General features: G+C 44.9%; 1 protein-coding gene and 1 long non-coding RNA gene across 3 annotated transcripts; both read left to right on the top strand.

Annotated features, from left to right (window-relative positions):
• Window positions 1-8,044: 8,044 nt before the first annotated feature.
• On the top strand, window positions 8,045-14,023 carry LOC106006342. 2 transcript variants are annotated; one of them, XR_001180324.2, is made up of 4 exons: window positions 8,045-8,187; window positions 8,419-8,533; window positions 12,301-12,413; window positions 13,826-14,023. It is a non-coding gene; the product is annotated as an uncharacterized LOC106006342 (long non-coding RNA). The 2 variants fall into 2 exon arrangements; XR_001180323.2 differs by lacking the exon at window positions 12,301-12,413.
• A 21,863-nt stretch (window positions 14,024-35,886) lies between these two features.
• Window positions 35,887-143,913, top strand: ENPP6 (ectonucleotide pyrophosphatase/phosphodiesterase 6). Its single transcript, XM_004757711.3, has 8 exons — window positions 35,887-36,240; window positions 87,594-87,773; window positions 110,555-110,666; window positions 118,911-119,052; window positions 119,781-119,960; window positions 122,979-123,116; window positions 135,761-135,884; window positions 140,465-143,913. Exons 1-8 carry the CDS (start codon window positions 36,000-36,002, stop codon window positions 140,668-140,670), a joined length of 1,323 nt encoding a protein of 440 aa, XP_004757768.1. The 5' UTR covers window positions 35,887-35,999; the 3' UTR covers window positions 140,671-143,913.
• Window positions 143,914-144,179: the final 266 nt, after the last annotated feature.

Raw genomic sequence — 144,179 nt, 5'->3', positions numbered from 1 at the left:
TCTCCCAATCTCCTTAATAAACTGCTCTGTGAGATCTAAAGAAGAGGGCTTGGGTGCACTATTTCAGTATACTGAAAACCCATCTGGTCCAAACGCTATTTGATTTCATGCCACAGCCCAACTCAGGCAATTCTTATATTTTGTCCTGGAAACGAGAAGTGTGAACCCAGAAGGAGGGGTGGAGGCGGCACGGGGCTGGAGGCAGGACGGTGGGGGAAGTGGTGGCAAGGGAGAATGATTGCTGAGACTAGGGCTGCTGAGGGGCAGTAGATACTGACAGTGACCGTCACTGGGCAGCAGCCCTGTCTGCCCCAAATGAGTGGTGTAAAGATAAACAAAGCTGGACACTAGTTACAGTGGTAAGGGCCGATTTTTATCAGTGGTATGGACAGATTTTAATCAGTGGTACGCCACTGTAATAGGGAGAAGGCCAGTGTGAACTGAACGCAACTTCCATTTGCACAGAAGAAGCTGAGCCATTTTAAAGGGAGAATGGGGCAACAGAGAGGGGGGTGAGCACAGCCCAGGAGAGTCAGGGAAGTGAAAAATCACAAGAAGTGAGAAGTGGGGGTTGGTCCATGTGAAACCCATCTGGGTTTGCTAGCTGGCACTTATCAAAGTTAGGCTCCTACCCCCCCCCCCCCCAGAGAAGGGGAAACAAGAGCCCCATCTTCAAGGGCTGGCTGGAGCAAACAGTATATTCTTCTGGCAGCCCTGAGCTTTCTCAGACAAGCATTTTGAGGAGGACTTAGGGTCACCCTAGGGATGTAGCCTTGAACTGTCAGAAACCATGTTAGTGTTCTGTTCAAGTCTTCATAGGCCAAGGTTGAGGACTAGTTGAGAAGAGGGCTCAGAGGAGCCTGACAGGAAGGTGGGGGAAGACTTGACGTTTTTGTCCAGGAGAGAGTCCTTGTCACTGACCTGAGGTGGTCCCTTTCGTGTTGAGTATCTTCAGTGGGGGATTTGTTTGTTTGTTTGAGATAGAGAGAGAGAGAAAAAATGAGGAGGCAGGAGCAGAGACAGAGAGAGAGAATCCTAAGTAGGCGCCACACTCCTCACAGAGCCCAAGGCAGGGTTCAATCGCATAAGCCTGAGATCATGACCTGAGCTGAAATCAAGAGTCAGACACTTAACTGACTGAGCCACCCAGGCTCCCCCTCCATCAGTGGCTTTTAAAGCAGCATTGCTTTTGATTCTGGGGCTAGCCTCCCTAAAAACATACAGCTGATATTTAGGGCTGGGCTGTGTGGGGCACTCTGGCCGCGTGGTATCTCCTCACTGGGGAAGCGTATCAGGCAGCGATGGCCCAGTTTCAGCCCATCTGGGAGCACTCTGCACCGGGAGGACACCAGCCAACTCACAGGGGCCATGGAAACAGTCTAGCTTTGTCATCAGAACTTGGTCAGGATTCGGATTCTGCCATTTGCTGTGGTTAAGCTTCCATTTGCTCACCCGTAAAACCAGGGAGGCCCCCGTCCCCACTTTGGGCTGCAGGATTAGACAGCATCGTTCTGTAAAGTGGGTAGCTTCTGGTGAGCATTCAATAATGCTCATTCCTTTCCTTCTCTTTTGAGAACAAAGTTCAGAAACTGCCGGATTTAATAAACGGGCTAAAGACCAAAATTCCCCTTGCAAGTCGGTTTTAACTCTGAAACAAAATGCATAATTATATTTACATTCCCAAGACCTCTCACAAATATTCATTTATGCTAAATATAGATGGTTCCCTACATATTTAAAACAAAAGCGCAGCAGCAAAAAACATTTTTCCCCCTTTTTTAAACGAGCAGTTTCAAGGTGCAACGTGTTCACAAGAGAGACACCTGTTCCCCCGAGGGCGCCCATGGTGAAGACTTCGTGGGGCGCAAACCCCAAGCGCCTGTCCTGAACTCTTGTCACCCTCACCTGGGCTTGCCCGTGGGAAAGAACACATTTCAGTGCCGTCCTCCTGCCGCGGACAAGTCGTTCCATTGATCTAAGCCTCTGTCCCCTCATCGGCGAAAGGGGCGAACCCCAGGACATGCCTCCGAAGGTTCTTCAGAAGATCAACTGAGTAAACTCATGGGAAGTGCTTGCTGGAGTGTGTGCTGAGTACTGTCCCTAGAGCAAGCGCCCCTTTTTGCAAGCTCATCTAGGGGCTACAGGGAGCTGCCGCAGGACGGCCGCTTCAGGAACGTGTGTAGACTGGATCTCCCTTGCGATGGGAGGAAAGGGCCTCATCCCGCCATTACGACAGCCTTGCTTTACGGCGGCCACCCTCTGCAAAGAGCCGTATTTTACGACAGTCACGCCAGACGATACCCACCGAAGAGGGCGGAACAGGTGTCCCGGTTGAAAGATTTCTCCATGTTGCGTAGCGGTGGAGCTAGACGAAGCGCCCTTCAAAAACAATGGTGTTCGCAGGCACAGGTGCAGATTCTCTCATGGAAACCTACGCAGGAAGCCGCATGGGCTCTCAGGTCTCCGAGCTCTGAAGCATCCCAGAGTCCCAGCTCTGGTCTTGGCAAAACAGGGACTGAGCAGTGGGTGGTACTCGAAAACCTAGATTCGCGAAGGAAATGTTGTATTTCATCTCCAGGAAGACGTGTTGTTGGAGGAAGGGTGAGATCCTAGAAAAATAATTACCCTTTATCGATACTCCTGCGAGGCATCAAGAAAGCGACAGGCTTTAGGTAAGCCTGGTGGGCTTCGAAAAATGAGACGACGACGACAGCGTTCTCAGGATCGTTAGCTCCTTCATTCATTCGTTCACCGAACAGGACACCCACTGTGTGCCTGGCACAGTTCTAGGTACAGCAGGCACAGTTGGCATTCTGGCATACCCCTGTTTTGCGAAAAGAATTCCAGAATGTGAGGGTCAGGAAAGAATCAAGAAAAGGTGGGTGGAAAGGAAAATAAAAAGGAGTAGGAAAGCAGAAGGGGGAAAGAGATGAAGAAGCCCATGCTAGGACCTGGAGAAATCCACCACACGAATTCGGGGTGCCACCGGTGTCGCCATGGCTCCTGGTCTGGAAGGGCCGTCCTTGCAGTTCAAAGTGCATTTGATATTTTTGTGACATTTATATGTGACAGTGACAGAGCCTCTGCGTGGGTTGACTAAAATGCACTCGTGAACATCCAATACTGAGGAAATGACTCAGAAGTGCTCAGTATTCAATTTTCTCTTGAGTAGATCTACACAAAAATCTAAATCTCTTACATGAAAAATGTAGTAAGGACTTCATTTGACCCTGTGGTGAATAAAGCAGAATATGGTCGAAAATCCAGAAAGTAGGTCCTATATACATGGAAAATAGGGTGGAGAGAGGGTGATTTCTAGGAAAATCTGAAACATGGACATTGCTAGGACAGGTGTAAGTGAGATACCATGATAAGATAAATGCCCAAGTTGGCATGAAGCCTTGAATCAGTGGGAATTGGATGACCGAAGTTTCTGAACAGGGCATGGCTGCATGTCACAATGGTTAATTTGCCCACTCTGCCATTTTCTCAAGGTACCTGACTCCATCCACCTGACTTCCCGGAGGATTTTTCCCATCTTATCTCTACCAACATGTAAATCGTCTACTAGAATTCTGCTGGAGGATGGAAAGGCCATCCCCCGTCCAGCATAGGAGAGCCAAGCCAGTGGGAAGGAGCTCAACCCAAGCTGCTGGCCTTCCCTGCCCCCTTGCCTGTCTCACCTGGGTGTGCCCCATATTCTCCCAAATCCTGCACCTGTCATACACCTGTCCTCTCCGGTATCATCTGACCTGTCCTGGTGCAAATGTTGGAAAAGAAAAGTGTCCATTTCCTCTGATTCCAATCAAGATAATCAAGTATTTTTTGTAAAGATTGTTCAATAGAACAAGAAGGAAAATGGTGATAAAATCCAAGGGCTTAGAAATCGAGTGAGCATAAACCTCTCTGACATGCATCTAAATTCTCCACAGGCTGAGTTGGGCTCAGGTCACTGGCTCTAGTCTGTTGGAAACTACACTAAGTTCTTTGCCTTTTCAAGTACATTTAGCTGGCACCAATTGGACTTCTTTTTCTTTCAAAACCTGCCTGGAAAGTTAGAGAAATGGAAGTGGGGCACTCTTAGGGGTACACTGTGGTTTCTATCTCCCTTTGCCCTGGTTTTGCCTATTGGCTGAGGACAACCTCCTTTTACCTGCCCTACTTTTCCTACTCAGAGCAGGGTCTTTTGCCATGCCACCCACCCTTACCCCCAATGCCATCCATCCTTACCCCCAATCCCACCCAGAGTGACTGATAGATAGATGAGGGAAGATGTGGCAGCTGTTTGAATACTCATAGTAGTGATTCAGTAGAGACCTTGGAGAGAGAAGGGAGAATGGCTGGGAGTGGTGTCCTTAAGTAGATAAGAGGTCATGGGGTCCAAAACCAAGTGAGGCAGTAGCTCACAAGTGAAGTGGGTAGGAATGTGTATAGGGAAGAGAGAAGGCCGAGCTGGCTGGCATATTTGTGGAACGTTAATTCTGATAGCTTCTAATTTTATGATGAAATGATCAGCCTTGTCAGGGACTGGCGATGGTTGTAGAGGAGGTGCTGGTGGCCCATGGAGAGAGAAGGTATAAAGTCAAGAGTGGAAGACTGATCAGATTAGGGAAAGGGCACAGAAAGTGCTCACTGGAGATTTATGGTCATGAATGAAAAGGACCAGTCAGTGTGGCTTTGGGATTTCCTCCAGGCCCATTCAGTTGCACAGTGTGTGGAGATTTGGGTTTAAATAGGGGCGTAGTTTTGCCAAGTGAATGACAAAGCAAAGGAGGGTTGAGAGAGCTGGAAATTTATGCAAAGGAGGGATTGTCATGATTTCCCATGGGACTAAAGTCTGTGGAGGGAGGGCAGGAGGTCAGCAGGGGCTGATGGATAGTGTAGAAAGGACCAGTGGGTTGAAGGACCTGACGGGGCCAAGGGTTATATGAGTCACAGTTCTTTTCTAAGTAGGAAAGGTAAGAGTGGAGGTCCTTGAGCGGAGCAGACGGATCGAGGTGATGGGAAGGTGTCAGTTATTACTAATGACATGCTTGTGGCTCAGGGTGTGGTCATGAAAGTGGCTGAGGCAGGGCCAGGGGGATGATCATTAGAGAAGTAAGTTCCATGAACTGAGGGGACTCCATTTGGAAGAATCATCTAAATCATTGGTTGGCAAAGTATGGCCCCTGACCAAATCCACCCTGCTACCCATTTTTAAAATAAAGTTTTTTGGGACCACGGACATGCCCATTCGTTTATGTATTTTATATGGCTGCCTGGACAAAAATACTGACTATCCAGCCCTTTGCAGGAAAAGTTTGCCCATCTCTGGTCTAAGTGGATCTTGAATCGCCATTGTTTATCATCTTAGGAGAACAAGCAATGTCCTAGAATCAAATAATTTAAATCAATGTAGTTTCCTCTAATAAATATTCATGGTGTAATGGTTATAAGCCAGTTGCCCTTGAAACTATGAAAACAAGCTTTTCAATATTACAGAAAAGCTCTTTGCCCTTCTTTATAAACAAATACTCAGTTCAGCTTTACGATGACAAGATGCAGAATAAATATCCGTTTAACTCGAATGATATGCTTATGGAATTGTACATATTCACTAAACATTACCCTATTTTAATTATAAGATGGATAAACTGTCTGCTCTGTTTAGCTGATTCAGGAATAAAGTGCTTTTAATGTCCATTTCTGTATTGGTTACGAGTTCTGGTTGTGTTCTATCATTCCAACTGGGTCAGTTCTGGACCTAATTAAATACTGTGGGGCCAACATGTAAATGTTCTGTCCTTTCAGAGCACCTTTGCTCCATCTCTGAAAGAGTAAAGCAATGGTAGTTCTTTAAACAGATCTTACCTGGTAATTTCTTCTGAGTACGCCCCCCTGCTATTGTCAAAACTGTGACCCTATTATTCATTTTCTTCGTAGCAATTATGCAATTATGTGCCAAAACAAGCCAGATAGAATCGTTTTACTCACTGTGAGAATTTTCACTCACATTTCCTGATTCTTATTGGTATGTGAGATTTTAGATACAATTTTTATTAGTAGTATATATTTTCATTGTGTAACTTTTCTTTCAAGTATATATTCAACACATCCTTTTAGACTTACTTCTTTTTTTTTAATTTTTAAAAAAGATTTTATTTATTTATTTGACAGACAGATCACAAGTAGGCAGAGAGGCAGGCAGAGAGAGAGAAGGGGAAGCAGACTTCCTGCTTAACAGAGAGCCCGATGCTGGGCTTGATCCCAGGACCCTGAGATCATGACCTGAGCTGAAGACAAGAGGCTTTAACCCACTGAGCCACCCAGGGGCCCCATAAGACTTATTTCTATGAGTGAAGTAATAACATACCTACTCATTTCATTTGTATCATAACTTCTCCATTCTTGAGTCACCCCTTTTAAGAAAGGACCTGAGTAATTTTTCTGTGGGTCCTGTATTTGTTAGTCCTTGCAGATGTGATAATACCTTTTTGTTGTTTTCTCACAGGAGTAACACTATTGGCTTGCGATAGGATTCTTGAGTCATACTTGTTACGTTTCAGACCCCTAGATGTCGTTCTGTGGCGCCTTCTGGGAATTCCTGTTATGGAGCCAAAGTCCAAAGCCACGCTGATTGTACATTTTTCTCTACAGATAACTTTGAACAAGTCTGATTATTTATTTTGTAAATTCAGGCATTTCTTAAGGAAATATCCCGGGGCTGGACTCTAATTTTTCTTGGCAAAGGATGTAATTTTACTTTTTTAGACTTAGGTATTGTTTGTTTCAGGAAGTTGTCCTTTTATCTCCATTGTTTTCATCCAATGGCTATGAGTTCTCCATCAGAAATGCCAGCTATCCAGAAAATAGTTCTGTATTCTAGGTTATCTTTCCTGTGTTTTTTATCTCTGCACCCTTTTCCTCTGCATCTTGGGAGCTTGCCCTCTGCCTCTTTAAATAGCCAGTTTGTCTCCATTATACTCCGGAATTAAGACCCTCTACCTTTTTGTTTCCTCTATGGTCTCTTCTAGTCCATTCTCTATATGGTAGTAATTAATATATATATTTAAGTATATTTATGTATGTATGTGTATGTATATATGCAAATAAACACACATATATAAACACACACACACACACACACATAAATATTCACGATCAGTAACTGTCTTTCGTACTTAAAATCCAAAGTGCTCTTCCTGGCCATAAAGGTCCTAGGTGGCTGACCACTGCTTATGTTTCCTAATTCATCTTCTACCGTTCACCAGGCACACTGCTCTTTTTTCCGTTCCTCAAGCACGCAGAACTCTTTTTTTCGCCTTAAGGCAAGCTGCTTTCTCTGCCAGTAATGCTCTTTCCTTGCTCTTTTCAGAGCTAGCTCAGAGTAAATCCTACCCCATTACAGAAACCTTCCCTGATGCCTTTATCTAAGTAGGTGCCCCCACCCCATAATTCCCTAAATCAGCACCCTGTGCATCTTCTTGATAGCAGTTACCGCATTTTAAACCATTTATTACTTTTTTGCCTGTGAATTTCACCAAAGTCTGAGCTGCCTCAAAAGTGGCCTCATGTCTGTCTCACCCAGCTCTGTGTTCTCCGCTTCTAACACCATGCTTGGCTTGTGATGGGTTCTTCATTATCTGTGGAAAGCATTAATTTATCCCATATCCCTCAATTTTCATCTCCACTTATTCTTTCTTTATGTTTTGTTTTGTTTTGTTTTTGCTTTTGCTAAATAGAGACAGTATCTTTTTATATCCTGCAGAGGACGCCAGTTCGTTGAATCTTCTGGATTTTACTCTAGGTTATTTACTATTTTTAGAGATACTCTTCTACTGGATCATCAAGATGCATTCCCTTTCCTGTTTTTTTTGTGGTTTTTACAATTAGCTCTTCCTCTTAGGGTCCCTTCCCCCCCACTTACTCGTCCTTGAATGATACAGGTGTCGTATAGAGGCAGTATTTGTTAAGAGACAGGGCAAGCTGATTGTGGTCACTCCTAGCTGTGTGCAGTCTTGTTCTCAGAGGACTACCCAGAGGCCAGAGGACAAATAAGTTCCTGTTCCCAGTTCCTGGCAGATGGTCATCTATAAAAGCTCTGTTTTACCAACCTGCCAGAGTCTCCTGTCTGATTCGTTCTCTGATACTGTATTCTGAGTCCAAGGAGTGCCTGACGACCTGAGGTTTCTCCGTCCTGCTAAACAGGTTTCTTTCCCAGTCTCTTATTACTTACGGAACTTGTGGGGACGGTTTTCCCTCCAATATGACGAGCTACCCCCACCCCGTTCGTTCTCCTTTCTGCACAGTTTGGGCTTTTCTCACTTCCTATGTCCGAATGAATCTAGATTAAAAGAGGAATGGATGGGAACTGGAATGACCAAGAGGAGCTGTGTATCACCAAGAGTACCACGTGTGTGCTTTTCTGGTTATTTTCAGAGCTCGGATCCCGGGTCCTGCAGGGATGTATGAAGTATCTTCCAAACGTTTTGAGTGGTCTCAGTTTCCCAAGTGAAACCTTGGATATATATTTGCCTTGACGAGAAGCCTGTTGGTAGGTGTTTTTTCCATCCAGTTCCCTCTGCCATATAGTTAATGGGTCTGTCTGTATCTGCCCTGAGGTTGTGCAAGCCTGGTTTTTGGTGACGGTGGGAGTTTTTCTTTTTGTTTTTTCCTGGGGGGCTGAGAAAAGTTGCTGGTCGATTTCATTAAAACCTCCCAATTTACTGTTTGTTGTGTTCCACACAGGTGATTTTCCTCAAAGCAACATAAATAATAACGACTAAAAATATGCTTTTCCCACCCCTCAACCTGTATGTTAGAACTAGCACTAAAGGAAACCAGAAGAGAACTGTTATATTTTCGTATTTGGTTAGGACTATTTAAAGCCTCTCTTCCTCTTAGCTACAATAGACTCTTGTTTTCCTTTGTGCTTTCTGTCCTAATTTAGCCAGGAACAGCAGCGAATGACATTTCTCTTTAAATTTAATCTCTCTCTTTCTTTTCTGTTTTCAACTATATGTGAACAGATGTGGGCTAGAGAAACATAAATACCTTGAACGGGTCAATAAAAGAGCTATTTTGTGTTTTGGGGGTTTTTGGTGGTTATTATGGGGAAAACGGAGCCAGAGGAGTTACAAAGCATGTATTTATCACCAGCAACAGGGAAAAATTTAAATAAATATTTTAAAATATTTTATTATATAAAATTTATATTTAGCATTTTACATACAAACATAGAATATACTTAATAGATACTTTATATATAATTGGGGTTACAAAGCATTTATTTGTCACTTAACAGCAGAAATAATTTATTTTTTTTTAAAAGATTTATTTATTTATTTATTTATTTGACAGAGAGAGAGATCACACGTAGGCAGAGAGGCAGGCAGAGAGAGAGAGAGAGAGAGAAGCAGGCTCCCTGCTGAGCAGAGAGCCCGATGCGGGACTCGATCCCAGGACCCCGAGATCATGAGCCAAAGGCAGCGGCTTAACCCACTGAGCCAAAGGCAGCGGCTTAACCCACTGAGCCACCCAGGCGCCCAACAGCAGAAAGAATTTTAAATGCATAATATGTAAATGCGATAAGTACATATTTTATGTATTAAAATACATTTAAATATATAATAGATATAATTACACCAATATATATTAAGTCTATTTTACATTTTATTTACATAATATAAAATATATGCTTTATATGTTAGAATACATTTTAAATATATATTTAAAATTCTGTGTTTCTTGGGTAAATGCATGTTTTGTAACTTCTCTGGTTCGGTGTTATTTTATACATGAACACACATATGCAGAAACATATATATTGTATTTACTTTTTTTTTAAGATTTTATTTATTTATTTGACAGACAGATCACAAGTAGGCAGAGAGGCAGGCAGAGAGAGAGATGAGGAAGCCGGCTCCCTGCTGAGCAGAGACCCAGGACCCTGGGATCATGACCTGAGCCAAAGGCAGAGGCTTAACCCACTGAGCCACCAAGGCGTCCCTATTTTATTTACTTTTAAGACAATAATTTAAGGACCAAAATGGAAAGGTTTAACTCATGGGGCACTACAGAGTATAGACTGTACATCGGCATACAATTTGGATGAGAGCCAGTGGATTTGGTGAGCAAATCCTTGCATTAAGTCTTTGATATCTTCAAGCTAAGGTCATTTGAGCCGAAAGCCAGTTGGTAACTGAAGGATCAGGACTTTATTTTGAAAACAGAGCTCCGCCTAGTGGTCACTCATAGGCTGACTCTGAAAGTCGAGCTCTACAAACTCGGCCGGGTTCAGGGGGTCATCTCCCAGTTTGTTTTCTTTCTGCATTTATTCTCTACCCCTCTGCTTGAGCTAGATTTCAGCTTCTGCCCACCCCCTGGGTCAGGGGCCCTTGTGAGTCATTCTTACACGTGGATGATGGTGACACACCCTTTTCTAGCGTGCGATCAGATAGAAGGCTGAAGGGTCACAGCTGGCTTTGGGGGCCGTTTGATGGTGATGGAGACAGCTGGAGGCTGGCATTGGGAAGATCATGGGGCTGAGGCCCCCAGGAGACAGACGCAGGTCTTGGCCTTGGCTGTATCGTTAACTGGTACGCTGGTTTCCCACTGCAGGCTTCGAGCCTTCGTCTGTGTAGCCAGAGGCCTGAGGAAGACCACTCTTCAGGGCCCTGGACAGTTCTGAGATTCTGTGGTTCAGGACAGTGTTTCAGGAGGAAGAGGATGGCATCTGCCATTTCTCGTAGAGGCCTTCTTCCAGGGATTTGGCCCTCTCTGAAGTCAAGTCAGATGGCTGGCCTGGGGCCCCGAGAGAAGACAACGCAAGCACCAGCTGCGGGACAGCTCCAGTCACTTTAGTGAGGGCGTGTCCACATCCTCCTCACAGAGGAGTTTGCTGATGGAAGGAGTCTTGGAAGAAGTACTCAAAGGGGAGGAAGCAGCCTTTAAAATGGGCAAGCACTGGGCACCTGGGTGGCTCAGTTGGTTAAGCAACAGCCTTGGGCTTAGGTCATGCTCCTGGAGTCCCAGGATCAAGTCCCATATCAGGCTCCCTGCCTGCCTCTCCCTCTGATCCTACCCCCTCTCCTGCTCTCTTTCTCAAGTAAATAAATAAAATCTTAAAAAAAAAAAAATGGGCAAGCACAATGAGGGACTGTGGTTTAAATCTATCAAATTAACAAAGTTTTTTTTTTTTTTTTTTAAATTCTGCTCATTGCAGGCAAGGCTTTGGTGAGATGAGCAAGCTGATGAGAATGTGAACAGGTTGACCTTTGTGTCAACAATTTGTTGCAATTTAGCAACATTGAGAGCTTTAAAAAAATGATCATTATCCTCAGCCCTCCATTAGGTTAGAGAAAAAACTAGAAACAACAAAACGGTTTAGCTTTAGAGAAGAGGTTGAATAGGGCAGCCTTCAGTTGTTATATTTGTACTTGTTTTGCCACCAAGTCTTTCTTTAAGTGCAATATTAGATGAAAGTCTAAAATGCAAAATGGATTGATGTGGAAGATTGGGGTTCTGTTTCCGGTCCCCCACCTGGATGGGAGGACTTGGTCAGTCTTTGCTCTCTCTCCACTGCGACAGCTCCCGGGGCACTTCCTTGGCAAAAGCAGGGCTCTGTGGCATAGCTCAAAGCCACTGAGTCAGTCACAGGACAGGAATTGCATTTCCCTCTGACTGGTAGAATTCTGGATGATTCTTTTCCCAATATTTTTACTTTTCCATACTTGGCAAATTCTTCATCATGGTCCTTTTTTTTTTTTTTTTGGCCACTAAATATTTATGTTAAGATATTAAAAATGTCAGTTTATTATTTTAGAGTTGTACCCATAATTGTCATAGGAACTACATGTCAACCTGGCCAGCATAGTCTTTCTTCTTGGCAGATCTTCAGGCTTATTTGGGAACCTCAGTAAAAAGAAAATCAGGTTTAAGAAAATAAAAGCCACTCAAAATCCCACCACCTAGAGAAAACTACTGTTAGTATTTTTAGTGTATTTCCTTTCAGATGTTTTCTATGTGATATGTGTACATATATATACAGTATATAGGTATTATTAAATATATACTAAATGTATCATACAATGTAGTTTACATATGGCATTTTTTATTATAAACAGTTACACATCCTATTTATTTTTGTAAACATTATAAATACCCCAAACGTGAGGCTTTGAGAACATGCTGCTTAATAGTTTCTCAATAATCAATTCTATTGACAAAACAATTTTATAACCAATGTTTTTGCTGTGATAGCACTCATGTGACTATATTGTCCATTTATCTTTTCTGTATCTAATTCTTTCTTTAAATTAGATTCCTAGTAGGGGCCAAAGATTCTGAATGTTTTCCAGCTCAAGAAGTGCATCGCTAAATTTCCCTCCCGTCAGTGATTATGACACAACACTTAGAAAAAGTCCTCCCAAAAAGTGAGTGACCCAGTAACCTTTATTTTGGTAATGATCCATTGATTTAGGATTAGAAATTTATGTACAATGTAGCCTGCTCATTAGGGAATAAGTGTATTTATTTAGATAATAATTAAAAGTCTGCTACAGGAATTTACATGTAAATGTTTTTTATTTGTTTCAAATTGAGCTCTAATCTCTTGCATGTTAAGGAGTCCTTTTTCCTTTGTCAGTTTATAGTCCATTAACATTACATAGTTAAAGCAAATTGCTGGTTTTCTGTTTTCTGTGACTAGCCTCAGTTAAGCCAAGACTGACAGCATTCAGCTTTGGACGGAGAATAAAGGCAAAAGCGAGCAAGCAAACCAGCCATCCCCACACTCACTGGAAGCAGTCAGTCCTCTGCTTCACGAACACCGAGAGCTGCTCTGTCTCTGACTGCCCATTCTCAGAAGCTGGCCTCTCCTTTGCTTTACAAACGAGACGCAGGCTTTGCTCCCGGGACCCTTTGCTCCCGGGACACTGTGCTCCTTCCCTGGAATCCCGAGAGTGTCCTTGTCGATGGAGCATTTCCCCGTCATTGTAGAGCTGACAGGAGAATGTCCTTACGTCGGTGCACTCAGATATGACATGCTGGCAGCGAGTCCTGCTTTGCGTAAAAACCTACATGTACCTACCTGCCAGTTTTTAGAAAGTGACTTAGTAAGAACATCTCAAGGGCAGGAATTCCCCGAACCTAGTACAGTGTCTGACACAGGAGACGGGCTCAATAAAAAAAATTGTTGAATTGAGAACTGGGAATGTAAAGGTGGGTAGCATTATAGGAATAGTTTATATTGATTCTTCATTTTTCTAGAATAATTCTAAAATAATTGGAAAAAAATAACTTGGAGAAAATGAAGCGTTTTGTCTTGAATTTTGGAGAATTTTTTGGTTTTTGGTTTTTTTTTTAATGGCAGCTTTGCTGGCTATCCTTACTGATGCCACTAGTTTTAAATGTCAGCAAAAATTTAAACAGTATAATGATAGCACTTTACACTGGTAGTTTACAAGGATTCTCTCATGTATATTATCTCATTTAATTCTCAATTAATTAGTTAAAACATCTCATATTAATTAAATCACAAAACTGTACATTTAGTATTAGTGCCCTTGCTTGTTTCTATTTTATAGCTTAAAAAAATAGATATCTAGAGAGATTGAATAGCTTACTCACATAAGTATCCAAGCTGGGAGTCACTTTTTCCCACACCATGAAGCCCTATAAACATTTGAGATAAACCTGGTTTTGTAAGTACAGAGTCACATTGTTGGCAGGTACAAGGAAGTTGTAAGAACGTCTCCTCGCTGGTTGTAAAAAGTAGAGAAACTGCAACACTCAGAAAATCACAGGAGTCCACTTAGCTCACAGGAGCTCCTACTTTGTTTTTCAGTGTCCCTGCCTGTTCGCCCCTGTGAGGAACAGTTTAAAAGTTGGAGAGTCCACACAACCCAGATCCCAGGTCATGTGTTGGGAGGCAAAGCCTCTCCCAATGCCCTTTCCTTTCTCTTCTGCTTGGCTGGTCCTTAATATCATGATGTGAAAGGCCCCAGCACCACAGTTACGGAGGGAGAGCTGGACGTATTCTTCTAGAAGGTAAGCAACTCTGCGATATCTTGCTGGAACTGGGGCATTTTCTTAGTGGGGTGACTGCACTGGCTCATGCTGGCAGCGAGCAGTGAGTCTGTCACTGACCGTTTTTGTACTTTTTGGAGCCAGCTGTCAAATACAGCTGCTGTTAAATACTGCAGCGTCAAACAATGTTGTAATCCCCGCAGCTCTGTGAGGACGGTCGGCACTGGAGCAGTCAGGGGCACTGAAGCTGAGAGAAGTTTCTGCTTAGGCTTTCTGAATCTAATTTGTACAAGGACGAGAAACAGTTTGGTGGTAGATCTCCTATTAGATTTAATGACAATACATTTATCGGGAAAAAGAATTAGTAGCTTTCTACTAGCAATTTATTGGGAAATTGATCAAATGGTGGTGGAAACGCAGCTGCAGGCTGGCTCAGGATACAGGATTTGGGCAAAAACCAACAAAAGTATTCTCTGAGAATCAGTTGGACAGATGGAATTTTCAGTAAAGAATAGTGTATATTTTAGTATAATCCGTAGATTGCATACTACACAAACTTTGTATCAGGTGTGTGTGTGCCGTCCGTGTCATCAGTACATACCCATGTATGTGTCTGTAGTGAGACCTGCTTTTAAACACTTAGTAGCACATGACTGCCTTTGAGAACGAGAGGGGGTGCTGGTAATACAGATGCGGGAACAACAGGTGAGTCAGGACAAACACACCCCCCTCTCCGCATCAAACCTTCCAGGTTTCCAGACTGTCTCTGCCCAGAGGCTCTGCATCATCCTCCAAAAAGACTTTCTCTCCATAAGCACATTGGCCCCCAGGGGATCACAGGAACTTTACTTCCTGAAAGACTTGCTTCCTCTGGCTTGATCCTTTCTCCAAGTCTTTCATTTTAGAACCACTTCTGGTGCTTAGTAGCTCTGATAGGAGAATCTCTTCATGTCCGGTGGATCTTATTTTTCTTACTGCAGAATGGGCCCAATAGCACCACCTTGCAGGGTGGTAAAGTTAGAAATAGTACATGTAAAGGGCTTTAATATGTTTGTCACAAAGTAGATGCTCAATGAATGGTATTATTTTTCTTACTATGACTACTTCTATTATGATTATTATTACTCTTTTGTTTGATGCTCTTGCCTCAGACTCCATATGTTGGACATACTTCCATTAGCCAAAGCTTCTGGACTTTGATGATTCTGAGCTCTCTAATCTACCCTAAAAGCTGAGGGCTGCTTTCCCCCTTTCCTTGCCTAGTCCTGGTTTGTGGGGTGGTGGTTGCCCTTCAATAGACGGCTGGATAAAGAAGATGTGGTCCATATACACAATGGAGTATTATGCCTCCATCAGAAAGAATGAATACCCAACTTTTGTGTCAACATGGATGGGACTGGAGGAGATTATGCTGAGTGAAATAAGTCAAGCAGAGAGTCAATTACATGGTTTCATTTACTTGCCGAGCATAAGGAATAACACGGAGGACATTAGGAGAAGGAAAGAAGTGAATTTGGGGAAATCGGAGGGGGAGACAAATCATGAGAGACTGTGGACTCTGAGAAACAAACTGAGGGTTTTGGAGGGGCGGGGGGTGGGAGGTTGGGTGAGCCTGGTGGTGGGTATTATGGAGGGCACGGATTGTATGGAGCATTGGGTGTGGTGCATATATAATGAATCTTGGAACACTGAAAAAAGAAAAAAAAAAAAGAATCCCTCCATGGACTTTCTGAATTGGAATGAAGGGAAGAACAGCGTTGATTGGGGGCTGGAGGCCCAGGGGCTGACGGAGACAGGTTACTTACCTAGAAGAGCCACTGGGAGAGTCTAAAGCCGATGATAGTGAGTCGGATTCAGGATGGTGGGAGAGTCCTGCTGGGACAGTTGTCCCTGAGGTCTAGTTGCTTCCTGTTCCTCTCTGGAGGTGTCCTGATATCTCCACACCTTGCAAGGATGGTCTCCCACTTCACTGAAGCCAACCCCAGCCAGCTTCCCTTTGCTTACAGCAACAACAATACTTCTAGTTAATACTTCTGGGGTCCCCGGTTCCAGAGAGGGGAAATTAGACACTCTGCCCCTGCTCTCTGCAGAATGGGCCCCCATTTAAGGATGGAGCTACCTCTTAATGTTTTATAGCAAATGCTCAAGACAAGCACATAGCATACCCCAGATAAAAGGAATGGGACACTAGTGCCCATGACCTGAAGAACCTGGCTCTAGGGGGCTGCTGTGCCCTGAGTGGATCAGAAGTAACTTCTATGACTTACTGGCTTGATTCCGGGATCTGAGCTCCTAGAAGCCCTTGTGAACAACAGACTGATTGTGCTGCTTTGCTCTGAAGTGGACAGTGTTTGTGGGTGTTTTTTTTTTTTTTAACACGATTTTATTTATTTATCTGATAGTACAAGTAGGGAAGCAGCAGGCAGAGGGAGAAACTGACCAGAGAGCCTGATGTGGGGCTCGATCCCAGGACCCTGGATCATGACCTGAACCGAAGGCAGGTGCTTAACCAACTGAGCCACCCAGATGCACCAGACTAACAGCATTTAGTTCAGGGAGAGCATGTGTCTCCACGGCCACCCCCAGGTCTGTGGCAGGCATCACCAATCGATCACGGCACTCCACAGTTGAGCTTTGATGCAGCCTCCGAGCCCTTTCCATCACAGGTGTGCTTGGTTCTTCTCAGAGATACCACCAAGTCTGTCTTCACAGTCCAGTGGGCCTCTGTGTTTGAGGCTACATAACATAAAATGACAATTTTGGATTTGGCTCTTGTGAGTTCTTTGCATGTGGATGTTCTGTGTCCCACAAAGCTACTTCTGCTTCTGAGTTAAAGGTTAATACCCAGGGAGGTGACAGTCTACATTTAAGTTGCTCGTGAAACGGGCTGGGCAGTAGGAATATACAAATGGGTTTATGGAGCAGTCTGGGTTTCCATAGAAACAAGAGGCGGTTGAATCAAATCCGTGAATCAACTTTTCCACACTGGTTTCGAGCCCAGAATGAAGCCGGAAAAGGATATTTACCAACCACGCAGGCAGAGTGAGAACTTCAAGAGCAAAGCCCTCCAAAAAGACAGCCAAAGCAAATGGCAGTGGCTCCCCCCAAAACTCACGTCGGAACCCCGGCTGCAGCCTCACGGGCCACTGGCATGGCACAGATGCCAAGTAGCCCGGCTTGGGAAATACATGTGTTTGTACCTCATTCTGGACACATCCCACCCTTAAGAAAGCCTTCTTCAGCCTGGGGGTGGTGATTTAGGGTCTTGGAGTTTAAGGCAAATCCATTCCCGCATTTTGCAACCCCAAAGCCTCCAGCTTCTTGGACACTTCGTTAAGAAAGTCAAAGGTGTTGGGGTGCCTGGGTAGCTCAGTGAGTTAAAGCCTCTGCCTTCGGCTTAGGTCATGGTCCCAGGGTCCTGGGATTGAGCCCCGCTGAGCAGGGAGCCTATTTCCTCTACTCTCTCTCTCTCTCTGCCTCTCTGCCTACTTGTAATCTGTCTGTCAAACAAATAAATAATTAATTAATTAAAAAAAAAAAAGAAAGAAAGCCAAAGGTGTGATGCTGGCCAGGGGGAAGGTTCAACCGGAAGGCCGCTGTGAGCCGTGAGCACAGAGCTTCAGCCCCTCTGTCATAGCTCTTGTTCCCCAGCAGCCTGTGTGGAGGGTGGGGGCACTTCTGCTCACACTTTACTTCGGGCAGTGCGTGTGAACTTGTGAACCTGTGATGACTGCCTTCCTGCAGGAGCAGGAGAAGCTGAAGGAAAGCCCTTTGGGGTGTATGTGTGTGGGAGGGGTGTGCAGCACAGGTAGGCATAGTTTGGAAGGACATCCCTGTTTTCCTCGAGGCAGCAGCCAAATGGTTGGAAAAGGCTTCTGCCAGCAGCCCTGAGTCTTGCTCTGATCAAACCATCACGGAACAGATAGAGTTGCAGAAACAAAAGCATCACTGATATTTTATCAACTGCTCAAAAAGCTGAGAACTCTAGTTTTATAGAATTTGGAGAGCTGGAGGGGACCAACAAGTTTTTTGTTTTTTTTTTAATTTTCTTTATTTATCTGACAGAGATCACAAGTAGGCAGAGAGGCAGGCAGAGAGAGAGAGAGGAGGAAGCAGGCTCCCTGCAGCGCAGAGAGCCCGATGTGGGGCTCGATCCCAGGACCCTGGGATCATGACCTGAGCCGAAGGCAGAGGCTTAACCCACTGAGCCACCCAGGTGCCCCACCAACAAGGTTTTTAATCCAACCCTCTCATTCTGTCTGAGAAGAAGCTTATTCAGCCTACTGATGTGCTTACTACCTGGCCAGGCTTAGGGAGAATGGTAGGACCATCCCCTCTTGATGTGGGGAGGAGCACTGAATAACCATCCTCTTGTGGGGGGTGGCGGGAGGGTGGGGACATATGCTCAAAACTGAATCTCGGTCGGATTTGAGTCTTCGGAGCCCATGGTGCCAGGCTTACTGGCAGGTCATTTCTGAACAGATGATTCAAGGTCTGACAGCAGGTCACATTTCCTCCAGGAAAGCACTTAGGGCACGTGTCAGCTTCCTACTGCTGCTGTAACAAGTTACTACCAATTTCAGGGCTTAAAACTATACAGATGTATTATCTTACGGTTCTGGATGACAGAAATTTAAAATAAGTCTCGCAGAACCAAAATCAAGGTGTTGCCAAGGCTGTGTTCATTTTTGAAGACTCTCAGGGGGAATCCATTTCCTTGAATTTTCCACCTCCAGAGGCTGCCTTCATTCCTTGACCTGTGCCCCCTTGCCCCCCTCCCCCCTCAGAGCCGGTGACATGGGCTCAGGTTCTTCTGATTTTCACAACACATCACTCTGACCTCCTTTCCAAATTCCCTCTTTCACATTTAAATACGCTTGTAATGTCATCGGCTGCACTCTGATAATCCAGGACAGTTTCCCTAGCAACTCTAATGCCATCGACTCTAATTTGCCATACACCTACCTTATACACATGTCCCGGGAATTAGGACGGAGACCTCTCATTCTTCTGCCTACCCCGGTTTGTCAGAAGCAGTTCATACAGCAGGCCTTGGACGTCCATAATCTTGACCTCTGAAGATTTGGAGGTTCTTGGTTTCAGCTGTTTGGGAGGGATAGTGAGGGTTCAGGACATATCATCATTTGCCGTTTTACTTCAGTGCTGCTGTGCCAAAGCCAGTGTCTTACCAGTGAGTGAGCCTGGCCTGCCTCCTAGATGCAACGTTCCTCTGTTGATTTAGTTTGATGAGTTTAGATTAGTTCTCACAACAACCATGTGAAATTGATATTATCATTCCCGGATTTTTGGTGAATAGACTTGTAAAAATTATAGGCTGTAACTCTATTTCCAAATTCAAGGATTATTTACACATTCTCCACAAAAATGTGAAGGTTTATATTCTTAGTGGACCCAGGCTACCTTGCATGCTGGCCTGAGTCTGTCTCAAGAAATCTTTGGCCACTAGAGGGAGACAATTCTTTGAAGAACCAAGGCCATTTCTCATCTCTGTGGGTCTAGATAGCTGAAAATAGTGTTTGTGTTTAAGAAGGTATCTAGGGCTGATGTCACATTGGACAATGACGGGGCAATTGCCACACTCACCCCCAGTGCAGACCTCAGTGATCAACTTTCGCCATTATTCCCTTGGCTCCCGCTTCCATAGTATTCTCTGCCCTCCTAAGCAAGGGTCCTTTTTACCTATTCACTGGCAGCTTAAAATTTAAAAACTCTTCTCTGTCTTTTCTTCCCGGGGGGAACTTTGTGGAAAGAAGGCCCCCCCAAATTTCAGAACTGACACTATATAAAAACATAGAATCCCAAAGATTTCAAGTCTCTACGTGCTGCCACATAGGGTCTAAGATAGGGGCCACTGTTCACCCCGACAAACCCTGTTGGAATGACGGGTCATCTGACAATATGGTTCTGAAAGGGAACCAGGTACATTTTCTATGTTGGAGGGTTCTGGGTTTTCTGACTCAAGACCCTCTGTTAGAGGATTCTGGGTTCCCTGACGCTCCTCTCATTTCACAATCTAAAAAATGCAACTTCTGTATTAGAGGGCTTGCTTTTCATGAGGTAAGATGGCGAATCTGGTGGTCACGTGAGTCCTGTTGAGGCACTATGGAGGCAAATCAGGCACGGATACCGGGTAGTCAGTAATAGAGTGCAGACAGAACCCAGTAGGAATGAAACAGAATGACTTTAGCTCAATGCTCTGCGTAACGGATTTCAGACGTTGACGGCTTATTAGCTAATAGCCCGTGCCCTCCTCCCCTCCTTCAGACACAGACATTCTGATCCATCCCTGGAAGCGCTGTTGCTAAACCACCGTGACTAATCGGGATGTGTCATATCACTTGTGTTTTGAGGAGGTAAATGGGTCTCAGTTATGACTGTGGATTTGTAATTCACCTCGGAGAAGCCAGTCCTGTTATTTCTTAGCCATGCCTTAGAAAGAGAAAACATGATACATAAGTGTGAAAATACGTGGGCATCATTTTATGATGATTTTATTGATATTGATGATAGTATGATATTTTATTTGCGTTGCAAATAAAATGCATATTCTTTTAAAATACAGGTGGACAGGGCGCCTGGGTGGCTCAGTCATTGAGCAGCTGCCTTAGGTCATGATCCCCGGGTGCTGGGATTGAGTCCCGCCTCAGGTTCCCTGCTCGGCAGGAAACCCGCTTCTCTCTCTCCCACTCCCCCTACTTGTGTTCCCTCTCTTGTGGTCTCTCTCTCTGTCAAATCAATAAATAAAATCTTAAAAAAAAATACAGGTGGACATATGGAAAGAGTACGTAAGGGTGAGGCACAGCTCTTTGCCATGACTAAGAGATACTAAAAAAGAATGGCTTCTACAAAACAGAAGTTTGTGTATCTTTTTTCTCATTAACTTTCAAAGGGAGAGGAGTGGTTTGGGGATAGCAGGCTGGCCTTGCTTCACGAGATCATTCAGGAATTCAGGCTGCTGGGACTCTCTGCTGTGGAGCTCTCACCTCTGGGCCACTGTGACTGTTCCTGTCACTCTCTTTTCTCCTTCCATGGGAGCGGGGAAAGAAGTACAGAGTGAACAGTTTTGCCTTTAAGGGAATAACTTCACTCCTATCCCAGATCTTATCACATGGCCTCTCTTGCCTGCAAGGGAGACTGGGAGAGAGGGTCTCCCAAGCTAGGGAGGCACTGCGCCCAGCTAAAACTCAGAAGTGGAGACCAGATGTCTGGGGACGGTTTAGTCGCTCCTGCCACCATCAGCCTTTCTGGCTACAGAATTACTCATGCCCATGTGCAACCTCCTTCTTTATTCTATGGAGAATAAATACACCTGTGCCCCAGGGGAACAAGCCAGAGTGCCCTCCAGTTTATGGTCCAGGAACTTCAGACAATGGAGAGAATTGAACAGGTCCAAGTGGGTCTTCTTTTGGTCCAAAGAACGATCAACCAAAAGACGAGCTGTCAGCCTGCCTACCTCCTCCACGATGGAATTGGGACAAGATCACCACAACACAAACTCGACTTCAGGAAAAGGCAGAAGGGGAACCCACAGCAGCCACTGTCCCTGGCTTTCAGGTCCTGCAGGGTTTGCATAGAGTAATCTCCCTTTCGAGAGGCACGGTAAGTTCTGTGATCAGCCCGCCTGGCATCTCCAGGGATGCCAGGAAGAAGCGCCCTTGTCCACCATCCTGTCTGGCCCCAGAAACTTCCTCCCTGGGAAGTTTCCTTCTTGTCCACTTTCCTCCTTGGCCGCATTTGAAGCAGGGTGATCAGTCTTCCCCTTCGTCTGGCTGGATGGCACTCACCATCCAGTTCCTGTCTGTGCATTTTCAAGGGCCTGGGGAATGATGTATGGGTTTGAATCGTCACAAGCTTTTGCCAGGTTTGTGGTTTCTTTGGCAATATGATTCTTTTAAAAATATAAAAAGATGTCAATCTATTTTAGTCTGTCAATTTCATGAGCAAGTAACCACAATCAAGGATCTTGACTGACATGTAATTATTTTACCTGCAGAGTCTGGTCTTTTAATCATGTCTTCAGAGTTCAGTCCATTTATTTCTCTTGCTACCAAGTAACACTTACCTTGAGACCCTCCAAAAAAATGAGCTGGAATGGGGAGAAACTCCCCTTAATTGCTTCTCCCCCCAAAAGCTCATTGCTACAGAGATGACATTGCTTCTAGGCCTTTCTGGTGAACAGAGCTGTGGGTTTAAAAAGTAATAATATATAAGGATTTTTATTGACATTTTCTTTTCAAATTTTATGCAGCATGGAGTTTTAGCATCTTTGCTTCTGTGATAGTATCTCTTTTCATTATTTAATTTCTGTTACTATTAGAACCTAATTTTTTCTTTTTAGTAGGCACACAACGTTGTTAGTTTGAGGTGTATAGATAGCATAGTGATACAGCAAGTCTGTATGTTTTGCTGTGTTCACCACCAGTAAAGACCTAATAGTCTCGAGTCAATTTTATTACCTTATGGATTTTTAGAAATTTGACAATCTTCTCTGTTTTTTTTTCTTTTGAAAGAAGATTTTATTTATTTATTTATTTGAGAGCGAGAGAAAGCATGAGAGAGGGGAGGGTCAGAGGGAGAAGCAGACTCCCCACTGAGCAGGGAGCCGGATTCAGGACTCCATCCTGGAACTCCGGGATCACGACCTGAGCCAAAGGCAGATGCTTACCTGACTGAGCCACCCAGCGCCCATCTCTCTTTTCAACTTTATTGAAATTAAGTAGTTTGGGACATCTTCTGGCCCTCTTTCCATTTCTGTTGTTGTCTATTTGTGCACACACTCTCACTCCCTCTTCTTTATTGAACTTGCCAACTTTTGGTTTTTTTGTCTTCTGTTTTAGGTTCGTTTCTATTTCTTTAATTTTGGCTCTTTTTATTGATTTGCTCCTAATTTATTGGGCTTACTCTGTTGTTCTACTTCTAATTTCTTGGGTTAGGTACTTACATCATTAATTTTTAAGCTTTCTTATTTTATAATATAAATATTTAAAGTTATAAATTTCCCTCTAAGTGCAACTGTAGCTGCATCTGCTTGTCTTATCTTGGAGTATCAATATTCTCCTTCCATTCTGAATATTTTATAGTTCTCATAATGATTTCTTCTTTATCCTTGAATTATTCAGCATATTCTTTATTGCCAGACATATGTAATCCAGGGTGTTTTTGTTAGAAAAAGAATAAGAAAATTCTCTTTTTACTGTTGATTTAAAATTTAGTTAGGCTGTGGCCAGATACTATGGGCTGCATGGTATCAAATTCTGAAATTTGTTGAGTAGTTTTTTTTTTTTTTTGGTCCATTTTGCATAGATGTTCCATGTGTGCTTGCACAGAGTAGGAGATCTCTGCTTGTTTGGTGGAATGTTCAATATGCCTCCAGTAGACCATCCCTGTTGATTATGCTCCTCAAATGTGCTCTGTTAGTGATTTTGAAGCATCAATTATTTGGAGAGGTGTTTTGGAATCTCCCATCGTGGGATAGATTCTTCCATTTCTCATAGTTCTGTGAGGTATTCTTGCATATCTTTGGAGACTATATTGTAAGTTATTAGAACTTTGTAATTGATCCATTTTCCTGGCAAACTAAACTTTTTTATTATGCAGCTTCTCTTCATCTCCAGTTGTGATTTTTCCTTAAACTCTCTTTGGTCTGATATTAATACAGCCTCACCTGGTGATATTTGTCTAGAATCTGTGTGCTACCTTTTTCTTTTATTTTCTTTTTTTTTAAAAGATTTTTATTTATTTACTTGAGAGAGAGACAGTGAGAGAGAGCATGAACGAGGAGAAGGTCAGAGAGAGAAGCAGACTCCCCATAGAGCTGGGAGTCCGATGCAGGACTTGATCCCAGGACTCGGGGATCATGACCTGAGCCGAAGGCAGTCGTCCAACCAACTGAGCCACCCAGGCATCCCTGCTACCTTTTTATTTTCAACGTAACTGTAGACTTATATATTTAAGGATATTCCTGTAAATGGCATATAGTTATATTTTTAAAATCCGATTTGATAATCTTCACTTTTAAAGGGGAAAGTTGAGTTCTAGCATTGTTCGTAATTAATAGGACACCTGGATTGGTATCTGTCACCATGTGTTTTGTTGCCCATGATGTTCCTATTGTTCAACATTTTCTCTTGTGTTTTATCCCTTTTCTTGGTTTTGGGTTGGTTATTTTCCCTCACATTTCCTTCCCTCCTACTAGTTTACATTTATATATTTTAAATGCATGATTACAAAATTTACTATGATATATTCAGTTAAGAAGAAAGCCAGCAAAGATGACCTTAGATCTTCTTCACTTTCTGTGTAATTATTGTATTTATTTCTGATCTTAATCCCATGCAGCCTATCAATACTATTTTCTGTACCACAGTTTCTTCTGATTGAGGCGCATAGTCATTATTTTCTTTATTTTTCCTTCCTTCTTGCATCAGAAACCAATTGGGTCAACTTACCTCATATCCAAAGCATATCCCTTATAGAGTTTCTTTTAATGAGTCTGTGAGGCAAACGCTCTCAGTCTTTATGTGCCTGAAAATACTTTTATTTTGCTCTTATTACGGAAAGTTATTTCCCCTGATTCTAGGCTCATCATTATTTTTTACTGAGCAACTTGACAATATTGCTCCATTGTCTTCTGGCTTCCACTGTTGCTGATTAAGAAGTAATTTGTTATTCTACTTTTTGTTTCTATTAACTATTCTCTCTCTCTTTTTTTAATCATGTCTGCTTTCGTTTTTTTTTTTTTTAAGATTTTTATTCATTTATTTGACAGAGATCACGAGCAGGCAGACAGAGAGAGGAAGGGAAGCAGGCTCCCTGGTGAGCAGAGAGCCCAATGCGGGACTCCATCCCAGGACCCCGGGATCATGACCTGAGCCGAAGGCAGAGGCCCTAACCCATTGAGCCACCCAGGGGTCCCTATCATATCTGCTTTCTAAGAATTTTATTTGGCCTTTGGTGTTGTCTAATTTCACTATGATCTGCCTAGATATATACTATTTTTTCCACCCTCAGCTATATTGAGGTGTAATTGACAAATAAAAATTATATGTGTTTAAGGTATACAGTGTGATGTTTTGACATCACAGTGTGAACATTGTGCAATGATTACCACAATCAAGCTGGTTAACATCCATCACCTTGCATAACAATCATTATTTTTGTATGTATGGTGAAAACACTTAAGGTCTACTCTCTTCTTTGCAAATTTCAGATATGCTATATCGTATTATTAACTATAGTCAGCATGTTGTACAGCCAATCCTCAGAACTTACTCATCATGTGTAACTGGAAGTTTGTTCCTTCTGACCAACATCTCCCCATTTTCTCTATCGCTCAGCCCCCAGCAACCACTATCCTACTCTCTGTTTTTATGAGTTCAACTTTTTTTAGATTCCACATTTAAGTGAGATCATGCAGTATTTGTCCTTCTACATCTGGCTTATGTAATTTAGCTGAATGTCCTCCTTGTTTATCTGTAAGCATCACTTCTTATTAACCTATCTGGAACTTATCGGGCATCCTGAATCAGAAGGCTATTGACCTTGGTCGCTTCTGGGCAAGACGCCACTAATACTCTTCCAACATCACCCTGCCCCATTTCTTCCTCTACTTTAGGAATTATGTTTAAATGTTCGGTGTCCTCCACCTCTAACCACGCTTTCATATTTCCTTTCCTTTTTTCTTTCTGTACTGCATTCTGCATTATTTTCTCAGCTCTGCTTTCCAGTTCATTAATGCTTTATTCAACTTTGTCTAATCTTTTATTAAAACTTCCTCTAAGTTTGAAATCGTGTTTATTTTACTCCTCAGTTGTGGAATTTCTGTCTGGTTCAAGGAAAATTACTTCAGCATTTACATAAGCATTATAATTAATATTTACTAATTCCAGGTGCCTGTGGGCACTATGAGTTTGGGGTAATTTGAAGCCACATCCTTCGCCTGCCGTTTATTTGACTACGCAAACAGTGTGCATTTGGGTTCAAACTCACCTGGGCGCTAGCTTGTCATTAAGAATTCTCATGGACTTTTCCTCACCAGAATTTCAAGAAAGGCAATTTTCCTTTCTTGTTGTCTCAGAGTAATAGAGAGATGGTTTTTTTGTTTTGTTTTGTTTTTCTGTTTTTAGTGATGGTCTTTCATCTGTTGTATGGAGTTCCCTTTAATGATTCTATTAGACTCCCCCTCATCTTTGTCTGGCCTACGATTTGTCTCTTGTTCCCTGCTGGGAGTGACACTTTAAAAAGCAGTAAAAATAAAATACGATAAAAGTGGTGAAAGAGGCAAGCTATAAGAGACTTCTACCTATAGGAAACAAACTGAGGGTTGCTGGAGGGGAGGAGAATGGGCACATGGGGTAATTGGGTGATGGTAATTAAGGAGGGCACTCATTATAATGAGCACTGGGTATTATATGCAACTGACGAATCCCTAAATTCTACTCCTGAAAGTAATAATACACTATATATTAATTAAATTGCATTTAAATAAAAAATTTAAAAATAAATTTAAAAAATAGAGCAAACTTCCAGATCACCCCTATCTGGCAAGTGTGCTCATGGTGAGAGCTGATCTTAGCGTTTGACCAGTCTGGCTTCTTGTGTTCACTTGGTTTGGGGTCCCAGTGATTCTTTTCTTTCATTCGAGATTGTTAATACATTTCACAAATATTTTAAAGAAATTAGTAGGTGATTTTTTAAGTTGATTTCAGCAAGCAGGTCACACCTGGTATTTAGTTCATCATATTCCTAGAAATGACATCACCACCAGGTTTTATTTACCTCTAGAACCAAATTTAAAATTCAGCTTCAGTTGCTAGCAACATACATTGACTTGGAATGTACATTCTCTGTGATATGCATACCTAGCTCTTAGAGCATAAAAGAGTGCTACCCAACTTTTGCATGATGATGGCATTTGGTCTTCAAAATAGTCTCTGTTTTTATAAGATAAGCTCACAGTAATAAATGCATATTTGCAAAATTGCTCTGATCCATGGGTGTCTTTAGAGAAGAGACTCCGAGAGCTCGACATTTTGGGTCAGCCTCTTACAATAATGAGAGATCTTGGGTCAAATGAAGACCAAGCCCTTCTGCCTGGATAAACATAGTCCTGGAAAGCATATCCCTGGGTGATCTGGGCTGCTTCTGGCTCTGCTTGAACCAGTTCGGGCAGGTGCATAGTTAACATTTTTTTAACATTTTTTAAGGCAGGAAACTAGAAACTTCTTTCTAGTTTGTCAGACTAGACCCTTGTCAGACCCTGGACTGGAAAGAGGTACTTTGTGTGACCTAGTAGCCTTAGTGCTTAGGTGGTTGTTGGTGCAAAGATCAGAGTCCCCTGCAGAGCCCCTTAAGAAAATGGGGTTCACTGGAGGATTCCATGGACTCAAGGCAGAGCTGGCAAGGATCCAAGGTGGAAGTGGGACTGGCTACATGCTGTTTCTCTGTTTTATGGACATCCAGTATCTCCCACATCTGTTTCTGCTTCTCCCTCTTCATTTACTCCTCTCCACCACCTTGATTCCTCTGCTTATTTAATGGTTTCTGCTTCTTCATGGCTTCAGCTTACATATGTCTCTGGCAATGATCCAAGGGCTGGTTCCCAGAGGGGGAAATCTTGTGGCCATGTTCATCTTGTCCCTTGAGGCCTATACAAGCTGTTAAACCAGCTTGCCTTGGGTCACAGGCCCACCTTTGACCAATCAGCTGTGGTCAGGTCATAGGGCGGAGTTCGCCGACACACAAATGGCTAATAGGAAGGCTGCCCTCCTGTGGGGACTGGGGCCCGGGCAAGGCTGTGTAGAGGAGAATACTTCCAAGGGGCTTGGTGTGTCCACGAGAGGACAAATGCTTATTGCTGGGATTTAAACTAGTATCCTCCAGAGCAAAGGTGGTTGGTGCTTGCATTCTAATTAACAATCACATACATGTTTATGGCATTCCAAATTAGCAACTTGTTCCTCCTTCTTGCTAGTTTCGAGGCACCTCTACCTTCTAGGGCTTCTTATGGCACTGGGCATTTTATTAGGACAAAGGGAGGGCTTGTCCTTTCTGTCTTTCTAACAGTATTCTACACTGACAAGGCCTCACCAAGCCCCATGGACTAGAAGCAAAGTAAATATCCTTACCCAATAACATTGAGGGTTTTCTCCAAAACATCAAGTTTATGCCCCTGTCCTCAATTCCGGAATTCAAAAAGCTCTGAAAATGTAAGTGTTTTAATAACTTACTTGGGGGAGAATCCTGATCTTACAGGAACTCACTGGGTGGCGTACATCCACCTTGATCCAATGTGAAGCCACTTACAGTTTGTGTTTTTCCCACTTAGTGTGAATGTATATATATATTTTCTGTAGAAATGTTAACAGACCTGACTGAGTGATGCCTCAGATGCTGCAGAGCTTTGTACTCGATGTGCACTGCATTCTTTTTTTAAATCAGAAAAACACCTCCATTTCAAAACATAGCTGGCCCCAAGCATTTCAAATAAGGGATTGTGGAGCTGGCCCATTGAAAGCAAGTCATAAATATATGACAGACAAATAAACAATAAAAGGGAGAGTTGGAGTGGAAGGAACACAGAATAAAGTTGAAATCTAAAAAAGCATTCATATGGGAGACAACTCTGCTCTTCCTTACCTTAGCGTTCCCATAGGCAAGTTCCTATACCTACTTGACACTCAGCTCTCTCCTCTCCAAAATGAAGAGAGCACGGTTGGATCATTTCTGCAATCCCTTCTGTGTTTACAGTCCTGCAATTCTGGGGTCCCAATTCCTTTTTTCAAAGCAGTTCTTCCTATCTGGCAGCAACCAAGATGCGGCAACCTTTTGTCAAGGCATTTCCAGTGGACACGCATTGTCCTTTCGCATTTCACACAGTGAAGATAAACTCAAACATACACATTGCTTTGACTAATCATTTTTCCAGTTTTCTTTAAAAAAAAAAAACACACAAAAACCAAAAAAACACCAAGCAGTTTCAATTGGTTGTGAGTTTTGACATGCAACTGTTGCGTAATTATTAAATAATTCATTTTACTTCCCTCTGCATCCATGATGATTTCTATTTATCCTGCAAAGACATAAAGAGAGAACATTAGGTCATTTGTACAAGAATATTTGAACCGGGACTCAGAATTGCTCATTCTTGACGGGTGTGCTGAGATCACTTCCCTAGTTCTATTTTGAAGATAAAGTTCCTTTGTTACCTTGGACCATGGTTTGAATTAGGTTAACTTCTCTCTTTTTTTTCTGATTTATATGACGAGGTGATTGCTTAAAGATGGCAATTCTCCGACAATACCGATCTGGACAAATGGTATCACTCCGTCATCCAAGGCAGAACCTTGGGCTCCATCCAGGACCTTTCCCTCTCTCTTACCACCCACATGTTCAATTAATCACCAAGACCTGCTGATTTAAAAAAAAAAAAAAAAGTAAGTTATACTATGTTTCTGGCCTACAGAAAATCTGAGAGTGTAATATAAATGACACCCTGGTACCAACCTTCAGGTTTGTGAAATTGTAGCATTTTGTCACAAATCTATCAACCTTGGGTTTTTGCTTTGTTTTTTAAATAAACAGAACATAACAGACATAGTTGAAACCCCCAGTGTACGTCTCTCCAATTTCATTCTCCTCTCTCCTTTCGAGAGGAAACCTCAACCCTGATTGTGGTGTTTTTAATTTCCTCGGTGCTGATACTATTATATATTGGGCTGCATGTCTGAATGTTAAAATTTTATATTGTTTGTATCTACCTGCAGTTTGTTTTTCCCATTCAATGTTGTTCTTGAGATCCGTCCAAGAACTAGACATTTAAGTCTACAGTCATTCCCCCTTCTCTGTGGGCGATACATTCCAGGACCAACCGCAGATAGTTCTGAACCCTAATATATACTGTGTTCTTTCCTATACATACACACCTCTGATGAAGTTTAATTTATAAATTACGCACAGTAAGAGATTAACAATAATAACTAACAATGAAATAGAACAGTTATAGCAGCATGCTGTAATGAGAGTTGTGTGAATGTGGTCACAAAATCTCTTACTGTCCTATACTCTTCCTTCTTCCTGTGATGCTGGGGGATGCTGAGCAGATGCTGATCTGATCAGATGCCTCCCTGGTGAGAGGCAGTGAGGTGAATGAGGTAGGTGTGACCCAGCTTCAGGCTAGATTATTACTGACCTTCTGATTCTGTGGCAGAAGCAGGATCATCTGATCCTGACCATGGGTAACCACAGGTAACAAACCATGGAAAGTGGGACTGCCGATGGGGAATACGGACCCTTGGGGTTCGTTCTTTTGAGCAGCTGTGTCGTGTTCTATTAGACGAATGTTGATGTCACTTATTCATACTCTCACTAGTGGACATTTAGACTGTTTCTAATTTTTTACCATTAGACACTGCTGCAGTAAATGCCCATGTGCCTAGATCCTTGTACAGATAGAGCGAGAGCTTCTCTGGGGACTGGTGGAGGGCGGCACCAGTGTCCAGACACTTGTGTGGTACAGAACCTTGATTTCTCTTAGCATACTTTTTTGGTTACAGGGTTATAAGCTTCCTCTTTTGGGAGCCACTAAAACAAATCTTTTGATAGTATAGAAAAGCTTTCTTGCCTGTTTCAGTAAGAAGCCTTACATGTACCATGGCAAGAGGCAGCGTCAGTGTGGACAGACCGGTGCTAGTGTGCATGTATTTGCAGTAATCTTCACCCCCAGCTCCCAAGAGGACTCCATTGCTTTGTTTTTCTCAAAAGCACTTTCATCTTCCCAAGATGCCCGTTACTGATGACCAGGCTTCTAGTTTCAATTTCGTTTTTTTTTTTTTTTAACTTTTCATTTTGAAAAAATTTTAGACTTACTGAAAAGTTGCACAAACAAGGCAGAGTGTTTCCATAAGCCCTTCCCCTGCCTTTGCCTGAGGTTAGCATTGTGTGTCTCCAGAGAATAGTTTCCAAAACTAACATTGGTCCAGAACAATTAAGTGGACGACTTTATCTGCATGCACCAGTTTTCCTTCCTGTCTCCTTCTGTTCACGGATCCCATCCAGGGTCCTGGGTCATATGGCAGTTGGTTGTCGTGTTGCCTCAACTGCTTATGGTTTGTGAGACATGTCTTGGTCTTCCCTTGTTTTTCATAACCTTGATATTCTTTTTTTTTTTTAAGATTTTATTTATTTATTTGACAGAGAGAGATCACAAGTAAGCAGAGAGCCAGGCAGAGAGAGAGGAGGAGGAAGCAGGCTCCCCGCTGAGCAGAGAGCCGGATGTGGGACTCGATCCCAGGACTCTGGGAACATGACCTGAGCAGAAGGCAGAGGCTTTAACCCACTGAGCCACCCAGGAGTCCCATGACCTTGATATTCTTAAGGAGTACTTGATAGTTATCCTGTAGAAAATTCCCCAGTCTGGTTTTGTCTGGTGTTTTGCTCACGATTAGGTTGGGGTTATGGATTTTTGGAAAGAACACCTTGCAGAGCCAAGTGCCTGTCCCATCTTATGAGATGACGGGGGTACATGATGTCCATGTGACATTATTGGTGATATTAACCTCCATCACCTGTAATGCTGGGTTTGCCAGACTTCTCCCCTGCAAAGTTACTTGTTCCTTTCTCTACTCTGTTCTTTGAAAATGGGTCTCTAGGTCTGGCCTAACCTTGATGGCGAGGGAGTAGGGATCAAGTTCCAACTCCTGGAGTGAGGGTATCAACATGTATTGTTGGGAATTCTTTTGAAAGGAATATTTGTGACTTCTCCCCTATTTATTTGTTTACTCAACAATTCATTTTACATTATGGACTTCTACATTTCTTTTGTACTCTGGGCTAATATTCCAATATTGCATTGCTTAGTTTATGATGCAGATTGTTCTGGCTTTGGCCACTGGGAGCCCTTTCAGTGTGGCTCCCACGCCCCTTTGACACACCCCATCCTTTTGTTCTTCTGATCCCTTCCTGACTTTCTTCCATGGAGTCTGGTATCCGTCCGTGCCCAGGATAGTCATGTCTCTAGTATCCTAATGGTGATTTCCTATTTCCTCCCTCACTTCAATCAAGATAAATGAAAGATACTTAGGGGATTTATTATTTTTTTCTTTTACTCAAGCTTTGATTCCTCTTCCTAATTTCAAAAATTGAATGTTTTCCCCCCAGACATGGGACTCTAAAGAGACCTGGACTTGAATTTCTGTTCTGATGCTTCGGGCTCTTTGGCATTAGGCTTCCCTGAGCCTTGCATTTCCTTTGTATCACAGAGGCACATGGAAAGTACCAAGATGCCCTTTAACAGAAAAATGATAAAGAAGATATGGTTCACATATACAATGGAGTATTATGCCTCCATCAGAAAGGATGAATACCCAACTTTTGTATCAACATGGACGGGACTGGAAGAGATTATGCTGAGTGAAATAAGTCAAGCAGAGAGTCAATTATATGGTTTCACTTACATATGGAGCATAAGGAATAACACGGAGGACATTTGGGAGATGGAGAGAAGTAAACTGGGGGAGATTGGAGCGGGAGACGAACCATGAGAGACTGTGGACTCTGAGAAACAAACTTGAGGGTTTTGGAGGGGAGAGGGAGTGCGGGGTTGGGTGAGCCTGGTGGTAGGTATTATGGAGGGCACAGATTGCATGAAGCAGTGGGTGTGGTGCATAAACAATGAATTTTGGAACACTGAAAAAAAAATTAAATTAAGAAAACAAAACAAAAATACCCACCTTATAAAGTTCTCAGAAGGTCCAAATGAAGCCCCCCGCCCCCATGGCCTCCAGAGACTATTTGCTAACATGTATACTGGGACAATGATGTGACTGTGCTCAGCTTTGTCCGCTGCTGTGTGGCACTGTCCACGGTGTTTCCTGAGCCTGGCTTTGACCAGAATCAAATGAGGAACTTGAGAAGCCACATTGGCTCAGTCTTCCTGACTGGGATCGTGGTGGGGTGGGTTCAGCCCTTACCTGTACTCTGGACAGGTGAGCCCCGGGGAGTTCCACCACAGTACGTGTGAGTCTGGGGCCAGGTCCGAAGGCGAACGGGGTTTGCTGACGGCCGGAAAGAAAGGATCCCTGCCTCCGACCTGGAAACGCGTGAGATGATGGACGAGTCAGGCTAATGGTTTCTAGATACTCCACTTCGTATTCGTGTGATCCTGCTTAGTCAGCTGCCTTTTATTTATTTTTTTTTAAGATTTTTTATTTATTTATTTGACAGAGAGAAATCACAAGTAGTCGGAGAGGCAGGCAGAGAGAGAGAGAGGGAAGCAGGCTCCCCGCTGAGCAGAGAGCCCGATGCGGGACTTGATCCCAGGACCCTGAGATCATGACCTGAGCCGAAGGCAGTGGCTTAACCCACTGAGCCACCCAGGCGCCCTTTTAAAGAGAGAGTCTGTTCTTGGGAGACCTTTTTCATTTAAAAAGTGCACAAAGATTACTCTTCTGGCGGGAACAAATAGAATGATTCTCGTATGGACTTTCTCTAATACTACCTTGGACTCCTTCCTACCGTTCACTCTCATACTTGCTCGAGTGCTCACCCACTCGCTCTCTTTGATTCATTACACACGTATGTATTACGAGATGATTACCCCAGTAAGGCTAGCAACACCCCCATCACCTTACATAATCACTGTTTGGGCTTTTGTGTGTGTGGTAGAACATTGAAGATCTACTCTCTCAACAACTTTCAAGGATAGCATTAATTGTGGTCATCATACTCTACGTTGTTAGATCCTAGAACTTACTCATCTCGTAACTGGGAGTTTGTTCTCAGTATCTCCCCATTTCCCCTCCCCCACAGCCCCTAGCAACCAACCACCATTCTACTCTCTGTTTCTATGATTTTTTTAGATTCCACACACAAGTGAGAACATAGGGTTATCTTTCTCTGTCTGACTTGTTTTGCTTAGCAAAATGCCTTCAGGGTCTACCCATATCACTGCAAATGGCAGGATTTCCTTCTTTCTCGTGGCTAAATAATATCCTATTGTATATGTATATATACCCTGTCTTCTTCCTGGTTTCACTCATCAATGGACATGTAGGTTGTTTCCATTTATTGTTATTGTGAATAATACTACAGTAAACTTGGGGGTGCAGCTAGCTCTTTAGGGTAGGGATTTTATTTCCTTCTCTGTATCGTCACCAACACTTGTTTCATCTTTCTGAGGCTAGCCATCCTGAGAGGTCTGAGTTGATAGCTCACTGTGGTTTTGATTTGCATTTCCCTGATGATGAGCAATACTGAGCATGTTTTTATGTACCTGTTGGCCATCTGGATATCTTCTTTGGAAAAAATGTCTATTCAGGTCCTTAGCTGGAAAAGACCGGAAAGCTTCTATCGCTTTTCAGAGGAGAACACTGAAGCATGGAAAGGCAACTTCTCAGAATCACACAATTGCATAATGCCAGAAGCCAGGCCATGGAATCCTGTCTTCTTTCTACAAGCCTTGATTTCTTTTCTGCCATGTCACCTTCTTTTCCATGGAGGCGAGGCTCAAAAGTGCTGACACATCTGGGTGGCGCACTCTGGAGAGCTCATGCATAACACTAGCAAGACCTGGAACAGAACAACTTTCAACACAAAGATGGTTCCAGATTTGGGAGGAAATTTTCCATTTTTCTGCATTGTCCGGGTTAAACTAGTGTGACAAATGACCTTGCAGCATTGTCTACTTCTGAAAAACAAGTAGCAGGAAGTACTCATTCTTAAGTGTTGGGTGTTGATAACCACATCCAAACAAGATCCTCCAGAGAACAAACACAGACTTTAGACCATAAGACTTTGGGCAGTTAATATTAACCACATTCTCTGACCTACTGCCTTTTAGCTTTTATTTCCAACCTTTTCCAGGCCAGAAGGTAAAAGATTAGGGGGCATCTTAGTGTAGGCAATGCTGGGATTTGTTTTGAATTCTATTCCATATGTTTCTTTCTTTTCTTGTGTATTGGTATGTATACCAAAGGGGCTTATTTGCAATAACTTATTGACCCAAAACTTTAGAGAAATTGTCTAAATGTGATCATAAAACAGTAAGATCATGTAGAACAAGATAAGCCATATCAGCAGTGCCCTCCCCAGATACGTCACAATCACTATCAGTGGAGGCTTGAGAGCGTCTGCGGACCTGTGGATTCTCAGGGAGCTGCATTTTGGGTCGTGTCCCCCGATAGCGGCAGAGGAAAGTGGATACCCCTGGCTATATGCATCCTTAAAATTCAGAGACCTTTCCCCAAATGAGCCCAGACCTTCCTTCCTTCCCCAAACGGTGAGAACCACCTCCTCCTGCAGATGAGTTCAGACACCAGCAGCTTGTAAAATAGAACAATAAACACTGTATACAGATCCATAGGAAAATAAAAAAAAAGTGGCTGAGACCTAGACAATATGTTTTTAAAATGTGATGGTCACAGAGACCCCGGTGGAAAGTTCACAAACGGGGCTCACCTGTTTTGATCATCTCTTTTTTATATCCTGAATGAAGAGGTTTGTGTTACTAAATTGTAAGCGAAAAAGTCAGAGAGTTCAAACTGGGCAGAGACGCAGGATGGCAGCAAATTAAAAGATTGCTCTTTCCCTTGACCCCACCCCTTGGTTAGCCCAACTGCAAAGTTGGCGTGGACTTCCGTCATCTTCTAAATTTCTACCTCTCTGTGGGTGCCTGTATTTCTGGAACGCTCACCCAAAATAATGAGGTCGCCCTGTCTCCCCTGGTGTCGATTCTGGGTTGTTTGGGGACCTGGCTTCTCGGAAGGAGTTGGTCTCCAGACTTTCTAGTAAAGGGTGAGCATAGATGTTTTTAAAAGGGGGTGCTGTACCTTTAAATTCTGAAAGTGAACTTGGCTCAGGAAGGCCAGCAGTCAAGGTCCAGCCCCTAGAAGAGAGAATAGCTACAGATTCTCCATCCTCAGTCTTTGCAAGGGGACGGCTGTGCCAGCCGGGCGGGCGGGCGGGCTCCTGGCAGCATGGCCGTGAAGCTCAGGGCCCTCCTGCTGGTCCTCGCACTCAGCCTGGCGCAGCCAGCCGTGGCCGGCCGGAAGCTCCTGGTGTTTCTGCTGGATGGTTTTCGCTCTGACTACATCAGTGATGAGGCCCTGGAGTCCTTGCCTGGCTTCAAAGAGATTGTGAGCCGGGGAGTAAAAGTGGATTACTTGACCCCCGACTTTCCCAGTCTGTCTTACCCCAATTACTACACCCTAATGACTGGTGAGTACTGTGTCCTCTTCTGGGTGGCGTGGGGGTGGTGGCCAGAGTCCCAACAGGGAACAGTGAGCTCCTGGCATCGAAGTCTGATTTAAATGTTCAGGTTTCCCTAGCCCTTTGGAACGCCAAAGTTCTTGGCTGAGACTTTTTTTTTTTTCCACAGTTGTGGTGTTCTCCAAAAGTTATCCCAAGGACCTGTTTTGGTGTGGAGAACATGTGACATAAATAGATGATTTTAGAAGTAGTTATTTGTTTCACCAATAAAACTTCTAGTTAACTCTGTACTTTCTAAGTTCAAGCTAAAAAGGCATGTGTGTTGGTACCAAATTCCTTCTGTCCCTTTGCTCTGCAGTCATCTGTCATCCTGGAGGTGTTTTCGCTTGTTTATCAATGTGCTGGATGATGAAAATTACACACGGGATTCCTGGATTGTGTGGAGAAAATGTGTAGGTCATTCCCTGAAGAACTACTGAGCAATGCCACTTGTCCCTCTTTTGCTTTCTTGGGCCAAGTAAAATGACATGGAGAAGGAAAAAAAAAAATTGTTTCATGGTTTGGATTCCCATCTTTAACTTTTAGTTACAAAACAAAACAAAACCCTAGCCAACCCCAGAGCACGGTTGGGTTTGGGAAGCTGATTTTTTGCCTAAAAATGATCTTCATCAGGGATTTCCAGAACGCCAAATGTGATTGCACAAACTCGGTCCTCTATCTGTGCGATAGAACCATATTTTCTGCTCTCACAGTGGGATTCCCAGCCTCTGGTTTGTTTTTTAGTTAACCTTTGTTAGGGCCAGCAAGAAGCTTTCAGAAAGAATTTAGCAAACTGTCCAGGGAGGCTGTTAAGAATGCACTGTTAGTGCTGCTTATGCAGGACTTTGCTACGTGCTCCGAGCATAAGGAAAACTCTATAAATTATATTAATGGGAAGAGGAGGAGACCTCTTGGATCTCATTATGGATCTCCACACCGAGGCAAACCCGAAGGAGTCTAGAAAGACAAATTGATACTTCTGACTTCATGCGTAGGTAGTGGATGCATCTGTACATAAAAATGCCATAAAATTTAGGGGAGAAGATACTTTGGAGAATTAGGAATGAAAGCATGGGGAGTAAAAAAAATCCAGACAGCACCCAGGCAAGGAATTTATTTGCTTGTTTTTTAATTTCCCCCAACAGACAAACAACCAGCCTCAGTAAGATAAAGAGAATGAACAAAAGTCCTCTCGTCCCCACTTGGCATGCTTCTGCCCTTGCAGGGAGCTGGTTCGCAGGCTGCGGGACCACACATAGATGGCATTGTGTGTCACAGCCTGACTCCAGTTCTGTCCCGGGAGTTTCACACACGCAGACCACCCCCACTCCGGTTGTCTCGCAGAGTCTTGCTGGGAGACCCAATTCATAAAGAGCCACGTGCAGTTTTCTCCAGGCCAGTGGAGAATGAACAAAATCCATTTTAGAGAGCCAGGCTCCAGTGAGGAAAAGGGACTGTGACAGCCTGCACAGCGAAACCAAGCCGGTGGCCTGGCCTTTTGTTTGTCAGACCCACATTCTTGATATTGGCACAACGATTGATTGGCACAAAATGCCAGTCACGCGGGGACATACCTTCTTCTCCGACTAGGGTTTTTTTCACTTGTCTCCTTGTGACAGAGAGCCCTTTCCGTGATGGGACAGGCAGAGCCCATGAGTGTCTGGCAAAGAGCTCACCTTCACTGTCAGACCGAGGCTAGCCTGAGCGCCATACATGTTCTGCCTGAATATTTTTAGGTGGTAAGAAGTAGTATTTGAAAGCCTTACTTACACTTTTATAGAAGCAATATTTTTTAAAAGGTTTATTTATTTATTTGAGAGAGGGAGAGAGCACGAGTGGGAGGTGCAGAGGGAGAAGGACAGAGTCTCAAGCAGACTCCATACTGAGCGCAGAGCCCTCCGTGGGACTCGATCTCATGGCCCTGAGATCACTACCTGCGCTGAAACCAAGAGTTGGATGCCTAAGAGACTGTGCCACCCAGGCACCCCATGGAACCAGTATTGTACACAGAACGTGTCTAACAAGGCTCACGTTCACGCACATGTGTCTTTGGGTTTATCTCGTACCTACCGAGTGAGCGTATGGCCTAGAGCAAGCTTGGGGGCCGGAAGCACCAGGCCACAAAGCTGGTTTTATCTCCACTGCCCTGGAACTGACTCGGGGCTATGTTGAGACAATTCCTCCCAATGGCCATGCTGAGTTTTCCACCTGATGTTGAAAAACTCCCGTTTTCATTTAAGGAAGAACATATCCATTGGGAATTGTACTTAAACATATGGTTTGAGCATTTGAGCATTTTATGAATCGACAAAAGGAGCATGCTGGATCCTTTGGTACTAAAAGTTATACTGTTATAAGGTTCATCAGAATTCCTAAGAGAGATGATGATCTCACTTCATTACATGAATTACTGCCCACAAGACATAAAGCATTTGGTGTTCTTACTTTGCATAATGAGGAATATTAAGCTATTGGCCTTGGAGCTGGAAAAACTTGGTTGGAGTCTTTCTGGGGTCAGGATGGTGCCGGACAATTTCGGGCAGCCCAATGCACTGCCCTGAGCCTGTTCCCTCAGCTTCCAGATCCTCGGTCAGACTAGGACCTCAGGCACTGCCAGATGTAGACATGAAAGTAAGCAGTACATAGGGAATTAAAAAAAAAAATTAGGACTGGCAACTCTTGGGAGGCCTAAATATGAGAAATGAAGCAAATGTCTGACACCCTAGAGAGGAGGATTTTTTGGGGAAGCCACAGGGATGGTGACGGGGAATGAACAGTAACGGGATGCATAAGGAACCTGGGAAATCGTCTAGCCTCGTCACTGACATGAACCCACTCTGGCTGATTTTTTTTCTCCGTCAAAATACATATTGGCAGCAGGACCAATGTGAACAAAACTCTAATAGTGATCAAGAAGATCCATCAGACGATTGATTGCTGGGGATACACAGAATCTTAAAACAGGGCCTTTCATCCAGGGAGCCCACCATCAAGTTGAGGAGGACCAACACATTGGGTACCTACTAATATTCTAAGATGAGTGAAAAGGGCTGAATTGTTTCCCTCCAAAATTTATGTATTGAAGTCCCAACCCCTAGTATCTCTGAATGTAATATATACAGTAATGACTGTAAAGATAGAGTCTTCAGAGAGTGAGAAAGGTGTAGCAAGGCTGTTAGAGAGGACCCAATCCAATCTGATATTCTTTCAGAAGAGGAAGAGACACCAAGAATAAATGTACTCAGAGAAAAGGCCCCGTGAGGACACAGTGAGCAGACGCCATCTGCAAGCCAAGGAGAGAGGCCTCACCAGAAATGAAATCTGCTGGCACCGTGACCTTGGATTTCCAGCCTCCAGTGCTGCTGTTTGGCTGCCCAGTATTTTGTTATGCAGCTCCAGCAAACAAATACACAGATAGCCTGAGGGTCCTTTCCTCATATGCTGCAGGAGATCAGAAGGGAGAAGAGTGTTCTTCCAGTTGTGGTGGCAGGTGAAGCATTTTGAAGGAGGTGGGCTGTGAGCTGGAGTCAAGAGCCCTATGCATGGCACACACAGGTGTAGATCTTCTGCTGTGCATCAGCTCTCTTTCTGAAGAGCTGTGTGGACCAGCCTTTTTTCAGTTAAAACACAGTTGCAGTGTAAACACAACCACTGCTGTGCTTTCTGTTTTGTTTTTAATTTAAAAATATATATATATATTGATTTGAGAGAAAGAGAGAGAGAGAGTGTGTGTGTGGCGGGTATACGGGGGGGGGGGACAGAGAGAGAAGCAGACTTCCCACTGAGTAGAGAACCTGACATGGGATTCAGTCCCTGGACCCTGGGATCATGACCTGAGCCAAAGGCAGACACTTAACCAACTGAGCCCTCCAGGTGCCCCTGCTTTCTGTTTTGATCTCTCTTACTGTAGATCTCGTTGTAAAGTTATTCTCTCTCTGAGGTTAATTCACAGTTAAGTAAAGTTTAACATAAAAATCCATGGAAGAAAAGTAATGATGTATTCAATCCAAATCATGGGTAAGAGAAAATGGTGGATATTTTTGAGGAAGTATAACTTAGTATCATTTTATCAAGGCTGATGGCAACGTTTGTTTGTAATTCTTGAATGCTTCTGATTAAGCATTTGCAGAAAGTGGTCTAGAAATGTCCTGAGTAGCAGGGAAGCTGGTCTAGAATTTCATCTTTACTGAAGATCATCTACAAGGAGACAAGCATATGCTGAGATTAGCTTGTTCTGCAATATGCCATTATCAGTTCAACATTTAAAAACTTGTAAATAAAATACAGGGAGGTTGGGTGCCTCACTCCAGACACCAAGCAATGTCAGTAACAGGACGGACACTAGAGGACAGGTGTCAGAGGTCAGGTTCTCACCAGCAATTAGCAGGACTCTGATCCCCGTCCTGGAGTGCCGAGGAGGTCAGGTGTCAGACCTGGGACCTGGGGACAGAAGTCTCCTCAAGACCCGTCCAGGAGACAATTAGAGCCTGAGTAAAGGTGCTTCATTGATCTACTGGAGTCCAAGGAAACCAAGGATGTTAACCATTAGAATTAATAGTTGTGCCAACGTCTTTCCTGTTGCACTGCTAGAAATTACATGGACACAAATTCTTCCCAGTTACCAAGGATGCAACATTATGGAGTAAGATATTGCAGGGTAAGGTACGCTTTCCCCTGCTTTGGTGAAAATAGCTGATTTAAATGAAAACCGGCTGTCACTTGAACCAACAGAAATCACTACAGAAGATACTTGAGAAATCATGTTTTGAAAACAGCCTGCTTCCTCAGTCTTCTGGAGAACTCAGGTTTTACCTGATGGACTGCCCACAGACCCCTACATCCCCACAGCACTCGCGGTGTGGACGTGGCCTCCAGGGCACCCTCCTTCCCCCAAGCTCAGCATCTGCTCAGGGACATTCATCCCAGCACGTTAGCGTCCCTCGATTTAGACGCCTCTTTGAATATACGCTATCCAGTATGCCCTCTCCTTCTCCTCTCTTTCTCTCTTGCACGAAACCCAGTTCCACTTTTTGTTTTCACCAAAGACCTCATATAGTCAAATGTCAATCCTCAGGCTTCTATTTCCGGCCCAGCAGCAGCGCTGGGCTGGGCCCTGCTGCTCCTTCCCGACAGCCCCCTCAGTTTCCTCTGATTGTACCGACTGCTCGCTCCTTGGTCCCTTCCTTACCTCACTCTCCCTCACGGCCCGAGAGGGCTCTCCTTCCCAGGTGCATGGCCAAGTCTGTACTCCTCTTACCTCCAGCCCTAGAGTCCACACCCTCTATTGCCAGAACTGCCCAACAGCCCCCGTTCCCTCCACCGCCCTGCGCACCCTTCTGTGCGTCTCCACGGACAACCAGAGTAGTCCTTTTACAGCATGAATCCGATCACGTCGCTCCTGCATTCAGACCCTCCAGCAGATCCTGCTTTCACTCCAAGTAGAATCCAAAGTTCTTTGGGAACTGGCCCCATGCGGCCATCCCGTTCCTTTCCCAGCTCACGCCTGACCCTCTTCCCCTTGGTTCTCACCTGTTCCAGGCAGGTGGCCACCTCTGGAATGCTTTGCTCCAGAAAGACTCAAGGTTTACGCCCCCTTCTTTTTTCAGATTTCTTTCCTGAAGTCCCTGCAGTGATCTGCCTTCCCCACTCACTACCTGAGGAGCCCACGTGACTCCATCATTCTCTCCTCTCTCTCTCTCTCTCTTTTTCTCCTTATTCTTCATCTCCGCACCGTGGATTATTTATTCTGCCTTCTTTAAATAAAATTTGTTATCACGAAGCAGTATTATAATGATGATTGAAACTTTCTGAGTTTCAGGGAACTTGTCAGTTATTATTTTGGTTCTAGATAACCCCTAAACTAAAAAGAAGGGAAAAACCTGAAATTATGCTCTGCTCTATGGAAGCAATTAACAGCCATTTAGAAGAACTAATTACTAGCTATGTCTAATAATCTCATATATCTCAAAACATGTCATCGATTTTGTTTTAAATTTTGACTCTAAGGTTGGAGACAATAAGAGGGTTGAAAGGAAAGTCACCCATGAGGAGGGGCTGTGCCAAAGTAGGAGATCAAAGGCATGGGGCGTTGGGAGGAGATTTAACTAGGAAACTAGTCATCAGCATAGCCCAAGCGAGAACCTGATTCTCACCAAGATTGCTGAAGCCAAGAAAGCAGAGGCAACGTTAAAACTCGAGCAAGGCCAATGGCTCAGAACCACCTGAACACCCGTGGGAGGACAATGAAGGACAAGTTTCGTGTGGTCCTGGCTGTCGGAACCTGGGTCGGATCTGGCCACTTGAAGAGCTGGAAGGGCCATCCTTATGTTCTGAGCCTCCATCCCAGATTGTTTAAGTGGCCAAGGTGGGAACCCAGGCATCATGACAGGCTCTGTAGACATTTGGAAACACGAGATCGCATGGGGGGCTGAATCGCGTCCTCCGACCCTGCAGATTTATATCTGGTGGGGCCTAACCCAATAGGACTAATGTCCTTGAAAGAAGGGATTAAGACACAGGTGGGCACAGAGGGAAGGCCATGTGAAGACACGGGAAGAAGGTGGCCATCTACAGGCCAAGGAGAGGGGCTTTAGAAGAGGCCAGTTGTGATGACATCTTGCTACCAGATGTCTAGCCCACAGAATTGTGAAGCAGAAATTCTTGTTGTGTAAGCTGCCTGGCATGGTACGCTAGGCCAGCTCTTGGAAACAAACATAGTCAGAAGGGTGACGCAAGTCTGCCAACGGAAGAGTGAGGTGTTTTTAGACAGACCTCTTCTGTCCCCCATATTCTGAGAGTTTCTAGGGGTTCCCACCTCAGAATTGAGTTAGTCATGGTGCATTGATTTCCTAGGGCTGCTGTAACATGATGCACTGATTTCCAACATGCTGGGTGGCTTGAAACACCAGGAATTTATTCCTTCACGGTTTTGGAGGCTGGTGATCAGAAATCAAGGTGTTAGCAGACCCATGCTCTCTGGAAGACTATAGGGGAGGATATCTCCCATGCTTTTCTCTTAGCTTCTGGTGTTGCCAGCAATCCTTGGTCTTCCCTGGCCTGTCGATGCACTGACATCTCACTCTAGTCTCTGCCTCCGTTGTCTCCTGGTGTTCTCCCTTTGTATCTCCGTGTCTCTTCTCTTCTTACAAGGACACCAGCCACACTGAATTAGGGTCCATCCTAATGAATTCATTTTACTTGACTATATCTGCAAACACCTTGTTTCCAAATAAGGTCACACTCAACAGGTACTATGGGATAGAACCTCAACACGTTTTGGGGGAGCACAGTCAGCCCCTTACACACAGTAGAGTGGAAAGAGCTATGAATTTGCTGCAAAAGACCTGATTTCATCTATTCTGTCACCTCTTAACTTCCAGAGTTTGAACAAGTTCTTGCAAGTTTGAATATTATCTGTCATTAGAATGGAGAAAGGAAAACTTACCCACCAGGTTTGTGGGACCCTTCATGTAAAGCCACCATTATAAAAACTGTTCCTATTACACACTTTATCACTAAGATTAGGCAAAATTGTGTTGTAGTAACAAGCTGTATCAGAGGCTTACAACCATGGTTTATCTCTCACTCATGTATGGACTTGAAGGATTAACTCTGCCCCATTTCCTCTTCATTTTGAGATCGAGGCTGAAAAAGGAACTTCTGTATGGGATGAGCTGTTCACGTGGCTAAGGGACAAATGGAACCTGGCAGAATGGCGTGGTAATGCTTAGAACCTTTGCTTCAAGTAGCACAAATCACAACTACTCATTCCATTGGGCAAAGCAAATTATAGGGCCAAGCTTGATGCCAGTAGGTCATAGTGGGGACAGGAACTGTCTTGAACATTAATGCAGCATATCACGCACACTGAACGGGCACTAGCTGCATTTGATAAGAAGCTTGTGGGTCTTCGTGAGAAGGAATGGCGTGTGAGTGTCTGCAAGGCAGGCAGAGAAGTATTATTGGGAGTTACTCTGGGCTTGGACGTTTCCGTTTAGTTCCATCTAGAACTAAACCTTGAAAGATGAGTGGAAAGATTTTTAGCAGGACATGTGTTTGGGGCCAGATCTTAAGAAAAAAGAAAGAAAGAAAGAAAAATTGAAATCTGCCAATGTGAGAGGCACAGCCCATGCAAGTCAGAGAAGCAGAACAAGGCAGGCGAAAGGGCACTAAAGCCATTCACTACTTGAGTGTGGGCTGAAGGGCTGGAGAGGTGAATTTGGGAATAAAAAAAGAAAAGACGTGCAGTTGATGGAAGGCTTTGAAAGCTGCACTGAAAATAGCCCAGTAGATTCCTCCTTTCTTCCTCTTCCAATTGAAACGTTCAAGCCTCTATTCTTCATGTACGTGAGGGGTTGAGTTTGAGGAGCAGCTTGAAGGCAGCCCTCACTGAGGCCCACTCAGCACTGAGGGGTAGGAGGAAGCACGAGGAAGGGAGCAGGAAGTGATTTGAGGACCCGGAGGTACTCAGAGCTCGGGGCTCCTGTGAGCAGAGACCAGAGACGGGGAAGCTTGGAGACCCATCTCTTTGGGGAAGTAGATTTTTTTTTTTTAAAAGATTTTATTTATTTATTTGACAGAGATCACAAATAGGCAGAGAGACCCACAGAGAAAGAGGAAGGGAAGCAGGCTCCCCACTGAGAAGAAAGCCCGATGCGGGGCTCGAATCCAGGACCCGGAGATCATGACCCGAGCCGAAGGCAGAGGCTTTAACCCACTGAGCCACCTAGGCACCGGGGGAAGTAGATTTTATCAGAATAGATTTCAAGTTGAAGTAGGAGAGTCATCTGAATTAGCCCTTTAGGGGATCAGAGAGAGTGTCTTAAAGGACAGTTCCAGAAACATGAGGAATAACAAAGACAGATGCAGTGGATCCCAGTGGGCCCCCAGTGAATGGACTTCTTTTCTCTCTGGGCGTTTCTCACAGACACACGGTTAAATCTCTCTTCCCGTCTGCCTGAGCTTGGTCTGCATCTTGTCATTTACCTCCCAGGGACATCGAACCGCATCTTTCTTACGGGTCCTGGTCACGCGGCCTCAAGAAGCAGGCTGGCTGGGTAACGTACAGGGCCACAGAAGTGTGAAGGGCAGGACCCGGCTCAGGCTCAGAGAAAAAAAATGTGTTCCAGGAATGTACAAAAATAATCCTTCCCGGTGTGTCATTATTTAAGCTCCCATCAGCAGACTTCTCTACACCAAAGTGCCACTTTTCAAAAAGTGTGTTTCTCTTGGCTTCCATGGTGATGAGAGGGCGTTCTTGTTATATGGCATTCAGCTGCTGGAACCTGACCCTTGAAGAAGGGAATGGTTTAGGGCTGTGGGTAAAGCTTAAAAATGTGGTGAAAGCTTTTGATCATAATAACAGCAAACCCTTTTCCAGAAGGTTCTCCGGCACGGTCCTCCAACCATGGCTGCTCTCCCCTCCCCCTTCCCGTCCCCCGGTGTTGATGGATAGGACCGTATTCCTCTTGCCAAGGCTTCTGGGAGTTTGGCTGAAGCACGTTGCTCTCAGTACCTGCTTCATCATGAACGATATGCCAGAAATGGGTTAAAAGACATTTAAAATTATTTTGGAGGGAGCCTGAGTCAGTGTGCTAATAACATTTATTTCAGAGACATTTTAAACAACACATACTCAAGTTTCAGAGTCCCCTCGCATGAATAGCGCCATTGTGTCCACTGTCTCCCAGGCGAGGACCCGGGGCAGGTCTGGGGCTCCTCTGGCTCCCGTGTGTAGCATTTGGCTCTTGTTGGATACTGTGCTCAATCATAACCTGGTCCTACCTTCTGCCATTTCCTTACCAGGGAGAAAGGGTCCGGCAGACAGGTCAGGGAACCACGTGGAGCCGTCGCATTTGGGCAAAGGGCTGCTCAGGCTGGGATCATGAACAGACTTGTAGTCGGGGTTACTGTGGGTATTTTACCCCTCGATGAAGGTCAAGGCCCCTGGCTGCCTGCCTCGAAGAGCTTTGGTGGTCACCAGGTGTGCAGCAGGAGGATGAGTGGGGTCACCGTGCACATGTCTGCAGCACAGGGTCCCAGCCTGGGTGCTGGGGTCCTGGTCCCTGCCCCGTCCCCTGGGGATGAGCAGCCTTGTGTGTTCATGCCACGTGGTCCAACCCAAAGGTCTGAGGCAAAGCAGGTTGGGAAGCGCTGGTGGAGCAGAGAGGGCGCAGGAGGGAGGGCGGGGTGCCAGGTTCGGCTCCTGGACCGCTCCGGTCCTCTGCCAGGACCGCTGGGCATCAGAGAAGTCTTGTCATCTTCCCACCCCTGAGTTCCCACGGCTTTAAGATCAGATTCCACCTTAACACCAGTTAGAGTGGCCCAAATTAGCCAGGCAGGAAACATGTGGAGGGGATGTGGAGAAAGGGGAACCCTCTTACACTGTTGGTGGGAATGCAAGTTGGTGCCGCCACTTTGGAGAACAGTGTGGAGATTCCTCAAGAAATTAAAAATAGAGTTTCTTTATGACCCTGCAATTGCACTCCTGGGTATTTACCCCAAAGATACAGATGTCGTGAAAAGAAGGGCCATCTGTATCCCAATGTTTATAGCAGCAATGGCCACGGTCACCAAACTGTGGAAAGAACCAAGAAGCCCTTCAACGGACGAGTGGATAAGGAAGATGTGGTCCATATACACTATGGAGTATGGTGCCTCCATCAGAAAGGACGAATACCCAACTTCTGTAGCAACATGGACGGGACTGGAAGAGATTATGCTGAGTGAAATAAGTCAAGCAGAGAGAATCAATTATCATATGGTTTCACTTATTTGTGGAGCATAACAAATAGCATGGAGGACATGGGGAGATGGAGAGGAGAAGGGAGTTGGGGGAAATTGGAAGGGGAGGTGAACCATGAGAGACTTATGGACTCTGAAAAACAACCTGAGGGTTTTGAAGGGGCGGGGGATGGGAGGTTGGGGTACCACGTGGTGGGTATTAGACAGGGCACGGATTGCATGGAGCACTGGGTGTGGTGCAAAAATAATGAATACTGTTATGCTGAAAATAAATTAAAAAAAAAAAAAAAAGATGGGAGGCCTGGGAAAGAGCCCTGGGGTTAACTGTGCGCTTACTGAGTGCCAGTTACATGCTGGGAATGTTCTAAGTGCCCTGTTCTAGGTGCTGGGAATGGTTATGAGGCTCAAAGGAGATTCTCCGGGGCCACAGTGGGGCGGAGGGAGAGGGTGATCGGATGGGGCTCTCAGTGATGTTCTGCCTCCTCTGTTAGGATCACAGGGAGTCCCCTTTGACCTCTTTTATGCATTTAAAGGAAGTAGTCTGTGGTTCACCCCACTGGCTGCTGATGGCCCGGGACAAGGATGCCGGCCTGAGGGTGAGAGGCAGGGGATGGAGGTGCCCCCTTTTAGTGATGTAGGAGTCAGCCACCCCTAGAGTTTGCCTGAGGGATCCCTGGGCCTTGGCTATTCTTCTGTATTCTGCACACAAGCCAAATAATTGAGCCCAGTGCCTCTGTGGCTGTCTAGTTCTCCCTGAAAAATATCTATATGTATAAGGATTTGACTTCCTCGGGTGGTCTTGAGGAAACATTCTGCACTAATGGTTGAAGGCAAAAACCTTAAACAAACATAGGTCTTTGGGAGAAAACCTCCAATATTGGGCTTCTAGTTATTCATTCCCTGGCAGATCACAGGCCCAGCCTCAAACATGCTCCCCACCTGCGCCAGCCCCTACCCCTGTGGGGGGTACAGGGAATGGAAGCCTATTAAAGGGTTGTCCCACAGGTTCACCCTCTCTGGCTGTCTGAGCTCCCTTCCCGGGCTTTGGGTGTGCTCTCCTCTCTAGGAAACACCCTGACCTGCAGAGACACCCCGCCAAGAGTCCACCAAAGAGGGCAGATGTGAGGCCAGGCCATGTCAGGCCACGAGGGCCCCTCAGAGCAGTCACCAGCGTCTACACTCCTGAAAAATGTCCCCAAACCCCTCTCCCTGAGCTGTTCCCAACTGCCAGGCCATGTACTCTGTGTGAGTGGTCAGTTATTTTACAGAATTTTCACACATGTTCTCCCGGTCTCCGGTCAGAAACACTGTCTCCCACCCTCTGCCTGGTCAGGCCCCACCAGGAGGCAGGAGGCACAAGCCACCTCTGCTGGAAGACACCCCCATTCAAGGTCACTGGGGCCCTGGCAAGGATTTTTGCCAAATGGAGGAAAAACCGACCTTTAAAAATAGAAAAGAAACCAGAGCCACGGTTCCCTCTTGTAGGTATGTGAGGGACAAATAGAGCAGGGCAATGTCTTATTGCCCGTCTTTTGAACAATATGATTTCTCTACTCAAAATATTAAATTAAAAATATATCCATATCCAGTGGAACGTGTTCATCTCTATTTGAGTAAGTAGACGTTTTCATTTAGCCTGAATAAGGCCCCCTGTTTTCCTTCAGGCTGCTCTAACAAAGAACCGTAGGTTACGCAACTTACAAACAACAGAAATTTACTTTTCGCAGTTCCGGGGGCTTGAAGTCTCTGATCAGCACGTCAGTGGGTCTGGTTCTGGCGAGGATTCTTGCAACTCTCCTGGGTTGCAAATGGCCCTGTTCTCCTCGTGTCCACACCTGGCAGAAGGAGGATGAGAGAGTTCTCTGGGGTCCCTTTATAAGGGCGCTAATCTCATTCATGAGGGCTCCCTCCCCATGACCTAAGCACCACCGAAAGGCCCAGCCTCTTAATAACATCACGTTGGAAATTAGACTTCAGTGTATGACTTTGGACATTTGGTCCATTGCACTGCCCTTGTGACTTAAGAAATATATTCACACTGAAAGAGTTTTTAAAAAGATGCTTTCCAGCCTAGTGGGCATAAAGCCCTGTTCTGTGGTTTGCTTTGGTCTTCTCAGTCTATACCGCAGGCTTTCCAGCAACAACCAGCCAGGGCTCAGGAGATCATGGTGAAGGCCACTCCCATCACCCTTCATGGAACACTGTCACCTCAGGGGAGCTGCCACTGCCCCCCAGGGGAGCTGCCGCTGCCCCCCACGAGAAGCAGGACTGAAGACAATCTATCAGGCCCAACCTTGTTTCTACCCTCTGAAGGCTCTTCTATTCTCTAGGTGGGTCCTTCCAACTACCCCTGCAGACAAAACCAGTCCGCACAGCAATCCGTCCTGCTTTTGGCCTACACCTGCTCACGGGCAAGGGAGTGTTAGTTGTCTGTGTCTGGGTCCGGTGCTTGCTCAGAAGAGACATTGTTTGTCGGACCTTGCTGATTCAACTAGTAACGGGACTTCTGTCCGACCCCTGGGGGAAAGCCTTATGTCATGTATCTTTTTTGTAGTCTCTATAGAATTTTGTTGCTGAACATTCCCTACTAAGGTTCCACCACTCTTTAACAAACCTCTGGTGCATTCATATATCTGTGTGGATCGCACTGGGTTCTGGAGTCCTTCTGGCCGTATTTCATTGGCTGCTCAGTTCCCCCCTTCAGGTTCACACCGGATGTGCTTCTCCTCCTCCGGGGCTCATAGCAACACTGTCGCTGCTTTTAGCGTGTCATCCTGGACTCCCCAGCAGGCAGGGCTGTCCTCCCTTGTGCTGGGCTCTGTGGGTGGATCCGATTCCATGTTCCCGTTACTCCCAGTCCAGCCCCTTCCCCTGCAGGTTAGCCAGCTGGCCTCATCCCAAACCATGGCACCTCTCCTTGTACAGTCAGAGTCCATTTTAGCATGCGTTCGTCAGTGTAAAATAGGACATTATAACTATGGGAATGAGCTTGGGAATATGTAACAAAACCCACTATATCCCAATCCAAAATTTCCCCCAGAGGCATTCAGAGTCACACAATGTGAAAAGCAGAAGCAGCTGTAGAAATGCTGGTGCATTTGTTTGTCTCATTGTGCAGAACAGGAGACCGAGGCCTAAGATTCAGACCCAGCGGCTAGGTAAGGGCAGAGCCTCACCAAGCACAGGGATCCGCGGCCAACTGGGGTCTGGTGTCCCTCGAATGCACAGGGACAGAAGCCCAGGCGTCCTTTGTGACTCTGCCTGCCTGTTTGTCCGGTGGGTTGCTCTGCCTGGGCGCTCAGCTCTGCTCCAGACCTACCCCTCTTTCACAGCGGGGCTTCCCTGCCTGGGTGGCTCTTGCTTCTTCCCTCACCCTTATTAACCTCTCCCAGGATGTATAAGCTGAAACGGAATGAGAGTCAAAGTAGCTTTCTGTGAGATTTCCTCCAAGATCTGATCAAGGAGGAGGTGGAACCACCTAGAAGGCTGGGGCTGGTGTTTGGACATGGCTGAGCCATCCTCTCTACTTCCCGGTGCCACGGATGGTCACTGAAGGCTGGCTGCTATCCTTTAAGCTTCTTAAAAACCTCCCCCAAGTTCTGATGGAGCAGATAAGAAGATCCTGTTCCAGAGAATTTACTCTCAGACTGTGTCTGCGTGTATTTCAACATCTAGCTAAAAACTAAAATAATCAGATGGGGAAAAAAATGACTTTATTGACCAAATCCCAGCCATCTGTTTGTTCTTTTGAAATGAGTAGCCAGCTGTGTGGGTGTCTCAGAAAATTCACCTCAGGAGGTTCCCTCAGTGGACATCAGATTAGTCCCTACCATTTAGGGTCCTGTTGGCCAGTGTGAAATGCCCACTAGAATGGAATTCTGGAGAATGATGTCTTCACCTCTCCCTTGTCACCTCACTAATTTTGTTGGAGGCCTCTCAGGGAACTCTCAGTCCATCCCTTTGCTGATGCTACTTATTGCTTGTGGAAGGATTCTGCTCCCGTGCTCCCTGGAAGCCCCAAGCCTCCGCTCCAGCCCACATGCCAGCTTCTCTCCACCTGTCCTCCTGCAAGTCCAAATGAGATGTATTTCCTATAAAGGGCCTTGATCCACAGATAGGGACCTTTCAGAGCTGGGTGGTGCTTTGAGTTTGCTAACTCCTTTACCGCTTACTGTCTGAACCACAGAATTCGGTAACTGCGACAACATATAATGTGGCCATATACGCATACAGTACATTCATGCATGGAGCCTCTGTATGTGAGAATATAGCAAACATTTACTCTCCTAAATAAGTCGCTAGTCTAGAGATGACCAGGACATGGCTTCTGTCTTGGGTGAACTTGGAATTAAGCGGCTAAAGATGTGTTGAAATAAATAAAATCACAGGACAGAATAGAATAGGCTCAGGAGACACAGAGACTCTTTCTGAGAGTGTGTGGGGAAGAGGAAAGGCTTGCTGAGGTGCTGATATTTAAATAAAGCCAAAGGATTTGGACTTGGTTGAGACTTGGAGGACGGGCCTTAAGGGTGGCTGGTCCTACGCAAGTCAAGGGGCAGAGGCAGGAACGATGAAGAGTGTGTGGAGAGCGGGACTGGGCTTTGAGACGCCTACTGTGACATTTCTGAGCATTGCGGGTCTGTGGGAGGCCATCCAGGTCGGCAGTGAGAGCTCTCCTGGGAGTCAGGTCCTCAGAGGCAGAATGAACCTGGAGTCAAGGAGATGCTGGGCTCTGTGGAGAGGGAATGGGCAAGACGGGTTGGATGTGGAGGATCAGAGAAAAAAAAAGTCTCAGTATCAGACAAGAACTGAAGCTCGTCTTTTGGTAATGTTAATGAATTGATCTGTGTGTAAAGTGGATCCAAGTTCACAATCTTGAATGCGTCAGAAACAGTGTGTGTCTTTGTAGTCTTAAAAAAAATCATCTATGCAAGTGACGGATCAGTCAATTCTCCTCCTGAAAACAATATTACACTGTATGCTAACTAACTCGAATTTAAATAAAAATATGAAAAAAATTAAAAGAAAAAATAGAAATTTACAATTTAACCCCAAATAAGTTGACCTCCTAGGTCTGACCACCCTCCCCAAATCCAAATCTGTGGGTGAACCTGAAAACATGCTGAGTCAAACTAGCCATACAGAAAAGGAAAAATATTAGCTGATTCCCCTTATGTGAAGTACCTAGGGTAGTCAGATTCATAGAGGCGGCAAGTAGAATGGTGGTAGCTACAGGCTGGGAGGAATGGGAAGTTGGTGTTTAATAGGAGAGAGTTTCAGTTTGGAATAAGGAAAGTTCTGGAAGTGGATGATGGTGATATTGCACAATAGCATGAATGCACTTAATGCTACTGAACTGCACACTGAAAAATGGTGTTAAAATGATGATTTTTATATTACATGTATTTTGCCACAACTAAAAAAAAAAAAATCCTAAATCTGACTCTGACTCCCATCCCATTGGGCTCAGTGGAAATTCAGTCTCAGTCAGTGCTGGGTGGGTAGTGGGGTGACTTTTCTTCCATGTCTAGGGTAATGCAAAGGTCCTGGGTCATATATAGTCTGAAGGCCTTGAGGACATCAACCCTTGTCATTGGTCCATGTCAACCCATGAGGCTCCAGAAACCAGGCTCTGCTGCTCTGAGCTGGAAAGCCTTGCGTCTTGACTCCAGCCTCCCCTGTTGTGTCTCTCAAATGTCAATCCTCTCCATGGAGTTCCGCCACCGAGCAGTGCATCATTTTCTGCTCTCACTGGACCAGCAAATCCTTCTTAGCTCTCCCTGGTCTGGAGGAAAAATCTCCACCAGGATGAGTTTCACGGTTGTGTGACCTATACGTCACACTGAGCCCCATGCTTATAGGGACCCTGCACGTGCTTTCATGTTCTGCTGTCACCATTTTGAAATTCTTACTAATTCATGAACAAGGGATCCCACATGGTTCTGTTGCACTAGGTCCTGGCAATTATGTAGTCCACCCTGCCTTTTTCTCTTCCTTGCTTCCCTCAAAGGCAAATAAACCTTCCTTATATTCTCCCCTGCAAAGATGTGTTCACAGTATGTTCAAATGAGCTCCTTTGAGATGATATAGTGTCCCAGGGAAAAGAATGTGTCCAGCAGGCAGTATCAGCTGTTCTTCCAGAAACACAGACCACTCCAAAGACAAAAGGGGCTGGGTGCCCGCTTGAAACACAATGGAAGTAAATATCTAAAAAGAGAACAAGCTAGTTCATATTTCAGTAAAATATCTCACTTCAATAATAAAAATATAAATCAGTTTTATATTTAGAACTGATTTTATGTTTATTTATAATTGTTTATATAAAATCATTTATATTCTCAGACCTTGGGTACTTGCAAGATATCTGGGTGGTGATTTCTTTACCAGTCATGATGGTTTAGGGATGAAGATTTCAGAGTCGTCCTCAGAGAGGTAGGAAATTATATGAGTAGATGAGATCCCCTTGGGAAGATTATAGCAAGAGAAGAAAAAGGGGTCGGGATGAAACCTTGAGGGACCTTGCTAAATTTAGGGAGTGTGATATAGAAGGAGAAAGAAGAAAGGAAACAAAGAAGAAATACAGACCTACCACAGACCATTGTAGCAAAGACCCAAAATGAAAATCAGCAGGAGTCAAACAGGGTCAAAGTAATCAAGGAAAAAGATTTTTCAACAGGAGACGGAATTATCATACAGAAGAATTAAAGAAAAGAAGAAACAACAAGTCATTAGATTAGGGGGCTTGCACGTAGCAGCAGGGATTGGAGACCAGTAGGGAGATGGAAAGGAGGGACAGTGCTTTGTAGATGAATTCTGTATTTGGAGGATTCGGGGGCTGGTGTTTGCCTGTCGATATGCTGGTTTATGGGTCTATATAGTTGTGATCTCCACTGATCTTTTAAAATTATTATTACAATTTTATTGAGGTATACTTTACATGCCATAAAATCCAACCATTTATAGTGTACAATTCAATGATTTTTAGTATATTTACAGAGGTATGCAGCTATCCTCACAATATCATTTTAGACTGTTTCCATCACCTCTCAACAAAGCCTTTTACCCTGTATTTGCTCCTCATTCCCACTTCTAGCAACTACATTAGGCAACCACTAATCTACCTTCTTTCTCTAAAGGTTAGCTTTTTCTGGACATTTTATATAAATTGAACCATAGGATATGTGTTTTTTGGGGGGATCTGGCTTCTTTCACTCTTCATAGTGGTTTTGGGGGTTCATCCATGTCCTATCAGTCGATCATTCCTTTCCACTGGCAAGGAGTCGCCATTACACAGACAGACCACACTGCGTTTGTCCGTCTACCAGCTGATGAACATTTGGGTTGTTTCCAGGCTTCGGCTGTTGCGAATAATGCTGCTACAAACATTCGTGTACAGAGTGTTTGTCTAGACGTATGTTGTCATTTCTTCTGCATAGGTACTTTGGAGTAGAACTGCTGAGTCATGTGGTAATTTTACGTTTAACATTTTGAGAAACTGCCAGACTGGCTCGCAAAATGGCTGCCTGACTTTACGTTCCCACCGGTGATGTATGAGGGGTCCCATTTCCCTATATCCTCAATAACACTTGCCATTGTCTTTTATCATTATCGCCATTCTAGTGGGTGAGAAGTGGTATCTCACTGTGGTTTTGAGTTGCATTTCCCTAATAATTAGTGATCCTTGACATAACACACTTAGTGGCTATTTTATAACTTCTTGGGAGAAATGTCTATTCAAATTATATTACCCATTGTTAAAAACAGGGCTATCTGTTTCTATTATTAGTTATAGGAATTTTTCATACATTTTGGATATACTTCTCTTAGAGGAATGTGATTTGCAAATATTTTTCTCTTAGGAGTCAGGTTGTTTTTCACCTTCCTAATGGCGTGGCCTCAAGTGTGAAAGCCTTTAATGAAGTCTATTCATTGATTTTTTTTTTCTTTATCACTTGTACTTTTCATGTCATATGTAAAAAATAGCTGCTTAAGCCAATGTCATGAAGATTTACCCCTGTGTTTTCTTTTAAGAGTTTTGTACTTTTAGCTCTTACATTTAGGTTTGTGATCCATTTTGAGTTAATTTTCGTGTGTCGTGTGAGGCAGTAACCCAGCACCATTTGTTAAAAAGAGTATTTCTTTCCTACTGAATTTTCTTGACACTTTCGTTGAAAAGCAACTGACCATAAATGTTAGAGTTTATTCCTGGGCTCTCCATTTTATTCCATATGTCCCTCCGTATGCCAAGACCGTACTGCTGTGATTACTTAGTTTTGTAGTAAGTTTTGAAATCAGGATGTGATTCTACCCCTCCCCCCCAGCCTTTGTGCTTGTTTTTAAAGATTGTTTTGGCTATTCTCAGTCACTTGTATTTCCCAGTGAGTTTTAGGATAAGCTTATCAACCTCTGGGGGAAAAAAAAAAAAAAGAAACCCAGCTAGGACTTTGATAGGGATTGTACTGAATCTAGAACAATTTAGAGAGCGTCACATGATGTCTTTTGATCTGTAAACATGGGATGGGTTTCCGTTTACTCGCGTTCTAAACCTTTTTAGCCATGTTTGATAGTTTTCCGTGCATAAGTCTTGCACTTCTTTTGTTAGATATTTCTAAGCACTTTCCTCTTCTTTATATTATTGTGAATGGAATTATTTTCTTAATTTTTTTTTTTTGCAGCATATGAAAGCCCAGTTGGTTTGGGGGTGTTGATCTAGTATATGGCGACCTTGCTGAACTTGTTTATTAGTTCTTTTTTTATTTTTTTAAGATTTTTATTTATTTATTTGGCAGACAGATCACAAGTTGGCAGAGAGGCAGGCAGAGAGAGAGAGAGAGAGGAGGAAGCAGGCTTCCTGCTGAGCAGAGAGCCCGATGTGGGGCTCCATCCCAGGACCCTGAGATCATGACCTGAGCTGAAGGCAGAGGCTTTAATCCATTGAGCCACCCAGGTGCCCCTCGTTTATTAGTTCTAATAGTATTTCATGGATTCCATCAGATTCTGTGCATACAAGAATATGCAAGATCATGTTGCCTGCAAATTAGGACGATTATTTCTTCCTTTCTCATCTTGATGCCTTCGATTGATCTCTATAATCACGATCTTTATAATCATCTTTACAGTCGGGAGTTACATAAGGGCATTTCTGCAGATGACAGACCTTAAGTCTGGAGAGGGTAAGCAGCTTGTCTGAGGCCACCTAGCCAGGAAGTGCGTCAATAGGACCAGGGCAGAGGACTTCCTACCCCCATCCAACAGTCAGCATTTTCGCCATGCTGCTTCTGGTTGGTAGGAAAGACAATGGATGGCCTACATCTCTACAGCATTCCTATTGTCTTCCAGATACAGTCCAGCAGGGAGCAGAATGTACATTTCCCAGATGTCTGCAGTATTTATATGTCTGTACATCTGTAGCACTCAGTCCTGGGTGCTTTCAAATACTGCATCTGTCAATCCTCATAAAACCCCGTTCGGTAGGCATAGTTATCCCCACTTCACAGATGAAGAGATCAAGGCTGTGAGGTAGTAAATTGCTTGCCCGAGATCACAAAGCCAAGCAACAGAATAACCAGGAGTCCAAAATCCTCCCGTGGCCTCATGCTGCCTCTCCTTTCCTGCCTCCAAGGAAGTGGCCCTCAGGGCAGCTCCACCCTGTGTGGCCATCTGAGTGTCTGTCCCTCGGACAGTGAGCTCGTGGCTAGCTTTACACGCGTGGCATATGCCTGCACGCACAGCTCCCCCCACAGTGCAAGAGTCCGTGCCTTTCCAGGCTTCCTCCAGACTAAGAGACCTCATGGGCAACTGTGTTTTTAAACCCTCCTTTGTGAGCCTCAATGGACAATGTGAACAATGAGCGCTTCTGGGGGCGGGTATAAGAGAGGATTCAACCTCGGACACTCAGCTACTCATCTCAAATGGCCGAGGCTGAACAGTGGCGAAGAATGGTTTAAACAGGCCTCTTTTGATAAGCCACATCTGGGATCCTGACCCAGACCACCAAGATGCATCTCTGGGCTGTTGCTTCCAATTACCCTTGGTTCTGGGCTCCTGGGAGGCCACGGCAACCCCTCAATGGAGAGGGAGTCCGAGTTGCTCCACATCCCACTCATGCTCCCTGACACCCAGTAGGAACTCAGTAAATGCCTCTTTGTATTGGTTTTAAAGTTACTTGGAAACCACTTTATTTTAAACACTAGGCCAGTTTCTCTCTTCCCCATCCCACTCCCACTCCTAACAGAAAGGGAGGTCCCGCAGCCAGTCTGCCAAGGGGGACGTGCTCAGTCTCACGGCGGGAGAAAGATCGGAGCAGAAATGGCCAAGATCGCCCTGGGCAGGGCTCTGGGATTCTGTCTGCTTTTTTCTCCCCCAGGCCAGTCCACACCCAACCCAGGACGCATCCTCAATTTACAAAGCGGAAACGGGTATCATAAAGTCCCTTGCGAACTCAAATATTTTAAGAGCCAAGTAGACACCCAACTTAAAATGCTTACGTTTTGCCTTTTCACTAAATTCCAAATTGGTGAGGAAAGCAGCGCTCTGGTGATTTGAGACGACTTCTTTTGTACTCCCCAGAGATTTCGGGTTTGGGAGTTTAAGACATTTATAATGGAGAGTCTGGAAAAGTTCTCAGAAACAATAGTTCCTGGGGGCGACACGGTGTGAGGTCGAAGGTGTCCTGCCTCAGCCCAGCTTCCCCTTCCAGGTGGCTCTGTGGTCAGCAGGAGAATAAGAATTCCTTCACAAAATGAAATAAAAAGGCAATGCTTCTGCCAAAACAGGATTGCTCTGCATTTTGCTTAGCTGTATTTTATATATTTTCGATTCACTGCCAAACCCGACCCCTTCTCCCCTCACGGGAGTCCCTTCCTGTCCACGTTAATCAGCCAATGTTAGGTGCTGGCCTGGTCGCTTCTCCCGTCTCTTGAAGAGATCTGCGTGAGGGGAGCCATGAACTGGCAGCAAGAGAAGTAGGTTCTAGTCCAGCCCATGGCACTCTCTTGACTTTGTGGCCTCAGAGTCTTTCTCGGTTCATTTCTTTTCTTTAAAAAAGAAAAAAAAATGAGGGAGTTGAGGCTCCTGGAACATGAATCCCAGTGCCACAGCAAGGGGCTGTTTCTTATCTGTTGTTAGGATTGGTTCCCCCTGAACTTTCCAACCCCAGCTCCTGTCAAAGGAAAGGTGGTGTTGTTATTGGACCTGGTGTCCCCTCCTCAGTGCCCTCCCTAGGGGACCGAGCTGGACCTGTAGCTTTGGTTAGCATTGGAAGCCTTATGTCCCTAGATTTACGTCGCAAACCATGAATTTAGTTTTTACACGCGCCCCTGCCCTGTTAAGATGCAGCCTTATGAGTTTTAAAAAGAAGGAAAATGGCCTGGCTTGAGGTAGGATTTGGGGGATTAGAAACCTAGTCCAGAAATTTCTATTTAAAATCCCATCCTTCACTACCCGTTTCCTAGAGGAATAAAGTTTAATGCTTTGGGGGAAACAACCTCATGGACCTCATCCCCCTCTGGTCTCAGGAACCCCCACACAGAGTCATGGCCGTGAAAACAGGGGCGTCCAAGGGAAGAAGTCCCCATGTGACCACCGGGATCTATTTATCCTCCCGGCCCTAGTCCATTTCCCCCACGCAGTTGCCAACCAGCTGGACACACAGAGCTGCTCAGCCGGAGCCCCAGCCCGAGAGACGGCCTGAAAGGCTGAGTGGCCGCCCGGGTGAGTTAAGAAGGGAAAATCCAGGAAATTCAGTTTTGAAAGAATGGCAAGTACATTGGTCTGCTTGATCCCCTTGTCTGTCATCTTGGTCCTTATCCCTCTTTCCAGATGGATTCGGTTTCAGGTCCAAGTGATCGTTATGGCCAGAGCTCGACTCCTACGTGGTCATCAGGACCTCCTTGATCACCTAAGGGAAAAACAGTGAGATGCAAAAATGGCTTTATGAGTGGGCCTGGGGGATTAGGAATGAATCTTGGGTTTGCGGTTTGATGTCTTTAATTTGAAATGTCTCCACCATTTAATGGGCCGTCTATTCTCCTTCATCTTTTCTCCTCATAATCGCTGCTCCTTGATGTCACATTGCTCGTGCATTTTCAGAGCACTGGAGCTCGTTGGCTTCAGTTTTCACGTGTGGCTTCTCCTGAGCTCTTGGTACGTTCTTCCTCAGACTTCCGTCGGTCTGTGGTCCGTTGGACCAGCAGCAAACACAGTGGCAAGGCCAAGACGCAGCTCGTATGGAAGCTTCTCATCACGTGGCTGCTGATGACACAAGCAGAGCATGGCTTTCCAAGTCTTTGGATGATATCAGGAAGAGTGAAAGAGCCTTTTTTTTTTTTTTTTTAACTTGGAGGAAAAACCTCAGACAATGTTTGATTTTGTTGAACAGAACTAGGTTGATATTTTAAGAAAATGTTTGCTTTGTAAGTCTCAGAATTGAGTTCACAGAAGGCAAGCTGCGTTAACGTTTTCTTAAGGAGACACCACTGGGAAAGGCTTCAGGCGCAAAGTAAACTAATGCTTGACTTCTAGAATTAAAATATAAACTCGCGGCTAAAAACAAAGACTGCTGGGCTCCTTCAACCTGCGGGCCATCTGCCTTCTTTCCTGAGACGGTCTCCTGTAAGACCTTGCTCCTTGAAAGTGAACTTAAAGGAACTTAGGACAAGATGCCTCTGCTTTCATAAATGATCTACTAGGCTCCAGCAAGCGGCCATCAGTGTTTTATTTTTATTATGGAATGTATGCTCCATGATATTGGGGACTTGGTCTCATTCAGTGCTCTATCCCCCACTCCCAGAACAGCGCCTCACCCATTCATTCGTTAAATAAGTAATCGCAGAGCACTAGCTCTGTGGACATAAAAGCTGCTCATCATCCACTTAGCATTCATTCAGAAAGTATCCAGTGCCTTCCCCGGGCCCAGAGATACACAATTCTAGGCACTGGGGACACCCATGTACAAAACAGGGTGAAGTTTCTGCCCTCATGAAACGCCTGTTCCTGTGAAGTGCCACAAATAAATGGGTAGGTTATAAACGTCGGGTGGCAATAAAGTCTATGGAGAAAATTAAAGCAGGTCGAGGGCACTGAAAATGATGAAAGTGACATTTGACAGTGTTCTGGAAATGACTCTGATTAGTTGGCATTTGAGCAGAGACCTAAAGAAAATAAGGGGCCTGCCATGTAGATATCTGAGGGCAAAGCATTCCAGGCAGAGGGACCCGCAGGGATGGAAGGTCCGAGGCTGGTGTGTGCTGGGGACGTTGGTGTGATGTGTGATGTGTGACGTGAGGTGAGTGGTGGGGTCTGAAAAGGAACAAGTGGTGTGGCAGCCGTGAACGTGCACTGCTCCGATTTCCAGATTTTACAGTTAACCCACAGTGCCACAGCCCGTACCCTTGCTGGTGACTTTGGTTGAAGGACACCCCCCCCCATCGACCTGGCCCAAATTTCTTAGAATTGTGAGGTTCTTTCTACCCAACACTTTCCTTCTCTGCCTCCTCACACGTGTCAGCCATTTCCTGCCAATTCTCGCATCGTCCCCTGCATCCGTCATAGATGCTTCCTCCAGGACATCTCGTGTGTGTATAGCCTTGGCTCAGTTTCCTTCTTGAAGGACCTGAAGTAACCCAAGGCCACATCAGGTCTCTGTAGGTCATGGTGCAGACTTTGGATCTTATCCTGAGTATGGGGAACACGTCTGGGGGGTTTTGAGTAGAAGAGCAGAGTGAGAGCATCTTTCATTTTAGAAAGATCACTCTGGTTACTGGGGCGCGGAGATGAGGACCCAACTGGGATTAGTGCGGAAGCAGGAAGACTGCTCGGAGGCTTCAGCTCAGACTGTGGTTGGGCAGGTATGTGAAGTACAGTTTGACTTTTGATGTCATCTTTCTATCATGACTTCTCTTCCTAAGTCAACCCGAGACCTTCCAGTAACAAGATCCAGTGACATCTTCCAGCATCTTTCTGTGGCATTTTACCTTTTGACCATGCCTACCTTCTGGAGACTATTTCTGTTGGGTTCTGAGTGTCCTCTCTCCTCTCAATATCACCTTCGTGTAACTTCCACTGACTCTTTTTTTTTTTTTTTCTTGCCAGTGCCTTCACACTGGGGCTTCTCAGAGTTTGGTTCTAGTTCTTCTTGTTTTCTCTTCTCATCTCGGTGGCTGACTGCTCGCACACATTTGTCGATAACTCCCGTTTGTCACTTCCTCAACCCTAGGCAACCACTAATCCACTTTATGACTTTTTAGCTTTGCCGCCTATGGATATTTCTTATATTATTTATTTATTTATTATTTTTTAAAGATTTTATTTATTTGAGAGAGACAGAGTGAGAGGGCCTAAGAGGGGAGGTCAGAGGGAGAAGCCGACTCCCCATGGAGCTGGGAGCCCGATGTGGGACTCGATCCAGGACTCTGGGATCACGGCCTGAGCCGAAGGCAGTTGCTTAACCAACTGAGCCACCCAGGCACCCCTGGATATTTCATATAAATGGAGTCGTTCAGTACGTGGTCCCTTGGGTCTTGCTTCGTCTACTGATGAGAACAGAATAGCTTTGAGGTTCATATCCATGGTTTGTTCCTTTTTAAATTGCTGAATAGAAGTCTATCATCTGAATATTTTCCAGATTTTTACAGTAAAAAATCTTCAAGCTAAAGAAATCCTGAGAGTATTGGGAATTAGGGAATGTCCATGTGCCCTTCACTTGGTTCTCTAATTGTTAACATTTGACACATTTGCTTTATTCCCACTTGAGAAATAGAGGTTTCTGCTTTGTTTTGTTTTTGTTTTTGTTGAATCAGTTGCAAGTAAGTTAGCCACATCATGGCACTTCAGCTCTAAATAATTCAGCATGTACAGAATGTTCCCCCATATAACCATGGTCATTTTCACATTTTCTCAATTGCCCAAATAGTGTCCTTTATAACTTTTTTTGAAATAAAACTTCTAATCAAGGTTCAAATTGTACATTTGGTTGCCATGATTTTTGGTCTCTATTAAGAATATTATCCTTGCTTTTTTGTTTTGTTTGGACTTTTGTAATGTTAACATTCTTGAAAAGCCCAGCCAGTTCTTTTATAAACCGGCCGCATTTTGGATTTGTCTGATTTTTCTTCGTAACTAGATTCAGATAAACTTTTTTTTTGGCAACAGTACTACAATTTTTTAAAATCCAAACCAGGACAAGGTGTCATGTAAGTTGGAAGATGGTGATATGTATCAAAGGGTCTCAGGGTGTTGACGTTGTTCTAGAAAAGGGTCACAGCTGCCCTTCTGTTGCCCCCACACATATGCTGAGACCACGTAGCTCTCTGTAGCATTGGTTGGGTTGGTCCTATAGGATTTACCCTTAAGGTTCGCAGGATGCATTTTTAGTTTTGCTGTAGATCCTGTTTGTCTTTATGGGGGGGGGGGGACTAGGCGACATTCAAAATCTATACAATCGATCAGGACACTTTTGAGAAAAAAAAGTTGCTAAAAATCATTACTTTGGAACAACAGGTATAAACCATGACTCTCTGGGGTAAACTCTACCCATGACCAGGTAATTCAGGTAATTCTACTCCCAGGTATATAGTTTTTTTTTTTTTAGATTTTTAAAAAAAATTATTTATTTGACAAAGATCACAAGTAGGCAGAGAGGCAAGCAGAGAGAGAGAGGGGGTAGGAAGCAGGCTCCCTGCTAAGCAGAGAACTCCATTCGGGGCTCCATCACAGGATCCTGGGATCATGACCCGAGCTGTAGGCAGAGGCTTCAATCCACTGAGCCACCCAGGCATCCCTCTCAGGTTTATACTTTGAAGAAAGGGATGTTCTGCATCCTCACTACGTTTGTTTTGGTATGAATTTTGATATTACAGTTTAACCTGCTTTTTTATATGCTGCAGTTACCTAAGGATTCATGTATTTCATTAGTTTGGAAAATTATCTGCCGTCATTCTTGTAATACTGACTTTCCTCCAGTCTCTCTATTCTTCCCCCTGGGTCTCTTACTAGTTGTGAATTAGAACCTCTCATTCCGCTCTTCCTATCTCTGAGTCCTTGTATTAGCTTCCTAGGGCTGCCATAAATACCAACAAGGTGACTTTAAACAACAGCAGTGTCTTCTCTCACAGCTCTGGAGGCCAGAGTCAGAATCCAGATGTTGGCAAGGTTTTCCTTCTAGAGGCTCCAAGGGAGGATCTGTCCATCCCTCTCTCCAGCCTCTGGGACCGCCAGAATCCTGGGCTTGTAGATTCATCACTGGTCCTTGTCTCCTTCAACACATGGCCTTCTCCTGTGTGTGTCTGTGTCTTCTCCTCTTCTTGGAAAGACCCGTGGATGATCCAGGATGAGATGATCTCATCTCAAGTTCCCTAAGTTAATTCCACATGTAAAAATCCTTTTCCCAAATAAGGTCACATCCACAGGTTCTGGGTAGACATCTTTGGAGGAGCCACCGTTCAAACCCACTACAGTCTCTATGTCATATTTTAATCTCTTTCCCTTATATGCTGACTTCTGGGTCTTTCAGTTTTATATTCCAGTTTACTATCTTTTTAAATGTGTTTATTCCGCTATTTAGCTGACCACCAAAATTTTAACTTAAATGATTGTATTTTTAATGTGAAAATGCCTCCTTGGTTTTTCTTGACAGTCTTTGGTTCCTTGTTAATTTTGATTCTCTTTTATCAAACATGTCATAAATCTCATTTTATATTCTAGATATGGGAGTCCCAAACTTTTAAACCCCTGGTGCTAAATTTGAGTTGTTTCTGCTGACTCTCACAGTGACTGATTAGTTAGTTAAAGTCAAACTGACTTCTTACACACTTAAACTCCAAAACCTCAGTGGCTTAGCATTCTAAATCTCTTTTCTTTTTTCTTCTTCTTCTTCTTTTTTTCTTTAAAGATTTTATTTACTTATTTGTCAGAGTGAGCACAGGCCGATAGAGTGGCAGGCAGAGGCAGACAGAGAAGCAGGCTCCCGCTGAGCAAGGAGCCTGATGTGGGACTTGATCCCAGTATGCTGGGATCATGACCTTAACCAACTGAGCCACCAGGCGTCTCCTAAATCTCTTTTCTTACTTGCATTATGTCAAGTGGGTGGATTGGGGTAGGACTTTGCTCCATGCAGTCATCAAGGGACCTTGACTGGTGAAGGCTGTGCCATATTCCGCACGTGGCTTCCAACGTCCCCCTGAGCACCAGGATCCTGCAAGTGGACAGGGAGAGATTGCAGAGGATCACAGAGGTAGTCACTGTGGGCCAGGCCGAGAATTTTTTTTTTTTTTAACCAATTCTGCCTTCTTTATGTTGGCCAAAGTGCATTCACAGCTCCACCTAGATTCAAGGGTGGCTGGAAACTATCATTGCTGGCTCAACTTTGCTTCTCAGCAACAGTTAGTCCCTACGGAAGGAAGGCAAGAGACATTTGTTGAGAACTACCTGCCTGTGCCACCTGGTTTATTTCTCTGTGTGTTTGGTCCTTTTTTAATTTTTTTTTTAAGCTCATATTTGATTGAACCTACTCTGTGGGAAATCTGAGGCCTTAAATTGGGACTTTCCTTGAGAGAAGAGATTCAATTGCTTCTACAGGAAAGAAGGCACACTACTAATCTGGGACCACTTGGGAGCTTAGCAAAATTTTAAACACTATGTGTGTGTGTGTGTGTGTGTGTGTGTCAGTGTACGTGTGCGGTATATTGTATCTAGGATCTAGTTATATTATATATTGTAGTTATATTGCAGGGGGAGAGCCCTTCCGAGTACCTAACCTGCCAGCCTTCACATCAGCATTCGCCCACGCCTGTCGATGGCGGAAATCATCTAAGCTCCAGATGTTCAAGTTTAATCTATTTCATTGTCTGTGCGGTAGCTGGCAACAGTAGCTGGAGGTCTAAAAGTAAAAGTTATTCGCATATTTCTACACACTCAATATCTGCCTAATAAAATCCTGTATTCTGGTTACTTGCCATTTGTCTGACAATCTAGTAGGTCCAGTACTAGCAGGAAGCGTGAATCTCTCGAATAAATACAAGCATGACTATGTACATATATCATGTCACGTTTCTCTAGCACCTTTCTTCCAAAGAGCTCTCGAATATTTTTATATTATTAACTCATATATCCTTAGGATTTCTTAATCTAGTGCAAAGGGGTAAGATGCTTTTAGTCCCACCTTAGTGGTGAGAAAGCTGAGCCTCACGTTGTAGCTGAAGACCGAGTCTCTCTCCAGGCCGGATTCCTTCCTTTTGGCCACATTTCCGCGGCCAGGACGACCATCCGAGCCTGGGCAGTAAAGATGGTGTGCAGATAGCTGCCACTTGTGTTTTGGTGTTTTCCTAGTCCTATGTCAATTCTCATGATGAAAGTTTCTTACTGAGTCACTTTGTAAAAGGTTCCGTCAACTCCAGCGGGTTTTGCTTCAGGCCGCACCAGCCCAAGCTGGTAACAATGTCCATTACAGATCACGCCTCTGTACTGCTGGTACCTAGAGCTCTGATCCTCACCAAATCCTTCCCCTCCTGGGGTCCCATATAGGAGGTGTGCTCCCCGCGGCCCACGGAAAGGCAGCACGGCACGCGGCTCAGGAGCCATAACCCCAGTCCGGTGGCCTGTGCACGTGCTTGTGCCTGTCCCCTCGTCACCTTGAGTAGGCCACTTCACTTCTCTGGGCTTCCATCTGCTCACCTAGATAAAAAGATGATGATGATGTGTCTACTTCACGGGGTGGGTGTGAGGATTAAAAAAGTAATGCTGGTGATGCACTTTGTATTCTGTTTGGCACAGACTTTGTTTTTGGTATGTGGTAGCTGCGAATGGGGAAGCTGACTCCCTCGCTCTGTTGGCCGCCGGTGCTGGCTCTGGAGTCATACCGTTGGGGTTGGATTCGAGCTCTGCCGCCTAACAAACATACAACCTTGGGATATTGACTCAGTCCTTCCTAGTCTGTCCCCGGAGATTCCCATTCCAGTGCTGGCTTAGATTTTCCCAGTGGTGAGATAGAATGCCCTCTTCTGCAGCTGTGGCCCCGAAGGAAGGGCTTCTCTGCCATTTGCCTTTGGCATCAACTCAGTCGTGGTGGAGAATGGAAGAGAGCAGGGCTATTATGGAAAGAATCGTTGCCTTTAATCCAATGATCATTAGGCGATTCGTTTACATGAATCACTTTTCTTTCAATCCCTGTAAGAGGAAAAAATAACATGTGATTTACAGTCTTCCTCTGATCTGGACGGGGAGTGGATCCTAGTTTACGCAGGCAGAGATGCATGGGGGTCTGCAGGTTTGGAAACTGGGACTTGGAACAAGCAGAAGGGCTCTGCCGGAGGTTAAAGAGAGAATGAGAGGCCTAGGGAGCAAGGGGGTCGATCTGGAGGGGAGGGAGTCGGGAAGCAAACCTGAGCACTTTGGAGTATGGAGGTGGGGAAGGAGAGAGCTAGGTCCTGGGAGCCGCCTGGGGAGAAGAGAGACCAGAGCACTGTATCTCCTGGGGATTCGGTGTAAGTGCTGTGTGCAGTGTATTGTTAGGAAATCTTCAGCAAAGGGTACATTGTTTCTTAATGCTTTTATGAGAGTGGATTTTTTCCAGTGAGTGCATACAAGTATGGGATTAGCGGGCGATGATGAAGGAACTGAGAGAGCCCCAAGGTGACCAGCTGAGTGATCGCTGGAGCCAGAGTGAAGTGTGAGTGTGGGGCTCCAGGGACTTGAGGGCTTGTGCAGTTGCAGGCCATGCAAATGTCACTACCTTTGCCCCTTAGTGTCCCCTGGGGAATTCCACTATTCCCTGAGAACAGAGCAGTAAACTCAAATGTGTATACTTCATTACAAAATAATATTTTAAGATACCTTTGGGTACAAATTAAATATAGATTAGTTCCAATCCTGCCAGGGGAACTTACATAACTTACTTCATTATCTGGGCTGCAGTTCTCCCATCTGTAAACTATCTGCTACATAAGGCTAATGTGAAGATAAGGTGAAATAATTCTGGAAACCTCTCAGCACAGTACCTGGCACATAGTAGAAGCTTCTGTTCTCATATGGTTCTCATTGGTTATTATTCGGTATGTTGCAGACATACAGTATCTTGTATATTTCATTAGTTTGGCAGAGAATTAAAGCATTAAGATCTTTTCTAATTGATTGGATGATTGACTGATACCCTATTATATTTCAAAAAAAGTACTTAGGAACTCTTCTAAGAGCTTCCTCTTTCACTATCCAGCAAAGGTGTTTCTTTAGTTCTTGCCCCTTCCTCCTAGTTTGTCCTAATTTCTTTTGTTTTTTTAAGATTTTATTTATTTATTTGAACACAGAGGAGAGTGAGAGGGAGAGATAGACTTCCTGCTGAACAGAGAACCCCCTGTGGGACTCAATCCCAGGACCCTGGGATCATGACCTGAGCCCAAGGCAGAAGCTTAACCCACTGAGCCACCCAGGCACTCCACATTGAAGAACTTTTTAAAAAAATGATGTTGTTTCATACCCAATAAAATAAATGATAATTATTCAATAGCATCTGTTACACAGTCCATGCTCTGAGTTCTCTATCTCAAAAATGCCTGTGCATTGATCTCTTTGAATCAGGATCCAAACAAAACCATATTTGGTTTTTGGGTGTGGCTGTTAGTCTCCTTTAACCAACAAGTCCTCTATTTTATTTATTTATTATTTAGTCTCAATTTTTAAAAAAAGATTTTATTTATTTGAGACAGAGAGAGAGAGATCACAAGTAGGCAGAGAGGCACGCAGAGAGAGAGGGGGATGCAGGCTTCCCACAAAGCAGAAAGCCCAATGTGGGGCTCAATCCCAGGACCCTGAGATCATGACCTGAGCCGAAGGCAGAGGCTTTAACCCACTGAGCCACCCAGGCGCCCCCTCAAATATTTTTTTAATTGACAAACTAGGTCTTTGGTCCTGAAAATGTCTCATGTTGTAGATTTGGCCTCTTATAGCCTTGGCAGTCTTAATATGCTCCTGCATCTCCTATATTTCTTGAAAACTACGAGTTCCATCCAGTGGTCTGATTGGATTCAGGTTCAGTATTTTTTAAGGCAAGAATCCATCATCGATGGGACTGTTTTCTTGCTCTTGTCTACTCTCCTACGCTCATAATGTCTGGTTCTCTAACTTTTCATTAAACTTGACCTGTGGGTTTGGATGGTGTCAGCCTAATCCATTTACTATCAAGTTTCCCGTAAACCTTTATCTACGGATTTCAGCAACAACCACGGACGGTCAACACCTACATCCATTCCTTTCACCGGGGTTGCAGAATCCCTCCCTTCCCAAGTGAAGCAATCTTTTGGAAAAGGATTTGCTTTGGAATTTCCATTTGCCCTGTACATCCTTATGCTCAAGTCCTACATCGGGCTTCCTGCTCAGCCTGCTGCTCCCTCACCCTCTGCCTGCTGCTTCCCCTACTCGTGCTCTCTCTGCCGAATAAATAAATAAAAAGTAAATACATAAAATCCTTTTTAAAAAAGTTCTTCAATATAAGAAATAGAAGATTTATTTAAGATTTAAAATATGATGTCTGGGATTTACTTTACAAATATTCCAGTGGGGAGGGGAAACATGAAACCAAGGCAGAATGTTCTCTGTTGTTTATCCTATTCTTTCTGTACGTTTGAACATTCCCATAAAAGAAAACTTTTAAACTTTAAGCTCTTCAGAAGAGATACACTTACACTTGAACACAAATAAGACTGAGATTTGCCATGGGCGGCTCAGCCTGGAGGAAGGCACAAAGCCACCATGCTAAGACTTGGTGCTCAGCGCCATGTGCCACCAGGTCCAGGACCTCAGTCCAAAGGGTTCTCCAACGTGGGGAATGCAGGGGCAGGTGCCTGACCTGCACATTCCAGATCCTCGCGCAGCTGTCACTGCAGGACGAGCGGGCCCGGCTTGGTGTCCGTGGCCCCCTTTTCCCACTCACTGTAGTCAGAGAGGTCTGGTCATAGAAGCTGCTGAATGGACCGTGTGTTGGGGGGTGGGGGGAGGCATTTCCCAAGGGACAGGGTTAGCGGCTCCCAGAAGGACACGGGGGGGGGGCTAGAGAAGTTAAATGCTCAGGGCAGTGACCCTTACAAATTGGGGTGAAAAATCACTGACCTTAAGGCAAAGAGAAAGGAAGAGGAGGGTGATAAAAGGTAGGAAAATAAAAGACTGAATAGAATCACGTGCCGAATAAGAAGCAAGTACCAAATAGAAGCAAGTGAAAAGAAAAGTGAAACAAAACAAAGATCAGGATGGGAGGCGAGGTGGCTGAGGACAGGAAACAACAGGAGAATTAGAATGAGTGACGTTCACACCGGAGATCGCTCCTGGCTCTGCATCCGCGCGACTGAAGGAGCCCCCCTGGCCCCCAGGCCTCGTTGTCTGCCTCCGCCCGGATTCTTGGCATGTTCAGCATCTCTACAGGCAGCTTTAAGAATCCTGGGGTGCCTTCCAACCCTGAAATGCAAACACGAAAGGTGAGGCTGGCACAGGCGACAGGCGCTTAGCGTCACCGGGGCGTTGCTGCAGGTGGTGGCGTTTTTGTGACCGCCAGTAGAGGGCAGTGTCGGGCCACGCATGTCCCGACGTGGGATTCAGGCCTCCCAGACCTTCCCGAGCAAGGCACATAATGTGGCGATGCTTCTTTTCTATTCCTTCAGGGATCAGAGAGTCTGCCTCTGACCGTGTGGTGCAAGCACGAAGTAGGAGACAGGCGGCCCAGCCCTAGAAGCCCCTGACACCGGCAGCTGGCGTGCTCGTTCACAGCACGGCCCTTTGCAGGGGGCTTTAGGTAACGCTGTGCACCCACCAAAGTGCCTGCTGTGTGCCTACTGTGTGTTAACGTTTTAACCACTGCCGTTATTTAACTCTGTGAGAAAGTATGATTACCTCCATTTTTCAGATGAGGGAATGAAGGCCCGTTGAAGTTCAATGACTTGTGTGAGCTCCCATGGCAGGGGTAGGATCCCGACTTCAGTCTGTTGGGCTCCAGCACACCATGCCCTAGGCCACATGCTTCTCACAGGTCCTCAGTTCCTGCCTGTTCTCATCCTGCCTGAGCTGCTATTTTTAACTCAGAAAGTTCCTCTGTTCCAGCGGTGTGGACTCCTTGGACAGGGAAACTATCAGGACATCAAAAAGATACTTCTCACACCTAGCCGAGTGATGAATTGCTCATTTGAGTTCCTCTTTCATCTGCAAGGCAAATTTTCTTTCGACAGGTTTTATGTATGCTAAGAGCACCCAAGGAGAATTATATATACAATTCATTAGGTGAGGCGGAGTGTCAGCTCTGAAACTGTCCACTTATGTGCTGGTCGCTGGTGCTCATTGATCAGAGCAGATGAACTGTGGCTACAATGGTGACCTGAACTGGTTCCCATGTTTCCCATGACTTGGGAAGCCGGTCTCACTTCTCCACGGTCACACCTGGCCCAGTGTATAATGAACTTGGACAGACCAGCATCATACCTCACACATCATACATCATACCTCACACATTCTAGCAACGACCAACAAAACTAATCACACTGACAAAAGTTAGTTTTCTTGGGGCGCTTGGGTGGCTCAGTGGGTTAAGCCTCTGCCTTCAGCTCAGGTCATGATCCCAGGGTCCTGGGATCAAGCCCCCAATCGGACTCTCTGCTCAGCAGGGAGCCTGCTCCCCCCCCCCCCTCTCTGCCTGCCTCTCTGCCTACTTGTGTTCTCTGTCTGTCAAATAAATAAATAAATAATCTTGGAAAAAAAAAATTAGTTTTCTTCCATTTGGTTCCTACCTACCCCCCCCCGCCAAAAAAAGCAGGGGTGGGGTGGAATGGTTTTCATTTTTATAGATGAGTTGGTCCACACTAGATTGAGCCATTGACATTGCTGTTTACCTCATACTCCTGAACAGCTGCATTTGATGATTCCTTATCAGTTTCTGGAATTAATGGTTGATCCAATAATATTTTGATATCTGGTCCCTGTTGTTGGAGATCACCCATCGGTCATCCCAGATTTTACACCAATGGAAAAGCCGGATTGGAGAATGTGGGTTGGATCCAAGAACTACATGTGCCTTTCTTTCTTCTTTTTCTTCTTTTTTTTTTTTACTGAGTTGAACTCTCCATCCTTGGCCCTCACCCCTCCCCCAGCCACAGGTGGGACAACTGGAGAACTAGAACCACCCCCTCCCCCTCCCCCTGCTCTGGCAAGAGCTGCTGTCCTGGGTGAGAGGAGAGAATGTAAGCACTTGCAGGCAGATAGGATTGGAGGGGGCTAGAGCCTGTTTTATGCCCAAGTAACGACCCCAAGTGGTGTGAAGAGGGGAGAAGAGTGCAGTTCATTGCCGGGAGAGGGGGGCAGGGGAGGGACGGGTGGAGGGGTGCGGGGGAGGGTATGGAGGGGATGGAGGCTTTTTCACTTCGGGCAGAATTTCACTCGTGTATCCAGAATAAGAAGTTTCTCCCTTCAAATACCTTCCATCTCTAGAAGTCCCTAGAAGTACTCAGAAAAATGGAAATGTGTCTCTCAAAAGAGATTCCATATTAATGCAATAATTAGTTCAGGCTTGTTTCTAACACCTCTTGTATATAGAGGTGAGGACAGATTAAATTGTTTGGAAATTTCTTTGAGCTTTGATTAAAAAATATTAGCTTTCCAAAAATAAAAAGTGTTTAAAATAAAATCTCCAAAACTTACATTTTTGTCCTTACGCAAGAAAATAATTTTTTGTTTCTTCTCCTGTGCTCCGTTGTTAAATAATTGCACCCATCTAGTTCATACCGGAAAAATAAAACTGTACATTTTTTTTTTTAGTCCAGTGACCTCAAAACTACAAGTGTGAATGTCTCTAATAAAAACTAGCTCTCCTTTTTAACATTTGGGGTTATTTCTGTTGCATTCCCTACACTTCACACTATAATCAAAGCCTGTTATCTTGGTCTTGCAATATCTGTGACTCAGACTCTAATCATGACTGTGTCTGGCACATAGATCAGTAGTTGCATTTAAAAACGTGCAAGTTTTGAGCTTTTATTTCAACTTGACCGTGCATGTTTCATTTGAAGCACTTCTTGAACATACCATATTCTGTCTTTGAACAAGTTAAGAAAATAAGATGTATTTCCCAAGTGAGGTGATCCTTAAAACCAATGTCAACTTGTAAATTAGGTGCCTTGAGCAAGACATTCTTAATTCTTTGAAGTGTCTTGGGTATCAAATAGTCCTTCGAAAGTTCACCCATGTAAATAGGGTCTAAACTCACTGTTAGAGCTTCCAAATGCTCAAGAAATGCTGAGAGGGGTCTAGCAGTACAAAGTCTGACTTAGAACATTCTCGGTTGCCTGTCTGAATCAGCAATATGGTTACTTCTTGGAGCCACATAAATTTGAGGTGTTGTGTATATACTCAGTCTTTAAATGCACCCATTAACTAGAGACCCCCGGATTTCAGACCTTTGGGAGCCTCTCTTTTTACAACTGGACTTTTTCCAGAGGAAGACAGAACGTATAATCTCTATCTGCTTCGTTAGTATCCCTTGTCTGGCAGCATTCCCTTCTTTAGAGATATTTATAGTAAGGTCTGTGCACGATAGTCAGTTGTAAAAGATCAAAGGGTCTGGCTATCTGGAGACCTGCGCCCCTCCATGCGGTTACCTTGGTGAAAGTCTCAGAAGCAACCCTGGGTTATGAGGCAATTTCTCTTAAGATGAGCAAGTCCTGATGGGCTGATCCGCAGCCTGGTGGCTGGAGGAGAGTGGATGGTGGGGAGCACAAGGGCACCGAGTCAGTGGGATCTGCCTTTTGAATTGGGGCTCTGCCTTCTTAGCAGCTGCGTTGCCATTTTGAGCCTTAGTTCTCCACCTGCACATGAGGATGACAGTGCGCATCTCTGGGACTTACGTTGAATACTAAGATGGAAGCATAAAACACCTAATTCCAGATCCATACGTGGTAGCCAAGAATGAGTCTTACTACTAAGTTGATCGGTCTTATTACTAAGCTTATTACCTGTCAGATTGGTTCACACCTTTGGCCTTCAGGTGGTAAGACCTGAGTGAGTCTAACTCGGCCTCTAGCCCACCTGCGCATTGCCCCGATTGAAGTACTTCCTGCCACTTTCTTCCTGGACAGAGCCGGTTCCCCGAAGCCATCTTGTCCTTGAGGGGGAAGCATTCCAAGTTGCGTGATAACACGTACAGCAGCGGCAGCAACAGCCTCCCTCAGGGCCCGCTGAGTGCTGAGGGCTGCACAGGGGGCTGGTGCCTGCCCTTTCCAGCTAGCGTTAGCGGATCATCCCAGGGAAGGGCAAGGCCTCCGGCCCCAGGCTCCTGAGTTGAGTCCTGGCTCCACCAACCATGCTGCTGAGAGACTTCAGGAACATCACCTCTCGGGGCCTCAGTTACTTCATCTATAAAGTGGGCTAACAATAGTACCTATCCCCTGAGTTGCTGTCAGGGTTCAGGGCTACGTTAGATTCTGAGAGCTGTTACAATAAATCAGCGCACACTTACTGGATGCCAGTGTCAGAAATCAGGGTGTCGGCAGGTTCCCACCCCATTTAAAAGCTCCGAGGGAGTATCCTTCCGTGCCTCTTCTAGCTTCTGGTAGCTCTCGGTGCCCCTTGGCTTATAGACGGCCGTCTTCTCCCCCTGTCTACACAGCATCTTCCCTGGCATGTGGCTCTCTCTGTGTCCAAATCTCCTCTTTTATAAGGGCATCAGTCATATTAAATTAAAGCCAACCCTAATGACTTCAATTTTAATTTGATTATCCTCTCTAAAGACCCAGTTTCTAGATAAGGTTACATTTTGAGGTACTAGGGTTAGGCCTCGAACATACCTGTTTTGGGAGGACACAACTCAACCTATAACATATGAACTGAGAACAGTACTTGAAACACAGCAGGCACTGTAGTGTGGACAGCTGTTATTTTTAATACCACTGCCTGGAAAGTACTATTATTCCCATTTTAGAGATGGAAAAAAAAATGAGGCTCTGAGAAGGTAAGGATTAACCTCAATTCCCACAGCTGAAGAAGGGGAGAGCCCTTAGCCCAGACCCTGGTGTGTCTGGCCACATGCAGGCCATCTCTCCATGGTAGCCATCGTCTCCAGGGGTGGGCAAACTGCCGGCAGCCTGTCCCAGTGTGCCCGTCACACATGATTGTGACACTGATTTCCAGCAGGTGGCCCCAGAGGCCTTCCTGCAACTCTGGCCTCAGCCTCTTGAGGGCTGCCCCTGGGTGAAAATGTGTTCTAGAACAATCATTTCCCAGATCCTCATCAGAACCTGTATTTACATCACCATGTTTCAACTAAACCGATGGGCCTAACGTGCAACTTCATTTCTCCCTTTCCAATGAGCTCTTGTAATATTGAGTAGACACGGCCCCACTCATCCAATGGAAACACCGGTGGACCCCAGATAAATACAACGAATGACTTTAGAAATTAAAGATTCGTATTACTTTGTAAGAGTGGTTATACATCAGAGTTAAGAAAGCTTTTGTAAAATAGAGAAATTCCTCTCCTGGTTCCTCATTGGCTGTGGAACCTGAGTGTTCAGTGATACAAGAGGCTACGTGGTCGTTTTCTGCAGGTATATTTACAGACACAAGCAAATGGTTTAAAAAAAAAAACAAAAAACCAAGAGGTCTCCTCTTGAGATCAGCATAAATATGTGTTCCGGATTACAAATATGACCACTAACTCTATTGTAGTCATGAAAAATGAAGAGCAAAAGAACATTATATTGAAAGACAAGGGGTCAGAGTTCAAGTTGCTTTTGTTCTCTTTGCCCCATACCGTGTGCGCCACTTGTTAGCACTGTGACCTTGGGCAAGTATTCGACCCTTTCACACCTTATATCTACATAATGCAGAGAGTTATCCCTTACCTCTGAATGTACAGGTAGAGGGTTAGGTAGACCTGGAGGCCCCCAGCTGTTCTCTCCATTTCTGAGGTCAATGTGATTTTTCTTGAAAAATCTCTGGCTTATGGTTTCCTTTTATGCTGGGTCTTCTCTATTTATCTGTTTGTGCCTCTCCACCTTCCCTCGCCCTCCTGGATGGAGCTCTGGGAGGCTGACCTCCTGGATGGCCTCAGCTGGACATGGGGAGGAGATTGAATTCGGGAGACTGGTCCTGACTCCCTCGCTCAGTGCGGTGGGGGAGGGGTGCTGGCCCTCCGCCACACTCACTTTGGGTTGCTTCCCCATCTCTTGTTGGTTCCCCCAAACCCTGGCCACCGCTTTGTAAAGCGCACCTCTCGGGAAGCTGTACCATCTGTTTACTGTGCCAGGACCTTGACCCAATCAGGCCATGACCACCTTGAATTGTACCAGCACAACATATCATTAAGAGCTTCTCACCCTTTAAGGAAAGTGAACTGAACGATGAGTAACGGAAAGTGGAACTCTGTTTTACCTGAATAAGAAACTCCCCCTCTCTCATCTCTTCTTCATTTTGTGCTTGCCCTCACCTCCGTGTGCAGTACTTTTTGTGCCTGAAAAGTCCTCCTTAGCTTTCAATTCCCGGCTCCTCCAGAGGCTTTCCCTGACTCTTGCAGGCTGGGTTGGCCTCCCCTCACTCTGCATTCCTCATGGGCTCCCTATGTCCCTCCTAACCGGCTTCTCATGCTTCACCGTTCCTAGGAGAGAGCAACAGAGAGGGCACTCCTCAGCCTGACAATGAGAGCTGCCAGGTAAAATACAGGGTGCCGGCCACTTTTGAATTTGAAATAAGCAACAAATAATATTTTAGCAGAAGTACGTTCCATGGAAAATGGGACACACTTATAGAGGGAAAATTTCATTGTTATCTGAAGTTCAAATTTAACTGAGAATTATTCATCTTTGTCTTTTTTCCTTTTCTCTCTTTTTTTTTCCCCCTAAAATAAACCTGGCAACTCTAACGACAATGGCCTTCTAAAGTGGGTGGCTCCTGTTTAAAAAAACACTTTCTTTTTCTTCCTCTTTCCTTTCTCCCTTCCTTCCTTTTTTCCAGCATTCTATGAGCTAATGAGTATGCAAATTCGCGAGTTGAGCAGGAGTTCTGGAGGACTGAATTGCTTTTGAAAACACTGAGGTCTGGAGAGAAATTTGGCTGGTAGGTGCCATGGAACAGAGAATGGACAGGAGGTGAATCAGTGAGATGGACAAGGCTGGGACCTTTACAGTGAGGGGCCAAGGAGGAATATTTTGTTGGGGGGGCGGTTCTTCGTAGAAATGTCATGCAATGTAGTAAATGACGGAGCTTCATTTCTGGGATGCCATGTATAATGGAAGCAAGAGTGTAGAAGAGAAGGTGCCTCCAATGATGTGGGAATTTGCAAGAATCTTGGTGGAAATAGGGTTGCAACCATTCATGTGGAGAGCGCAAGAGAAAAGCATCTGCAGCTGATCTCTAGATTATATTTGTTTCTGTGATTCTCCACCCTAATAATAGCAATAAACGTGAGTGTTAACAGTGCTTAGTATGTGCTACGTATATGTGTATATATGTGTGTGTGTGTGTGTATGTGCGTATGTGCTTGCACATATGTCTGTGTATATGCAAACACACTCCTCACTCCGTTCAGTTTGAGGAAGTACAAGATCCACTTACCAGAGTTGAGTTAAATAATACCAGTTCTCCAGCAACAGGATTCTAACTTCAGTTGCCAACCCATATTAACTAAAATAAATATGGTGATCTTAATCGTAGCTATTGTAGCATAAAGTATAATTCACTGCTGGCTCCTCAGTCCACAGACCACTTTGTAAATAACAAATGTGTATCACGATCAGTGACCAATCACATCACTTCTTTCAAGGTCTCTTAGTAATTGGTTGTTGCATATGTTATTTAGTTCAGGCACAGACAGCAAAACATGTAACTGTGTTGCTTCCCCACCTCCCAGCGATAAACCCACGTAATTTAACTAGAATGCACACCTGCTGCTGGATAATGCTGCTCCAGGTCACCCTCATTCTCTTCAACACTTGAACAAAGATGGGAAAATATGCTTTTTACTACAAAAACATCTTCAGTAATCTAGCAAATAGATCAAGGCACTATTTCAACTCTTTAAAGCCTGTTTTCTTAGACGGGCTGTTGACGAAGCTATGGCATTACAGTGGGAGATCATGCAGGTTCTTTAGCTAAGTTTTGGAAGAAATATGACCTAAACACGCAGCTGAAAACATCCAGGCCTCGTAGAAGCAGAAGTAGATGAAATAGACACTAAAAAGCCAATAGAATGGATTGATGAAGCCAGGAGAAGGTTCTTTAAAAAGATCAACAAAATTTGATAAACCTTTAGCCAGACTCATCAAAAAAGGGTGGGGGAACTCAAATAAACAAAATCCAAAATGAAAGAGGAAAACTAAACCACACCACAGACATACAAAGGATTATAAGAGAATATCCTGAAAGATTATACGCCAACAGATTGGACAATCTAGAAGAAATGGATGAATGCCTAAAAACATATAACCTCCCAAAACTGAATCAAGAAGAAAGTGGACATTTGAAAAGACAAATTACTAGCAATGAAATTGAATCAGTATACAAAAAACCCAAAAAAACAAAAGTCCTAAACCAGACAGCTTCAGAGATTAATTCTACTAAACATTTAAAGAAGAGTCTAGAAGTAGGACATGGCAGAAATGTACTGCTTTGTGCAAATACCTTTGCAGGAGCTGAACCCAAAGTAAGTGGGCTCTTAGAGGAACTAGCTGATCGGGAGGATGCTGATTCCAGGTGTTATCGGGCACGGTCACTGTGCAGCCAGAGGAACTTAGCAAAGGTGAACCTATTGACATAAATGAAGGAAGCAGTTGTGATGACAAGGAAGAAGAGGTACTAAAGTGAGAGCAGCGAGGATCTTCATATTAGAAGAATTCTCAGAGATATTTCATGATACTGAAAGCACAAAGGATAAAATGTTTGAAGCTGATGCAAACTTAGAAAGGGTAAAACAATTGGCTAAGACAAGGAAAATATGCTTACTTGTATTGTGTTTTATCTTGGGAAGAAGAAGGCTAGCACTTTCAAACCAGGGTGATAAGTTTTATTTTTACAAAGAAATAAGACTCTTTGTCAATATTGCTAATGTTTTAAATTACAGTGTACTAATAAGTATTAATTTTACTAATTTCTTCATTTCTCTATATAGTTATTACTTCCAGTAAGAGAACTTCTAATATTTTGACAAAAATACTAAAAGCCATGGAAGAATTTTAATTTTTCCCACTGATTATTAGGATAGTTTTGCCTGGTTTCATTTTTCAAAAAACTTAATTCCAGGATCGTTTACATACAGCATTCTATTAGCTTCAGGTATACAATATTCAACAGTTCTAGACATTACTCAGTGCTCATCATAAGTGTGCTTCAATCCCCGTCGCCTGTTTCACCCCCCCCCCAACTATCTGTTTGTTCTCCATAGTCTCTTTTTTAATTTGTTCATTTGTTTTGTTTCTTAAATTCTGTATACGAATGAAATCATATGGTATTTGTCTTTCTCTGATTGACTTATATCTCTTAGCAGTATACCCTCTAAATCCATCCATGTTGTTGCAAAAGTCAAGATTTCATGCTTTTTATGGCTGAGTAATATTCCATTGTGTATGTATATACCACATCTTCTTTATCCATTCATCAATTGATAAACACTTGGGCTGCTTTTGTAGTTTGGCTATTGTAAATAATGCTCCAATAAACAGGAGTACATATAACCCTTTGAATTAGTGCTTTCATATTTTGGGGGGTAAGTACCCAGTAGTGTAATTCCACTGGATCATATGGTGGTTCTATTTTTAATTTTTGGAGGAACCTCCATGCTGTTTTCCACAGCGGCTCCCCAAGTTTGCATCCCACCAACAGTGCACGAAGTTTCTTTTTTCTCCACATCCTCACCAACACATATTGTCTCATCTTTTTTATTTCAGCCATTCTGACAGATGTGAGGTGATATTTCATTGTTGTTTTGATTTGCATTTCCTTGATGATGAGTGATGTTGAACATCTTTTCATGTGTGTTGGCCATCTGCATGTCTTCTTTGGAGAAATGTCTGTCCATGTCTTCTGCCCATTTTTAAATTGAATTATTTGTCTTTTTGCTGTTGAGTTGTAGAAGTTCTTTATACATTTGGAGACTAACCCTTTATTGGATATGTCCTTTGCACAGATCTTCTCTCATACAGTAGTTTGACTTCCTTTTGTTGATTGTTTCCCTTGTCGTGCAAAAGCTTTTCATTTTGATGTAGTCCTAATAATTTATTTTTGCTTTTGTTTCCCTTGCCTCAGAAAACATATCTAGAAAAATGTTGCTATGGCCAATGTCAAAGAAATTACAGCCTGTACTGTCTTCTAGGATTTTTTTTTGAAGATTTTATTTATTGATTCGACAGACAGAGATCACAAGTAGGCAGAGAGGCAGGCAGAGAGAGAGAGAGTGGAGGAACAGGCTCCCCGCTGAGCAGAGAGCCAGATGCAGGGCTCAGTCCCAGGACCCTGGAATCATGACCTGAGCCGATGGCAGAGGCTTTAACCCACTGAGCCTCCCAGGTGCCCCTCTTCTAGGATATTTATGGTTTTAGGTCTCGTATTTGGGTCTTTAATCTATTTTGAGTTAATTCTGTGTATGGTGTAAGCAAGTGGTCCACTTCCATTCTTTTGCATATAGCTGTTCAGTTTTCCCAACACCTCTTTGTAGAAGAGACTATCTTTTTCCCATGGCATATTCTTTCCTCTTTTGTCGAAGAACAATTGACCATATAATCGTAGGTTTATTTATAAGCTCTTTATTCTGTTCCTTTGATCTCTGTTTCTGTGCCAGTACCATACTATCTTGATTACTCAGCTTTGTAGTATATCTTGAAATCTGGGAATGTGAGACCTCCAGTTTTGTTCTCCTTTTTCGAGATTGCTTTGGTTATTCAGGGTCTTTGTGTGGTTCCATTCAAATCTTAGAATTGTTTGCGCTAGTTCTGTGAGAAATGTTGTTGATATCTTAATAGGGATAGTATTAAATATTTAGATTGCTTTGGGTAGTATGGACATTTTAATAAAATTTATCCTTCCAATCCATGAGCATGGGATATCTTTCCATTTGTTTATGTTATCTTCAATTTCTTTCATCCCTGTTTTATAGTTCTCAGACCTCCTAGCTTAAGTTTATTCCTAGGTATTTTATTATTTTAGGTGCAATTGTAGATGGGATTATTTTCTTAACACCTCTTTATGCTACTTCATTATTGGTATATAGAAATGCAATGGATTTCTATATATTGATTTTGTATCCTGTGACCTTACTGAATTCATTTATCAGTTCTAATATTTCCTGGTGGAGTCTTTAGGGTTTTCTAGGGATTTTAGGTTTTTTTTTTTGTCATCTGCAAATATTGAAAGTTTTACTTCTTCCTTACCAATTTGTTTTTTTTTTAAGATTTATTTTACCTATCTATCTATCTATCTATCTATCTATTTATTTATTTGAGAGAGATGGGGGAAGAGTGAGAAGAGGAGTGGGGGTGAGGTAAAGGGAGAAGCAGACTCCCTGCTGAGCAGAGAGCCTGATGGAAGGCTCAGTCCTGGACTCCAGGATCATTACTTGACCTGAAGGCAGATGCTTAACCAACTGAGCCATCCAGGTGCCCTTTTCTTACCAATTTGGATGCCTTTTATTTCTTTTTGTTGTCTGATTGTTGTGGCTAGGATTTCCAGTATTATGTTGAATAAAAGTGATGAGAGTGGACATCCTTGTCTTGTTCCTGACCTTAGGGGAAACATTCTTAGTGTTTTACCATTGAGTGTGATGTAAGCTGAGGCTTTTTTATATATGGTCTTTATTATGTTGAGATACATTACTTCCAAACATATTTTGTTGAGGGTTTTTATCATGAATGGATGTTGTACTTTGTCTAAGATATTTTCTGTATATATTTAAAGGATCATATGGTTCTTATCCTTTCTTTTATTAATGTGATGTATCATGTTGATTGATTTGCAAATATTGGACCACATTTGTATCCTGGGAGTAAATATAACCTGATAGTGGTGAATAATTTTTTTAATGTATTGTTGGATTCAGTTTGCTAATATTTTTTGAGGATTTTTTCATCTGTGTTCACCAGAGATACTGGCCTATAGTTCTCTTTTTTTGTAGAATCTTTATCTGGTTTTGGTATCAGAGTAATGCTGGCCTCATAGAATGAATTGAGAAGCTTTCCTTCCTCTTCTATTTTTTGGGAATAGCTTGAGAATAATAGGTATTATTAACTCTTTTTTAAATGTTTAGTAGAATTCATCTCTGAAGCTGTCTGGTTTAGGACTTTTGTTTTTTGGGGTTTTTTTGTATACTGATTCAATTTCATTGCTAGTAATTTGTCTTTTCAAATGTTCACTTTCTTCTTGATTCAGTTTTGGGAGGTTATATGTTTTTAGGCATTCATCCATTTCTTTTAGATTGTCCAATCTGTTGGCGTATAATCTTTCAGGATATTCTCTTATAATCCTTTGTATGTCTGTGGTGTGGTTTAGTTTTCCTCTTTCATTTTGGATTTTGTTTATTTGAGTTCCCCCACCCTTTTTTGATGAGTCTGGCTAAAGGTTTATCAAATTTTGTTGATCTTTTTAAAGAACCTTCTCCTGGCTTCATCGATCCATTCTATTGGCTTTTTAGTGTCTATTTCATCTATTTCTGCTTAATCTTTATTATTTTCTTCTACTGGATTTGGATTTTATTTGTTCTTCTTTTTCTAACTCCTTTAGGTGTAAGATTAGGTTGTTTACTTGAGATTTTTCTTGTTCTTAAGGTAGCTCTGTATTGCTATAAACTTCACTCTTAGAACAGCTTTTGCTGCATCCCAGAGATTTTAGACCATGCATTTTCATTTTCATTCATCTCTGTGTATTTTTTTTGTATTTTTTTTTAATTTCCTTTTTGATTTCTTGGTTGACCCATTCATTGTTTAGTAGCATGATCTTTAACTTCCATGTATTTGTGGTCTTTAAAGATTTTTTTTCTCTTTGTTGGTTTCTAGTTTCATAGCACTGTGGTTGGAAAAGATTCATTTATGACTTTGATTTTTTTCAATTTGTTGAGACTTGTTTTGTAGCCTAATATGTGATCTATTCTGGAGAATGTTCCATGTGCACTTGAAAAGAAAGTGTATTCTTCTGTTTTAGATTAGAATGTTCTGAATATATCTGTTAGATCCATCTGGTCCAATATGTCATTCAAAGCCACTGTTTCCTTGTTGATTCTCTGTTTAGATGATCTATCTATTGATGTAAGTGGGATGTTAAAATCCCCTACTATTATTGTATTACTGTCAATTATTTTCTCTATGTTTGTTATTAGTTGCTTTATGTATTTCGGTGCTCCCATGTTGGATGCATAAATATTTACAATTGTTATATCTTCTAGTTCAATTTTTCCCTTTATGATTAGTGTCCTTCTTTGTCTCTTGTTACAGTCATTGTTTTAAAGTCTATTTTGTCTGAAGTAAATATTGCTTCCTCAGTTTTCTCTTCCCTTCCCTTTGCATGTTAAATGTTTTCCCATCACTTTCACTTTCCGTGTGTGTCTTGAAATGAGTATCTTGTGGGAAGCAAATAGATAGGTCTTGCTTTTTTGTCCATTTTGTCTCCCCTTGTCTTTCGATTGGAGCATTTAGTACATTTACATTCAAAGTAATTATTGATAAGTATGTATTTATTACCATCTTGTTCCTTGTTTTATGGTTATTTCTGTAGTTCTTCTCTGTTCCTTTCTTCTCTTACTTTCTTCTCTCAGGGTTTGTTGACTTTCTTTAGTAATATACTGGGTTTTATTTCTCTTTATTTTTGTGCTTGGTCATTTTTATGGTCCTACACTTCCATGCAAAGGGAGAACTGCATATCCATATGTATATATCACAGTAATTATTACCATCCTTATTACTCTGATGAGAAAATTGATGCTTTACAGAGTCTAAGCTACTTGTCCAAGGTCATACAGAGAGTAAATAGTAGAGCTTGGATTTACATCGGTGCAGTCTGCCTCTAAGACCTGCCCCCTTAACCGTTATACCAAGGTGTTGCCCCTACCAAGCTGTGAGCACTTCAAAGAGAGGGATCATAGCTTGTGATCTTTAAATGCCTGTCGTATAAACATTTGATAAATACACATTGAGTGAATGAAAAAAAATAAATGAAATGAAGAACTATAAAAGGAAGTAACATTTACTGTTTGAAAATAATGAGAAAAAATTAAGACTGATTAACAGCAACTTTATAGATGTCCATCAGTTACAGATAAAATAGATTTGCAGTCATTTCACTTGATGTGAAGGCCAACCATTTCTGAGATGTTTAGAGACATATAACAGATGCAGAGGATTATGGGTATTTGGTAAGAAGCTTCTGGTGATGGTCATTACCTCAGAACACACTTGACAAAGACTTTGGGGAATAAAGAATGAAGGTTTCCTATCCTTCTCCTTTCATTACAGTAGTTCTAGGTGTGGAAACTATTCCATGAGCTTCCTCTGAGAAAGGCAGGCAGTAGCCCCTGAACTTGCCACTAGCCTGAAGCCACTGGCGGCCCCTAGTCAAGTGCAACAGCTCCTAAACTGAAGGGCATCTATGGATGGGCTTCAAGGATCCACAAATTCTTTAGAGGGCTCTTGATGGAATGAGCAATGGGTGTTGTATGTAACTGATAAATCACTAAATTCTACCCCTGAAACTCATTTTTAAAAAATGTCCACAAGTCCTTCAAGTATCAGGTTGATTGCCACATTTTGTGTTAACAAATTTATAAACTCTTCGGGAGGGAAAAAGAGAAAAACATTCAACTGTGTTTGGAAATTTTGTACCAGGAGCTGTCCCCATTTTCAGAGTGAGTGCTACACCTTCTGGAACAAATTTTTAAAGTCCCACCTGTTTTGGAGGAGGGGATGAACAGAAGTAGGCCTTCTTTACATCATACCTGAAAACCACCCGAGATTTGTGGTTTGTGTCCATGTCAGGAAAGTTCCTGTTGAAGTCTTGAGGAAAGGGTCCAAATAATCAAACTTTGAGCAAAGCTCTGTTTGGAAAGCCCAAACCAGAGGAAAACCAAGAAGAGTTGCAGATGTATAAAAATAGATATAGGTCAGGCAGAAATATGGAGATGAGAGCTTGTGGGCTGCAGAAGCCAGTACATTGTGTTTTGTTCTGTTCTGTTTTTACAGCCACCGCATTTGCCCAGGCAATAAAAATGAAAGAGCAAGAGAGAGACAGAGTAGGTAAGGAAACCAGCTTGAATAAGAGCAGACTCAGACTGTTATAAGCACAGGCTGCCAGCCTTAATATATTTGTGGAAAGAAATCAGCTCATCTGGGAGAGGAGATTCAGAGCAGACATGAGATGGGGAACATACATCCTCCTGCTGGCTTCCAAGAAGGGCAATGCTTCCCAGAACAAAGGGATGCCCCTGGGGACTAGCACAGCATCTATGATTAAGCCTTTGAAGAATACACCCTCCCATTTTAAAGGCCCCAAACTACCAAAAGAATAAAACCTACTTTCTAAACAGGGGTCTGAAGTTAGTCTTGTTGAAAGAGCTCCAGTCAACACTTGGAAGCCCTTTAACTGAAATAGAGAGAACCACTGATCCCAGGATCTTCTTTAGGTATCATTTATTTACAGGAAGCGAGCAGGAAGTATATCACTTCCAGCCTTTAGAGAAGTGTTGATCTCCATACATCTGTGTTTCCTTTAGAATGGATGAGCCAGGGGCACCTGGGTGGCTCAGTGGGTTAAGCCTCTGCTTTCGGCTCAGGTCATGATCTCAGGGTCCTGGGATTGAGCCCCACATTGGGTTCTCCACTCAGCAGGGAGCCTGCTTCACCCTCTCTCTCTCTCTGCCTGACTCTCTGTCTACTTGTGATATCTCTCTCTCTCTCTCTCTCTCTGTCAAATAAATAAATAAAACCTTAAAAAAAAGAGAGAGAGAGAGAGAAAGAGAATGGATGAGCCACTCTGGGCTAGACCAATCAATGTGCTAGATGGGAGCAGAAACCAAAGCCACCCTTGGGTCCTTGTCTTAAAAATTCTTCCCAAAGAATGCCATAATTAAAGTTATCAGAGCTCAGTTGAGTCAGTGGATTCAGCTGGTGTGTAAAAGCAGTATCAAGGCTAATGCTACATCTTATGTAATGGGGAGGCGAGAAGATCCATCACAAAAAAAGCTAAGGGACTCAGATAACCACAGGAAACAAGATTTCATCATTTGAAACTTTAAAATATGCCAGAACTCCGTGTTAATGGCACATATAGATCCTGTCTCTCCTCAGTGAGGCTCTCTGGATATTTCAAAAAAAGAGATGGAGAATTTAATTTAACAGAAATTCTCTGGAAGAATGTTCGTTCTCTCTCTCTCTCTCTCTCTCACAAGCACACCTCCCACAATCCAGTCATAAGACAGCTCTACAATCCACAGGAGGCTCCTTATAATTTTTTAGCTAAAAAACAAAAGAGGGTGAGAGAGTTTGCACCCTCAAGGGTCTAGACGGCTGAGTGTGAGGGTTGAAAAGAAGAGAAACATTTTATCAAATGATATTGTGGGATTTCTGAGATACACAATTTATAAGTACTTTAAAAATTATTTTCAGTTGCTTCATTCTTCCTTGAAAGTATCACCTTGTGGAAACTGGATCACATGAAGCCCCTGCTTTAGACTGAGTTTCAGGCATTTCTTCTAAAATAGTCAAACATTTTCAGGTAAAAACAGAAATTCCCTGTACCCCTCCCACTTGGGGTCTCTTCCCGTTATCCTAGCTCTTCCAGCCCTTTCCTGTGATTCGTCTAGAAACGTATGGCTTACTGACTTTGGTAATGCTTTTTTCCACACCCCATTCCAATTTTGCACCCTTGTCATGTCTGTGACACCAGCTCCAGATGAGATACCTCTGCCCTTAGGAGGACAGTAGAAAAGACTAAAAAAGACACAGTTCCCAGTGAATATTACCATGATTATCTTGCCTTGTGAAAAGGGTGAGCATTAGTAGGATAATTAAAAATGTCTTCGATACAGGATGCTGTATAGGTAAGAAATCTTACTCAAGAGAGGATCACCTTGATATTATTAAACTCTGATATGCTAAAAACAAACAAACAAACATAATCAACCAATAAGAAGGATGCTCCTACTTTTAACGAGTTAGAACATACTAGAAGTTATCCTCAAAAGAGTGGATGAGAATACCTCCAAGTCTCAAGTTAAGGTTGCATCCTGGTCCCTTTCTTAGCCTCAGCCCAAGGAAGAAACTCTGTTGAGTATTACATTACAAGGCCCTTGAGGATAGGGACAACATGTATTGATTTTGAATCTCTATGCCTATCACAATGTGGAGCCCATAGGAGCTATTGAATACATGTTAGTTGAAGGAATAAATATAACTAAATGCCTTAACCATTGGAGAAATTGCTCAAAGTTTTTTTTTATTATTTTTTTTTAATCTCATCAGTCCACATGTGAAATCTGTGGTCAGGGTTTAAAAACTAACTCTGCATCCTGGGGTAAAACACCATTTTGTTTGGATTTCTGGGCTTTAAGTTCAAAGCCTGATTTGTAGAAGGCCTGGGTTCCTATGATGAAATAAAAGGTTTTTCCTTTATCATATTTTGGGTCTCAAATTTTCAGAAATGCATTTTTATGGTTTCTCTTTGTTTTTGTTTAAAAATGAATCTGTTGTGTGTGTTGAGGTAGGGTAGAGGTGCTCAAGAAGAAAGAAGAACAGCAAACAAACCCAAAAAAAGCCACTTTGATGAAGCCTAGTTAATGAGCCCAGTGAAGCGTGTTTCATCCTGATGCCAAATGACGCTCACGAAAATTGCAGCAATTTTTGATGCACTTGCCAATGTTTGTGTTATTTTTACTTTAAAGATGTAGCAGATTGCTCCAAAATAAATAATTTAAGCTAACGTTTCAAAAGAGTCCAAGCGCTTGCGTCTTTCACTTCTGGCTTCTCTTCTGGGACTAAGCTGTGCCCAACAGAAGCAATCCTCATTTCTATGTAACACTCCATTTGGAGGGCTGTTTTCTTGCTTTGTTTTTCAAAGTTGAATCTATTTTTCACCATTCTGTTCCAAATGTCGTAGATTCTATCATTGTTCTGTGCTGAAGCAATAACTCCTCTTATCCAGGAAAACAAGGGAATAAACACAGCATCTAGATTCATGACTTTATGGGAAGAGGTTTCAAAGGGGTGCTCTGGGGTGAAGATCTCATCCCAGCCCCAGGGGAAGCTACAATTTCCGTATAGATTCACATTTAGATATCAAGCCATGAACAATGGGTCAAATTGTGTGCGCTACGTCTTCAGTATAACTTAAAATAGGATGGGAAATTATCTTCACACAAAATGACCCCATCCTCAACCAATTTTTAGACTTCTCATTTGTCTTTGTGGTACAATCTAAGAGAGAAGAAACCTCTATGATTTAGACAAAAAATCAAAAGTGAATCTTCATGTTGTTCTGTATTTCCTAACTGTGCACGAGTGGCTTTTATAAACAGAAAAGAGAAAATGGCTTTTATAAAAAGATGAAGAATGAAAAGACCAGAACAATGAACTGACGACCTTGTGTTCTCCTTAATGTAGGCCGCCATTGTGAGGTCCACCAGATGATTGGGAACTACATGTGGGACCCGACCACCAACAAGTCATTTGACATTGGTGTCAACAGAGACAGCCTGATGCCTCTGTGGTGGAATGGATCAGAACCTCTGTGGGTCACTCTGACCAAGGCCAAAAAGAAGGTCTACATGTACTACTGGCCAGGTGAGTGTGTGTTGACACCCAGGTCCCTCCAGCCTTCCAAATCTCAAACACCATGGAGTCTTTTAAGACAAATGATGTAGTTGTCATGTTCAAAGACCAAGCCAGAGTTTGAAAAGTGGGATCCTTACAAGAAATATGTCTTATGGGCATGTTTTCTAAACTTTTGTTTTGAGCTAACATCTGACCTGATTTCCTTGCTTTAGCAACATTGTTGTAGTAGATCACACTTCTTCATGTGCAAAATTTTTGGATAGTCAAAGAGGTAAATTATGTGTGGCTTCTCTGCTTTACAAAAGAATTTGGCATACTGTTTCTATACATTTTGAGCTCCCCTACAATGTTGAAAAGACAATTCAAAGCACTTACAACTTTTTGGTGCTGCATTAAATGAAGTCTCCTTGTATTAATATTCCTCCTGTACATCATAGATCAATGAGAAACTAAATTACTTTACTTACTGCAATGAGGTAAGTCATCATGCAAACTACCCTGGCTGCTGTGAGAAGTCTTCAGAATAGTCTCATCTTGGCAGTTAAAATCTTGCACTAAGGATGAGAGGTTTCAGTGCTAACAAAATAATCCATTTACAGTTATCTTCCCATTGGTGAGATTCATTCTTTAGGTAAGTGGGTAATTTGACTTCCCGATGTACATGGCTATAGATGCTTTTTTTCCAAATTCTTAATGGTATAATACTGCTGATTGCCATGATGAAAGAAGACATCAGAGGAGGCCTGGAAGAAATGAAGAGATTAACGGGGAAAGGCAGCTGGGGAAGCTCACTGGCCTGGGTTGGAGGACAGCAGCAGCCTGATAGAATTGTGGGAGCATGGTGGGTTGTGGGGGACAGTGGTAGGTGGGTTCTGGAAGAACAGAGAGAAGGATGAGTAAGCTGAGGCTGAATCACAGATGGCCCACACTGAGGGCGTGGGCCTTCAGCAGGAGTTTGGAGGATGCTGGGTGGAGGCGGTCATGTGGAGAGCTGCTCAGGACACTCCAGGCCATGCCAGCTCTTGGAGTAGCATGGAGCACAGACAGATGGAGACCCTAGAAAACAGACCCACAGCCGTGCTGGGGTAAGTGCCCGGAAAACTGCCACAGAGCAGAGACTAGCATCCATAGGTGAGCCCACGAAGGTCGGAGCAGGCTGCATAAATTAGAAACTGGGTAGAAGAACAATTAGACCCAGGCTGGCTCTGCTGGCAGGTAGACTTTCAGAGAAAGGACTGGAGTTTCTTCAGAAGACACCTGGGGTTCTGCCCGTAGCCGCTACCTCAGCTGACATGAGCAGCTTTCAAGCAAGGGAAGGTTTTAAGGGGACTTCATTACCTTAAATGGAGACTCAACTTTTCTGGGTCAGACATGAGATTAAGAAAATAAGTCCGTGTACTGGCCAAGCTAACCAGACTTGCTAGAGGAGCGAGGCTTATGGATCAGCCCACTGTGATGAGGTCTCAAGCCAAAAAATACACTTTGAGTTCATTCTCAGAAATCATTATTTTTTTATTTTTTTTTAAAGATTTTATTTATTTATTTGACAGACAGAGATCACAAGTAGGCAGAGAGGCAGGCAGAGAGGAGGAAGCAGGCTCCCTACTGAGCAGAGAACCCGATTTGGGGCTGGATCCCAGGACCCTGGGATCACGACCTGAGCCGAAGGCAGAGGCTTTAACCTACTGAGCCACCCAGGTGTCCCAAAAATCATTATTAACAAGTACAAGGGCCCATGTGCATGGGCCTAAGAGAAGGAACAGATTGGACACTCTGACTTAGGGACCACCTTAGACAAATCTAAGGACCATCAAGACACAAGTTGGCCCAGTGCTGTATGGGTCAGCTTCCATGGTAGCTGGTTAATTTGATTTCCTATGTCTTGGAACTTGAACTTTTTGTGCTCTGAAGAGCACATCCCTCATCATCTCTCCCCAGCTCCCTATGGGCTGCTTCCTCTACCCATGATCTCCTGCCAGTGGCCTTTCATAGCAGTAGAAGGAAGATGGCTGCCATATTTCAGAGCTCTCTGTACAGCATTACAGAGCGCTATTCTCTATCTCATCCTGGAGGCTCTGGCTCCTTCAGGATAATGAACAACTTGAAGTTTTATATCTCTGAATATCTAAAAAAAAAAAAAAAAAACAAAAAACAAAACAAAAAAAACAACAACAAAAAAACCCAAAACCCTCAATGCTAATCTGCATGTAAAATATCACGTTTTCCTCCAAAACAGCTCCTTAAGGGCAAGAAAGGTCCAATCGCTTCTTTTGAGTCACAGTTTGACAGCTAATGTGATGTGACAAATACACCTTATGATCAGTTTATAGTGTTCGTTATTGGGAGGAAAGAAGCTAAAAAGAAAGTCTCCTCAGATTTCCTCAGCGACCGAAATGAAGATTAGCTGCAGATCTGGCCACGTTGAAATCTTGATCGAAATCAGATGAGCAATCTCTTGTTTCTCAGACATGGTCTGGTCCTTCTCGGCTGGACATCCCAACAAAGGCTCTCCGAGAGCCAAGTATCTCTGAAGGCCCCACCCCCTGACCTAGCCAGGAGTCCTCTGGCACTGTCCCTTCTTACCAGTGACAACTGAGGGGTCACCGGTCACTGCTCTCCTTTCCGTCTCCACCCAGGGCCCCTCCGGCCCCTCCGCACAGCCAACAGCCCAGTGAGCGTTCATTTGTCTCTACAAGATTAAGTGAAGTGCAGTGGCCTTTCTTCTCAACATGACTTGATTTTATTTTTCTTCCCAAAGCCTCCTCTTCCTTCTCCACTTCCCACAGGACATTGCACAGGCCTCCGGACGAGGCCTGGACAATCTTCATTGCTCCAGTGAGCTGTGTTATGACACTTCGAGTCTCGCCGTGAAGTCAATATTTAGAAGTGCAATTTAGAAATGGCAGGAGTTCAAGTTTTCCTGTCAGGTAGATAAAGCAGCCGACGGCAAAATTCATCAGTGGTGAGGAGTCCAAAATAGCCCACCTCAAGTCTTGAGAAATTTAATATTGTAAACAGACTCTTTATTACCCCGACCCAACGGTGCTATTGATCTGTGCAGGGAGAAGTGTACCATGGGAGGTGATCCCCGGCCCTAAATCAAATATTTCTTCGGGAAGCCCAAAGAAATCATCCAGGAACAGTACAACAGGGGCCTAGCAGTGTTCTGCAGAGGATAAGAGCTGTGTGTGTGTCGTTCGATAACTTTGTCCCCTATTCCGTCCCTTTGGTTTGAGATCAAAGAAATTTTATTGAGGGGGAAAAGGAAGAGGCTCCGACAGTCGCTTCATAGTAAGAGCAACCCAAAACAGAGAAGGACGGAGGAGGAGGAAAAAGGAGAGGGGGCTGGGACGGTCAGTCAGACACCATGTGGAAACAGAGTTTGAGTCGTGTGGGTTTAAAGTTCATTCTTATGGCTCTCGCGAAATACCAAAAAGGAACAAAGATTAGCAACTTCTTAGGAGTCTCCGATTAAAACTCCTTGGAGTGTTTGAAGACTCTGAGTTCTCTGTCTTTTATCATGGGGTTTGCGGTGTGAACTCCCTATAGCCAAGCACTCGGGGGGCACTGGGGAGCAGCCATTCCTATGGCTCTGGACAGGGCTGGGGGTAGGTCTAGGCTCTTCTACAGACCTCTTCCTGTCCTATGCAGGTGTTCAGATACATGGGGCACCTTCTGTGTGGGGAAGGACACATTTCCACCTAACTTCTCTACTTTCCAGAGGTGAGCTGGGTGGGGACTTTAGGGGTGAGTAACTGAGCTCATACCAAGTTTAGGTTGTTACAAGCAGGGTGATTTCATCTTTGTGAGTAAGGGGACGTGGATTAGCTATTGACTGAGAATTAGGAATTGTTCACAGCCTCTTCCTGTGTCCTGTGGTGGTGGGTTCCCGACAGCCTTCAGCTGGGCTGACCTTAGTATACACTAAGGCACAGGGAAGATTAGGGATCCAGCACCGGTTATATGAATGTGTGACTTAACGTTATGAATGCCTCAGTTCTTTGACTCTATGACAGGACTCCAAATATCTGAATAAAAACTGAAATTTTCTTTTCAGACAAATATTTGACATCGTGAATGCAAGGGATCCAGAGTTTCACTAAAATTTCCAATAATATTGCCAGTTTAACATTAGACTTTAAGATGTATGTGATTTTAGAACCTAAAGAGGCCCTAGTATGTAGTTTGCTGATTCCTATACTTGTAAATCAGGACCTCTTTAGGAGGCTTCTCAAAACTACGGGTCCCCTTTGAAGAAAAACACACCCATGCATACAACACTAATGATTTTGTGCTCATGTAATATAAAAAACTACAATGATGAGGACTGGCAAATGGTCTTTGACATAGCAACACACATATATCTAATCTATATCTAATTAATTTGATTTTTTAATGTGATAGGAGCATGTGTTAAAAGTCACCGAAGTATCAAGCGAAATTCAAGCTCCTGTAATTCATCTTGTCTGACTAGAGTGGGCCTGGGTCAAAATTCCCTAAGACTTTTTGGGTTTGGGTTGAATTCACCTTGAGTCATTTCCTTTGTTGGTCAGGAGCCTTGGTCAGGTCTGCATCCCTGATGTTTCTGTCTGTGTCAGCCAGAAAAAGAACATGAATTCTCATTTCTAGTTGGAGGTTGTCTCAAGGAAGTGATCTTCCAAAGCATTCTGCAGGACTTCTAGGTGTCAAGGATCTCTGCTCTAGAGAAACTAAGGAGGTGTTGCCTCTCTGGACTGCTGCCAACAGGAACAACTCCTCCAGTGCTGGAAAGTTTTCTTAGCTGTCTAGCCACATGCTGTCTCCTTGATCAGGCTGGCATCTTGGCCAAAAGAGCTCACTGTCTCTCAGCAGCACCCATGATGGCAATTAGAAAGCCTTAAAGAGAAATCCAGAGATGAACTTCTGGGCTTCACAAGTCATGGCAAATCCGTTTCTTCCTAAAACATCTTAGAAGGGTGTGTGACTCCAGGCCCTGAAATCAGCTCTTAGGAGACAACTATGAGCAAAACCAGATCAGGCTCTCCTCACTCCAGCCCCCTCCCTCCAGGAACTCACCATCCCATGAAGGAGGCTGATGATAATCTTACACTTGCTCAAATAAATGTAGAAATCCGCTTGTTAAAACTATAATAATGAAAAGTAGATTGCATTATGACGTTATCTAATGAGGGATCTGGTTTCATCAGAGAGACTGACTAACACCTTGGGTGATTCAGGGAGTTGGTGGGAGGGAGCACCAGGGCTGAGGGAACAGCGGTCTCCAGGTCTGGCGGGGATGCGAGAAGCAGCAGGCTCAGGAAACTGAGAGGGGAGGATGTCTCATCCTCATATGGATGAGACAGAGGGAAGCCGAGGCCAGGCCAGGTGCTGTGGGCCAAAACAGGAGAATTAGTTCCTATCCTGAGAGGGAGGAGAAGTCACTGGAAGGCTTTAAGGAGGAAGGAGGCAGTGTCCTACTTGCATTTTGACAAGACCAGTCTGGCTACTATGTGGAGAATGTATATGGACCCCCAAGGGGATGGCATAGTTGGGAGCTGGTATGGACCTGGGAAGGAGGTGACACTAGCTTAGAAATAGTGAGAAATGGAATGATTGGGGACATATTTAGGAATTAAAATCGCCAGGACCTGGTGATGAACTGGATTTGGGATTGAGCAATGGCAGGCGTGACATCGGGTCTCTGGCTGACAGAACTGTGTGGGTGGTGGGTCTTCACTTAAATGGGGGAAGCTGGAAGAGGAATGATTTGGGGGCACAGGAACGTCAGCTCCGTGTTGACTTGGGGACATGTGGACCGGGTAGGCCTGGAGCTCGGGGAAGAGAGCTGGAAGTACTGAGGTGTGGTTCATGGCGGTGGCTTCGGGGGTCCTTGGTGCCATGTGGGTGCAGAAGCTCACCTAGGGAAGGAACAGACCTGAGAAGAAGAGAGGGCCCCAGACACATTGAGGAAATGAGTGATGAGATGGAGGGGAGCCTGTGGGGGAAACAAAGAAGCAGTAGCTTGAGAAGCAGGATTATAAGCAGAAGAGTTGTGGACTGTGTAACAAACAGCGATATCCCTTGATAAAGGCGCCTAATAAGGGGCTTGGTCTCATCCGAGAGCAGGGAAAGGTGTCCCTGAGGGAGTGACTCCAGTGGATATCTTTTGTCACAGAAACCAAAGGAGTAAAATGGTTTCAAGACGAGAGAGGCCACCATCAGCCCTCCCTGTTGAGAGAGATACAGAGGCCGTGAAAGGGGTCTGGGTTTATCATCAGAGATGTCACGGGCAAGCTCTGAACTTTGTGGAAGTTTCATCTCTTTAGCATTTTCTAAATTAGACTAATAAAAATTCTTATTAATAAGGCAGGGTACCCTTTAATTTCTGTCTATTGCACGAGAGTCTTGATTTTAATAGCAACACTGATTATTATACTTCATCTAGAATTTTTTTTTAAGATTTTATTTATTTGACACACACAGAGAGAAATCACAAGTAGGCAGAGAGAGGAAGGGAAGCAGGCTACCTGCTGAGCAGAGAGCCCAATGCAGGACTCGATCCCAGGACCCTGAGATCATGACCTGAACCAAAGGCAGAGGTTCAACCCACGGAGCCACCCAGGCGACCCTAGAATTGGTTTTGAAAAAAAACAAAATATACAAACAGTAAAATTTGGCATGATTTCTCCCACAAAGATAACTGTTTAATTTTCAGTTAAACAGGGAAATATGGTGAAAAAAAAAAAACCCAACACCTTTTTTTCTGGTCAGTGACTGTTTTGAATGCCATCAAGAGTTGGTACATGCTAATGAGCAACGAGGCATATTTCCTCGGGTCGGGAGGCAGACGAGAGGTCGGCAGCTGTGGTCCACCCTGGCCCATGCTGGGATTCTGCAAGACACACAGTATTGCATGAGCAAGTGGGCCGGATCTCTAGGAGCATTCGAGGCAGAGGAAAGGATCGAGGTTTGTGGTTCAAAGACAAAGCGAGCGTGTCATCTTTGCCGAGCTGCAGAGGAAAACAAGGGGCATCTGACGGACTATGACGGGCGTGAAAAGGTAGAAAACTTGAAATGGCCAGATCTTTATATGCTATGTAAAGGGATTTGAGTTCAGGGGGCAGGGTATATTAGTAAGTTAATGTCAGTTGTGGAAACAGAAAAGTCTCAAAGTCTCAGTGGCTTCACCCTATAGAAATTTTTTTGGGGGGTCCACAGAAAGCCCAAAACCGGTGTTCCCGACCAGCAGTCAACACTCCAAATAATAATTCAGACCCTGTTTGGGACTGAAATGTGTTCCCCGCCCCCCCCCCCAAATTTTGTGTCTTGGAGCCCTAATCCCCATGTGATGGTATTTGGGGCGGGGCCTGTGGGAGGCAAATTAGATTTACATGAGGTCCAGAGGCCAGGGCTTCCATGCTGGGCTCAGTGCCCTTACAGGAAGAGGAAGATGCCAGAACTCTCTCAGCTACACAGTGAGAAGGTGACCCTTTGCAAGCCAGGAAGAGGTGCCTCACCAGACCCCAGATCTGGCAGCACCTTGATCTTGAACTTTCCAGCTCCGAGAACGGTGAGAATAAACGTTTGCTGGTTAAAAACCATCCAGTGGACCGTGTTTTATTACGGCAGTCTGAACACACCAAAGCAGAAGGGAAGGAGGGAAAGATGGAAAAGAAAGAAGAAGGGAAGAGTGAGAGTCAGGCATTACCCCAACATGTGTTAGACTGAGTGAGGAGGCGGACGTGCCAGAAACGAGCAAAGCAGAACGAGGCAACTGGGTTTTCCGGGCTTCTGTTCCTGCCTTCATTAGGACTCGGAAGGGCTGGGCGTTCCTCCTGCTCCTCCTAGGTGCTCAGGGCTCACGGCCACACTCTACCGGTCTGGCTTCCCGAGCCACGTGCCAGCCCAGAGCTCCCTGAGCCCTGCCTCACCCTGTGTAGCACCTGCTTCCCTTCCCCCAGTGCCCCCCTGCCAGCTGGTCCCATCGAGAGGTTTCAACTCGGGCTAGTGATCGGGTATCTGCAGGCAGGCCGTCTTTTATTCTAACAGCTCCGAGGGCCTTGCTCATTTAAAGGAACAACTGACCAATACAGGAATGATAGCCTTCAGGGTAGAACCCAAGGAGGAAGAAAGATTTATTCTCTAGGATCAGGTTAGTGGCTTCTCTCTGGGCTGACTGGGGCATTCTGCCAGCTCTGGAGCTTGTTTGGGGTCAAGGTTAATTCCCACCGATAGCTCCATCTGGCCCAAAGCTGAGGCTGGTATGGGAGGCTCAGAAGTCCTGAGGGTCTCACCACCTCCCTTTGCTTTCTGCATTAGTCCCCGCACTGAACTCTGACCTCAGGCTGTCTGGGAAGACTTGGTTGCCCCAGTGAGGACCTTTTCTCCTGCAGGGATCTCACCAGAGGAGCTCCGTGGAAAATGCTGCACTTCCCGCCACCACCTTCCCATTCCGGGCAGTGTCTGGGTCCCGGGCTCTTTCCTGGGGTTAGCAGATTACAAATCAGAATTCCTTACCCAGCAGGATGGCCTCCACCAATCCTCTCTACTCCCCACTGGGTCCTCCTCTCTTGTCTGTTTAGAGGCATTTTTTTTTTTTTTAAGATTTTATTTATTTATTTGACAGAGATCACAAGGAGGCAGAGAGGCAGGCAGAGAGAGAGGGGGAAGCAGGCTCCCTGCTGAGCAGGGAGCCCGATGTGGGGCTCGATCCCAGGACCCTGGAGTCATGACCTGATCCGAAGCCAGAGGTTTTAACCCACTGAGCCACCCAGGCGCCCTGAGGCAATTTTATTTTTTAAGTTTCTGTCCTTGTTACTCCTTCCAAGAGAGAGACACTCCACCCTGGACGCAGGTAAGAATTACATGAGGCCATTGTAAAATGCCAGGGCCCAAGCTGCACTCTCAGAGGTTCCAATGTAACTGGTTTGGAGGGAGGGCCCCTCCATCAGTGATTGTAGAAGCTCCCCCAGTGACTCTCCTGGGCAGCCAGGGCCGAGAGCCCTTGCTCAGAGACACTCGGCTGCATGTCTGCGACCCGATGTGCCGTCTCTGGCCCCTCTCACGGTCCTAGGCTAGCTACACTGTCTTGCAGATCCTCTTTACCCGCCCAAGTCGTGGCTAGAGAACCCCCCGGGGTCACTCTGCTCCAGCATGTTTGAATGAAGTCACTTTGGCCTTCTCTGATGCCAACAAGGAAAAGACTGGGCGGGTTGAGCGTCTCAAGTAAACTGGGCACTTCGCACACATCCCTTTATTATATCCTCAGAACAGTCATGAGAAATGACTGCTTCTTTCCCCACTTTACCACAGAGGACATGCAAGTTCCAGAGAGAGCATGCAGCTGGGAAGCAAGGAGCTGGGCTGCCCCTGGGGCTGTCTGACTCCAAGTCCCAGGCAAGGTCCACCCCTGGCCCCGTACCCAAATCTCGGCCAAGGCTGGGGAGGGTCTTGTGCTCCTGGGGCACCCACTGTCCCTCCCAGGCTTGGCAGCCCAACTCCCCAGAGCAGAGCCAGCTGGGATCCAGGCGGAGGAGGCTGGCAAAGTGAAGGAAGAGGCCCAAAGTTGGTGCTCCTGTATTACACCAGCCCTCGGTAGAGAATGCTGGAGTCTTAGTTCTTGGTGGCTGAGGACGTTCCTGCAGCCACTCCTCCTAGGAGGGTCTGTGCCATAGACTCTGCTGGTCCCAAAGCCCTCCATGTGGGCAGGTGGGCCCAGCCACCACTCCTGTGCCTTCCTCATGTGGCTTGGTGGGCCGCTGGCTGTTCGTCAAAGAGATTTCGCTGTATGGGACAAAGAGGCAGCGTTTCATGTACGGGGACCTCTGTCCCCTCCTGCCCCTCCTGCTGTGTTTCCAGCACTTCACTGAAGCACTTGGGAAACCTCGGGGAGATTTAAAGAAAGGAGCCAGAATGTGGCTGTAGACCAGTTCAGCTCCTTCCTTGCTGTGGGACCTGGGGACAGTCACTTAATGTCTCTGTGCTCCATTTTCATCATCTAGCCAACAGGAGTGACCATATGTACCTCTTAGGCTTGTTGGCATATGACATGAGATTAGACATGTAGAAAATCTGACCATAGTAAATGTTTAATCACTGTAAGACACCTCTGGCCCCAAGATTCTAAAAAAGGGTCATCAGTTTGTACCGACTTCAAGTCATATAGGGAGAGTCCTCTGATCCAGGTCCCTCTTAGCTTAAAATAAAGCTGCAAGGTCACATCAAGAATGCAAATATACATTTGCAGCAAACACCGTAGAGCGATATGCAAGTCCTATTTTATTTTATTTTTTTTTAAGATTTTTATTTATTTATTTGACAGACAGAGATCACAAGTAGGCAGAGAGGCAGACAGAGAGAGAGAGGAAGGGAAGCAGGCTTCCCGCTGAGCAGAGAGCCCCATGCAGGGTTCAATTCCAGGACTCTGGGATCATGACCTGAGCTGAAGGCAGAAGTTCTAACCCACTGAGCCACCCAGGCGCCCCAAGTCCTATTTTAAATCACTAAGAGAATTCTGGGACAGGTCATCGGGCCAGTAAGGAATGGGAGGAGAGTGTTTCTAGGAAAGAGGTAGACAGAGGGGGGTGACCACTGGGTCATCAGATAAAGAAAGGGGAGAGCCTGCCTGTTCAATGTCTCAGAAGCCATGGACAGGATTAGCATTCCCAGCACCACATGAGACGGAGAACCTAATGCTGGGCAGTGTAGCCACTGGACTGGCCACAGGCTGTTTGCCTAAAGATTGCAGAGAAGTGACTTTGCAAGCCTCATACTAAGCACTCAGTCCTGGTCCCAGATGTCCCTAGTGGTGGCTCAGAGCCACCTCAGAAGGTGGGGAGAGCAAGGGACCTCCATTTATCTGGAGAGAAAGGGCTACTTGTAAGACTTGGCAATCCTAGCTCAGATTTGGGGTTGGGGGTGAGGGATTTCTGGATAGGTGCTAGAATTCTAGCAGAGTAGCTGACTGGGCTGAGCTCTGCGGGCAGGGGTTTGTCGGCATCTTACATCCTAAGTAGGTCCAGTCTGCTGCCATCTAAATGACAGGAGGCCACTTAGAGAAAGAGTCTTTGGGATACCATGCGGGGCAGAAGTCAAGATGGCTTCCTTCGGAAGCGTGGTATCACTGTAATCATGTAATTAGCCGTAAGATTTAGATAATCCTGAAGCTGGTGCCCCTGACCCAGAGACACTGCGGATAGCTTCTGTGAGGGGGCACTCGGGGGCGTCATTCCAGGAGCAGTCATTCATTCCTCACCTGGTCCCACTTGGGAGGGGTGCAGTCCTTGACCCTGGGCCAGAGATTTTCCCCATCTAAAACTAACTGGCAGATGCAGAGATTAAATCTTCACCTTTGGCTTCATTATGTCTCACTGTGGTTTCACCACCGCCTTCCTAACGCAGGGACTTAGCTTGGGTTAGGCATACATTCCTTCTCACCTTGGTTCCCCATTAGTCTCCTTTTATGCCTAGTGAGTCCTTTTCAGATGAGTTTTCAGAATCTTCTCTAATGGATGAGTTGTCTCTCATCTCATGTGTCTCCTGGTCTTGCTCTCTGCCCCTGCACACAAAACCAGTCCTCCGTGGCGTCCTGTGTTCAGGCCAACCCACTGCCCTTTCCCTACATCAGAAGAGAGCCGTCACCAGAGGTCTTCCAGCTCCTTGGGCTAGGCCAACCCTGGGGAAAGGGTCTCTGAGATCAAAGGCCATACTTTCCCCAAGGACCTGTTCCCACAAGCTCCCGTGCCTCAGATGTATTTTCCTGGAAAAGGTTACATGTTTCTAAGAGAGTTAATTGGCTTAGCTGTTTTAATAAGCTCTCTTGAGACATGTATTCAACACTTGTACACCTGCCTCCTATCACATAAAACACAGCTCACAAGGGTTATTGTTACAAGATGTGTCAAAGTTGGCAAGCTGAGCTGCACTCGGAAGGTGAGACCCGTGCTCTTGGAAGTTGGGGAAATGTGACTTTTTTTATGGACTCAACTTGGTGGTCTTTGGATAGAGCTGCCTGGAAGCAAGGGTCATTCAGGAAAGCAGTGTGCATAGTAGAAAAGTGCCTCAGCTGGGAAAGCTGATCATCAGCTGGCCTGGAGACCTTGGGACATTCACTTTGCCCATGGGAGGCCCTTGATTTCTCTCTAAAATAAAGGGGTTTGATGTAAGGCTTTCCTGAAGGGCTGTGAGCTGTGAGTTGTGCAAGGTGCCACATCCATGGGAACATCGTTCACATTATAGACATAGTAGATTTTCATATTTATTTTGACAACACTTTGGCCTACGGCAAGTCAAGTGTTGTGATAGAATCGGGTATTCACGTAAGTCTCTGTTGGATGGTAGTTAAGTGTTTTCTAAAAGGAAATGCCTTTTAGAAAAACTAAGCATGGGCTTAGTGGGGACCCTCTTTGTCCTTTAAGTTCCCTCTGACTTCATATTTTCTACTCAGGATATTTTTATTAGGTTGTAGAAGAGGATACTCACCCAGTGCGAGGTTGGAACGTCCCTCAGGAAGGTGGACTCTAGGCAGAGATAGGATGGGTCCTAAAAAATGAACCCAGGGCAATTCTTTTCAAATTTCTCTGGGAACGTGAGGAAACAAGGTGAAGTAAAGCCAAAACATGCCCTCATGGTGTTCGTGAAACCAAAATCTTACCCGAGAGTTCCTGGTTATTTTTTCAAACTGTGAGATCCAGGCCATGGCCTTTGTTCTCCACAGATCTCCGTGCAGAGATCTAGGAATCCTGTTTTCCTCAGTCATGTGGAGGTGACCTACAGTGACCTTCATTGACCAGATTCCAGGCTTTCCCTGAAGCCATGGAAATGGCCTGAAGGCAGCAAACTCAGAGGTTGAGCAACGCACCCACTTTTCACAGATTGGGCCTGTGGTAGCTCCGGAACAGGCACACAGAATCCTGATTAGAGAACTATCTCATGCGAGCCACACAATAGCCCCCCACACCAGTCTGCTGAATTCCATCAGATAAAGACTAAAGAAAATAAAACAAAATATCTACAGTAATTCACTTAGGAATAATTAGCCTTGCTCGCTCTAAAGTTTCATTAATTTCATGTTCCATGGCATTGTGGCTGTCATCTGTTGCTAGCTATTTCCTTTGTCAGTCATTTATTCATTCTAGGTTATAAAATTAAAGGTATGGTGGATGTGTCTGCCTTTTGAGATCTCACCAAAGAGAGACCATTCCGGATGGACAGAGCAGAAGGCTTACCCTTGTCCCAATTTCTGTCCACCTGGGTACTAGTTGAATCTCTTCTCAGGGGCACAGGGAGGTATATAGTTTCTATCAAAATTAACTGTATTTGCAGGACTTGGATTCAGGGCATCTCTGATGGGTTGAGATACAGTCCGTTCGCTCCATCATCTGGATCTGATTACCTGAGTAGATAGCAAATTATAATGCCCCATGTGCTCTGCTTTGAAGGTTCTTTCTCTCTCTTTGCTCACAGAGCTTCAGTTGTGGGACAACCTAGAGGAGAATAGATCATACCACTATCAGTCACATGTCACCTCCAACTCCCCACACTTGGTGCCCAGCTGCTTTCTGAACAAGTTACAGTTCCCATAGAGTAGAGCTACTGCTGCCTGGTTTCCCAGTTCAGGGGTCTTCAAACTGGGTTCCCAGGGATTTATGAAAGCAAAATTACTTTTAAGGAAATTAGTTCTAAGATCCTAAAGTTTCATGCACATTGCACCTATTGTCTTGACTAAAAACATGCCCTTTCCATACTTTACATAAGAAAGGAATACCCATCGGCCATGCAGAACCTTACTGAGGTGTATCACTCTGATAAATGAAAGCCTCTAGGTACGAAACAAAGGGACAGTTCAAAACACTGGTGTAGGTGTTGAGAAAGTGAATACATCTAGGGATAAAATAACAAAACTTTTAAAAAAATCAAGTATTTTCCACTGCTTGCTTTTAAATTATTTAGGAAAAACTTAATTGAGTTGTCAGCTGAAACATTATTTAAAAATTTATGATGATAGATCACTATGTGAATGTTGGCATTCGAAGAAGCAGTTCAAAGAATTAAATGACATTGGTACAACAAACTTCTTCTATTTCCATCTACTTATTTATGTGAACAACTCTCTTAGCACTTAGACTTAATAGGGATGGAGTGGATTCTGAAATTGTCTTATTCTAGATCAGCCGTATTCATCCATGGGTATGTGAATTGATTTTCAAAAGCATCCCTATTCCTTTAATTATGAAATGCATTTATTTTTTATTTTGTTTTATTTATTTATCTGAGACAGAGAGAGCACTAGTGGGGTGAGGGGAAGAGGCAGAAGCAGACTCCCTGCTGATCAGGGAATTCGAGACTCTATCCTGGGACTCTGGTATCATGACCTGAGCCAAAGGCAGAGGCTTTAACCCACTGAGCCCTAGAAACGTAAAATTTAAAGTGTGCAACATCTTTGTATTTTCTAGAAAGTTACAGAAGTACAAATTTATATTAGACTTCAGTAGATCAATATTTTAATTTTTTGTCATATCCAGAACCCTATGCCAAGAAGTTATTAATTAAAATATATAAATAGAAAACTAATAAAGACTGAAAATGGAACAACAATAACAATACATACTTAATGCAAAAGAAATCAAGAAAAGAGAAAAACTATCCAATATGTGATGAATACATGACATTTAGTTAGATGGCTGATTGAAACACAGAGATATCAGTAAATACATTACATGTAGAAGTTTACTTTTTTACTGATATTTTATTATTTCAATTAATCTGAGTTATTCTATTTGTTTCAAATTCAAAAGCAGGCGAAATTAATTCACATTTTTAGAATAGTGTTTACACTTGGGAAAAGTGGGACTTGAGGTGCCTGTGTGTGATAGTGATGTTCTGTCTCCAGATCTGTGTGCCGGTTACACAGCTGCATTCACTTTATAGGAGTTCATTGACCTGTGCAATTATGATCTATTCATTTTGCGTCTCTGTTAAACTTTAATAGACATTTGCATTAAAAACAACTATCATCAGACAGGACAAAAATAAAACCTAATAGATACTGCTTATAAAAGGCATACATGAAATGCAAGTATGTGAAAAAATTTAAAGTAATAACATTTTTAAAAAGATATACGACACACAGGAAATTAACCAAGAGAGAGCTGGTGCAGCTATATGAATATCAATCAATGTACACTAAAAACCTAGACTTTTTTTTAAAATAAAGAATACTTTACATTGATATAGGGTTCAATTCACCAAGAAAATGTAACAATTCTAAACTGTAATGCTCCTAATTGTACAATCTCAAAATAAATAAAGTAAAAATTGACAGAGCTAAAGCAGTGATAGGTATGTTCACAATGATATTAGAAGATTTTTTAAACCTCTTTTCAGTAACTGATAAAAGAACAAAAAAATTAGAAGGGTACAGAAAATTTATACAACATACTTAACATATTTACTTAATTGACATTACTAAAACACTTCACCCAACAACTGATGAATACACATTATTCTGAAGTCTACACAGAACATTTTGTAAAAAATGACCATATGTTAGTCATAAAGCACTTATCAACAAATTGGAAAAGTGTGAAATCATACAGAATGTGTTCTCTGACCACAGTGTAATTAAAGTACAGTCAGTAATAGAAAACTTTAAATCCTCATGTTTGGGAAAATAGCCAGAGACTTCTAAATAATTCATGGTCCAGAGAAGAAGGTACTATTGAAATTTAGAAAATATCTTGAATGGAAGGTTAGTGAAAATACTATGTATAATGAATGTAGCAGGATAAATGTGATGCAACTAAACTCATGCCTGAAAAGAAATCAATACTCATATTGGATGGTAGTTAAGTGTTTTCTAAAAGGAAATGCCTTTTAAAAAAAATCCTTGCACTAAGTCTTTGATATTTTCAAGCTAAGGTCATTTGAACTGAAAGCTCAATATATATATATCTACATATGTAAATATGAATGCTTGCATATGTAGATAAAAATAATGACTGAAAATCAATAATCTGTCTTCATCTCAAAGAAAATTAAATTCCACCAAATGGAAAAAAGGCAATAATAACAATAAGAACAGAACAGAAATGAAGTAGAGAGCAAACATATGAGAGAGGGGGTTGACAAAGCCACATTTGTTACTAGAAAAAAATGAGGGGTGCTTGGATGGCTGTCAGTTGTCTGACTCTCGATTTTGGCTCCGGTCGTGATCTCAGGGTCATGGGATCAAGCCCCATGTTGGGTTCAGCACTCAGCACAGAGTCTGCTTGTCTCTCTCCCTCTGTATCTCCCCCCAGCTTGCACTATGGAAACTAGAGGCATTAAAAAGCCAGCGAAATAATATTATGAAAAATAGTATGCCAATGCATTTGAAAATGTAAATGAAATAGATTTCTGGAGAAAAATTACCAAATGGACAAAAAGAAATACAAAATTGGAATACTTTTATATATATTTTAAAATTAAATATTTAAAAGCCTTCCCTAGGGTTGCCTGGGTGACTTAGTCATTTAAGCATCTGCCTTTGCCTCAGGTCATGATCCCAGGGTCCTGGGATCGAGTCCAACGTTGGACTCCTTGCTCTGCAGGGAGTCTGCTTCTCCCTTTCCCTCTGCTTTTGCCCAGCTTGGCTCTCTCTTTCTCCCCAAATAAATAAATAAAATCTTTAAAAATAATAATAAAAAATAAATAAAAGTAGAATGCCCTAGTATTAGATGCCTCCACTAGTGAAGTTTTCAAACATGTGAGGGAGAAGTAACACCAATCTTACACAAAGTCTTTCAGAGAATGTATAATGATTAATCACATCCATAATGAGGTCAGTACAAGATTGATACTGAAATGTAGCAAGAATAGCAAAAGAAAGTTAAATTATAGGAACTTTTTTCATGAACGGAGATGTAAAAATTCTAAACAAAATATTTGTAAACTGAATCAATCAATATATAAATAGAATAATATATGCTAACCAAATTGGGTTTATTACAGGAATAAAAGATAGGTTTCATATTTTAAAATCTATCCATGTAATTCACAACAGCAACAATAAAATTTTAAAAAATTGATCATCTTAGTAGATACATAAAAACTATTTGATAAATATCAACAAACATTCATTAAAAAAAAACTCTAGGTGAAACAAAACTGGAATTTATTAGAATGGACTTGGTAACTAGTAAAATACCTCCTTAATCTGAAAAAGACTAACTACCAATAACCCTATAGCTAAACATAATAGTTGATAGTAAATGGGTTCAAGAATGAGATGAGGATACCTCCTACCATAACTTCTATTCAGAATTATATTTAGAGGTCCTATCTAGTTGGGGGATGTGGTGGGGTAGGGCAGGGGTAAAAACAAAACAAAAAGAAGAAAAAAAAAATCATCATTATTCTAGATGACTCTGCAAAAATCCGAAAGAATTCATGTTTAGAATTAATGAGATAAGTCTATTGATATAAGATCAATATTTAAAAACTATTGTATTTATATATACTAGGAACAAAAACATAGAAAATGAAATTTAAAAACCAATATCATTGGGGTGACTGGGTGGCTCAGTTGGTTGAGTATCTGGTTTCAGCTTGGGTCATGATCCCAAAGTCCTGGGATCGAGTCCCATGTCGGGATCTCTATTTACCGGGAAGCCTGCCTCTCCCTCTGGCTGCTGCTGCCTCTGCTTGTGCAAACTCTCCCTCTCTCTCTCAATCTGTGTCAATAAATAAAAAAAATCTTAAAAAAAAAATAAGACCAGTATTATTTACAATAGAATCAAAACACACACAAAAAGAGGAATAAATCTAACAAAAATAGCTTGAGAACTTTACTTGGAAAATAATTTAGAGAAATGTAAAGACCTTAAAAAGTGGAGGCATATATTATGTTAATGAACTGGAAATCTTAATATTACATCAACTTTCCCAAAGTTGATCTATAGATTCAGTATAATCCCAATCAAAATTTTAGCAGCTTGTGTTTATTTGTGTGTGTGTGAATTGACAGGTCAATTCTAAAATTTATATGGAAATTCAGGTTCAAGAATAGCAAAAACAGGGTGCCTGGGTGGCTCAGTGGGTTAAGCCGCTGCCTTCGGCTCAGGTCATGATCTCAGGGTCCTAGGATCGAGTCCCACATCGGGCTCTCTGCTCAGCAGGGAGCCTGCTTCCTCCTCTCTCTCTCTCTCTGCCTGCCTCTCTGCCTACTTGTGATCTCTCTCTGTCAAATAAATAAATAAATAAAATCTTAAAAAGAAAAAAGAATAGCAAAAATAATCTTGAGTCAAATGAATAAAACTGGAAGATTTACACCATTAAATATAGACATTTTAAAACTGAAAAAATGAACACAAAATAGTATTTACACAAGAGCAGGCAAATAGGCCAAGAGTAAAGTTCAGATACTCGTTTTTTAAAAAGATTTATCTATTTATTTGAGAGAGAGAGAGAGAGCATGAGGAGAGGCAGAGGGAGAGGGAAAGAGAATCTGAAGCAGACTCCATATTTATAAAAATGATGGGATGCTTGGGTGGCTCCGTCAGTTACATTTCTGTCTTTGGCTCAGGTCATGATCCCAGGGCCCCAGGATTGAGACCCACATGGGGCTCCCTGCTTAGTGGAGAGCATAATAAAGATGCCTACATATACAACTTTCTTAGAATATGTTTCTAGAAGTGGTTTGCCTAGGGGAAGCATGCATACAATAAAAATTGTGTAAATATCACTTAACAACATTATTCTCAAAGGACGAGAGGGACTCAGGAATTCACACATATGTATATGTTTTCCAAACACAAGACTTGATCCATAGAGGACAGTGAAACCAATCTATGGATTGCTAATCAGTATTCAAAAAAAAAAAAACAGAATAGAATAGAACAAGGAAATATGAGCCTGCATTGTTCATAGTTTGGTGAAACTTTTTTGTATCTGCTGTGTTTCTGTACTGTTTCATGAAGCAATATGAGTATTTTGCCTTAAGTTATAGAAAAAACATTTTTTTTCTTTTTTAAAAATTTATTTATTTATTTGACAGAGAGATCACAGGTAGGCAGAGAAGCAGGCAGAGAGAGAGAGGAGGAAGCAGGCTCCCTGCAGAGCAGAGAGCCCGATGCAGGGCTCAAAGGCAAAGGCAGAGGCTTAACCCACTGAGTCACCCAGGCGCCCCTAGAAAAAACGTTTTTAAAATGTTCCTGTAGATGAGCTCTTCAGGCATGCCTTCTGGTTTCCAACACTCATTTTTTTATTTCCTTTTCTTGTTAACTGCCTTGATAAGAAGTTTTATAACCATAATAAATTGCAGCAGGGATAGCAACCTTCCTGATTTGCTTCCGACCTAAATGAAAATGCATCCCGTGAAGTTTTGAAAAGGAGAATTTCCACCGTAGTTAATATCTAGTGCATCAGTGAAAGTCTCATTTCCTCTTTACATCAAGTTACATAAGGGGTTTCTTTTTCATTTGTAAGCAGTTGGGTTTATATTTAGTGAACTGTTACGATTAATCCCTAATTTTATTGCCTGAGGTCAGATAACATGCATGGTGGCCTATAAAATTTCTGCTTTTTGGAAGTTATTGAGATTTTCTTTGTGGACTGGAATACGATCAACTTTTCTCTTTGGTTTGATAATATTGAATATTCTTTAATAGTAAAATTTTCAATATCTCTTGAATCCAGTGTATTGTTAGTAATGTTCAAATCCTCTATATCTGTAAATAAAACAAGATGAAATCAGAGAGGGAGACAAACTATAAGAGACTCTTAATCATAGGAAACAAACAGGGTTGCTGGAGGGGAAGGGGCGTGCGTGGGTTGGGTAACTAGGTGATGGACATTGGGGAGGGTATGTGATGTAATGAGCACTGGGTATTATATAAGACTGATGAATCATTGACCTCTACCTCTGAAACTAATAATACATTAAATGTTAATTAATTGAATTTAAATTTAAAAAATTCAAATCCTCTATATCTTTATGTAGGTATATCTTATATATCATTTATTCTTTATTTCTTAAGTTGTCATTCAAATCTTCCACCAAGATTGCAAATTTGCACTTTATTTTCCCAAGACCACTGTGTGTGTGTTGTTTGGGATTTCATCAAGATCAAAAGCTTCTCCACAGCAAAGGAAACAGTCAACAAAACAAAGAGGCAGCACAAGGAATGGGAGAAGATATTTGCAATTGACAATACAGACAAAGGGCTGATATCCAAGATCTTCTCAAACTCAACACAGACAAAACAGATAATCATGTCAAAAACTGGGCAGAAGACATAAACAGACACTTCTCCAAAGAAGACATACAAATGGCTAACTGACACATGAAAAATATTCATCATCATTAGCCATCAGGGAGATTCAAATCAAAATCACATTGAGATACCACCTTACACCAGTTAGAATGTATGTTAATGATATGTAAACAATCATACCCATTCTTATTATTTATTTTTGTTGAGATAAAATTATATTAAAATTGTATTTTTTCAGGTATACAACAAAATCATTCGACATATATATGGTGAAATAATTATCACACTTGATCTTAGCCAAAAGGCTGAGAAACAATGTGAAATAATTATCACAATAAGTCTAGTTAACGTTCCCTACTACACATAGTCATAAATTATTCTTTCTTATGATGAGAACTTTTAAGATCTCCCCTCTTAACAAGCATACACCTTCTTAACTGTTAATGTGGATTTATAGCTGTTTCAGGTTTTTGAGACTACCTTTGGGGTGTTTTTTTGGTTCAGGGGGTGGGTTTCATCCATTCTTTGTATCTAAAATTTCTGTGTCATTTTATATCAAGTGTAAATTTTTAAAGTATTTTATAGTTGGATTGTGTTTGTTTCATCTTCACATTCTTTCAGAGCTTAATCCATTCACATTTATTTTGAAACAAGTATAGTTGGTTTTCTCTTGTATTGATTTCAGATTTTATTGTTGTTTTTTTTTCTAATGGTTACTCTAGACATACCAACATGCATCTTTAGCTTTTTCACGTTCTACCCTGAAATAATACTATATTACTTCACAATGAATTTAGAGTTTTTAAATTTTATAATGCCATTTATCCACTTATACATTCTTTTTGTTCTTATTGTCATCTATTTTACTTATGCATATATTGTAAATCCCATAATATATTGTTTCAAATTTTGCTTTAAATAGTCAATCATCTCTTAAAGAAATTTCTTATATGTTTACCCTTTCTGGCCAACATTTGTGTCATCTGTGGACCTGGTTCTGTTGAATATTTTTCTCTTGATTAGGAGGCACATTTTATTACTTCTTAGTACATCTCATGATTTTTTTATTATATGCCAAACATTATGTGAAAAAGAACAGTAGAGGGTGTAACAAATGATATTTCCCCTGAGAAAAATTCATGCCTCTTCCTATGTTAGATCTTTAGGATGGAGGCTAAGTCAATCTAATCTGTAGTTGAGCTTGGTCTGGGGGATTTTGAAGCTTTAGTTAGATTTACTTTGCCACTAGTTTCAAATGTCCTGAGGGAAGATAACGATTATCCCTTTATCAGGCCTTGGAATTTGTCCGGCGGAGAACTCTCTGGTCTTTACATGGAAAGTTTACGTTTCCCACTTTTTGAATCACTGAGTTCTTTTTCTCTTCAGCAGTGTCCTCAGCTTTCTGCAGCTTGGAAGATGCCTCTCCCCTCTGATGTTCTGTCCCCAGCCTCTGATGAGCTGTTGCCTTGCACCTCATTTTAAACTTCATATGTTACACTTTTTTCCCCAAAGGTCTCCTCCCACTAGACTAGATTCCCAAATGCTCTAGGATAGAGACCCTCACTGACACATTTTTGTTTCCGCTATGTCTGACCACAGAGACTAGTTCATAGTAGGTACCCAGTAATAGTCAATGAACTTAAACGGAGACTTGCTCATCCCTCTTCTGCCCTATAGTTCGATAATAAGGTTGGGTATCTCTTCCTCAGAGCAAATACTTCTACTCGTCCAGGAGTCTGGGGCAGTGAAGCTGAGGCTGTAGTAACTCCTAACATCGGAATGCCCTTAATTCTTTTACTTCGTTTTGGGGTGCTGGGTGGCTCAGTTAGTTTGGCCTCTGACTCTTGATTTCGGCTCAGGTCATGATCTCAGACTCATGGGATCAAGCCCCATGCCCAGCTCTGTGCTCAACATGGAGTCTGCTTGTCCCTCTCCCTCTGCTCTTCCCCACCTTCTCCTCTCCCCCCACCCCGCTCATGTGCGCTCTCCATCTGAAATAAATAAATAAAATCTTTTTAAAAAATTATTTTCCTTCATTTTGGGAGAGGCAAAGACGTGTCTCAGATCCTTGCTTTAATTCAGTGATTTTTAGGCTTGCTAATTTGGTGTGTCATTTCTAAGTTCAGTTAGACTACAGAAATACTTATTTTTTTATTCCAGAACTAATCAGATACTACCTAATACTTGATTTTAGAATAGACAAAGACACACTAGAAGTCTTAGCAGTTATGAAAAAATTCTATGGAAAAAAAGTTTTAAATGAGAGCTTTCTGTGTATGAATTAATTTTGTTTCAAGTTGGGAAAGACCAACATTATCCAATTTTTGCTGGTCCCTGTTATGGGACACCCATGTCCCATAGGAATGACATTTGAGAACCTCTACTCCTGTTAAACAAAATTGCAGTTAAATATGCCACTTATCAGCAGTAAGTTCTTTTATTTCATGAAAATGAACCAAGATTTTATTTTCACTAATGTTGTTTGCTTCCTGAAATAAGCTCAAAAACCTACCTTAATTATTAAAGAAAGTAACCATTTACCATCTTTTTCCTTCTTAGGCTGTGAGGTGGAGATTCTTGGGGTCAGACCTACCTACTGCCTAGAATATAAAAACGTCCCGACAGATATCAATTTTGCCAATGCTGTGAGCGATGCTCTTGACTCCCTCAAGTAAGTGTCCCAAAGTTTCAGCCAAACATTGTTCTTCATTATTTCCAGGACCACTAATGAATGCTAAAGTGAATTAAGAAGGTTTGGTACCGGTGGAGTAATGTCTCCAAGAGGTGGTTAACCTCTTGCGTGATGACCGTTAACTGCTACCGGAGAATCATTGTGAGTGAGTCCTTTCAGGTAGGGGCACTCTTCGTAAATGTTGAATCAAGAGCAAGAAAGTCCAAAAGGGTGTGAGACTTTCTTCTTTACGTTGATGGACCATAGAGAAGCAATATGAAGGTCAACATCTCTCTAATTAAGATTTACGGAATGCTTGAATTTCAGAAAATGTCATTATTTGGTTAAAAGGGTGGATCTTTGGGGAAGTAAATTTGAAAAAATTGCCTGCTCTCCCCATATCTTGGCAATGTGTGAAACACATTAGCGCATTAGAAGATAGAACCTTTTATTCCTCCCACGTGGAACAATGACACAGAACTTAAAAAAAGCAGAAATCATTCATGGTGTCTAAGATAGCACACAAGAGTCTGTCAGAGAATCTGACCAACAAGAAAGGTCAGGAGAAAGCCTCAAGGCTGTCTCAGACGTCGCTAGATGTGGAAGTCAAGATGGGAGACCAGGTGGGCTGTACCTGAGTAATCAGCAACCAAGAGGCCGTAGATGTTGGGAGCTCTCTCATTTCCAGGACCAGATTTGCAGTCGCCTTGGCTGCTGAGTGGGCTTCCTGGGTAGCATCAAGGCAGAAAACCCGTAGCATTCAGTTTGGACACCAGGCAGGACCGTAATCCTCCCAGGAGAAAGAGCCTGGTTTTAAAGCTGGGCAGACTCCAAGGGCCACCAGATCCTAGGCACTGCGTACAACTCACCAGCGGAAACCGCATGCATTGGCCCATAGCTGAGATTGCCCCAGGTAGAGAACTGACCAGTTATGAATCCCATTCTTGCCATCACCACCCCAAACATCGCAGGGGGCACCAGTCACCCCCACAGAACTGTACAGGGAGAAAACAACACCCCTCCCTTCGCTGCTTCTTAGAATAATTCCACTTCCATGAAACCTACCAAGAGGGCGTGCTTTGAGGCACAGGAAGGTTCAGGCTCTGACAGATTGGAGAGAAAATAGATTTGAAATACTTAAAAACTGAGATGTAACAAATTTTAAAGTTTAGATTTTTTTTTTTTTTTCTGGAGGGAAAAGGGAAGGGACAGGGTCTGGAATGAACTTTAAATAAATATTATTAACTATTGAATAAATATTCTTCAACATATGGTTTGTAAATCATGTGTGTTATACGATCCTGCCTCCTACCTACTCTGCTTTCTTTTCCTTGCCCACAAGCGCTAGAAAACCGCACACACATGTGATGGCCTGGAATATCATGTTACAAACTAGTTTGTGCAGAGCAGCAGGGTACTACACGCACAGCAGATGAGCAGAGCTAGAATCCTGGAATAGCTCTGTGTCCCTACAGTGCTGTTTCCAACATATCCAGAAAGCTGGCCGCCCCTACAGACTGTGGCCACACTAAATATGAACATTTAGAACATAGTTGTCATACAGATACCTCCAAAGAACCCAACACTCCGGGAGTATAATCATTTTCACATTCATCTTGCCTTGACAGCCGAATGGTCCTTCACTGTATCCAACCCAGTGATTCAGCAGGTGGGGAGGCACACAGACCCAACAGGCTCAGGTTAGCCAGTGCCCGCTAGCTGGCCCATCCAAGCAGGCTTCCTCGTCCTGAGGCATCACAGCATGCTAGAGGAACGAGTGCTGGGCTCTGACTCCTAGAGAAAGTTCTGCTTCTCTGTTTCTAGAGAAGTTTTACTTTTTCCCTTTTCAAGCAACATGGCAAAGCTCTGGAACACTGGGGAACAACATCTTTACCTTAGAGCACAGCATTTAGAAAGGGGAAGGATTAAGTGGTGTGTGTGTGTGTGTGTGTGTGTGTGTGTGTGTTTAGCAAAGGCACTGGGCTCCCCTAGACAGAAAAGGCTACCAAGAACTGCAGGCCCAAGAAGCTGGCCCTGGGCTAGGCCTCTACCTGGTGTGACCTGATGCCATCCACGACATTGTTCAATTGGCACTTTTCACACTGTAGTCTACACGAAAGGCCTTGAACTCCGGGGGATGGCATGCATGTGATCTACCGGGGAACAATGCTTCTGCAGTTGGGCAGTGAAGGCCAAGGCAGGATGGAATCAGGCCAGTGCAATTGTCTTGTGGGGTCTTCATACTGTCAAAGTTAACAGGGTCACTCTTCATACTGTCAAAGTTAACAGGGTCACCAGAAAGGGCCCCTGTAAATAGTGGTTGGAAAGCTGGAGAGCCACCATTTCTAAAACTAGTCAGGGCTTGAAATGAGACAGAGGGATAAAAGGAAGAAAGACAATAGACCAGATGATACCTATTGCCTGTGGAAAGCAGTAAGATGAGCTAGGCTCTCTTGCAAAGAAAAAGAAGGAAACTCCTTTAACCAACCTATGCAGATTGATTGACTGATTGATTTAGAGCGGGGACATGAGGGGGAGAGGGAGAGGGAGAGAGAGACTCTTAAGCAGGTTCCATGGAGCCCAACGTGGGGCTTGATCACAGGACCCTGAGATCATGACCTGAGCTGAAACCAAGAGTCCGACCCTTAGCTGACTGAGCCACCCAAGCACCCCTAACCTATGTGTTTGAATTCTTTTGCTCTGTGTGTTAGGCAAAGACACATTAATTATTTATCTTTCCATTAGATGGCCCACAAACTAGGAGCAAACTTTGGACTCCATAGCTTACCTCTTGGTTTCTGCTCAGCTCTGTCTCAAAATTCCTACCTATCATTTGAAGAGTGCTTAGAGTTCACATGAGTGTGCAAACACAGGCACACACACATTTTTCCTGATCAGTACTGCTTTCAGAGTGTTTCTGTCTGCTCTGCTCTGCTCTTAGTCTGAGAGGCAGAGAGAATGGGATAGAGGATAGATAGGTTTTTACAGAAGGCAGTTAAGATTGACCTATGGACAGCGTTTCAGCAAAGGGTCCAGCTCAGCCAAGAAGCTGCACGGTTCTGTAGGAAGGGGTAGTCCCATTTCCATGTTTGATCTGGGCATTGCCTTCCAGGCCTCATAAAGCTTTATTGACCCAAGTCATATCCACAGTAGATGCTACCTCAGCACCTGACAGCCTCTAGCCTAGAGGGAAGGAGAAGATGAAAAGAATTCATGTCTTCAGCACCCACCGGCTAGCATTGTGTCAAAGGCGCCATCGCCGTTGACCCGTTCTGCTGTCACATCTACTGGACTGCTCAGGTGTCGTCTTCCCCCTCTTATAAAGAGCCCGCTGACTCTCCCAAAGTTACGTTCATTGCCTCAGGTCACCCACAGCTAGCAGGTGGTGGAGCCAGAGCCCAGGTTGGAGCAAGAAGCGCCTGGATGTTTCAGAGTCAATGTCGCAGCTCTTCTTCTGGTCTGCACCCATACCTCTGACATACCCCAAAACTCAATCAGATGGAGGGGATGGCTCCTTCCAAGTCACCCCTGTGGGGCTGTCCTGGGCCCAGGGCTCACGAGGGCCTGAGGTGGACTGGCAGCCATTATGGTCTGCCTGCTATTTGCCATGTCCAGCAGTATACGACCTCGGTCACAGGCATGTTAGTTGCCATGACTCCACACACGGGGACAGTGAAGCGATTCCCCCACCCACACAGCCACAACAGGAAGCTGTTTGCCATCACATCACTTAGAACTTCCTCCTGGAAGTTCTGTTTGTAGGCTAGTCATGCTTTGGCAGGCAGGAAAAGGGGCATGAGTAGCTCCTCTGGGGGTTACAGGGTGTGGGGGCAGCAGTTTTGACAGTGGTGACAGCTCTGAAGGCCTGGAGGGGCCAGGAGGCTACTCCCAGGAGATGCCTGATGCTGCCTCTGGAAAGGATTGCTCATAACAACCGGCCAATGGGAGCAGTGGACACAGCCCCTGTCTATTGTCAAGCTCTATGGAAAACAGCTCCAGAGGAATTCCATTAGGATCCCAGAATATCAGTGGCTGCTGGTGGCCATAAAGGAACGGTTGGATGATGCGATGGTTCTTTCCACAGACCACCGGGCAGCTGGTGCAATTGTCCTGGCCTTTGTCCCTCCTCCCCGTGGACTCTAAGGGAAGGGGCTCAGCACACAGGCTGACACCGTCCGGCCGCATCTGGAAGGAAGAGAGAAATGGAAGGCACCCCCTTCCCTGTGCTTCCCTGTTGCTGTGTGTCCAGCACTTCACAGACATCAGCTTGTTTCATACCCAGTGTAGTCCTCTGTGGAGGTCCTTCACAGGGCACTTCGAGGCTTCCAGATATTTCTGCTGTTCTCGAGACCACCCGCATAGCAAGGTTCCCATCTTTGAACCCAGATATGTGTAATTCCAATGCCCTATCGAAGTGTTATCTTCAAAACTAACTTCTGTCATGTGCTCAGTACCTACGTATGTGAGAATTATGCCCAAGTTCAAATCACTTTATTTCTGAGGGGATCCGGGGATGACCCGGCCGCTTGAAGGGAGAATGTGAGAAGCACACGTGTGAAGGAAAGAAATGATAGAGGACGATGGCGTACGATTATCATGAAAAGCCAAAAATGCTTCCCAACTTAGAGGACAACCAGACCATGACCTTCGAGACTGCTTTCTCCATCAGGGAAAATAACCTTCATCTCACTGGCTTCCTACAGAGTAACAGCTAAGTTTACACAGTCCGGGCTCGAGTGGGTCATAAAATCTGGTGACCCATAAGTAAGTTTATTAGACACCTGTCTCTTAGGACAGGGGCATGACAGGCAGCTGTTTTGGGTGGCCTTATTTCTACGTTTTGGATCATTTCTTTGAATTGCCCCCCATTTCTCTCTCCCTAAGTCTTCTCCTTCCAACTCACTTCAGTCAGGAAAACGGATGTGAGGTTATGAACTTTTACACTGAAAAGAGATATGGACAGCTTCTTAAGGTGATGGGGGACTTGGGTGTCTCTGATACCCTAGGGCTGAGGGCTCCTTGAAGCTCTCAAGTACTGGGCTGACAGCCACATGTCCTTAGGCTCAGTTCTTGGACCCCCTAAAGCTATAAATTATAAACAGCCAACAAGAGGTCTGCAGGCATTTCCACCCATCGCTCCTCACCCAGCTGCTCCATTACAAATGAGCTGACCCGTGATGGAGACCAGATCCATGTGGAAAACTGCTGCCGACCAACAGTCTGTCCGCTAAACTACAAACAGGCAAGAGCTCTCAGCCCTCGAAGACTTGGGTCCCTAACGAGTCAACAGAGCTCCAGCCTGGAAATCTTTTCCAAAGGCGCCCGCATAAATCCCTGACTCGCCGGCATCCAAACTCCAGTGTTCGTGGCACCTGGGGTCGGCAGCTCCTTCAAAGGAAGTCATCAGGTGAATCCGTGACATTGGCTTCTCGATCACACAGAGATTTGTGGGTACGGCGCAAAGCCTGCAGGAGACTAGCCAAGGGTCTGCTGCGTTCAGGGGAAGAGTCTGCGTTGCAGTGACCTAAAAGCATGTCATTGAAATTGAAAGCAACTGTCAGCCTGTTTGTGCAAATTTCCCCCATGCAAGCCCTACCCTGGAAGCACGCACACTTAAACCCGGGATACCGTGTGTGAACCCGCACATTTGAGCAGCTACATGTGCAAGTGCATAAAGCATGTAAAGGCTGAGACTCATCTGAGGGCGAGATTTTCTGGAAGGTTGCATGCGTCCATTAGTTTAGCCATGTGACCAACACAGGCCTCACAGCAGTTTAGGGATGTGTATGCAAGTGCCATTTCCTGGCGAGACATTTTATGCGCCGCCCACACCCTTGCGGGCCTTGCAGTGACTTTTTGTTCTCTACCATCTATAGATGGGTGAGTCATTCACACGTTAGCGGGTATAAATAATGATAATATCACTTTTGAAAAACACCTGACCCGGTCCCGGTTGCGGAGGAGGAGAGTGGTAATGGTATTTGTTAAGGAAGGGCCGGTTTGCTGTGCTCTAAAAAAAAGAACACACCCGACCAGCAATTTCACTTAACTTGAAACGAATGTCCCCTCAAAAACATAAATAAGTGCCCCTCAGGGAATGCTTAGAACGTCACAGCATCATTAAAGGGCACGCCCTCGGGGCCAGCAGGACCATAGTGAAGGAAGATGCTAGGTGCAATATTGTCTGAAAACCATCCCCGGTGTAGTGAAAGTAGACACGGACTTTCAAAAACCCGGGCTGGTAGAATGTTCTGATCTTGGAGATTCACGTTTCCAGGTCTAGCTATGTCTCTGTGAGGCCTTGAGTATGTCCTAGAATCCTTTCTGGCCTATTCCCCACCTGCAAAATGTTCAAATGCGTTTCTATAAGGACGCTTCACATAGTAGTTCCGGAAATCCAAGACAATCCAGCCCACAGACATGGCACATTATCCTTCAAGAAGGGATTCTTATAAGACAGTAAGGACCATTTCCACAAGAAGAATAAGCCGAATGCTGCCCCATTATTGTGGGCCATTGAGTTCTTAGTGGTTGTGGTCCAGGTTTTGTAGTCAGCCCAACATGGGTTTGAGTCCTAGTTCCATCTCTCACTGGCTGTGTAATGCAGGCAACTGTACTGAGCTCTCTGTTCAATGCATTCCTATCCTAAACGGTTGCTGTGAGGATTAAATAATGATGGAAAAGCCTTCAACATAGTGTGTCATTTACTGAGCACTTACTATTAGTAGACTTTCAACTATTATAGAGCACCAACTGTATGCCAAATACAGTAGGCTACAACTGAGCTACAATAGAGCATGAATCGACATCCCCCCAAAGAGCTTCACAGCTTAGAGTCATCAAGAGGCAACGACAGCCCAGCATGGAAGAGCGTTTACCAGGAGATGAGCCTGGAGAGCCGCAGGGGCGCCCAGGGGGCTGCCCAGCTGAGCCTGGGGCACCAGAGCCAGCTTCCTGGGAGAGGCACCATCTCCCATGAGACCTGGAGGAGGCTTGAGAGCTGTTTTGAACTCTGGCCGTGCAAACCACATTCTCTGAACTTCCGGGAGGCAATTTTCCCTCCTCTGTGGATTGCAAGACCCAAGGCACAGCAGGCTCTGAGGTCACACGTTCTTTTACTGCTCATGTTCCAAGTGTTGGGGCAGACTCATCGGGAGACACCACGCCATCTCATTGGTGTGTGTGCCCTTAAAATATGGCTCTTCTGGAGAAATAAGGCGATTCCACCAAGAGTATTGATTATTAGCTTCTGTAAAGCACAAGCAAAGGAATTAGCTTGAATTTCTTCTGCATTGCTTCAACTTCTGTCAGTCACTATAACTGCTCACGTCATAAGCGTCATCATCAGCCTGATGACTGTTTCATTTCGATGCTTTGGGGGGAAGTCGTGGGCAAAGCTTGGCAGGGGGTGGTGGAAAGCCCTGTGTGAGGGAGGGAGGTACCTCACACCGCTTTTTTCTCCCCTCCCTGGCTCTGCAGGCCTCCTGCTCCAATTGAGATCACTAGTTCCTGGTCATTCTTAGCCCAGCATCAAGAGCTTGGATTATTAGTACTCTGCCATTATCAGTATCATCAGCACTCTGGCCAAGAGGGAGAGTTTTTCCAGAACCAGGGTCTCCCTGGGACCCACAGAAGTGTGGTCTCTGTTAGAATTCACTCTATGTTCACCCTGGAGCTGACGGTTCATTTCCTCTATGAAGGGTCAGCTTCATGTCAGTGTCTGCTGACAGCAGGCCCTGGACGCTGACCTGTTTGCCTCCCCCAGGCCATGCTAGAAAAGCCTACTCTCTTCTTTCCAGGGTCGAACACACAGTCTGCTGTCGTATTTAGATAACTCCTTCAGGTCCAGCAATAATCGAACAGTTGTGATTCAAATGATTGCCTCTAGTTCTGATCTTATGACAACGGGTGGCAGAGTAGAGCTACGAGAACTGTCCCCTGCCCGCTACTGCCCCTTCCAGCTCTTGGGGCATGATGAGTGATGCCACATGAGCCCAGAGAACAGATGTCCCCTGACCATGCTCTCGGAGTGTTGCACCGAGGAGCTCAGGATTGTCAGGCCTAGATGCAGCGGTCATGTTTCTTCCTTGGCGATCACCATGTTTGTTTTAAGGTGTCAGCTTTGCCTGGCCCACAGCAGGGGCCTGGGGACCCTAGGGTTTTCACAGAGGACTGCTGGTTGGAGGGGGAGAAAGCTGCTGAGGGCCTCCCTGACCCGCATCCCTCTCACTCTGCTCCCTCCAGGAGTGGCCGGGCGGACCTGGCAGCCATATACTATGAGCGCATCGATGTGGAAGGCCACCACTTCGGCCCCTCATCGCCTCAGCGGAAAGACGCACTGAAGGCCGTGGACACCGTCCTCAAGTACATGACCACGTGGATCCAGGTAACTGGCGACAAGGACCATGAGGCTGAGCTCCCCTCTTGTCAGTTTCTTCCTGCCTCATTGGCTGTCATAAGCCCTCAGCGTCTTCCTTCTCGCTGGTCCTGGCGGACGAGGCCAGCACCAGGCTGGGACGGGGCTCTTTTCTTCACCCAACCCCTGCTCAGACACCAGGGGATCCCTTGCTTTACGACCAGCCCAGCAGGACTGAAATGACCGGATTGGCGTCCTACCTGGCTTGTTAGCCAGCACGGTCCTTTACCAAACCTAGTAAGTCTGTGAACCAGGTCCAAGCGGGCGTGGAGACCAGACCTGGGTTCTGTCCCTGAGCCTGCCACCCCCTTGCCTGCTGACGCTCAACAAGGTAAAGCTTTCCTGGGCCTTATTTTCCACGTTTGTGGAATGGGGGAGTGACAGCTCCCATCTTAGCACACAGGTCTGCTGAAAGAGCCAAAGGAGCGGAGCGGAGAGCAGACAAAGTAGCTCGAAGGGCTCCAGCCCAGGAGGGATGATTTCTAGCACTCCTGGAAAGGGGAGTGTGCTCTCGCATTGCCCCCCTCTGGGTGCTTCTACGGTGACGTCCAGCTGGTCTCATCAGGGCAGAAGAGGAGATGATTCAGTCTCTGAGTGAGGGAGGATCCTTGCCCCCGTAACTTAAGAGTTTACGAGACCTGCCCGAGTGAGCGCATCTCTGCCGGGTCACTGTCCTGATGGCCTTTGTCCGCCCACAGGAGCGGGAGCTTCAGGAGCACCTCAATGTCATCATCTTCTCAGATCATGGGATGACCGACATTTTCTGGATGGACAAAGTGATCGAGCTCAATAAGTACATCAGCCTCAACGACCTGCAGCAAGTGAAGGACCGAGGCCCCGTCGTGAGCCTCTGGCCAGCCCCTGGGAAGCACTCTGAGGCAAGAAGCTCCCTGATGGGAGGGAGAGGAATGGGAGGGGGGAGGTCTGGGGAGGGGAGGGGCTGAAACACGCCCCCTTCCCATGGCTCCACACTTGATCTTTGCCCTGGGGCTTCAGCGCTGAAGCAGGGAGCCATGCCGGGAGCTGGGCCGCCCAGGGCACGTGAGCTACCTCGCGCTCCCTTGACCTCTGCCAAGCTGCCCCTCCTCCCATGTGTGTCCTCTGTTCTCTGAAATGGGTGTGATGGACTCTGCTCCACAGATGTTGGTGGAAATTAAATGAGATAAAGGATGTGCGGTGCTTGGCATGTTAAGCTCTTAGCCCTTAGTAGGGCTGTGTTCTTATTGGCTGAAATGCGGCGCTTCCCAGGCAAACCCCGGGGAGAGCGGATGCATGCAGAGAATGCTCTTCAGAGCAAAGCTGCCCATCTGATCTGTTTTCATCAGGGAACTGGAGATAGGAACGGGATGAATGAACAGGGGCTGAGGCTGTGCGTGTCATAGGTCAGCTCCTTATCTAAGGAGGCACGCTGCTTGGGTGCAGATCCCTGCCCGATCACAAACCAGTAACCCACAGCTCCCTGACCCAACCCCTCTGCTTTCCTTCCGAGTCCACGCGGGTGGCGATGCCATCAGAGCTGTCCTCCTGGGCTGCTAGAAACCCACAGAACCATGCTGGGCCCACCTCAAGGATGACATATGGGCCACTTATTACAGTGATCACCATTGCAGTGGGGGCATTTCCAAGGGGGTGCTCTCCACATGCACTGCCCTGCTCAACACTCTGAGATGGCGAGACGTTTCTCACCCTTCTCTCCAAACCATAATTATCTGCAGTACTTGGCAAATCATGATAAGAAAATAAGGGACAAACAGCATCTGGTCCTCCTGCTTCACCCCATGTTGCCTTGTCACATTCTAGGGCAAGCTCTGGGACGTCCACCCGCTCCCAGAGAACACTTCGTGCTCTGGACCAGGAGGTGGGTCACTTTCTTGGGGGAGGCTCAGACTGCTGTCCATGGCAGTGCCAACCCCAAGGTGCCAGGAACTGGCCTAGGAGCCTGATGCCTCCACCCATCCTCATAGCATGACTGTGGCTAACAGTGGAAGCTCACTGGTGTGGATGCGCACAGCCCACGGAAGGCCAGCGTCTCTCCTCTGGTACTTTCGACTTCCTCCTGCCTGCTCCCATATCAAAGTCCGAGATCTGTCCATTTGGGGATGGAGCAACACAGTTGCCAACAGTGCCGCTCCTCTCCAGCCTTGTCCCATTTCCTAGGTGGTCGCCGCTTTTACTCAAGTTCCGTGGTCAGGAAGCAGAGGTGCTGACCATTTGTACAGCAGCTCTTGAAATCCCTCAGTATGAAGCCAGGAGGAGTGCTCTACACATTGGCAGGCCCCCCAGAAAATGGCTTCTTGCAAAGAAGTTGTTTCCTTGGCGAGGAAGATGATCTCCGTCTCCAGCTTGGCGCTCGGGGGATAGGCTGCCTCCAGAATGCCTGAGGATAGGCAGTTTACGAGCCGGGAGAGCTTCTTCCAAACATGACGGCATTCTAGCCAGGCGGCTTTGAGCCGCCCGAAGCAGTTGGTGGATTATTCCACAGTGGGGACTGTGTTTGGGTGACAGTTCATCATGTGATGGGCACAACAGTTTGTGCAACCCGGTGTGTGTCATCGGATTTTTCACAAATCCGAAATCTGGCTGCAGATGCGTCCCACTTCCCTTAAGAACAATGAATTTTCTCAAGTAGGAAATCATCACTCGTGGGGTCATCAGAAATGCTCTGCTTTAAGCCTCAAGGCTAATTCTCCAAATGTGAGCTGAAAAACTCAATTTTATATTCGCCTCCACCCAGAAAGATGGGCCTCCTTGGACTAAGGGCCAATGAGTCAACATCAGTCCATTGATTTCAATGCCAGCCATAAATATTTAAGCGGCTGGAAGATATTGGAAATATGTGCAGAGTTTACACCCCTCATCATGAAATTAACAGTGTAATGAAGGGCAGACAGATGACTAATACTTTTAAGGTTCCGGTGCAGATAAGATGTGCTCTAGGTCAAGTCAAAGGACAAATCCCCTTTCTTTGATCTTTGTTATATTTAACATTAGGCAGACCAATTCCTCATTTGCCTTTTTTTTTTTTTAAGATTTTATTTACTTATTTGACACACAGAGAGAGATCACAAGTAGGCAGAGAGGCAGGCAGAGAGAGAGGGGGAAGCAGGCTCCCCGCTGAGTAGAGAGCCCAATGTGGGGCTCGATCCCAGAACTCTGAGATCATGACCTGAGCTGAAGACAGAGGCTTAACCCACTGAGTCACCCAGGCACCCCCTTATTTGCCTTTTAATTTTATTATAGAGTTTTTGACATAGACAAGCTTCCGTAATTTTTTTATTAACTGTTGAGTAGACAATTATTATAAAATATTGAAAAGTATGAAGTTATCGTTTCCATAATTCTCCTTATAGTTTTACTGCCTATGTTCTTTAGTTTTATAGTTATTCAAACCGCAAATAATAATAATAATAATAATAATCCTGTCTGTATTCTTCTGCAACTTGCTTCATTCTGTCTTCTCAAACTGAGATTCCTGAGATGATGGCAGGTGCCTTGTGGAGCTGTAATCTGTCCCTGTTCGTTGCTGTATAGTATTTCCCCCAGAGAACCTTGTGAGTCATTTCTACCTTCCACAGTTGCTGGGCATTTGGGCTGTTCCCGTCTACAGTCTATGTCCCTCTCTGTGTCTCCCAGTGCACGAGTGTGAAGGGTTCTTGCTAGGTTCCTCACGGCTAACTTTTTAGGTCACAGGATGTGTGGATCTTCAGCCTTAAGAGACGAACCCACCTTGTTTTCTGAGACATACAGAAGTTCCTCATTCTTATGTTGTCAAATGTATCAGGTGCTTTGGTCATTTCTTTGGTCTGTAAAGTTCTCCCTCTCTTGCATGTGCTGTAAATATTCATATATGGTTAAGAAAGAGAATGCCAAACTGCTGACTCTTGTTCTCTCTGCAGGTGTATGACAAACTGAGAACAGTGGAACACATGACTGTCTACGAGAAAGAAGCCATACCGAGCAGGTTCTACTACAAGAAAGGGAAATTTGTCTCTCCTTTGACCTTAGTGGCTGACGAAGGATGGTTCATAACTGAGGTAATTATACAAATTCTGTCAATCACCCAAAGGTAAATAATTACTTGGCTTTTGCACGTTAAAGATTTTGTTTTCACTTAAGTGCCCTTTGTGGCCTTCTCCCACCTTTAGAGGCCCAAGTCGCCTTAATCCGGTGACTTTGTAGACACACAATGGCAGACGTGGACCCAGAGCCACTGTTCAGACATCGTGGCTCCAGACTCACTATATTTTAACAAACTGCCCTTAACTCAATTACCCAGGCTTACAATGTAACTGATTCAGTTTTAAGTGCAACAATTACCGTGAACCAAAGCCTTTGCTTTAGGGCAGTGGAAATCCAGGAGATGCTCAGCTTTGCTTTCACCTTTAAGAAAAATGTTTGGCAAACACAAGTGCAGAGATCCAGGTTCCCCGCTGGATTTTGTAGAGGAGATTACCTTGCGTTTGGGTTCCAAACCTCATTGCCTTGCACAAAATGGACTTTAGCAGCTCCAGCCTGCCTGCCTTGATGGCCAGCTCACTGGGCTCTCTGATCAACCTCGGATTGCTGGCTGGTATGCCCCCCCCAGCCTTCAGGGGAACCGGGGTCAAGGCTGATCTAGAATCAGTACACGGAGAGGGCGTGGCTTATCCTAGCCAAGTTTGGAGACCCCTCTCAAACAGACCAACTTGCAGGGTGAAAGAGAAAGGTAGGTATTGGCACCTGGGGGTCGTTGGTCGACGCCAATGAGATCTAAGGCCTAGGACTAGCATTTATCTGCCAGAGAGATGATCAGCAGAAAGACGGATCAGGCAAATGGATGGAAGTCTAGGGACCTAGGTGTGGAAAAATGAGTGTTCCTTGACGTGAAACCAGGTCATTGAGGAGGACTGAGTCATTCCTGTGTGCTCTCAAAGAGGAGTATCTGGTCACCAAGGAAACAGAAGAGACCCAGACAGAGCTGTCAGTCTGCACAGTCCTGAGACCCAGCGGGGCCCACCGAATCAGCGGACTTCGGCTTCCACACCATGTGAGCGTAAATTTCCCTCTGTGCCTCCTCACGTTTCTTTGTTCATTCTAGCACACCGTTTGATGTTTTCCCGGAGTGAGATTATTCTGGGCTCCCAGGATTTTCATGCACAGTGGTTTGCTCACAGCTTTGCACGAACACACGGGCAGTCGATTATGTGACCTGGCTAGGTGTGTACACGGCTGTGTTCTGGATAGCCAGCTTTCCCAAATCACTCAACAGGGCTTGCATTTTGAAAGTTTCTCAGTTTAGGAAGTTCTGGTGGAAAGCTTTGACTTGTTCAAAGCAAAGAGGTGATGAGGGTCAGTCTGGGTACCTTGCAATCATTTCTTAGGATTATTATGTGCCTCTCCTGTTTCCTTTCTCATATTTAGCTGAAATCAAGTGCACTGAGAAGCTGGTTCATGATAGGAAGGGGCGATTGAGGTGATTTGGAGTAATTTATGGGAAAGCCATCTATCTAAGATGAATAAGAGTGGCAAAGCCAAAGACACAGCACAACTAATGAGACGCCTTCTCCATTCCAGTAGGAGAGGCCCCAGAGCCTCCAGTAGGGTGGGATGAGCACCAGGAAAGCTGCTCTAGCTTTGAGTGCTTTCTGGAAGTTAAGAGTCTTAGCAGTAGCACATCCAGCAAGGAGATGCATGTTTTTCCAGGGAGTGACTAAAACACACTGGCGGGGGATCTAGAAGTATCAGCAAGATGCTCCTCGTTATCATTCATATACCACTTGAATACATGTGCCTTAAATAATGAAGTCTTATTACCTTATATAACTAGAAGTCGACGTTCATCCAGCAGGTCAATCATATCAGTCATATCAAGACCCCGAGTCAGCTCTTCTGCCATTCTTTTGGCTTTCTCTTCAGGGTTGCAAAATGGCTGCTGCAGCCCAAACCATCACATCCCTCAGGTCATCCCAAACAGAAAAGAAAGGGTATGGCTTCTTTTTGTATGTCTCTTAGTTTTATTGGGGAACAAAAAATATAACCCCAGATTCAGAGGCCGATACCGGTTTCATGGAACTCTGACAATTATAAAATTTGAAAAAAATATGTAATTATGAGTATAAAAATAGCCACTGGGTGGCTCAGTGGGTTGAGCCTCTGCCTTCAGCTCAGGTCATGATCCCAGGGTCCTGGGATCGAACCTCACATTGGGCTCTCTGCTCAGCAGGGAGCCTGCTTCCCCATCTCTCTCTCTCTCTGCCTGCCTCTCTGCCTACTTGTGATCTCTGTCAAATAAACAAATAAAATCCAAAAAAGATATATAAAAAAAATTAGGTGTAGGGACTCAGAAGAAATGCGTGAGAGTGAGAAGCCCTGATGATTAAGCTTCTCTAACTGCACCGTTCGTTAATCCACTTCTGCCCGGACCCCAGTAGCAAGCCTCCTCCTAGGTCTCATCCAGAAACAGCAGTTTCTAACAGTTTCTAGCAGTGTGGCTAGAAAATTCCTGCCTCAAGTCCACTTTGGTCCTAAGTTCTAGCACTATGCTGCAATGTGGACTGACCCACGGCTACAGTCACAAGACAAATGTGATACAGAGACTGCGGAATGAGGCACGCAAGGTCCCTGAAACCTAGATACAAAGAAGAGGAGTAAGAGGAGAGTGAGGACGAACGTGCTGGCGGCAGCCCCCTCACAGAGCCCAGTGACAGAGCGGATGGGCCCCCACTGCTGCCTCCCTGACCTCCCAGCGCCCCTCCCCTCTGCACTGGGGGTCCGCGTACCTGCTCTTTTGCAGGAAGCCTGCCGACCACTGTGTCTTCTGAGAGCCAGCCCATACCATATTATATAGTATGTTACCTTATATTACTTTTGTAATTACACAATACACATACATATGTTTGTGTGAATTAGAACTAAGTCAGGGGCTACCCAGTTAACTGTATGGGTTCAAAAGCAGGGGAGAAGCCACCAGAACAGAAGGGAAGAATGTCTAACAGCTGATGATTACTTAAAAAGCTTTTTTTAAATATATAATTATTTCAAAAAGGAAATTTGGGGTGATTTTTTAAATATTTGAAGCAGAAAGGGTTTTTTGTCTTAAAGAAAGAAACCAGAAGGAAGATCAATAAGATGTGAAAAAATAAGATTCTGAAAGTTTTAGTGTTGACCCATTAAATACCGGGACTATCAGTGTTATCTTCCTGCTTTAATTACTGACGGGTGTTATAGAACAAATCTTTATTGATCATTACTGGTTCATTAGAAGCTTTACAATGACTCCTCCCCCACAGTTTCAATGACATGAACATAAAGTCATTTTCCCTTCTGTGGGTAATAAATCCATTAGGAAAAATTTCTTCTTAAAATTTTGGCCAATGACAACAATAACAGCTATTTTGAATAAATTTCCCCTCCCCCCTTACTGTTTCTGTTGCTTTCAGTGACTCTGCATGGAGGATATAGTTAGTCCTGAAAGTAGCACACCACGACATAACATGGAATACAAATATGGTTCTGAGCTTCCTAGCAGCCTGTTCAAAGAAGGAAGCACAATCAGTAACATTAATGTAACTTAGAGGGTCGTCACATAAAGACACAAATGTTTCTCTGAAAAATTCTAGTTGTCCCTGAGTCCCAAGAGAAATTAGCTGTCTTTCAGCCGCTCCTTTTTGTACCTTAGTTTCCTAGACCCAATGAATACCTTTATCCTTTGACGCCTATCCTTGAATTCATGGACTTTTTTTTCAAGACTCACAGGTAAAAATTATAATTTCAGATTATACCTTGATAGAGCATGGAGTTTTATCTCTTTGTCTTCTGAAAAATCCTAGAGACAAGTGTCCATTTTTTTCTTGTTGCCTCGATCTTTTTTCTTTTTCATCTTTCTGTTGATCATTATACTTAACATGACACAGAGAATTGAGAACCCTGCTCACCATCTTTGCTCCCGCTTTGTGCTGGGCTCTCCGCCTCCCCCCATGGCTGTTTGCAGAGTCTCTCCCCAGCGGTAGAAGAAGGCTGTGTTTTGCTCCATGACCTGCACGGCAGCGCGCAGCACATGTCAGGTTGTTTCTGTGCTGGACCGTACTTAGGGGCTGCAGCAGGGGCCAACTTCTCAGGCCTGAAAGCAATCTCTCCGGGTCTGGGTTTGAGCATCTGAAGCTTTCTTTCTGAGTTAGACGTGATTAGAAACACAGCTGAGTCAGGACAAATTGGTGCTGGTTGGGGCCAACCAAAGAATCCCATCTCCCTTTGCTTCCCCCTACGGCCACCATTCAGCAACAGGCAAGACTCGGCTTCCTTGGCAACGATGCGGTTCCCATCTAAACACCAACTTTTTGCTCCCGCCTTAGAGTTCTCGACTCTAAGCCTTGCTGCTCTACTGGGAACACTTAATTGAGTTCATTTTTTTTTTTTAACGGCCCCTAAGAGAGCTGTCGCCGAAAAAGATAAAGACAAGGAAGCAAGTTGAGCCGGTCACCTGGCATCGCACGGTTCCCCGCGTGGCCGCTGTTGCTGCGGCAGGAAAGCTGAAAGCCGGCTCCGGCCAGCAGCTCCCCGCAGCTTGCTTCCGCTTCTGCACTCTTTAGTATAGGGACTGGCTTGCCACCCACTGCCAGCCCTGGCCCTGGCGCTCCCCCTGCAAGGGCGGCGATCTGAGGAATCCGTGTTCCCAGACGACGGACCACACACGAAGGGTGGGAACACCCAGGCCACCCACCTAGGTCAAGCCCCGGCCTGGCACCCCCGCCAGGCTCCTTTCTTCAGAACGGCTGCCCCCACCCTCCCTGTCTCCCTGAGACCTGGTCACTGTGAGAACCTCTTTGCTTGTGCTTGCCAGGGGTCAAAGGCCACACTCTTCACCAGCCCCCCCCCACTCCCCTGTCCTCTCCCAAGGTTTCCCTCACCCCTGCTCTACCCCCTCCCCCCTCTAGGGGCATCTGCAGTGGGGCTGGACATGGATTCATTCCGATGTGGTGGTCCAAGGGCCCTCGGAAGGCGGGCCCTACGTGTCCTTGGCATACGGGACGGTCAAGGACAACACAGGGAAGTGCAAAGGAAGCAAATGCTAGCGGTGGTTTCCGCCAAACTCAAGTGCATTCTTCCAGCCCCTCCATCCTCCATCTATAGGCAACGTCCCCCGCCACGTGTGCCCTCTGTCCGCAGCAGAGTGTCCCTCCAAAACCCTTTGTAGGCAGAGGCAGTGCAAAGCCAAAACAGTTACCATTACTTCATATGGAAGAATTTTTGGAGTGTTCCCGGACCCAGAAATTTACCTCTTAGGCTTTTTTGATACCTTAGATCCCTGTCTTGCTATGGACGCACAAAATAAATCGAGATAAAGCCCAGATGCTCACAGACACAGTTCGAGGCTCTGGTGGCTTCCTGCTGAATGTAGTTTCCAGGGAAGGAGCTGGTCGGTGATCCCCCTCCCGCCCCCCCCCCCAGCCCCGCCGCTGCTTGGCTGCACGAGGTCCCTATGAAAACCCAATGCTGAACACCATTTTTGCTTTTCACCTTTATTCCTAGAAGCGAAAACCCTCCTCGGATTTCTTTCGGTTAGCTACCAGTATAGTAGCTCTTTTTGTAAAAACAAAGTGGTGTCACTCGAACTTTCAAAAAGCGGGGGACACCTGTACCTAAAAAAAAATCAGCCTGTCCTCAGCGGGCTCTGGTAACATCAGTCAGAACCCCGGGGTGCTCTTTTCTCTTCGACTCCAACCTGTCCTTTAGCCCAGCTCCAACACCATCTCTCCCAGGAAACACCCAACTCTCCCCTAATAGCCTCCGTCCTGACATTGCCCCCAAAGCTGGAATCACTCCCCTGCGGGCTGCATTTGTCCATCTGCCCTTGAACCCTTCCTTCCTGGGCTAGAAACCCCTTGCAGGCAGCCCCGTGGCGTCTCCGCCTCCGCTTTCCTCCGTGGAACCTGGCACGTGGCAGAGGCTCAGCGCATGTTTGTGGGATGTGATTTACTAAATGAATCAGTACATATTAAGGCAGTCGATTCCGGGTTCCTCTTCCCAGGCCGTTCGCTTTGTATCTGTAAATCAGTAACCAAATAAAACAGAGAGGTCTGCTGGGTCAGGAAGGCCTTTCCTTTGGGCTCATTATCAGTAGCCAGAGAAGAAACTTGAACAGGGAGAAGGTGCTCAGTGATGGCAAGTCTAGCTTCTGCGAGTCGACAGCTGGAGCCCAGGTGTGGGACACAACGGCTCTCGCCAGTACCCCCTCCCCGCTCTGCAGGGGCTAAGTCCCGTAGCCTCTTCTAGACAGCGTCCCTGTCATTCCACAGTGCTCAGAAAGCCAGGATGGTGCCCCAGCCCGTGGAAGGGTTGTGAAACACGGTGCTCTCTGTCGATCTTCCGGACTCCTGCCTGAGAAAAGTGCAGCTAAGCCAGACCCAAGCTTCTCAGGGAGGCCAATATTTGTCTCCAGAGGCAAGATTTATTTTGAAAACTGGCAAAGGATATGAAATGCCAGGCTCAATTCTAAGGCCTGGGGTTGAGTGGCAGTTAGGCGTGGACCCAAAATATTTGGGGGAAATCAAGACAATCTGGAATACGCGGCTTCTGAGTGTTAGTGGCAGCCAGAGTGGTGCTGTCCAGGCCCAACTAATTGAGCTTCAGGAAGTCGGATGTCGGGTGCAGGGAGCTGCTGACTTTCTGGGGGTGATTAAGGTCGTCTGGGAGGACATGACCCCCCCCACCCTTGGCACACTTCAGTAAACACAATCCCGGGGAAAAAGGGGGGAAAAAAGGGGGGAGCCCAATCCACGCATCTCTAGCCCTTCACTGAAGCTGCTTTTGCTGCCGGGCATTTTCTACTCAGAGCGTTGGGCTGTGTGTGGCCGCCCGGCTTTCCAGGGTCAGATCAAGGCGGAGGCCCGAGTAGTTAGGTGCTGTGTTAGAAACGCAGGCTCCTAAGACACAGAGACACTGTTGGAGAGACATCTCTTAGCCCAGAGTGTTCCCCACCACCGTTCGATGGGGGTCCAAGGACCCACGGCAACAGGAAGCATCTCAGGGAAGCAACAGGAAATCCAAGAAATGGGTCTGTGATAGAAACCATTGCTCAAACTTAACCCTCCCAGCAAAGTCTCCAGAGCCAGCCAAACTGTCATCACTGCCACCGAGTCTGAACCGAAGCCACCCCCAACTTGACGGTATCGGGCGCCTCTTTCAGTCTGAGGTGATGTCAGAAGCTTATTTTGTGTTTTCCAGGACCTGGGACGTTTCTCTCCTAACCATGTCCTAGGCGAATGAAGTAGATTTCATTTTAGATAGGTGTTCCCGTTTTATTTATTTTAATCTGACCAGATTTCCCCCGGGTTCCCCAGAGCCCTGGAGATTCGGGGAGAGGCCTCCTCAAGAGAGGGAGGGGGCAGACTTTGGTGCCCGACCCCACTTCCCCGGGAAGATTTGTACAGTTAGTGGTTGGAAAGAGGGGTGACGATTTATATCAAGTATAAATAAGAAGCGTCCTTAGAAAAGGACAGATAATTTGACATAGCACAGGGTAGGTGCCTGGTGAATAGTTTCCAGGGGTTTCCAGACCTGACTCTACATCCTGATCAGCTGGGCAGAGATGATTAAACAGATTCCCTGCCTCCTCCTGGCCTACTGAATGCAAATACCCAAAATCAGATCCAGGATAAGTAAGCTCAGGGCAGTGTCTGCACGGACAGGCTTGGGAACCAGCGGTGTAGACAGTGAGCGCTCCCAGTGGGGAAGACTGGACCGGAAGTCAAATGGAGCAGGAGGCACCAGACAAAGCCTTCCACAGCTCCCCACTGCCAGGGAGGATATCCACGCAGGGCGGATTTCCGCATCCCCAGCCTCCCCACACAGAGTCATTTTGGGGTGCGGAGCAAGAGCTGGCGCCCAGATGTTGTCCTGGCAGCCAGCAGCCCTCCCGTCTCCTCAGGAGTATTTCTGTCTGCAGCTTAGCAACCATTTTCTGATCTACACTGAGGAGAAATCGGAAGGAAGAGGCAAGAGCTCTATGTGTTAACGGAGCCCCAGAATGCAATAATGAAAGAAAAAAATGAGATTTTGCTATAAAGCAAAGACTTGGGCTACGTGCAGACAGGAACCAACGACACGCTGCTCTTGCTTTTTGTCCCTCTATCCCTCCCTCTGCCTTTACCCTCACTCCCAACCCTACCCCCGTATCTGACCGTGCTCCCTGTACCTCTCAGCTCAGCACCGTAATGGACTGAATCCGCCGTAAAAATGGCAAATTCAGAGATACCTCCAGGCAGTGTTGAACAAACTTCGTGAACTGGTTTGCTGATTTGGGCCGTAAACAGTGAACGTGACTTTTTTTTTAAATTCTAAGGGTGATTGAGACAAAGATCTAGGCGGGAAACTGTAACTCGTATCTCATAAAGATGCCCCTGGCGCACGTGGAAATGCCTCCCCTCAGCTTGCTTGAGTTTGGGAAGCAGGCACCGAGATGGAGGAACACGAGTGTAGAAACAGAATTACCCTTTCTCACAGCGTTTCCGCTTGTGGAGCTCTTTCTGGTTCTTTCCTGTTAGAAATGATTAGTTCAATAGCTCATCAAAGGAAGGTCCCAGCACGGCTCCCTACCTGTGCATAGAGGAAGGGTCCTGGAAAGCTCTGGAACATGCTGAACAAATTACACTTGGTGAAGATTTTATTTAAATTTCCAAGATAGCGTTCACTGGAGAATAGCCAGCATGTCATGGTTTTCCCTGGAACTGTCCTGAAGTGTGGTGTCCCGGCAGCCCCTCAGTCCTGGGCAGAGCGCGACGGTTGGTCGCCCTGTTGACTGACACCACCTCAGGCAGGCACTGAGAGGGGAGAACGCCAGGTCCTCTCTCCTCCTCATGCCGGCCAAAGTGTCTCTGCCGTGGCTGCTTCCTTCTCATGCTTCTCCCGTACGAGGTGAAACAAGCTGTCCCTGCCTGGCCTGGCCTTCCCCCCAGCCAGAGCTCCCAGAGGTCCGTTGCTGGGGACACCTCGGGACCTGCCCACACTCTGTTGGAGCCATCTGGGTGGCCTCTCACAGTGGGCCCCCCCATTATCCAGGCTCACCCTTCCCACGGACAGTGATTCCCACGACAAGCCTCCCCAGGGCCTCATGGTACCTCACTGCCTGTCCCGGCCACCTCAGGAATCAATACACAGAGGCTGTAAACCCTCGTCTTTCCTCACAGAAGATAAGCTCTTTCAGGAGAAAGAATGCCTTCCTCCTCCGTGCCTCTCAGCCAAAAGCCTAGCAGAGAGCCCAACAGATTCAGAGCTCAGCGCGTGTCTGCTGAGCTGTGGAACAAAATGGACAGGCTCTTAGATCCCTGCCTTCTCCCCTGGGAAGATAAGGACTTCTCCCACCCCTGTTGGGGCTCCTTTCCCTGAACAAGCCCCTGTTCCTTCTAGATTCTTCCCTTCCCCTATTCATGAGGGGAAAACCCCTTCCAGGTGGAGGCCTTATTTGGGCCTTCTCTACAGGCTGCAGGAGAACCTGGTGTTTCCTGGGAACTGGCTGCCAACGCCACCATGAGCCCAGTTTTCTTAGTGACCCCAACTTAGGAGCACTGCACTCCCCCTTCCCCATGGACACACACACCACTCCTCTACCCCTGTCTCAGCTTTGACCAAATCTGGAGGGTCTGGGCACCTCCCCAGACATAGTGATGTCTCTGGTGGCTCTGGTGGTCTCATAGGTGGTCTCATAGGTGGGTCTCTGTGGCTAATCCCTGGGCCTGTGAGAGTCGGGCTGGGGTTAGGTCTCCTCCCCCAGCAGCTGGAGGATCTGCAGCCTGGGGATTTCTACTCTGGAGGCTGAGCAACCGAGGACACACATTGATCAGCAGGCCCTCATCTGTAGGCATCTAGGGTGACAATATGGCGTTACACAACAAAAACAGGGGAAGCCACCAGGAAAGGAAAGGGAGAAAATCGTTCTCAGGCCATTTGGAAGTTAAGCCTGCGCACGTAAAGTCACCCATTCAGTCACTTCCGGGATATGCTTAGCTTCTCCCAGAAGCTGCGAGATCCTTATTACTTTTAAAATCAGTAAGAGCAGTTGTTTCACTGGGAGCAAGGTGTCACTTTAATAAAAAGGAACGCGTTCACCTACGATCGGACAAAGCCCCTGGTACCTTCAGGCTGAGGTTTTCAAGGCTCTATGTGTGTGTTCGTGGAATCCGGACTGGAATTCGTAAATCAGGGATAATCCATCTTCGTCTCCCTTTCATCTGTCCCTTTGTCACAGGGCACATATGTCCTGTGGGGGGTCACAGTTGGTGAGGTCGTCAGTAAGAGAATGTTCTCTCTGGTGCTGCGGGAATCAGTGCCCGGGCGCCCCACGGGGGAAGCAACACCTCCAATTAGCTGACAAAGCTAAATTGGGATGTGTTGTGATCTTCACCAGAGACAAAGAACAAAAATGGTATAACAGGTTAGAGATGCAGTAAGTTAATGAAAACGTTCCCAGGGAAAAATACAAGCTACAGCTGGAGAAGGAGGGACAGAGTATGATGGAAATTCAGGAAACGGGGCGTCGGTGAAACAGTGTGATTTGGAAAGCAAGGGAGCGATTTATGGGGTGAGACGGGACGGGTGTGCAATGCAGGATGACAGCTAACTAAGCAAAGGGGACTTCAGGCCCCACAACCATCACTGCCCCCCCCTGCGCGGGACCAGCGTACCTCGCCCCACAGCCAGCGGCATCTGGTGACCATCCCACAGCCATTTACTGAGCATCTACTCTGTGCCGGGCACATGGCGCACAGTCCTGTCCTCCTCCAGAAACGCTGGGAAGCAGGTATGATCACACCCAGCGGGGAAACTGAAGCTCCGAGAAGTATCTTGCCCAGGATCTGAGCCAGCTTGCAGAACCAGAAAGCGACAAAGTGGAATCTGATTTTAAAACCTTTTTTTTCTATACACTTGAGAACTGGCCACACTCCTTGGTGAGTAAAGAGGCAAGGTCACAGGCAGTGACTTTTGGTTGTGGGGCCGTGGATGGTACATGAAGACCAGGAGACAGCCCACCTGGGTTCCAGTCCCAGTCCTGACTCTCCACAGCTGTGCGGCTTTAAGAGGGTCCCTTAACCTCTCTGGGCCTTAGTTCCTTCAACTGTGCAGTGGGACGGTCATCCACGGTCAGCACAGGCTCTCGGCAGACTACATTCCTGGTACTGTGACACGTCTTATGAGCCGACCTGTGAATTCCTGGGACTGGTGCTTCCCTGCGTTGGCCACGACCAGTCTGTTCCACTTCCTGCATCTGAAGGGTTTGCGATCTCAGACCCCGCTCAGCAGAGGTGCCTGGACCGTCAGGCATGAATGTAGTCCGTGGGGAAGGGCGAGGGACGTGTCCAGCTGGCAGCGGCCCCCTCAGGACCCACGGCTGTCGCACAAGCCAGCATCGGCCATCTAAGGAAGTTGAGTTCTGAAGGAAAGAGGGTGGGGAAAGTGATGGTTCCAGACCCCACCCCACGTGGAGGCCGTTGGAGGAAACGAACGTGTGACCAGCCTGGGTAAGAGGAGCGGCCATGCCGTCCTCGCACGTTTGACTGAATGGAGAGGAGGAAACTAACTATCCCCAGTGTCGTGAGGGTGGGGCTCGAGAAGGGGAAAGATGGGCGTTGGATGCGGCGGCGGAAAGGGCTCGGGCTTTGATGGCTTTGCTAGGAGAACAAGGTGATTCAGTTCAACACTGTGTTTTCCAACAACGCTCCGACAGCAGTCGGTGTCCTGCGGTTCAGTCCCAACCCCGGAGCTGGAGCAGCCCTTCATGTTAGGGGGCTCCGTCCCGCTCCGTCCCACCTGACTGTCCCCACTTCCGCCACCAGCCCCGGGTCCTGCGTCCCCAGGCTACACACTGGTGTCCGGCTTGGCTACAGACTGGAGGATTCTCACATCCCTTTTCAGGTTTGATAAATGACCAGAATGGATCACAGAGCTCAGAAACATGCTCTATTTAGGACTAGTTTTCTTACAGAGGCTACGACTCAGAGAGGCATAGAGCAAAGGACCGCAGGTGAGGGGCACGGAGCCCCCAGGCTGCCTCTGGGGTCTCCACCCTCCGAGCACGTCGGTTTGTTTCTCCATCCGGAAGCTCCCTGAACCACGTTGCTCCAGGGTTTTTACTCGGGTTCCACTGCATGGGCACGGGTGACTCCATCCTTGGCCACAAGACCGAACGCAGTCTTAGAGGCAGAGCACGTCCCCATCTCATGGTTGGTCCCTCCAGTGACCTCCTGAAGCTCCGCAGCCCCCCACCCATCAGGGACCTCATTAACAGACACCAGGTATGGGAGAAAGAGGCTCATTATGAATAACAAAAACCACTCCATCACTCTGGAAATTCCAAGGGTTTTAGGAACCCTGGTCCTGGAACCTGGGACAAAGGCCAAATATACTTTTCTCTACACCACAGATATACTTGAACATCCCTTCTGTCTCGCGTGATATATTTAGTGACTTTCAAACTGAGTACGAGGTACCGTCCTGCTCAGAAAATACCTTTATAGGTAGAGTTCTCTGTCAATTTCACAGGCTGCCTCCCCAGGTCTGTGCTCCCCGGATGGAATAGGACAGGATCTGAGGTTGGAAGACCCCAGTGGGGAATGCTGAGAAGGAGATCCCACGGTGGGTGGGCCCGAAGCTCGCTCATCACGATGGCTGGGACACAGTGTAATGTGACTGCCTCTCTTGGTTTCAGAGTCGAGACACACTTCCTTTTTGGATGAACAGCACCGGCAAGAGGGAAGGCTGGCAGCACGGGTGGCACGGCTACGACAACGAGCTCATGGACATGAGGGGCATCTTCCTGGCCTTTGGCCCCGGTAGGCAAGACATGACCACATGCTTTGTCCTCCATTCCCAAGGAAGTGGTCTCCAGGAGGGGCTGACAGCGCTAGTAAAGGCTCAAGTGATCTCTTTACGGACCCTCTTTATGAGCAAAGCTGAGTAAATCCAGCTGGTCTCCACGAAACATCTCTGGCTGGCCGGCTTTCAGATGCTTCTTAGGTTTGGCAAACGTGGCCAAATACTTTTCCTTGTAAATTTTAAATCTTGAGTGCGGTGAAGAAAATGGATTCCACATGTTTGCGATTCATTTTTTACTTAATTCATCAAAATGTTATTTCACAGCTAGCTGATGTCCAGGAAATCTTATCAGACACCAGGTTGCCGACAGCTGTGAGTCTGAGCTGACGAGATCACGTCAAGGGTCTGACTCCTCCGCAGGTCCTCCCTGTCTAGAGCACCCAGCCTTGTGAGGGGGGGTCATTCGGTTTAGGGCCCAACCAGAAGCTGGGATGTGCTCAAGGCTAGGCTAGGAAATGACCTTGAGATGGACTTTGAATGAGCCAGAAGGCCTAGGGACATCTGGATGTCCTTGGATGAAAGCAAAATTACTCTGCCTTCCTTGACCAGATGCATTTCTAAGGCTGGAATAGAGGGGGCATGGACAGGGTCTATTTGGTCATTTGCTTTACTGACAGAGGACTGTGAATTCACATTGTTGAGAAGTTTATCAGATACTCAAAGTCCATACTATGACCCAAACACCCCTTTCGTTCTTAAAAAAAAAAAAAGAGAGAGAGAGAGAGAGACATTCAGCAGCCATTAGCCCTCAGTTGCCTGGCTCATAAGCTAGTCTCCTGTCACTACTGTTCACTGTCCTTATTAGATGTAGTAACTTACCCTGACGTGCATATTCCAAATGCTGTTTTCTGGAATTAGATTACAATGTTTCAGCCTATAACAGTCCGTGCTTCCCTTTCCAAGTATAGGTTAGAAATCATGCCTAGAAGTTCTGCTCTTCTTGACGTAGCAAGACAAAAGATCTATGTTTGCCTTGGGTCACTCTATTTACCACAAAATAGCTGCTGACAACACCTGGCTGTCCATTTCTGCATGCTCCTCGGGAGCTCCTGGCCTCCTGAGCCCAGGGATCACGTTAGTCCAGGTCCTTTCTCATGTGTGATACGAGTTCCCAAGTCTTGAAGCAAGTGTCAGTACCAGTAGCAGCCAACATTTACAGAGTGCTAACTGGGTTCACAACATTGGCCCAAGAGAGTTCAGAGGATGTCCAGGCACACGGCCATGAACTAGTGGGAGTTAGCAGGAGCTCCCTGTCAACCACGCCTCAGGGCGGATTAACCTCTTACACTACAATCAACACGAGTTCACCAAAGCTCAAAAACATAATGAATGAGGAAGGGAGCCTCAAGGACATTGTTGAGGTCAACTGTTGGATGGATTAGGCTGGAGATTTTCCACGGCCGCGGCCTTTAAATGGGAGAACATTGAACATCAGGGCTTTCATTCAAAAGTGTAACTTTTTCCTTCCTTAGAAGAGAGAAGTAAGATGGTGAATGCAAACCGGTTGTCAGCAGAAGGAGGGTTTATAGGCAACAGTCTCAGGCATAGAGCAAATCTAGCCTCAAACCAAAATTTTAAAACAAAGTATCCAAAGCTACATAAGCTTAAATTCAGAGGGGAAAGATGTCTGTCCACAAAAGCTTCCATCATAGGTTCCTATTAAACCAAAAGCCAAAGCCTTTTACAGAGAGAGAGATGACTCCTGATGGAAATGGACTGGGCCCGTTACAAAAATGCTTCTAGGCAGATACCGCCTTGCGAGCCTCCCTCAAACCATCACGTTTCTGGCTCCAGTTCTCATGAAAGGTTGAACAGCTTTACACACTGACTGTTTACTCTGAAGGAAATTTAAGAGTGAGGCCTTTAATAGCTATCTAGCTGCACTTTGAGATAAAGGTACATCCTTCCTGATTAATTGTATGCGCTTCTCGCTCAGGGAGGAAGCCGGGCATCATTACGGCTGCTCAGATACAGCTTAGAAGTCAGTAAGTCTGGTCCGGCAGAAAGAAAAGGAAATAATTCTGGAAGATAGCCTTTCTCTGGTTAATCCCGGTTTCTAATTTGAACCACCTAATCTCACCCCAGAGAACACCACATTTCAAGATAAGACGGCAGGAGTGTGAGTCAGTGAGCTGCCTGTGAGCTAGCGAGCCTCACCGGGAGAGCAGCCCAAGGTGGCCAGGCATGGCATGCGGCTGCAGAAACTTCTCTCTTTAGGAACAACAGTTTCAATATCTGGAAAATTTAAATTCATAGAGATAACCTGGATTGCCAATCCAGATTCAACATGTCACCTTGAGTTAGTAGAGCTTGGCTGGGTCCTCCCCAGCTGGATCTGGTATTGTTCTGCTGTTAAGGAATTTTCTAGAAGTTCTCATTCTAGCCTGGATCCTCTACTCATTGGGGCCAAAGTCCTAGCACTGCAGCATAGGAATTCATGAACCAGATGGAATGGGGGGAGGGGGACCCCTTCTCCTTCCTGCTTATGTGCAGAGGATTTAACTTTGTACTTTCAATGTAAAATGTTTTCTAATAATTTTATTGTCAGTAGAGCTTGATCTCCGTTTTTCCCGCTGAGTGGTAAAGACACGGGCATTTGGAAGGCTGGGGAAGGACATGTTGGGTTTACTGTGTCTGCCACCCCCACACCGTCCCCACCCACACACGTGACAAGGACATGGCCACCATGTGGTGAGGCGATGTGGTCATCACACCCAGGTCCATGGCAACTCTCAAGGAGGGAGACGAGTTGCTGCCACATGGCTGGGACAAGCTTTCCATTGATTTTTCATACCGCAGCTGATTCTTCTCTGGGGAGGTCTCACCACTGTCCTCGCCTCGTTGCAATCCATCGCCTTGAAATTGAGAAGGGCTGGGACTCTGGGGCTGTCCTAAATCTCCTCTCCATGCAGGTTCCAGATTTTGACCAGTTTTTACCATGAAGTGATGCTGCCTTATCCCTTACCCTTTCTGCCCCCAAATAAAGTGAATCCTCTGAGTAATTTATAGGGTAAATATTTCCAGTCCATAGTTTGCCCTTGTGGGGTGTTTATTCTACACACTTACTACTAAGAACTGCTGCCGCTCATCGAGCAGATGCACTGCGCCTGGAACCGTGGTTTAGGTACCCTTCCCATGCCCTTCCCTGGGCTTGCCCAGCTACTAAGCGGCTGTGGGCTGGTTGCGGAGCCCATTAACTTCTTGTGCTAGAGTCAACATTACCTCTCCAAAGTGAGCAAAACCTATCACTTGGGAAGTAGGCCTGGGTCGAACATACTCTGTGGGCGCATTTTCTGAATAGAACCTCTGTGCTTGTGATTTCAGGCTTAATGTAAGAGCAGCATTTGGTGTTGGCACTTCTGGACTCTGTTGCCATTGGTGTATGTTTGCTTTTTAAATAAAGTACTTGTGATCATTTGAGCAGAGCAATTATAAAGGATTATCTTCTGAGGGAGACAACTTGGCTTTACAGCCCCAAATCACCCATTTCCTTTCAAAGTCTTATATGGACTGAAAGCACTAGCAGAGGCCTTCATGATTAGATCAAACCTCCTTCTAGAATTCAGTCTCAATATAGCTCCAGTTTGGGGCCCAAAAGAGAAACTGCTGTGTACACTACTAACTTCTTACACTCACTCTCTGAACAGACACGGACTTGGCTTTCAACCTCCTCTTTCCTCCTGTGGAGAAGGAGAAAGTAGACTTTTCTCTGCAATCTGTCTGCACTCACTAGGCTGTGAACGGCTGCCCCTGCCTTCTAGAATCCTGCGTCACCGCTGGAGTCTGGGGCAGCCGCTGGGTGGAAGCAAGCACAGCACTCTTCTCCCTCGACCTGAGGAGCTCTTGAAGCCCTCACCTGGGTCCCCAACTCCAATACCAGTTTGCTCATTTTCCCCTCGGCTAAGTTGTTTGAGCTGCCAGCGAAAGGCTCCCGGGGAATATTCCATTGATTCTCCAAACCATATTTAAGAAACCATCGCTGTTGTTTCTGAGGTGGCCAGAACTGAGGAAACCATACAGGTTCACATTCCATGAAGCCCTGAGACCTCAGTGTGGCAGGAAAATGAAGGAATGTTCCTCAGTGGCTCGGGGGCCCCCTGGCCAACCAGCTGCTGCTAGGTAGATGTTCTGGAAGATAAGCAGAGCGTGTAATTGGGTTTGGGGGGCTCAGCAAGACAGTCAGCCTTTTTGACCACACCTGCTCTCCAGGGCTCGGCAGAGATGAGCAGCAAACATGGAGATGCCTTCTGCCTCTCCAGGAGAGCTCTGTTGTCAGGAAGGGCCCACAGTTATGTACAAAGACGGTCTGCTGACTTGTCTTTCTAAAGAAACTCTTCTCCCTGAGCCCTAGAGAACAGCTTCCTTTTGTAAGCTATAGCCCTTCCAGATCCCCTTCCAAGTTCACCGTGACTTGGCCTCGCCCCTTTGACAGAGCTGATTTCCAGTCCCCAAACTGCCTGGAGCCCGAGTTGTGACTCGGCCCCTTTCTGCCCTGGGCATGGCTGTGACTACTTGTTTGCTTGCCTTTCCCTTTCAGATTTCAAATCCAACTTCAGAGCTGCTCCAATCAGATCCGTGGATGTCTACAATGTCATGTGCAACGTGGCGGGCGTCACTCCCCTGCCCAACAACGGCTCCTGGTCCAGGGTGATGTGCATGCTGAAGGACCAGGCCAGCTCGGCTCTGTCTGTCCGACTGAACGGCTGGGTTCTGGTCTCAATTCTCCTCCTACTGTTCGTATAGATGCTGCTATTGTTGTCCCCAAATGTTCAGCCAAGGGTGCCTCCATGGTGGGATGGTTTTCATTTTCTATTTGAATAATAGCTTCATTAACGCAATCAAGGCCACCAAAATTGTAAATATACTGTTCTTGGATGATTCCATATGTTAAAGTCCTTACTTCTTAAAACAAACAAACAAACACCAAAAACCCCAAGTTTGATTTCTTCTGGAGGTAAGGAAAATCCAGCTCCTCATTGGTTCAACTCCATGTCATCTTCTGCATTGTCCCCATGCGGTCACTCAGACAAGCTATCTGAGTAAGAGCCGACCCGTGGGGCAAGAAGACGTCGAGTGGATAGTGCATGGAGTCTTGGGCCCGTCTCTGTCCTGCTTTGCACAAAGCAGGCCCTTGTCTGTGTCCCCTCCACACCCAGGAGCCATCCTTGGGGTCTAGAGCTGCAATCCTGCCCTGCTCCTTCCAGCCCAGAAAAACGAAGCCCACATAAAAGCAATAGCTGTTTTCTGTTTCTGGCCCAGCTCATGGACTTGTGTTTTTTTTGTTGTTTTGGAGGGGTTTTGTTTGTTTGTTTGTTTTTCACTTTATACCAAGTTCCAGAAAGGGCGTATCTTAGCTTGGATCACCAATCAGGAGTACGAAGGACTGAAGAACTCACCGAACAAGGTAGAAATCCTGGGCGCCCTCCCAGAGTCTGGAGTGTACACAAATGTCTCCCTTGGCTTGAGGAGCAGAAAAGCTTGCAGCAGATCCAAGCTTCTGTAAGGCTCTGTCTGTCCCATCATGGAGCCTGGCACGTGGCGGGCCCTGCATGGCTTTGGATCCCCAGACGGAGTGTAGGCTACGGCAATACCTGACCTATTATTACACATCTTGCTGATGACTCGTGGACATGTTTGCAAAAATCTCGGTTCACTGCTTGGAATGGTGGCACCGTAAGCCAAAGTTCTAGGCACCAGTAGTCTGGAGCAAGGCTCATGGAATACCACCAGCAAAGTGTATCCCCAGGGACCCAGAAGCCCGAAGGAAATGGTGGAGGTGGGGGTGGGGTGGGAAACAGAGAGAACACAATGGAACCACATCCCAGTCATTAACCAATTAGCCATTTGATTCGGAAACGGTTTGGTTGGAGTGCCACCTCAGGGACCTAAGTTCTTGGGAAACCCCTAAGAAGACCCACTGAGCCTGAGTTGAAATGTTTTCAGGTTAGTGATCTAGAGTTGCTGTTGGAAATCTTGCTGTGAAACAAAGGGCAACAAAGGACATGTTTAAATGATCAGAGTCACACAAACCTACCATAGTGTTAACAGTGAGTTTACACTAAATGGGGACACACCTGCAAAAGAGACTTTCCATCAGGAACAGACAGCCCAACAGGTCTCCCCAGCATGATGAAGCCCCATTACAGCATTTGCCTTGAGAAATGAGCGTCAAGGCTCACCCTGATTGGAGAAGGGTGGGAACATCTCTGTGCCTTGAATCATGAGAGCGAAAGATCGCTACTTAACAAATACATATACCAAATCCGTCGTCACAAGAGATTTCTAGGGATTTAGGTAATGTGTTTTAAAAGTGCCAGCCAACCATCCAATCAATTAGAAAGAGGACAAGCCGGCCTTTGTTATTTGGCTGAAAACAAACTGGTGCTCTCAGAACATTGGGCAGTGGTGTCTCAGGCATCCATTGTTCAAAGTGCCCTTTGTCCAGAAAACAAATCCAGTGGAGCCCACCTTCCTCCCTTGTGAAGGAAGGATGGCTTAGAGATACCCAAGTGATTCGGTTAAAAGGGGATCATGAAAATCAAGAGAATACAAACAGGCACACAGTCTTACCCTTTGTGTTTCCAGCTCTATTCTATCATCTTCCTCTCACTCATCCCTAACGACTTCAAGTTGCATAATAAAATCTCAGATATTTGTCTGGCAGAGTGTAGCTAATAAATAATCTTAAGTAGATGAACGAGAGTAAGGTACTTTTGGAATCATAAATACTGGTAAATAGTAAAGAAAATCCAGACACTAAATGGAGAAAATAACTTTTTCCTAAAACAATGCCTACATTTTAGTGGCTTAATTATTTGGCTAGAATTTTTTCCCCTTTGATTTTTATTTCAAAGTTACATTATTTTCCTCAGAAAAATTTCCTCTAAATGTGTTCTGTTCCTTTTGAGTCAAATCTCGTACATATAGACACCTCTCCTCCTGGAGTATTTTGCTACTTCATTGCTAATTCCAGGAGGAAGTTAGTTGGACTGACCTGCAAATACCGAAGATAAACCAAAGGAATGATCCTTACGTTAAAGATGAGATAAATGGCTACTTTCCCTGTCCAATGTCTAATTGCCAGAACCCAATTCAATTAAGTTCTGAAGACCTAAGCATCCATTAGAACAGACCCAGGGAATTCTTTCTAGCCTCCAAGAGTTCTGATTATAGAGTCCCAACTCTTCCTACTTTTAAAGAGAACTTGGAAATCCACGTGGATCTGAGTTCAGTCACCATCGGCCATTTGCAAACTTCCTGGGATTGTAAGCGCCATCTGGCCTGCTTCCAGAAATGTAGATTTGGAAGATCTGGGTGGGACCTCAGACAGCATTTGTAGGTTTGGGTTTGCTCTATGGAGAGAGAGTTTCTGGTTAGACCTTGGTAGACCTGAGTCTTCTGACAGCAATTTCATAATCCGCCAGTTTCTCCAGAGGCCATTGGACTGGCATTGCCTGCTGATCAGCAGGGTCAAGGTTCCAGCCCTCTCTAAGCCAAAGCAGATCTGCAAGCCCCAGGGATGGAGACAGGCACCCAGAGGGGTAAAGTTGGCTTCTCCATACCCCATTCCCATGAGTCTAGGATTCCCAAGAGCGTTTTCCAACAAACTCCTTGTTGAAGATGTGGGCCTGGTTTAATGGATTTTCTTTAAAAAAAAAAAAAAAGTGTTTTTGACATTTCTGTAAATAGCAAAAGATTTCAAAATGTGATTGTGCATTTAATCTTTTTAAACAATTTGTGATAGACCAAAGTCAGCTCTTGTGAACTACTTGCTAGAAGGAAGGATGGTGGGAACCTTGGACAACTGGTTCTAGAACATGTGAAACTCGGTCTCAGGTGTATGCTGGGAAAAATATCCTTGTGTGTGTATTGCTTGGAAATCATAAAATAGCACCTAGTTCAGTGCCTCAAATGTTTAATAAATGTTCCATAAATATGTGTTGAATAAAAAAATAAATCTCATGAAGGAGACCTGCTTACATTCCAGATAGTCTCTTCATCTCTCGTTCCGCAAGTTAAAAGAATGATTCAGTTTTGACTTGCTATCTTTTCTGGTCACCCAACTGATAAATACAATTATACTTCATTCCATGGATTCAACATAGTCCATCCCTGGCTTATGAATTTGATAATGGAAGGAAGGAAGGAGAGAAAGAAGAAAGGAAGAAAGGTAAGGGGAGGAAGAGAGATAAGATTTTGAATATACTAAACATAATATGCTTTGAGAATAACAGCTTTATCAAATTTAATTC

This window comes from Mustela putorius, unplaced genomic scaffold (genome assembly GCF_011764305.1).
Source record: "Mustela putorius furo isolate JIRA1106 unplaced genomic scaffold, ASM1176430v1.1 tig00003932_pilon_pilon_pilon:0A:0A, whole genome shotgun sequence".
Classification (NCBI taxonomy): domain Eukaryota; kingdom Metazoa; phylum Chordata; class Mammalia; order Carnivora; family Mustelidae; genus Mustela; species Mustela putorius.
Note: the sequence above shows the minus strand (reverse complement) of the source record. Positions and strands in the feature narration are given on the sequence as shown.

Coding starts and splice junctions, on each gene's coding strand:
- ENPP6 (XM_004757711.3), top strand. CDS start 36,000: ATGGCCGTGAAGCTCAGGGCCCTCCTGCTGGTCCTCGCACTCAGCCTG. Junction 36,241..87,593: donor TTACTACACCCTAATGACTG/GTGAGTACTGTG, acceptor TCCTTAATGTAG/GCCGCCATTGTGAGGTCCAC. Junction 110,667..118,910: donor GATGCTCTTGACTCCCTCAA/GTAAGTGTCCCA, acceptor TGCTCCCTCCAG/GAGTGGCCGGGCGGACCTGG.